Source organism: Pantherophis guttatus, chromosome 2 (assembly GCF_059756535.1).
Source record: "Pantherophis guttatus breed Tessera chromosome 2, ASM5975653v1, whole genome shotgun sequence".
Taxonomy (NCBI): Eukaryota; Metazoa; Chordata; class Lepidosauria; order Squamata; family Colubridae; genus Pantherophis; species Pantherophis guttatus.
In genome coordinates, this window is record NC_142064.1 from 35,460,695 (window position 1) to 35,593,590 (window position 132,896).

At 37.7% G+C, this 132,896-nt stretch overlaps 3 protein-coding genes across 8 annotated transcripts; 2 read left to right on the forward strand and 1 right to left on the reverse strand.

The window, feature by feature from the left end:
- Positions 1–689: 689 nt before the first annotated feature.
- On the reverse strand, positions 690–22,098 carry HMGCR (3-hydroxy-3-methylglutaryl-CoA reductase). Of its 2 annotated transcripts, none has more exons than XM_034441133.3 (20): positions 21,786–22,098; positions 18,715–18,908; positions 18,211–18,322; positions 17,679–17,766; positions 16,973–17,057; positions 16,363–16,468; positions 14,546–14,652; positions 13,540–13,656; positions 13,103–13,254; positions 11,096–11,340; positions 10,811–10,980; positions 9,839–10,033; positions 8,684–8,842; positions 8,223–8,380; positions 8,005–8,110; positions 6,134–6,304; positions 4,088–4,228; positions 3,840–3,998; positions 2,684–2,838; positions 690–2,572 (listed from the first exon to the last, which is right to left on the reverse strand). In XM_034441133.3, exons 2-20 carry the CDS (start codon positions 18,877–18,879, stop codon positions 2,518–2,520), a joined length of 2,646 nt encoding a protein of 881 aa, XP_034297024.2. In that variant the 5' UTR covers positions 18,880–18,908; positions 21,786–22,098; the 3' UTR covers positions 690–2,517. The 2 variants fall into 2 exon arrangements, with proteins under 2 accessions (XP_034297024.2, XP_034297025.2); XM_034441134.3 differs by lacking the exon at positions 21,786–22,098 and adding an exon at positions 21,524–21,660.
- A 7,294-nt stretch (positions 22,099–29,392) lies between these two features.
- Positions 29,393–91,742, forward strand: ANKRD31 (ankyrin repeat domain 31). Of its 4 annotated transcripts, XM_034441135.3 has the most exons (24): positions 29,395–29,574; positions 32,536–32,612; positions 34,861–34,934; positions 36,216–36,262; positions 37,166–37,257; positions 38,121–38,167; positions 40,130–40,675; positions 47,047–47,294; positions 47,547–47,668; positions 50,479–50,664; positions 51,178–51,320; positions 52,653–52,797; positions 57,612–57,824; positions 59,902–60,090; positions 63,190–63,332; positions 65,797–65,956; positions 66,818–66,930; positions 69,017–69,104; positions 71,469–71,565; positions 71,919–72,876; positions 80,006–80,146; positions 82,335–82,428; positions 89,059–89,239; positions 91,174–91,742. In XM_034441135.3, the coding sequence occupies exons 1-23, from the start codon at positions 29,450–29,452 to the stop codon at positions 89,205–89,207; spliced, it is 4,197 nt and encodes a 1,398-aa protein (XP_034297026.2). In that variant the 5' UTR covers positions 29,395–29,449; the 3' UTR covers positions 89,208–89,239; positions 91,174–91,742. The 4 variants fall into 4 exon arrangements, with proteins under 4 accessions (XP_060546628.2, XP_034297026.2, XP_034297027.2 ...); XM_034441136.2 differs by lacking the exon at positions 37,166–37,257 and having other exon boundaries at positions 29,418–29,574; XM_060690645.2 differs by lacking the exons at positions 80,006–80,146; positions 82,335–82,428; positions 89,059–89,239; positions 91,174–91,742 and having other exon boundaries at positions 29,393–29,574; positions 71,944–72,012.
- An 8,226-nt stretch (positions 91,743–99,968) lies between these two features.
- GCNT4 (glucosaminyl (N-acetyl) transferase 4) lies at positions 99,969–121,155 on the forward strand. 2 transcript variants are annotated; one of them, XM_034441139.2, is made up of 3 exons: positions 99,969–100,336; positions 119,008–119,179; positions 119,383–121,155. In XM_034441139.2, the coding sequence occupies exons 2-3, from the start codon at positions 119,157–119,159 to the stop codon at positions 120,737–120,739; spliced, it is 1,380 nt and encodes a 459-aa protein (XP_034297030.1). In that variant the 5' UTR covers positions 99,969–100,336; positions 119,008–119,156; the 3' UTR covers positions 120,740–121,155. The 2 variants fall into 2 exon arrangements, with proteins under 2 accessions (XP_034297030.1, XP_034297029.1); XM_034441138.2 differs by having other exon boundaries at positions 99,969–100,137.
- The last annotated feature ends 11,741 nt before the right edge of the window (positions 121,156–132,896 follow it).

Genomic DNA, 132,896 nt, shown 5'->3' on the forward strand with positions numbered 1-132,896 from the left:
CCTCTTTCTTCCTATTTTCTCCACACCACCATTCTTGAAGGGTAGATTCGATTAGATTCAGCTGAGATACAATGACCTAGCCCAAAGCTACCCAGCCGGTGTTCCTGCCCTAAGGTGGGACTAGAACTCACAATCTCCTGATTTATAGCCAGATGCCTTAACCACTAGACTAAAATGGCATATAACTTGGTGTTAAGGCTTGAAAACATGCAGTCTGCTTCTTCCATTTGCTCCTAGGGAGAGATCCTGAAAAGTACATACATTGCCTTCCAAGTAATTCAGATCTACCATGTTTCTCAGTCTGTTCCATGGAACTGGAGAGATGGGCCAAGATATATTTACATCTTTTGGCTCCAGTGGAATATTTGTTAATCTTCTGCCTAAAGATTAACAGATATTCCACTGTATATTGCTGTACCTAAATATACAATGCTGCTGCAGCATTCTTAAGAATTGGATTAAATACCTTTTTAATAGAAAACAAATAGGAAAGCAATTCAAATACACAGGTATTGCTGGACAGACATCATACCTATCCTGGTTTTGTAACTTTGCACAATACTGATTCAAACCTTAATGGTGTTTGGTTCGTACCATTAATTATACTACATTATAGTTGGTTAGTGATTTAAAATCTGGAAAAATGTGGTAGATGATCATTATGCATTAAAAATAAGACAAATTGAAGCTGCTTTTGCACTGTTTTACTGAAACTGAAAAAGATGTGTACCAAATATACACAATTTTATAATAGTACAAAATGTTTTCTTTTTGAAGGACAAAGTATCAGTTACATTCACCAAAACTGACACTGAATAAACCATTTATTGCTAGTCCAGTAATAAAACAGTAAGTTCAAACTTTGCATAAATAAGAAAAAAAAAGTTAACTGGACAATACTGTAGGGAGATGGACATTCATAATGCTATTTACAAGTAGCCACGGCACATACCAAGCAAGTAATAGGTGTTGAGTTGCATTAGAATTGTGATCCTAATACAAATTAGATGTTAGATAGTAAACCCCGAAAGGAGTTGTTTATACTGAGTTTGCACAAAATGAGAAGTTTTAGAATTGAACCCTTCAGTCATTGCAGCTAGTGTGGAAAAGAGTCTTCATCACATCCAGCAACAGCTGAGAAATGCATCGGTACCCTTGCTCTTCCTCTTCTGATTGTTTCTCCTTCATAGCACTGTGATTTAGTTCATTGAGTCAGTTACCTTTGCTGCATTATAACCTGTCTTCCATCATTTTCATAAGCCACGGAGTTAGTAGTTCTTAAACAAATAAACATAAAATCTGGAACTTGCCCAAAAATAAATTAAAGTTTTATCAGGAACGGAAATATTTAAATAAAAATATCAGTACTGGTATCAATGATTAACTTTCATTTCACAACACACCTATTTCTGCAAGGAAGTCAAATGGTGATTGAGAACTAGTGTAAACATGTTTTACTTGCTTGCTAAAAATCATTTCCATTAAACTATCCTAATTAAAGGTTACCAAGTATGCGATTCCCTGGGATATTCTCCCACTTAGAAGAGCCACTGAAATTAACCAATAATGATAATGATCAAGCAACGTCAGTGCTGTTGACCAACTACCACTTAGTTCTACAGGCTATGCCCAGGAGACCGTGCCTCTTGCTGTCAGCTGATGCAAGACCATCGATCTGACTAAAACACCTGAGATTTGTAACGTGATGATTTTAAATCTGGAAATATGGCCTCTACTAGGTACACCTGCTTTGCAGGAAGGCCTGTTTGCTGTAAAAAGCATGGAAACTAATATTCAAAACTCTGATATTGAGTAATATAAACGGAAGTACTCCAAAAGTGAGTTCTAAATATAAAGGTGGCTTAACTGATTGAATTCAGTGCCCACTTAGATGTGGGTAACTGCAATCAAAACGCCAAAAGCCATTCTTAGGGTCTCCTTTGTTATCTGACGTTGTGGAGGAATGATCTTGGCTATTTTCTTCCCTGGAGGAACAGTAACTTTGTTCTACTCCAATGGCTTGTACAGATTTATACGCACAACATACCAAGTTAGCCTCAAAACCGTGATGATGAACATTGCAAAGCAACCATACAGATTGGTCAAAAAAAAAAGAAAAGAAAAGAAACAAAACAGAAAAGTTATGTAACTTGTATTTCCTCTTAGTATGCCAAATGAGAATATTGTAACTCCAAAAAATAACAGTCTGACACTCTTAGAAAGCTTGCGTAGACTACTTGGAGCCCATTTTGTAAAATGCATGACTCAAAACAAACTAGAGCCCATGTAAAAAAATAAAACCCATCTGCAATATTTTCCATAGATAAGCATCCATTTATGGCAGACAAAGGAAAAAGGAATCAGGAAACTGGATGCAAACTACACACTGAATGATTCTCCTAAGATTTTTTCCAACAATTCACCGTTTGAATATTTATCTTCCGTTGGAAGTTCACAGATCTGTCATTTCTCTTTATTTTTCAATGTGCCACAGTTGCTTCAAGCTTCTGTCAGTGTTCAAACAGCTTTTTTGGAACCTGTTCCTTGAAGATCTTGCAGATTTATTTTTGACCTTCCAAAACAAAAGGTACACCAATTCAGAATTGCAAAAATTTTACAGTATATTTTATTGGGAGTTGGGCAATAGGATAAGACCATGAGATTGTGGCTCTTTCCTTCTTACCTATTGTGGATCATGTGGCTTTTAACCAAGTGCCCTTCAGCTAAGGCAGCCAATAGAGACAGTTCTCCTGCCATTACTGTCGCGCATACAATTTTAGCAAGCTGACGGGCATTTTCTCCGGGGTTATCTGCACTTGCTCCTTGCACTCCCAGCATCTGTATTAAAAAGGAATACAAACAATAATCAAGTTGGAATATGTTCAACTTAAAATCACTCAGTCCCTGGCACTTTATACAGTAACAAGCTCAAGGTCTTTCAAGAAGTAAGTACAGGTAGTCCTCAGTTTATGACGGCCATTGGGATCAGAATTTCTATTACTAAACGATGAGATCATAAAATGTGACGACCTGTGACCACATCACTTAGCAATGCTAATCCCTATAGTCCCGGGTGCCATATTTCAATAAGGATCATGGGTTGTCAAGCAAGCACCTTCTTGTAACTTCCTATCAGCTTCCAACAACCAAAGTCTGTGGGGAAGTTGGCAGGAAGTTGCAAGTCTCACGTGGCTCACAAGCAGGCTGGAAGGCAGGAACGTAGCTGCAGGTTAGAGAGGGTACCTGAGTCGTGGGGGAGATGTGACACAAGTGTGGAGGGACTCAGGATAGCTGTTGCCAGGTTGGGGAAAGTGGGGAGAGGGCGTGTGAGTTGTCAGAGAAGGTGAGTGGATTGGGGGGGGGGAGACTTAGCTAATTAGCCTGTGACGTTCCCTGGCAGCTTCCCTGTTGATTCTGCTTGTAGGAAGCCAGAAGGAAAGCTCACAAATGGTAATCACATGACTACAGGATGCTGCAACAATTGTAAGAGCAAGCCAGTTATCAAGCACCCAGATTGCAATCACATAATTGAAGGGCTGCTGAAGGATCGGTAGAAACCACCACTCATTCAGCATCCTTAAAACTTTCAAGAGTTGCTGAAAGAGTCGTCATTTAATAGAGGACCGTTTGTACTTGCATATGGTTCAGTGCTAGGTAGAGTAAAAGTATAAGTCATAACACTGAAATACTTTCTTGAGGTCAAATTACACTCCTGGTCAGAGAATTCTTATTTTGATTGCTGGTCCTATCAATCACTGATCACAATCCTCTGCTGATTTCCACAAAAATGATTCCCTTCCCAAAATAGAAAGCTATAGTTCGACCTCCAGTTTTCATACCTGCAAACAAGCTTGCTGGGGTAACAGGTTGGTTCCTCCACCCACAGTACCAATTTCTATTGAGGGCATTGTGCAACTGATATAAAGATCTTCGTTGGTAGGCCCAGTAGATTCCATTAATGTAATACAGTTTGAGCTGGTGATATTCTGGGCTGCATCCTGAAATCAATGCAAAATTGAGGGGTTATGTTAGCATTTAAAGGTTTTTAAATACGTAATTCATCACTCTGTTAAGTGAAGGGATATACCTGTCCACACGCTATGTACATGGCGGTGACAATGTTAGCTGCATGAGCATTATAGCCACCTACACAGCCAGCCATGGCAGAGCCAACCAAGTTCTTGTTGACATTAACTTCAATCATAGCTTCTGTGGTTGACTTCAGTATCTAGAAAAAAAATCCATCAAAACTCTGGTCAAGGAGGAAGTCTATGTTCAGAAAGAAAATCTTTTCAAATGCAGTTCTTAGTACCTACACTCGGGAATCCAGACATTATCAACCATTGTACTGTTTTGGATCATCTCTATAGAACTAGAGTAGGAGGCAACATTTTATAGTGGTTCTCCTCTTTCCCGAGAGGATTATTCCAGTTTGTGATGGTGGGAGGAGAGGTCTTCCTACCTGGGTTTCCGCGAAAATAAGACTGGGTCTTATTTTCTTTTGGGCCCCAAAATAAGCACTAGGGCTTATTTTCGGGAGACTCATTTCTGCTTGCTCGTGGCGGGGCAGGAGGCTGTGGAGTGTGTCAGTGCTGCTGCAAGGCAGGAAATTGGAGCTGCCCCAAGCACCCCGCACCAGTTTACTGCAGGGCCCATGCAGCCAAGCCACCCATGCCCCAATATTTGTTTCACCTCACGGCTGCGGCACCACAAACAACCAGACAGAGTGGACGAGCAGCTAGCTGCGTAGGCTCATAAGCAGGGCTTATTTTGGTGTGGGGCAGGGTTTATATTAGGCACACGCATAAAAACATGCAAGGTCTTATTTTTGGGGAAACAGGGTAGAAATGTCTACTTTGTGGCATCCCACTTTCTATTTGACACCTACATGAAACAATGAGGTACATCAGTCATCCACAGTCTAATGCAGGGGTGTCAAACTCAAGGCCTGTGGGACGGATCTGGCCCACGGGGTACTTAGATCTGGCCCATGGGGCTACCGTGGAAACAGTGATAGACTGGCCCATGGTGCTTCTACCAGCAAAAATGGAGCTAGGGAGGGCAGAGGGTTGCAGGAGGCCATGGCAGCCGAAAACAGAGCCCGGGAGTCCGTTTTGACTGGCAGAGTGCTAAGGCCACCACAGGTGCCCCCAACATAAGTGACGTCAAGCTGGTCACGCCCACACTCGCCCCCCACCCCCGAGGTCAAACACAACTCTGATGCGGCCCTCAATGAAATCAAGTTTGAAACCCCTGGTCTAATATCATTAATACACTGATGTTCATATCAGGTCTGGACCAATAGGTAATATGGTAGAAGTGCTATCGAACACTGGATAGGATGGGAACTTTCAGAACAAATCCCCCCAAGAAAAAACGATTCTGTGTTTGTGGACCAAATTAATATAGAAAAACACTATCTTTGATTCTGAGTGGAAATGCACTTTCCCATTCAGAGGTGGTTTACAATTTGGGGGGCACAGCTCCTGCTTTCTCAACAGATAGTTTCCAGTTGCAATTCAGGGTGTTGTTTATCATCTTTAAGGCTTTATGTGGCTCCAAACCAGGTTATGTTAGGGACCATTTTCTCTTAATCTGCCTGTTTAGTAACTCCAACAAGATCAACTCTCTCTGGGTTCTGTCTACACAAGATTGCAGAAGTAGGCAGTTTCTATTGTTGCTCTCATACTTTGGAATTCCCTCCCCAATCCTTCCTTTCTGGATTTCAGAAGAGCACCTACTGCAGAAGGACAATATGTTCTGAAAGAAGGTTGGAATCTGGCAAAGGCCTGATTTTGTATATTTTTATCCTTTTAAGGTTGATAACATTGTTTATATTTTGGATAGGCTTATTTATTGTTTTTGAAAGGGGTGCTTTTTATTTTAAGCAGAACTTAATTGTTAGTTGCCCAAAATCTTCAGGCCAGCATACAAATAATGTGTGTGTGTGTGTGTGTGTGTGTGTGTGTGTGTGTGTGTGTGTGTGTGTGTATGCATGCATGCATATATGAATGCATGTATGTATACAAATATAAATGGCTTTGGAATTGGGGAGGATATAGATAAGTCAAGGATGAACTGAAAATAATTCAATATAATAATTTTCACATTTCACTAAAACAATGTAACTCACTTCTTTAACAACTTTTTGTGGAATAATTGCTTCACAGACCACAGATTTCCCTCTCCCTTCTATCCAATTTATGGCAGCTGATTTTTTATCTGTACAGTAGTTACCACTAATAGCTACAATGTGGAGGTCAGGAAATTCTTCTTGCAGCCTTGTAAGTGCTTTCTCAGTACCCTGTTTGGAAGGATTTAGAGAAAAAGAGACAGAGAAACAAAAATGTTAGACTGTCAGTTTAGTACTGGCTGACTTCTTCATGAAGGAACTTAATTAAATATAAGCAGTGGAAACTGTAACTTCAACACTTCATGTAACTTGGCATTATGTAGCATCAAAGACAAGGAAGTAACATTTTCACTGCTGTTAGTGAAGAGTTAGAAATGGAGTGGTGTGGGAGACACACTCAACAGTGGCTGCTGATGATCATGGTTCTTGGGTAAATTTTGTCTGGTTGTGGATAGAATTCATGGTGCTCACTACTAGCAGCAAGGGGTTGATTAGAGTGAGTTTTATGTGGAAGGCTACCTACTCTTTGGATAAGAAGCAAAACATTATAGGAAATAGCCCAGTCCCATCCTAAACTGAGTCCAGAAAGAAGCTTTCTCAGCTAAAGGTGCTTGTAACCAGCTTGCAATTACAATGGTATCACAGCATCTCGTGGTTATGTAATCACCATTTGTGATGTTCATTGCCAGCTTCTAATAAACACAGTCTAGGGCAGGGGTCCCCAAACTTGGCAACTTTAAGACTTGTGGACTTAGCTGGCTGGAGAATTCTGGGAGTTGAAGTCCACAAGTCTTAAAGTTGCCAAGTTTGAAGATCTCTGGTCTAGGGGGAAGTAAGCAAATGGTAAACTTTGCAACCATGCAGGATTTGTCTAACAATGACTGGGCCTGTTGGAACTGCCGCGGTTAAGTTGCCACGCGACATTGGGCCTTATGACTGGTTCAGAGTTCCTGTTCCCAATTACCATTGATAAGCAAGTACTACCTGTGCAGGTGGATTTCATTATTAAAAATTCATTATTTGCATTCACATATCCACGGTTGATATATATCTGTATTATGTCATTTTTAGGAATCAATTTTGTGTTTCTGTGATTTTTTGGCATAGTTCAACATTAGGTACATGTCAACAAGTAAGGAACTGGCAGACACACACACTGCTCTATAGTATTCCCAAGGTTACATTTGTGTTGGAATGTTTCCCAAATAACAAGCTCCACCAATATATGAACCCAGTCACTGAATCTGATAAGGATAAGATTTGTGCAATATAGGCAACCCACTTACCACAGGAAATGGATGTTGTAAGAATAGCTTCTTAATAATTTTTTTAATTAGTTTTATGAGAACACCATGGAATAAAATACATCTCACATTATTTTAAATGCTCCATCTGGACTCTTTTGGATGCAGTCAATTTGTTACTTTGGAAGAATTGTATCTAGAATATGCTAAATAGGAATCTGTTACATTGAAATTTCATTGTAATATTTTCTTTCTGGAATAGTACACAGAAGGAGACAGGGAAAGAGAATTCTAAATAATTACCTTTTTTATGTCAGGTTACTTGTACAATGATTTATTTATTTGATTTGTATCCTGCCTTTATCATTTTTACAAATAACTCAAAGTGGCAAACATATCCAATACTTTTCCTCCTACTGTTTTTTCCACAATAACTCAGTGAGGTAGATTGGGCTGAGAGTGAGACAGCTTTCATGCTTAAGGCAGAACCGAAACTCACAATCTCCTGGTTTCTTGGCCAATACCTTAACCACTACACTACATCACTGGCTCAAGTTACAGTATTACAATTACAATATTCTCAAAGCAAAATTTACTTAAATGCATTCATTAAAAGCTAGAACTTACTTTTGAAATCATGTTCATACCCATTGCATCACCCGTCTTAGATTGGAAGCGAATATAAAGGTTGCGGCCAGCCAAAGCAATGTGAAGCCGTTGCAAACGAGCAAATCTATAGAGAAGATATTTGATTGGCATGTCTCACCTTCTTTTTGATGCACTTTTTTCAGATTGTTATATAAAATGCAATTTCCCCCCTCTTCCAAATTATATAAAATGCTAACCTGCTAGTGCTATCAAATACATCTTTTATTATCTTAAATCCTTCTGGTGTTTCAAGCCATGCCTTCACTTCTGCAGAATGGCATGCTGTAGGTAGTCTTACTACAGGTCCTCGTGTCATTCCATCTGCAAGAATACGGCTACTAGCACCTCCACCAAGCTGAGATATAAAAATGAGAGCAGGATGAGTCACTAACAGATGCATCTGATCACGAACAAAAACACTTTTTAGAGTTACACATGGTTACATTCAGTATTGTGCTACTAGATTCTGTCTCACAGAACAAAACTTCCTCTCCTTTCCACTTCTCATGGCCATTGAACTCTCTTCACTTCAAGTTCTCCCACACCCCTGGAACACATTCTGTATGGAGATGCCCATGGACAAGGAAAGCCGGATTCCACCCACTGGAACAGCACTAAATAGAACCTTATTAGCCCTGCTTACATCATCTTTACTTACACATATTGCTCTGCATCCTCTGTTTGTGCTTGCCACCAGGCATCCTTCAGTTGTTGCCATTGGAACTTGAAACTCTTTCTTGTCCAAAAGAAGCGGGCCAGCCACACCCACAGGAATTGGCATGTACCCAATCACATTTTCACAGCAAGCACCCATCACCTTAAAAAAGTCAACTAAATATTAAAACTTAGTTTGCTATACAGGCATTTCTCAACTTACCACCACAATTGACCTCAATATTTATTTTGCTACGGTAAATGAGCAATTTGTTAAGTGAGTTTTGCCCCATTTTACAACTTTTCTTGCAACATTTGTTAAGTGAATCACTGCGGTTGTTAAATTAGTCACAGAGTTGTTAAGTGAATCTGGTTTCACCATTGACTCTGCTTGTCAGAAGGTGGCAAAAGGTGATCACATGACCCCTGGACACTGCAACAGTCATATATGTGAGTCAGTTGTCAAGTATCCAAATGTAAATCACATGACCATGGGGATGGTGCAATGGTCATAAGTGTGAAAATGGTCATAAGTCACTTTTTTCAGTGCCGTTAACTTTGAACGGTCACTAAGCGAACTGTTGTAAGTTGAGGACTACCTGTATTAGGAAATATTAAATATATGACAGGAATAGGTGTTTGGCATTTAGAATAACTAGTGCATGTAGAAGAAATAAATACGATCATCAATTCAACAAATGGGCCGTTTTATACCTGCATCTATTTAGACAACCTTTATGTGTCAAAAGTTATAGGCACGGTGCAATTGTCTCTCAGATTTAGATAGAGTTCAGCAAAATATCCTTTAAATGTTTCTGTGTCAATTTTTCTTAAATCTCATAGCATGGCCTAGATACAAATTGAGACCAAGAGGTGAAATACACTACCGTTATCTTAAAAGAAACACTCAAAAGAGAAGTATTCATTTATGTTTGCAAGGACCACTGAAGCAACAATAAACTTGAAATGGCATTAGCATTGCTGGCAAAACATACTGTAAAATGTTCAGTATTAACTAACTAGCTTTCTGTTCAACTGCAAACCCTCATCTGCCAACAATCAAGCTAAATGCAACTTCAGATGAAAAGGTTTACAATACTGAATATTTTTATCTATGTTTCAATTTATGTAAGACATATTTGCCTATCTTTCTACTCACCAAAGAATAATTATAATTCTTGTAAGGAAGATACTGTAAAGATGAAGGCTCAGGAAGCTTCTGAGATAACATTTGCCTACGAATGGATACACCACGTTCCTGAGTTTCCATCAAAGCTTCCAGTTTATAAGCAGGAATGTGCTTTGCATTGACTAAACTAATGACTTCTGAATCAGAGAGGAATTTAGCACCCATCTGAGGAAAGAAAAATATTTGATTGTGATGTAACATTTACCATTCTTCCACTTTGCCTGAAGCAATTACATAAAATAAAGAAATACAGGGTGTCGTGTTTTGAAAGCTATAAAAGAGAAGGTGTGACAATTGAACACCATGTCAAAATGATTGAATACTGTTCATAAATAAAATGCTTTATCACATGTGTACATCTTACTAAATGTCCTTCTGTTTTGATTGGAAAAAAGCTATATGTTATTCTAGGTTAAGGTTAAAACAATATAAGATACAAAAGAAAGAAGTTTCCATCATCTAAAAGCCTATTCTTTGCATCAATATATTAATAAACCAGGGTGAATAAAAATCAATGATTTTTTTTAAAAAATCAAAAAAATCAGATTTTTTTGATTTAAATCGGATTTTTTTGATTTTTATCGAATTTATTTTAATAAAAAACTTTTGGGGTAAAAATCTATCGTAAGATAGTTTTCTATTTAAGATACATAAATAATTTAGTTTATTCAGCATGAAATGGAGCTTAGTTATGTAGCATGAGGCTGTATATTCTGCAACACTGGGACTATCGGTGAGTCAACAGTGGGTCAAAGGAGTAGCAGAGATGACAGTTGCTCTTTAAAAAATATGATTTAAATCGAGTTGATTTAAATCAAGCCTTTTTACTAGTGATTTAAATCATGATTTAAATTGTGATTTAAATCAACTCGATTTAAATCAAATCCACCCTGTAATAAACTACTTTATTTGTCTTGGTTTGCTTTTTTTTTTTTTTTTTACCTTGGCATTCTGAAGTATACAAAGACATTCTTCAAGTGGCCGCATCTCTTTAGGCAATTCTATTCCGGACTCTCTTCTATTATTGATGAGGGATGCTTCAGCAGAACTATCACCAACCACAAATATGGCCTTCGCAGGTGATTCTGATTGGAGAAGCTTTACAGTCTCATCTGCATAAAAGTCAACATTGAAATCTGAGGAATTTATCAAAAATTCATCAAAAGGTTTCAATATAAACTTTTTTTTAAACAAAGCAAACAAACAAGCGTATCAGCAAAACATTACCTTTTCCATCTTTGGCAACTTGACTATCACCTGTTTTTCTTAAACTGGGATTATTTTTTAAAGGAATAGACTGTTTTCTGCAGCAATTTTCAGGAACCTTTTTCTGAATCATTATTGGAGATATTATTGGGTTCTTCAATGAAAGTGTGGATTCCATCTCTGTTTGTTCAAAAAAGATGTACTTGACAGCAAGTAGAAGAGCTAAACCAAGTGTAATTGTTTGTTCAATGTCCATACTGGCCATTCTAAAAAGGATGAAATAAAACATCTTTAAATATTTATCTATCCCCTTTCATCCTCTCTACCCTGCCATGATTTCCTAACACATGTTAATTGGTGGAATTCCTACAGAAATTATTGAATGACAATTATTGTAATTTGGTTATTTTTATATCTGGAACTGCCTTAAGACATCTTGCCTCCTTTCAAGTAAAACCTCTGTCAAATTCACCTCTTAGCAACTTCATGAACAAGTCTATATAGTGTTCTTAATAATGATGTATAGAAAGATGTTCTGAGTTCTTGTTCTTGCAAAGCATTATGTACATAAGTGAAACAACAGCTGGGTATCGCTTAACAATTGTCCTGTTTAGTGACCAAAGTTACAATGGTGCTAAAAAAGTAAATTTATGACCAGACCTGGCATTTACAACCATTGTAGTGTCCCCACAGTCACATGAGTGACACTCGGATGTTTTGCAACTGCCTTCCAATAAGCAGAGTCAAGGGGAGAATCGAGCAATAAAATTGCAAGTCACTATCACACGATGTCTCTTTTAACAACCCATGGCAATTCCCTTAACAATGGGAAGTGATGTCAGAATCACTGTCACATTACGTTTCACTTAGTGACTGTGTCCCTTAGCAATAGAGTTGCTAGTCCCAATTATAAACGTGGTAAGAGAAGATGACCTGCAATATAATTAATCGTTTTCCTCCCAGAAGATTTCTACCATTATTGATTACATTCTCAAAATTACTTAGTTTGGATTAATTAAAGATTAACTATTTTAAGCTCTTTCTACTAATTGTAGACATATTAGTGGACTATTGCAATTCTGGTAAATTAAGAGGTCATACAGGACCAGTTAATACCTAAATTACAGAAGCTACTACTAGAAGGAAGACTCAGTTTTATACTTCAGTAATTATTTGTTATGTAACAGAGGAAACAATGCAGTTATCATTCAGAACTTCTTACTCTGTCAGTATCATCAACATGGGAGGGACTACATTTCCCAATGTTATTATTCTCGAACAGTTATAAGGCCTTGTGGAATATTACCATATTGCCACAGTGAATGACTAAAGCCATCTAGTCAGCATATACGTAAGTAGAATAAAAATAAATCAGAAAGTATTCCACACTCCTGATGCATATAGATTGGTTCTTGAGACTCTTAAAGGAACCTTTCCCTAAAATCCTGGCTTGCCAGAATAGTTTTTCTCCTCAAGACTTGTCCTCTCCATAGAAAAATGATAGTTCCCCATGGACAAAGGAACTCCTCTGTGGGCTAGAGGAGGAGAAGTTCCATAAGTGAAGGAAGAACTTTGCAAATCAATGATCTTTCAACCCTGGTATTAGTCATTTGGCCAATTAGAACTGAGAATTATTATTCATACTGGCCTGGGAAAGATATAATACCCTATTGTTATCATCACATTTAGGATACGGCTAATAGATTAAAGATTCACATTGCTTCTCACATAACACATTCTGTCAGTTCTTTCACAAGAAATCTTACCATGGGGAATCAAATGCCAGTGTTAATCACAACTACGCTAATCAGATATAAAATACTCCAGGATAATTGTTAAGCAACCTTGTGTATGCTATTTTATTAATCTCAGTTCAACTATACAAGAAAGAGAATGAAATTTTATTTATCTAAGATATTAGATACACTGGTGATTTGGTAATTTGTACAGTATAATTTAGTTGAAATAATCCAAATTTACTGACAGATGCTACTGAATAAATGATAAAAATGTTATGATTAAACATACCTAGAAAGATAAAATTGCCACAAAGAAACATTAGGCTCTATTCGCTTTGGAGCATTTTCATCCAGGCCCATAGATATTTCGGTTGTGCTGTTCTGAGCAGAGGGTTCTGCTATCCAGCGACTGTGAGCATGAACAAGAACCAAACCTAGAGACTTAAATTTAAAAATTGAGTGGTTAAACTGGTCAGTTCAACTAGGAGTGTGACTCAATCAGTGATCAGTACTTAAGTATTAAATATATCATTAAAATAATTGCAGAATACTTGCATTGGATATAATTATTATTCCTATAAAAGTTTTACTTATTAAAAGGTAACCTACAAATTCTTTTGTTTGCTTTTATCTTTGAATATATATCGTCAAAATTCAACTTCTTCAAAGGATTTAAAATATTCAATTTATCTCACAATTATAGGGTATAAGAAAGCAAACACTAACCATAATCATTTTGACCCTCTGTGTTACAGGATTTGGTTTGTTTTCTTCTTCTTCCAGAACACGTGCAAAGTGACTAAGCTGCCATATTGGATGGCCTTCACGACTCTCCCGTGAAAGCTGAGGAAGAACGGAAAAGGTTATCCAGTACATTTTCGATTTATGTCTTCCATAAAGAAGGAGTTTTCATACCACTATTTCAGTAGTTGCATAACATTACACTGAATGTCAATTTATATATTACTATTTTGTACAACTGTTTTATGAATATGAAATACTACAAAAGCTATACGATCATATAAATTCAGAAACAGAAGTATCCTCCTCACATATTAATAGAGAGGAAAAAAGCAACCAAAGTCATAGGCACCATTGTATAAGATTAATAATTTAATAACTCATAGCAGCAGCACTACACCCTGTGAGCAGAACTAGGTAAGAATGTCAGAATTATGAGCAATCCATGTTCAATTTAAGAATTTTGAAACATGAAAAACTGGTTGTTGAGTTTTCCATCCTCCTCCTTTTCTGTGTCATGTTTTTTTTAATTGTATCCCTGAAGGAACTGACATTTTCCTTTTTACTAATCTATAAGATAATCAGAGAACTTTAACTTTAACTACTATCAATAGTTTGCATTCTGAATATTAGATATATGTTACTTTAAAAAATGAACTAGTAACAGAAAGCTCAAGCAGAATTTATACATTGTTGGTTTCAATTTTGCCCTGAAGCATGTAATTTTCTCAATATAAACTATATTATAAATATAGGTAATCTAACAACTGCAATATAAAATTATAATAATGCCAACTAAATTTATAAATGCCCATATATATTAATATATTAATGAGTTTTCTTATTCTCATATTAAAGGTATATTACAGTATCTCTGAGACTCAATAGATTTGTATTATCAGTCCATTCCAAACTGCAGTGTTTCATTTGTCTTGAACCACAGTAATTTAGATATGTTCAAAAGATTATTATACTGCTACTGCTCTCTTACCTCTAATACCAGTGACACACAGGCAGGAAAGAAGGTCATGAAGACAAAATAGTTGGCAAGAACAGACATACAGCCAAAACAGCACATGATTTCAAGCTGTCTTACTCCTGTTAAAGAGACCATTAAACAATTAAAATCAGATTCATGTTACCATGAAAAACATTATCTGGAAAGCTGCACCAATATGAACATAACACAACAACTTGATCTACAATGTAATCATATAATAAAAAAACAGAACCAACCAAGATTTAATTTTGCCATTATTTATTTACCTACAGGAAACAAAGAATAGCTCATCTTCACTATCACAATACTTACTGAACATCAATAATCACATCATATTATTTGGTGCTCTATTAGTTTAGGGAACAAAAAAGTATATCATTTAAAAGATCAGAGAGGGCCATTACAGAAAATGCTCTGCTACCTGTATTTACAAGCTTAACAACTATTATGGGGAAAGGAAAAGCAGGTTTTCAGAAGCCAATTATAATATGAGAACTTCAAACAAAAGTAAAAACCAGGCTTCTGGTTATAGAACTTGCTTTTCTGTATCACCGACCAATCCCCAACACTATCAAGGCTGGTTCAAAATTGGGAAACCTCAGAACAGTTATATGTAATTCATAGTAAGATAAAGATAGAAAAGGGCCCTTCCGGTCAGATAAAAACTGCAGAATCCAAGAAAAGATGCTGCAACTCATAAACTCAGAATTGCAATTGATGACTTGCCTCAAAAAAGCAAGCAAAGGCAAGAAGATTTGGCTCTTTTTCATTTTTCATAAAATCTGTATTCCATGAAAAATTAACGTAAGCTTTATTATGTAGGTACAGTTACATTTAAACAAAGCTTTCAAAGCATATTCAAATTAATTATAAAAGAAATATTTTCTAAGTTGAATGAATACTTTCAACATTATCTGCTAATTAAATTCTGATTCATTCAACATTACCGTGCATACTTCAGTAAATAACCATGTATGTAATAGAGCATCAATTATGTCACTGTTACACTTTTATTTATTTATAGAACTACAGAACTCAGAGCTATGTTAAATGGTTCTCCTTAAGATTTTAATTGTTTTCCTTGTGATTGTGTGAACTATTATAGAAAGCCAGGAATTTGTTTAGTAACGGCAAAATACAGGTAGTCCTTGCCTTTCATTTAGTGACTGTTCAATGTTACAATGGCAGTGGAAAAAGTGACTTAGGACCATTTTTCACATTTACGACCATTACAGCATCCTTGCGGTCATGTGATCAAAATCCAGACAGTCGGCAACTGGCATGTATTTGTGACAGTTGCAGTGTCCCAGGATCATATGATCACATATTGTGATCTTCTGACAAGCAAAGTCAATGGAGAAGCCAGATTCACTTAACAATAGTGTTACTAACTTAACAACTGCACTGATTCACTTAATAGCTGTGGAAAGAAAGGTTGTAAAATGGGGCAAAACTCAGTCATAACAACTGTCTAGCTTAGCAATGGAAACTTGAGGCTCACTTGCGGTCATAAGTCAAGGACTATCTGTACTAAGAAAAAAGAACTGTATGCCATTGATATGACAAGAGAGCGCAAAAAGTTAACTTCTTCATTCTCTACATAAAACAGGAATAGAATTTTAATACTCTTTCTGAAAAAAAAAAATCTTATGGAACCCAGAGAGGAATGCCCCTTGTCCAAACTATGGTCTGATTTACTGAACATAATGTCTCCAGTGGGGAAAAGTACAATTGAATACAGATTTACTGGGCAAATATTTTTAACCTTAAAAATTAAAATTCTGCATTCCTAAAAATTCTCAGCTTACCAGACATTGTGCCAACACCAATAACAAGACACTCAACAAGGGCATCAAGTGTAAATGTAGGGCCAAGGATTGCCATTCCACGCGAAATATTCTCTCTTACTTCATCCTACATGTAATACATTAAAAATGTAACTCAGCTATAGTCTGAGCTATAAAGCAATGGGCAGATCAAAACCAGTTTGTGCAAAATTAAGTAGGTAAATTTTGCATTCTTTTCTTGTGCATCTTACTCTCACCATCATTATACAATCTGCAATATTATTACAATCTATTTATCATGCTAAAATTGTAAACAAAATTCAACTCATAAGCAAAACTAGCATTTTCTTAGATTACTATTTGTATACCACTCTATTTAGCAGCCATACTGAGATGAATCTACACCTTGTTTATATTTTCCTAAATATCAAGATAGTATCTCAAGTGAGCTTCTTTTATAGAAGTCATAAATCTCTTAAACATTAAACCATTTCTTAAACAAAATATACTCAAATTAATCTAGGAAGTTATATAGGAATTTTATTTTTACTTTAAATTTTAAAGGGTTCTAAGTATTACAGTATAAGATATTATAAATACTTTTCTCAATGAAGCTGAGAATTTGGCTGACCTGCGAGTTGGAACTGAGTGCAAATTTAGCTAATGCACTAGCTCTGGAGAGGTCAATCAAAAGCAAGAAGAATGGCAGTGCTTCACTGAAAGGTGTAAAAAGCATATTGTCAAGTTACATATTACATAAACATATAAAAACTGAAGACATACATCTTGATAAATACTTCAATAAGATGGCTATATAATTTATTGCAAAACAAACTAACCTTCAGAGATTTTTTTACGGAATACATTTGTTCAATATTTCTTTGCTTTATTTAGGGTAGTAATGGGAAACTGAAGTCACAAGCAAGGCCAAATAGCAAAAATAAAAAGCATAAATTATAGTTTAAACAACAACAAAATGAAACACAGGGACCACCAAGGGAACCTCCTATTTATTTGGAAAAATGGAAACACTGCTTTCAGTATTCACTGAATTTGAATTTGTGCATAGCTTACAATAGGATTTTGTGGGTTTAACTTTTGACCATTTAAAAGTGAAGAAATAACACGACTTTGTATCTTATCTCCTTCAAATTATGTCATTTCATAAATGGGAGGAGTCATATTAGAACCATTGCATGAGTCAATTAGGTATAGCTTTACACATGAAATTATCTTTTTATGATCTGAAATAAAATTACTCTGAAGCCAAGTTTCAGAATTAGGCAGCTCTTGTTAAATTGAAGCAAATTTGCATACATATAATTAATAATACATACTTCAAGCCTGTCAACTCTTTATCAAGGAAATGAATCACCACTGTACTGAAGACAAAGCTCGAGAAGATTGTGAACAGCCCAGCAATACCTGCAAAAGATATATAATCTATGTAATAGGCAGTATACAGAGCAGTATTTATCTAAATACATTAATCCAAATCTTTACTCTGATGCAAGTTTATCCACATAAGATACTATCACGACCCTGTTACACTGTTTTGTTTATATATACTGCTATACATTTATCCTGAAATATTTGAATATGCAGAGTATTTTATTACTGTACTATTTTTCTTCAATTTACCAAACAGTGATACCAGCCCTTGAAATTTGTCCATAACATTCTTCTATCATTTGCAGATGACTGATTATAGCAGGTCATATATATATAATTATATCAGTACAATTCAGGGAGGACAGTCATCTTCTATAGGATCATTTTTAACTACTACAGTTCTGAGCAATGGACAAATTAGAATTGCTAATCTACAGTTTTGTTCTGATTACCATCTTAAAAATAAAAGTATCTTACCCAAAATATATTTTGAGCCAAGTTGCTTCAAATTTTGAAACTGGAAGTATATGTAAAGGATTGCAATACATCGTGTGATTGTCAATATTATGATATCACTGCTCAAAACATCCTGTGAAAGGAAAACATTTTGTTTGGTCTCAGAATGAAAAAGAACACTACATTTTTAAAATCTGTTAAATATTTTATCAATGTTTCCCATACGTAACAGCATTTCAGAAAAATGAACATTCTTATAATTTTATTAAAATGGTAACCTATTTATAGGCACACATTTCCAAAAAATAGTTATATTGCTTTTAATCAACTGCTAATATTAAAGATTCTCTTAATTCAAGCTTGACTTCAATCAGTCACATGGACACTATCTTGGATATTTCATTGACTTCCCAATCTTGTCTATAGTCCTGAGATCTCCCAATTTTAAATTTAATTCAAATCTGATTTGCTTCAACTGTGACAATTAAAATAAAGTAATTTTAAAAATAACTTTTAAGTCTTTACCTCTTCAAATTTAGGGCATTCATAATTCCAGCCACAGATCTTATCATTGCCAGTGAACATCTTCATAGACATCATACAGATGGTAAGAGTTACAGTTCCCACAATAACTTCCCATGGGTGAGAGGCCACAAAAAGGCCATGCATTCGGAAGAGTCCTGACAGCATTTTCAAAAGTATTTACACACAATCTAGGACTAAATCCAAATAAAAAATTTTTTATTAGTTATATCAATTATATAGGTAAAAATATAAATTTAAGCTCCACTCAATTTTGGCTGATCGCAGACCAATATTAAATGCAATATGATAACAGGCAGCAAGAACAAAAATGACTGCAGCCTATATTCCAGTTCAGTTCTTCATAAACTCTATACAACTTTCAGTTAAATCTAATGGAATCTACCTGCCCCTTACAATTGATTGGTAGTACATCTGAATCATTGGTAACTAGAACTTGAATCATATTTTATGTTTCATACACAATTTTTAACCTTAGAACCAGAGAGTTTCTGTTAAAAGGAATACTACCTTGTCTTGAATTTGGTATCATACATCTAACTCTATTTGCAACATCATCACACAGATAGTTTACTACCCCAGATCCTGTCAGGTTAAATTAAACCTCCAATTATTCAAATGTTTGATCTTCTCTGGTTTGCTAATTTGCTTTATGTCTATGTGACATCTGGGAGACCAGCATTCATGCAAAGACTGCCAAATATGAACTGCCAAGGACCTGGATAGTTTTCTTACAAAAATATATGAGGCAGCATAGCAGGTATACGTTTTTATCCATAACACTAAACATAAATGCACAATATGTACATGTAATAAAAATATTGAAACCCACAGGACACCATCATCAATGTTTGATATACTGCATACGTTTGTAAGCTAGCCAGAGTCGCCTGTAGATGAAATGTGCAGCACACAAATCATACTACAATGTATAGCCCAACAACATTCAAGTACTAACAAAATCAGAGTAAAAGATTCTTATTCCTAGTGAAAGAAAATGTAATTATTGTATGCATTCTGAATCTGTGGCACCAGGGACTTTAATTATACTATTGTAATCAAATGAAAAAATGCATGAACCAGGAAGCCTCAGTTGATTATTTATTCTAGGGCCTTTCATATGCTGCAAAATATTCAGTATCTTCTCCCACACAAAAAAGTCAGATTTGCAAATGAGGTTAGTATCATTACAAGATACTGCAGTGAAGGGCGTAGCTTACTTACTTTCTACCTACAATATTTCTGCCAATAACAATAAAAATATGGTTTGGGGATGGAGTGAAAAAGGCTGTAAACCTAGAAAAGTGTTTCTCTTGTAACTGGATGGATTGATTGTAAATATTACAAGGAACAATTAACCAACAAATAAATAGTTTGAAAAAAATGGAGGTGAGATTAGTTTAGCCTCAAACAAACCTTGGACTGGAACTAAAACTAACTTGTTCTGAGTTAGGGTTATATTGGATTTATTAGCTTTATTAATTTACATAATTACACTGCTAGGCTGTAATTCTAATCTGAAAGAGGTTAAAAATATCCCCAAGATGAGCTAACCATCTGTTAACTACATAGACACAGACCTTGCCATTTTATTGGAAACAATATGGAAGTAATTTACCACTGTTTTCTTTCAATATTTTTTTTTTTTTACTTTCTCAATCTAGTTTACAGCTCTGGCATTCCTTGGGGCTTCCCATCCCAACAATAACCAGGCCTTATTTTCCAAGGTCTGTGGGCCACTTGCTGCAAATGAGACATTCCACAATACAGTCATGCAGCTCTAAGAAAACCTAACAAACCTTCACAGCCATTATAAGATATTTTAGACGTTAAAAAAGGGGAGGTAAAAAGAAAAAGTCTGACAGACTTCAGCATGGCTACTTTAGTAGCATTCCTATCAGCCACTATCAGCTGATACTACCAGTAACATCCAGCCACATCCATAAAGCATCTTTGCTATATAGCAGGGGTCTCCAACCTTGTCAACTTTAAGCCTGGCGGACTTCAACTCCCAGAATTCCCCAGCCGTGTCAACTTTAAGCCTGGCGGACTTCAACTCCCAGAATTCCCCAGCCGTGTCAACTTTAAGCCTGGCGGACTTCAACTCCCAGAATTCCCCAGCCTTGTCAACTTTAAGCCTGGCGGACTTCAACTCCCAGAATTCCCCAGCCTTGTCAACTTTAAGCCTGGCGGACTTCAACTCCCAGAATTCCCCAGCCTTGTCAACTTTAAGCCTGGCGGACTTCAACTCCCAGAATTCCCCAGCCAGCTTTGTGTCCACCAGGCTTAAAGTTGACAAGGTTGGAGACCCCTGCTATATATGAACAACGTTGGTGCTTTGAAACGATCCCACACGCCTTTTAACCTGCCGTCTAACCTTCATTATTTCCCCAACCGCCCAGCACTGATCATCCCACGATTTAACTGGCATTTCCGGTTATGCTCTTTTCTTCTATTTTGACTTGATAAATCAGTTTCTTTTCAGGCCGAGAATATAAATCTACGACCAATCCTAGTTCTTGATGCCTCAAGGAGGCCGCGGTGTGCATCTCTCTCCAAAGGCGGAGATGATCTGAGGGAGCACCGCAGGGGGAGAAACGTCCACCTGGGACAAGACGGTCCCGACCGTGTCGGGACTCGTGGAGCCACCCCAGGGAGAGCTCTCAGGCCCTGGGTTTGAGAGCTACCGGCGGCGCCCACAGAGCCACGACCGATGAATGAACGGCGTGCCCCCCCCCCCACTCGGCCCGGCTACCCAAAGGAGTCGCTATCGGTTCCTCCCTAATCCTACCATCGTTGCACGGAGGCTCCCTCTTCGCTCAACGAAGAGGGCCGAGGCAGCTGAACGCCTTTCCTCAGGCAGGAAGAGAAAGAGGCTCTTTGACCGACCCAGCCTAGAAAGTCCCCTCCAGTCGCGCAAGTCTGGCCGGAGCGCGCCTGACTGGAATTGCTCTCCTCATCCCAAGATTATGGTGACCTCGCCCGCAAACCAATGCGCTACATGATAAACCAGGCCGAAGACGACCCCTTTGAACCAACGGAACGACCGGTACCTCACTCTTAGAAAACGGCCGGGATGTTGAGTCGAAGCTGGCAAGGCGCTGGCCTCCTTCCCTCCTCGCCTATTTGCCGCAGACTGAAGCGGCCGCCCTCCCCGCCGCACAAGGACACCCGGCTCTCCACAGAGCTGAAGCCATCGGCCCATCGTGCAGCCAATGGCTGGCGTTCGCCGCGCCCAGCCAGGGATACGTCACCCTTTCTGTCACTGTAGCAACCGGTCGAGGAAGCGGCAGAGCGCTCGACAGATCAGGAGGGTGGCACGCGCCATCTCGCCACGGGAACAGTGACCAATGAATCACAGCCAAAATCTCCTCGAGCCTCCTCAGTGGTCCATCCTCCGTTGGCTTATTTGCATGTTGGCTTCCGAGGGCCAATTGGCTTTCCGCTGGTCAGCGGGAGAGAAGAAGGCTCAAGAGGATTCCGAATTTCGATTTGTAGCGCAAAATCGCTTTTCTACCCTCCCCTACGGCTCTGAGCCTTTATGCCTTTAGTTAACTGAAGTCCTCGCTCTGCCTGTAAAACAGCTTTTAATTAGAGAGATAGATATAAATTAGATTATAGGTTTATAGGTAGGTTAGATATAGACTGAATGTCCGCCACTAAGGCTGTAGACCAATATCTGGCACATCTAACCGAGTTAGCATTGATTGGCATTATTATTACCATGATCCTGTCTACTGGGTCCTGCTTTTTCTCCTCTTTATGGCCAGCTTGACCACAGCTGCAAAATTGGAATCTTTCCTGTCACTCAGAAACAACTCTATTCTGTGGTTACTACTATATTCTTCTCTCTGGTTTTATGCTTCCATATGTCTGACCAATACAGGCTGCGAAACAATTACATCTTACCAACAGCGACTCTGTCCATATGCAGATGGGGCAAGCTCCTTGAGTTTATTTTCAAAATTCTGTCCTTGCTCTTTGCTCCCCTTTTCCTACATGTCAGTCCATCCCGCTTCTTTAGCAAAGATTTCTTGATCCCTCAAAGCCCGATGGTCCTTATGTCATGTTTGGAACTACTTACCAAAATACCTGCATGCCTTAACTTTTTTACTTAAAACAGATCTTTTCAGACAATTTCTGAATACCCCATGTTTCTAAGCCTTTGCCAGTGTATTTGCATAAAACATTGGGCCATAAAATAGTGTAGGAAGAAATATCATTCTGGGTCCAGCTCCAAGTGGGGAAAAAGACACTGGAAACATGGAGACTGCTTGGAAAGATGGTTTAATGGTGGACAGGATCACATGGTTTGAGTTCCTGAACAGAAAAGGGTCGAGATACAGCGAGTCCTGGGTTTTATGCTCTCTGGCTTTGAACTTTCTGGGGCCCAGAAAGAGTATCCTGATTGGTTGTCAGACTCCCAGGGGATGGGGATCTTAGGTAGCCTTGCTGGCTGATGTAATCTTCCCAGGTGCATGTGGTGAGTTTCTGTCCTAGATGGGTGCTATTGTGTTGCAGATGATGGTCCTTTGACAAAGGATTAAGTTTCTGCCTCTGGCCTATTAACAAAGGTGCGTGGGGGGAGGCAGGAAGCTGCTTTGTCTTTAAAACATTTTCTCCATTTCTCATCCAGGGAAATATAATATTCTGCCTTTTTAATATTTCCTAAAATATGTTATTCTTCCAGGAAAGGGGTGGGTGCTAACTTCCTACAATAGCCAATCTCATTTTAGGTTAGCATTCTGTGTGAACCAAGGAACTTGAATTAACTAAGCTACTTTAAAATTTTATCATGGCTGTACAGATACAGATAAAATGTGCAACCAACAAAATCTTGTATTACTTCGCTTGGTATTCCTGATCCCATTTTCTTTTGTTTCTATATTATTTCCTACCAATTTTTAATGATAGATTGGAGATTCCTTGGCCAAAGATTTAATGTACTCTAATTGAAGTTGGAGACCAAAGGACTCAAAATTGTATCAGCAGGAGGGCAACAGAAGAATTAATGCATCAGCCCATAGTTGCAACACATTTTTATTGTAACAAGTTTTTATTGACTCAAAAATGGAGAAAATGACCAGTATTTTTATATTTTATATTATTTTTGCAATATTTAAAAAAATACTGTAAAGCAGAACTTTTTTTTCACTGCTTCACCACCACCCCTCCATTATCTTTCAGTGTAGTTCTATTAATCACTGATGACAACACAACACTCTAGAACCTAATAATTTTAAATTTGGAGGATTTCTTCATATAGAAGAGCTATTTCCAGTTCCGCAGAGAAGCAAAAATGATCTTAGAAGTTATTTTAAAAAAAGAATCAGGTGGCAAATAAATTTAGTAGATAATCATCATAACAATAATACCCCTCCAAACAGGGTGGATTTGATTTAAATCGAGTTGATTTAAATCACAATTTCAATCATGATTTAAATCACTAGTAAAAAGGCTTGATTTAAATCAACTCGATTTAAATCATAATTTTTAAAGAGCAACTGTCATCTCTGCTACTCCTTTGACCCACTGTTGACTCACCGAGAGTCCCAGTGTTGCAGAATATACAGCCTCATGCTACATAACTAAGCTCCATTTCATGCTGAATAAACTAAATTATTTATGTATCTTAAATAGAAAACTATCTTGCGATAGATTTTTACCCCAAAAGTTTTTTATTAAAATAAATTCGATAAAAATAAAAAAAATCTGATTTAAATAAAAAAAATCTGATTTTTTTGATTTTTTTTTTTAAAAAATCATCAATTTTTATCCACCCTGCCTCCAAAGATGCTTCCTTGCTGTGGAGAAGAGGCTTGCAATGTTCTGCTGAGATTGAGAGCTATGGTGGTGGTAGTGTATTCTACCAGTAGTGTATTCTACCAGAAAGGTCACCCATACCAGATAGGTCTTAATGGAAGAGCCAGAACAGCAACCCATTGAATATGATGAGAAAACAGAAAAACAATCCTATACCATCATCCCTTGAGACACGGAAGTACCATGTCAGATGTTAGAGTTCCTGGGCATCTGTTGATAAGTAGACAATGGAACTCGGGAGCTATGGCTAGGCAACCAACTTAGCCCTGTAGGAGTTCTGGAAGAACAACCTCAGACAAGGCAAAAATGTATGCTGTTTGAAAATTGGACCATTATGGCCTGATATAAATTGCAACGACAAAGTAGGGCTACTTAAAGTGAATGTTTGAAAATTGGAAAAGAATTTGTCCAGACTCAAATTCTGTTATTAACAGAATAACAGAGTTAGAAGAGACCTTGAAGGTTTTCTAATCCAACCCCCTGCTTAGGGCAGGAAATAGTATACCACTTCAGACAAATGGTTGTTCAATCTCTTCTTTAAAACTTCCAGTGTTGGAGCACCTACAACTTCTAGAGGCAAGTCGTTCCACTGATTAATTGCTCTATTTGCTGGGAAATTTCTCATGAGTTCTAAGTTCTTATATTTTTAATTGGAAATATAAAGGAAACAACTGATATAAATTACACAAATGATAACTTAAAAGAAGTAATAACAATTGAACCAGTCAAAATAGCACCAAAAAAACCCGATGAACTGATCCTTCAACAAGAAGAATTAACAGTATATGCAAAATTTCCAGTAGAAATATAAAAACTGCCAGCATTGAAAGCAATACCCCCAAAGACCTGGCATTTATATTAATGAATGTGAATAAGGTGCTTGAAAGGATTAAAATAATACCTATTGAACAGACCAATCAGCTTGCTTACAGTACAGCAAGTACTGTAGGCAAAATCAGAATGTCAAATGCAAAATCAGAAAGTCAAATGCAGAAAACCAACATTATTTATAGTGGTAAGTGAAGAATGATGCAGAAAACCCCTTAGTTTTGGTTCCTCCAATTCATAATAATGGAGATATTTGTGTAAATTGTCTGATGGTTAAAGATTTGCTTTTTAATTTCCAAGAAACCCTGTGTCACATTAGAGGGAGACAGAAATGCATTTCAGTGACAGTATCTAAAATTAAATTCCAGGCAACTGATGGAAGCAGAGAAGAAAAAGGAGAATGCTGGTTTGTGGTACCTTGACCGAGGGCTAGGGATGAGATAGGCAAGCTGCTCTCTTACTTTGAGCAGTTTCTGTCTCTCTCTCTATGTGTGTGTGTGTGTGTGTGTGTGTGTGTGTGTATGTGTGTGGTCAGTCATGCATTTTCTATTGTCTAGGCATCCTCCCTCCCAACTCTTTTCCATCGTCATTAGTCCACTTTGCTCTTGTCCTATCTGTTACATGGGGCTCTAGAAGACCACTTGGAAATTTTAAACGATCCAGAATGAAATAGCGCACCCAGTAATGGGAGCCTCTAGGTTTGGCCATTGAATTCCTTTGTTGTGCGAGTTACACTGGCCCCCAGTTTCTTTCTGGGTACAATTCAAGGTAGTGGTCATCACCTTTAAAGCCCTATATGATACACAACCACGTTATCTGTAAGACAACCTTTCCCAAGGGATATTTACCCATTGTACCAGGTCAGAAAGGGTGGGCATACACCTAGTCCCTTTCCCTAAATATTGCCATCTGATGGGAGCTAGGAAATATACCCTTTCCATGGCAGCCTTGCCCTATGGAAACTCAGTCCCCTGAACTTTGACTATGGCACTCTTCTACTTGTGCCATATCCGTCATTGGACATTGGCGATCATATTGGTGATCCTATCTACCCTCTTATCTTTCCATAAAGCTTTCTAGACCTGTTTTTTCCTCCAAAGCACTGGGATAAGATTAGATTGTTACACATTGGAAGGCTAACATGGTGCCAGATCTTTGTTATTGTTTTTTTAATCAAGTTTTTATTTTTTAAATTTATACATATCATTGTGTGAATGTTGCAATGTTTGAGGGGTCTTTGTTTTTTTAATGTTTTAATCTTTTTCATTTTATAATTTTAGTATGATTTTATATGTTATTTTAACATATGATTGGGAGCCACCCAGAATTAGTTAGATGGGTGGCTATATAAACACTTTAATATCACTTTGGATAAGAAGATGGATGGCATATAAATTTAATAGTAAATAAATAAATATAATTACATCCTTTCAAAAAACCAGGGAACAATGTTCTCTTTTTTGGAGTAATCTTTGTCAGTTGAGAGATGTATCCTCTGGGTGTGTTCTTTCATAAATATTATTACAGATTACAGAAAATAGCTGCCAGCTGCCTGCAATTACTGTGAGTTCAAATCTCACCAGGCTCAAGGTTGACTCAGCCTTCCATCCTTTCAAGGTAGGAAAATTGAGGACCCAGATTGTGGAGGCAATAAGCCAGCTTTGTATAGAACAACACCGCTTGGGGGGGCCAAAAGCCCTAATAAGCAGGTATATACATAATAGTATGCAGGCTATTGCTATAATGCATTGTAAGCCGCCCTGAGTTTACGGAGAAGGGCGGCATATAAATTGGACTAATAAATAAATAAATAAATAAAATAACACAGGGCCTCAAATGGCTCACAGGCTATGAGTTGAAGCCCTTCTTTTTATGTATGTACATGTGCACAAAAGTTTAGAATGTTCTACAGAATTTAAAGCTACAGAAACATAAAGGGAAAATTAAAAAAAAAGAAAAATATATGAAAAGATAGAAAAAAGTGAAAAACAGTAAAAGTCAAAGAAAAAGAAAAATATATAAAAAGGCAATTTCCAATGGTCTTAGTACGTCATCCATTTATTCTTGTCTCTTACCATTCTCTACCTGATGTACAAAAACTTGTCAGAAACGAGTCAGAAAACTGACTCATCCATCTGGCAGGAGCCATCTGTGCTTCAGTTAGTAATCACTCACTTAGAATCATGAGCAATTAGGTTGTAGATTTTGATTTTATTATGACTAATACTAGTTGCAAATCTGTGCTTTTCTCCCTTTATTGTTCTTATAATTATGCTTTCTGCTTCTTCTCTTTGGAAGCTACTTTTGCTGGTTTTCTTTTACTAATTTCAGACAGACTGTTTCTGTCACAGAGACTTGCTTCAAAATCATTAGACTTTTTTCACTCCTACTTGCAAGGATCCAATATTCTTTGTGACTAATTCTAAGGACACAAGCAGGTAATAAGTGGCATCACAATCAAGGAAGGACAAGACAAGCAGGGACAGTTTGCCCTCTTTTCACTCTTGAAAAGGGACAGATAATTTTTGTTACAAGAGCTTTTTAACCAAAAAATTGGTTAAAACTTTTAATTTTAGTTTGAAGTTTACCATCCATGGAAGTCAACTGAGGACCGTATCATTCTCTGGGAACCCCAAATTGGTTAATCTTGGTCTGGACTTTGTTGTTAGTATCCTAACATTGTACCACACCAGATAATTATTTGGAATTAGCTGCAATAATATAAAACAGCAAATATGTTTTCTATTACTATTTCAGTCTTGTGCTATTAATACTATAATTTCACTGGTCTTAAATGCAATTGAGAAATAATGCATTGACCACTTTGCAACATTCCCTCATGAAAATTATTCATTTTGCAGGATGGTAAGAAATTACCAACCAAATTAAGTAAAATATGGATAAAATGGGATTGTATGCTATTATTTTATTTCCTAACAACATTTGGTTCATGCTGTTTGATTCAGCAGCAGCATAGATGAGCGTAGGCTGGGAAGTGGAAACTATGTTTGAATAGAAATATCTTTAACGAACAATTTACCTTTTTAGATATCTATATAGATCATAAGTACAGGTAGTCCTCAATTTATGACCACAATTGAGCTTCATGTATGTGGTTAAGGTGGACATTTGTTAAATGAGTTTTGTCCCATTTAATGACCTTTCTTGCCATCTTTGTTAAGTGAATTACTTAATAGTTATTATGTTAGTAACACAGCTAATTAACACTGTCTTCCCCACTGACTTTGCTTGTCAGGTCATAAAAACTGATCACATGACCTTGGGACATGTAGCTGTCATAAATATGAACTATTTGCCAAGCATCCAAATTTTGATCATGTGACCAGGGGGATGCTGCAATGGATCTAAGTATGAAAAATGGTCATAAGTCACTTTTTTCAGTATCGATGTAATGTTGGTCACTCAACGAACTGTTGTAAGTCAAGGACTACCTGTACAGGACTTGTGTATTGTAAGTACAAAGTGATGTCTTCCTGCCTCTAGAAATTAAATTGTGCTTGAACTATTTTCCTCATCTCTTTAAAATTAAGCATAGGATAGTTATTACTGTTGTCCCATTTTACTAGAGCTCTTGTTTTAAAAACTGCTGGCATCTATAGAAACATAATCAGTGCAATATTTCAAGACATAAAAACTGTGGGAAGAGGAAACGAGCCGGTTCGAAACGCGTGAATGTAGTCCGGGTTGCCATCCTTAAAAGGACAGGATTTAGCTCTTTGTACGTGACTAGCTCTGAACCGTCTCCTCAATCTAATTCCCACCCTCATCACCAATTTGTTCTGACTGGGGAGAACAAGGGTGGATAGATGTGAGGCACAGACGGATAGAACTTAAGCCATTTAATCAGTAACAGCAGTATATTAACAGGCAACAGGGAAACCGGCAACAGCAGCAACAGAACAGGACAGCTGCTATTTATATAGCAGCTGTCAAACGGGCCGACCAATAGCGGGCGTCCATTTTCCCGCCGGCAGAACTGTAATGCTTCAGCCAATGGGAGGCGTTTCCTTATTACTATGCTCCGGCATGGCAGAATATACAACAGATGGGAGTGTGGGGAACAGCTATAATGGAAGGGGGCGAAGTCTCCGATACAGACAGCGATGAGACGATAGTTGAGGGGTCCGTGGTTGAGAGCGACCTGGAAGAAAAAGAGCTTCGTGCAAAAAGGTGACAGTGACTCACGTGGGGGTGTAAGGCGACGCTTGAAAGGTGTCTGCAAAAGCGCTTTGCCAGGTCTTCATTCTTTACATTAACATTCCTCAACTTGGTGTCGCTTATAGGCTGGCCTCCATCATTCCCAGAAAAGCGTGAGGTAGATTTTGGCTCTGGTCGATGGGGCGTTGTACATCAAATACTTGGGCGTCTGCATTATTCTTTGAGGCGAGCTGCCAAATATTCTTAATATTTACAAGCCCCAATACTTAGTCTCGGGAGAATTGCGGGTTCTGAAGTGTTTTGTACCAAAGCAGAGCGTGTAATAAACCTTTTTGAAGCATTGTGCACGTTATGCCTTCTCTATTAATTTCAATTTTAATGCTGATGGACTCCCAACACTGGACAGCTCACAATATAAAAGCAGAAAATACAAATAAAATAATGGAAATAACAAAATAGACAAAATCAAAATATACAGTATCAAATACCTCTATTGAGCTTATTTTCCATGTTTAAGGTTTTCATGGGCATAGCTAATGCAAACCCCTCCTATTTCTTAGTTTACAGGGACAAAGACTAGGTGGCTGAGCTCTGGTGCTTGAGTAAAATATAGTCTAGTGAATACAAATATAGCATCACTGACAATATTCATTATTATCTAAAAGAGATTGTGGCAGTGAAATGAGGTCTAGAGCATTCATTTTTATTTTCTCTCCATTGTTTGTATGTCTAAATCTCAAAACAGGACTTGGGAATTTAAAAAGAATGCTTTGTGCTAAGTATAAGAACTATGTATTAACTAGTCTAAGGGAAACATAAATATCATTTGGATAAGGGAAACCATGGTGAAGACAACAGGTAAAAATAACAGGTGTAACTTGATGGCTAAAATCTTGCTCCTTTTTGAAGTGCATTATATGCATCATACAAAACAAAAAAATGTATGGGGTTATCACCTAGTTAGCCTGCCATTTAAATATTATTGATCTCCTCCAGATGTCCCTAATTTGTTATTACCCTGATACATATAATTAACAGTAGCACCAGGTAATTAATGAGTAAAATGTTCTATTCATTTCTTCAGTCTTTCTTACACAAAGCACAATATTGTTTTGATCAAGATATAAATAGATGAAAAATATCTGCTAACTGAAAAGTATAAAAGGATTCATTGATGTATGTTTGTGAAATAGGACTTGTCAAGGCAGTACTTATTGACTGCTTTGGTATTCTTACTGTATCCATAGATCTTTTTGAAAATACAGTTTGCAAACATTCTTTTGAATATTTAAACATTATAGAGGAAATGATAATGTATGAGTTAATTAATTAAAAGTTTTTATCAGTTGTATTTTGTCCGATCCAAGACACTTACTTCCTGAGACAGATAAGAAAAAGTCTGCTTTCCATCCTGTGTTTTGAAACTATGCAAACAAGTTCAGTATAATTCAAACATTGGCAGTTGAATAGCATTGTATATTTCATTACACTTTTGAGTGAAGCCAGTTCTCTTGTGCCCTTAAGTTGCTTACTGCATATTCAAAACATCTCCATGCAGCAGTATTAGTTTTCTAGCAGTTGTATATCTGACATTTTCTAAAACATATATCCTGGGCAATCTGTTTTTCTACCTGCTCATTTAGAGTATTTTTCACAATATGTTTAGCTTAGTTAACGAGAGTGCACAGTCTACTATGTTACGTTCCTAATTATGGCTCTACATTTACCAGAGACAATTACTATTTCTCTTTAGCACAAAACCTGTATTTGTAATCAAGGCTAGCTAATTAGAAATGGGGCACTCTGACTTCAGAATAGTGAAGCCTCACACGAATATGATTAAAGTATCCGTCCTGTAAGAGAATGTCATCATATATTTTTAATGGTTACTTCTCAATGATGGCTGTGGAACAGCTTAATTATCTGCCTTACTCCTTTTCTGATAGGCTTTACAAGAGCTATGATGACCTGGCTATTAAAATAAGTATTTAGAGACATTGTGAAGGGGGAGGGGGAAATGGTGGCACTTTCAGACAGATTAATGTAGGAGATCCACTTTTTAAAATGGTCTTGAATGGATGTGGGAGATACAACAGAAAAAATAATAACATTATTCATAAGAACAAAATCCATTTTTTTAGCTCACTGAGAAAAGATAAGGCTAATTTTGGAGTCAGAAGTGTTCAGTCCTCCCTTCCAGCTCCCCAATGTAGTCTAGGTTTCTGGATGTCGGATTGGTTCTTTGAATACTTTGTTCACTTATAATAAGGCCTTGCTCCTCCATGAAATATTCTTCTGCTTTAACTATTTTTAAAGATGTACTTTGTACAAAGTATAGTAAGTCAGGATGGCAGCCGTTTGAGAACTGGTAAAAACTGGAGCTACCAAAGACAAGCCTTTGTGAAATATTGTAGTTAGTGGTAGCCTCTGTGATATATTGCTCTGCTTTAACTATTTTGAAAATTATACTGTCTACAAAGAAAGAACCTCTTTGCCCAGATAAGGACTTCAGCCCATTGAAAATTTAGTAAAAACTAATTTTTTACTAATTAGTTTTTACTAATTTTCAAAGGACTGAAGTCCTTATCTGGGCAATCAAAGAGGTTCGTTCTTATTCTAGAGATAAGTTGTATTTAGTAATAGCTTTTGCTGTCAAGATTTATAACTGAGTTCAGTACTAAATCACAGCTGTCCAGATACTATCCCTTAATACATCATTTGGCTTAACTTGGCATAAATTTCTCAGAGATTCTGCTACATTAGAATATTTACTACACATAAGAACGATACCTTAAATATAACAATTGCTTGCCTAGTCCTTAACAGGTACTTGGTCAGTCTCATATAGCTTGAAATACAACTGAGATATATTTATGTAATCTCTATTTTGGGAACCTTTGGTTTCTCCATTGCCAATTTCAGTCCTTATACGTATGATAGAAACTAAAACTAAGATGTGTTCTATATTTTTAGATTCTCTTTAGTGGATAAAGACCTGGTATTAGCAAGAGAAACCAGCATTACTTCAGAATTAGCTAATACATATGGAGGTGAGAAGAGATTTTTTTTCCTCTTTTATATTTTAAGAAAAGGAAAAAATGCAAAATTTAAAAAAATACAAAAAATAAAATGAAAACAAACAACAGGCAGAAAGTAATACATATTAAAATAAATCAATATACAATGGAAGTTAAGTCTAAATAATACATTATTTTTAAATATAATTTTATTGAAATATTTAAAAATGGTTTTACCACAGAAATTGTCCTCACTGATTTCTCCCATCTTAACATATCTTTTAAAGCTTCATTCCATATTTTAACATAATTATTTTAAAATAACATAATTCACATTTGTCATGGTGATACTCAAATATTTTACTTTTTTCTCAATCTTAAAACCCATTTTCTTCATCAAGTCTGTTTGGTCTCCTTTTTGCTATTTTGGTTAACATCATTTTAAAACCTGCTAGTGTACCAAATTCTTTTAATGTTCTTATTAATGTCTCTCTTCCCTTTAGTGGATCCTCCAGATCACTAAATCAAGTCATCATCAAATGCCCTTAACTTATAAGTTTCTTTTTAAATCTTTACTTCTATAATTCTCTACATCTTGTCTTATATACACACACACACACACACACACACACACACACACACACATAAACACATACACAGAGAGAGAGATATCACAAAGTTATCTCCATTGACAATTATTTGTGCTTTCTGTGAAGTGTAAACCAATCTTGCATATTTTATAATATTCTCTTCAAAATTCGTATCTTCCAAAACTATTATTAATAGCTTTCCTGCATCTAAGAAAATCAGTGGGACTATTTTCAGTCTGTCAGCCAGAAGAATGTGATGTTTCCTTTTACAGAACAAAGTCAAATCTTGGTCCTCCTTAGATATTATGGTATATTAGCATCTTTCTAGCTGTCTGGCATGTAAAGCAGAATTCATGGTATTTTGTAAGGATTGTAATAATCTTCAAAGCATTTATGGAAAGAAGCTAGTAAATATCTTCCCTCTCTTCTTCTTTTATAGCTTCACGAACTTCCCTTATTGTTATGAGTCCATTTATAACTTCTTTCTGTTTGCCTATAATCTTTGGTAAATTTTGTTTCTTTAAATATTTGTCTATTTTCTCCAGGGAAATTTCTTGTCCTTTATGTATTTTGCATAATGTTGATGAAATACTTTTTGCATATCTACACTATCTGTTGTTATAGTATCTTCCCTTGTAATTTCCGTACTTACTTTTTTTTTGTAATTTGCATGCGAACCATTTACTTGGTTTATGTTCAAACCCATAGTTTTTTATTTTGTATAATTCATCTTTCATTTCTCTTAAGATCCTTAAGGTAGCTAATTATTACTGTAGACGCTTAATTTGTTGAAAAATATTTTCTCTGGAAAGTCTTTGATTTCTTTTCTTTTTATCTTTCTATTTAGTAGCTTGTGTATTCTTTTGCCTCCTTTTTGAGTTCTTAAAACAGATTTATAAGAAATTGAAAAATAATTTATGGGAATGTGAAAGTCCTAGGTATTAATTTAGGATTTCCTATACACGAACTTGATCATTCTCATCAGATGTCCTCATCATTTTTCAGAAACATGCATTTTTTTCTCTTTCTGCAGTTACACAAGCTGCGTGGATTTAATGAGGCAAAGCTAAGCTTTTTTTAACGCCATGTGCCATAAGTAGTATGCAGATGCATATATATGGCAACATTTTTACTATCTTGTTTCAGTGAAACAGTTTATTATTGCATCAAATATCCCTTTGACTAGTCTCCTCTCCATAATAACGAAAGATACTTATGCATCAGAAAGTTTTTTAGGGCTGCAATTCTATGCACATTTCATTGAATGTAAGTCCCATTAAGAAGAATTTACTTATGAGGTCATACATAATATATCATGCAATCAGAACTTTAAAAAACTGCTTTATATATCCAAAAAACCCTCTGTGGTAAACTCTAGAGTTGCTGTGAATTTGACAACATATACACAATATTATTCTATTAAAGTTTTATCTATATGTATCAGTATTAACAACACTGTATTGTAAAGATATACAAGTGGTTAAAGTGTAACATCTGTTCTATTTATTTTATTTATTTAATCAATTTATATAGCTACCTTGCATCTGTTTATTATAATGTCATAATGAGGGATTACAGAGGTAAAGGTCATAACTAATTGAAAACTTTTTCAGGTTGTTAGAATTGTAAGATATTGTTTTATGTGACAGTGTTACCATGCTTCTATTAATTATTTTCACCTCTAATCATAGAAAAGCTTTCCCCAAATATTCCATTTAATAGCATCAAATTCCACATCCAGAAGCAACTGGGACTATTTAATCTGGTATGTAGTTGCTTAGTTTTGTTGTGCTGATGATTATCCAAATAATATTTTAAAATCTTGAGTTTAAGAATGATTTTTATCTCATATTAGGTAGGAATAATTAGATAGGAGCAGTTATAGAAAATGGATGCATTGTAGGATCTTATGTGAATAACAATATCCTGTATTAAAATATAGGGCTAAAAGCATGGCAATTTAATGAGGTGTTTAACTTCTTATCTTGCCTCTAATGCTATGATGAAAATGGTAATATTCTTGATGAAGGGAAAAAAAGATTATTTCCATGTATTATGACCTTATATTTTTCGTAGCTTGAGAATGGAAAAGTGTTCAGAATGAACAGAACATCCCACAGAATGTCTTTGGAAGGATGGAAAAAAATCTGTGTACAGAAGTTAACCATATTTTTTTTTCATCAAGCATATGGCATGAAAGAGATGTTTAAATACATTCATACATGAATAAAAAAGTTGCAGTGCATCAAAATAATCTGCCTGTTTTATGAGTGAAATGAGTTTGCTGAACGTTAATCCATATTATAGCAATATGTAAAATGTGGACTTACTTATTTCCAGTAAAATTTTTCAAAACTTTTATTTTCTCCATTTTCATTACTATTTAATTATTAGGCAGTTGTGTATTTTGTTAAAACAAGTAGAAAGCTAGTTTCAATATTTCCTTAGTTTAAATATATTTATATATAATTTTATCAGCTAAAATTAAATATACTAGGAATAAAATATTACAAAACATGCTATAAATGTTGTATGTGTTACACTAAGGTAAAATACAAAGATTTTGTTCAATAAAAATTAATAGTATAACTACATAGGTACATAAAATAGCCACATAAAGATATTTTTCTATTTTTGAAAGATAGGAAATAGAAACATATGTGCACTGAAGATATATTATGCAAGGTATAAATTTGGATACAAATATTATCAATATGAGATATAATTTTTCGTATTAGATTCCATGTAAGTGTGGCTTATCTGGGAATTAATGTATAGAGAAGCCTGGATCCTATGTTTTTAGCAAATATGTTTATAATTTAATGACTTATTCTAACTGAGTTTTAGACAAGTTATCAACTTAAATTGCAGACATTATATCCTATGAAATATGCAATTCAGTTACTGCTTGTACTAAAGTACTAAAAATAAGGTAATTGAAATAACTTTCACTGGTTTCAGTATAATTCACTGTTATATAAATGTCAGTGGGATTGTTAATTTATTATTTATTGTTTTCTGAACTAATTTGCTTTTTTTCTTCCAGCCATATCAAGAGATTAATGAAAAGGAAGAATCTCAATCTCTGCTCCCGTAAATACAATATCTCTGAGAACTATAACTGATTTTGCAAGTGCTCAGTTGCCACCTATGTTGTTAATGGGTTGCAGCATCCAGCTAAGAAGTAGCATCATTGATCTCTGTCTCTCTCTGTTCTTCTTTGTATATAGAATTTATAGTATGGGGGTGGTGTTCTGGCTTAAACACACATTCATCCAATATATTCTAATATGACATGCTGTACTTTATACCATGGAGCACTAAAGGTTATAATAAACTTGAATATAAACAATAGTACGTGTACACATGCCTGTACATTCTGATATTCAAATCTTCTGTTTCTGGAAGTAGGGATATTATCTTGAGGACAATACCATATATGTTTTAAAGTGGATGTAGAAGGGTTGGGAGACAGAAGGGCTGGAAGTTCCTGTGGCCCATAAAATATCATAAACTCAACTCAGTAACTTCCTTTTTCTTTTTTTCTTCCTTTTCCTTTTCCTCCTTCATTTATTGCTTGATCCTGCCTGCAGTAACTATCTTTCACTACTCTCCTTCAGCAGCTGCTATTTAGTCTGTTTTTAATAAAATAAGTGAAACCAGAAGCTTCTGGGAAGTTGATAAGCACGCCACGAAAGCGATAAGTGTTGAAATTTACACACACACACACACACACACACACACACACGTATCTTGTATTTAGAGGCTGGCTACCCTTGATCATGGAATTTTAATGACTAGACATTGCTTAATTTGATAATGGAGAAAATGTGTTGACATTTAGTAAGAAAATAAATGCAATAGTTCCTATAGATGCATAATTAGATGCATAATTATCTCCACTCTGCATATAATTATATATAAAGTCTTGAGTTTTAAGACCTAAAATCATTGCAAAAATTTGTTTACTTTAATCAGAATTTTTTTTTAATCTAGGATTGAATTAAGCAATGCTGTCAATGCCACAAATATTGGTCAGTTTGATTGTGTATCAGCAGCAACTGTTCATGGAGAATATAAATGCATTGGTAGGCTTTTACAGTGAAGTTTAACATGACTATAGGTATTATCTACCTACAAAGAACAGAAATTATATAAACATGGGAATGTGTATTTGTTTTGAAGCACAATATAACAAAATAAGGAACTATGTTTTATTTACTTATTTATTTATAAAATTTATTTGCCTCCCATCTTGTATCCAATGGCTCTGGGTTGCTAATAACATTAAAATCCATTATGAAAACACAGCAAATAAAAACATTAACAGATAAAATCAAGGAGACAAGATGGCAAAGATGGAAGCTGGACGCATGGGGGAGGGGGAGCCAGGAAGGAGATGGCAATTGATTTTTATCTAGTCAACCACCTCCAGTATGAAGATCCCCCATTGGATCCCCAAGCCATCCGGCAGAGCCAGGAATTGAGGCGCTTTCAAAACATCAGAAGGATGGGACTCAGTCTCACCTCGGGGATGTTCCAGAGGGCAAGAGCCATAGCAGAGGAGGTTCTTCTGGATTCTGCCAGCTGAAATTCCTTGGCTGACAGGATTTGCACTATGCCCCCCTCTTTTGTTTTGACAGTTGAAATTTTAGAAATTGTGTTATAGATGGTGTTCTGTTCTACTTTCAGAAAAATAAGTTGTATTATATATTGAATTCAACTATGCATTTTGCAGAAAGATCTTTAATATTACAGTTGGACTTGGACTTCCTGAGTTAAAGAAACAGTGGTGGATAATAAAAATCCATCTTCACCCTGGATTTGAAATAATGCAGAAAGCAAATTAAATCTTAGGTTTAAAAATGTTTTTAAAAATACATATAATGATAAAATCTAAAGTAGTCTTACTCAGAGAAGTTTAAAGTATTCTTGTTTGTTATTTTTCTAGGTTTAGAATCTAAAATGCCCAGAGTTCCTGAGATGTCACACCAAAATGTAAGTCTGTTAATGGTTTTCTGCTTGTAAATAAGTAATTACATTTGCATTCTTCAATTAAACATTTATAAATTAGTACAAATCTTTAGTTGAAGAACAATATTTTTACACAGACCAGAGACATCCTATAGGTCACATAACATAATGTAAAGGTTCCCCTTACACATATGTGCTAGTCATTCCTGACTCTAGGGGGAGGTGTTCATCTCCGTTTCAAAGCCGAAGAGCCAGCGCTGTCTGAAGATGTCTCCATGGTCATGTGGCCGGCATGACTAAATGCCAAAGGTGCATGGAACGCTGTTACCTTCCCACCAAAGGTGGTCCTACTTGCATTTTTTAGGTGCTTTCAAACTTCTAGGTTGGCAGAAGCTGGGACAAGTAACGGGAGCTCACCCTATTACGCGGCACTAGGGATTCGAACTGCTGAACTGCCGACCTTTCGATCGACAAGCTCAGTGTTTTAGCCACTGAGCCACCGTGTCCCTTCTCACATAACTTAGTGCCTAGTAAAATAGAATTTTTGAAGCAATGCTTTGAAAAGTTTTATATACTGCTACAAATTGTAATACATTGAAACCATCAAGTAATCCATGTGGCCATTAAAATAAACTCATGTAATTTTCTACAGCCCTTCCATTGCTCTTGTTATACTGGATTAGCATAAAAACCTACAACTGACATCATTATCCAAAATTTCTGCCGTAATACAAAATAATAAATATGCCATACTTATGGATATAATATGAAATATTTACAGAGCTTTCTAAATGAAAAACCCAGCTAGTATATGATTTCAGCCCGAAGAACTTTGGAAATATTAATTGGAAATACTCCAATTAATAGAGTTACAATGTAAATTATAGTTGTTACTACAACTTTTTAAAATTTAGGCACTGTTGCCAAACAACTATTTTAGGGTGATCTACAAATTAATACCCTGGTTCCACAGGGTAAAAATTGTGAAAAAAGAAGAAAGAAGTTCTAGTGAAGTAAATTTTCAAATCCAAAGTATTTGAGATTACTTATTCACCTTACCCATACTTAGCAGATTTGAGGTTTTCATTCAAAGAAATACATTGCACAACAAAATTCATCCCCCCCTTCCCTTAAATTCCAAGGAGAAAAGTATTTTTTTGATGTACAAGGCAGCAATTTTATGTGTCATATAGTCATGCCAGAAGGCATTGAAGAAAAAGGAGTAAGGCTCTTTGCAAGTATTCACAACTGCTGGCACATACCAGGCTTATTAAAAGTTAAAAGAAGCTGCCAATGATATCTCAACTATACTTTATAAAGCTTCTTCTACCCTTTTGGTATGTTGACCTTTTTTTTCAATCTCACAATATCCATCAAAAAAATGGTAGACTCAAAAATTGTTCTGTTAAATGGGCAGTAAAACAAACTGAATTTTCGAGGTTTCATATATCTATTTAATGAGTACCCAGATTTTTATTCCTAACTTTTAGTACATGTTTCCTATTTTCCCCCCACCCCAAGAACTTTGGTGTAGTCCACTATAATAAATGGGCATTAGATTGTCCTGTTTGGAATTATATATTTAAATTAATTAAGATATTGATATTAAAGAATTAGATACACTTATCAAGCTTCTTTATGGGAAGCAATCTCTCTAGAAAAATTATGTTAAGAATGAAATGATTATTTTTGTAGATATGATGGATGAAATCTTAGATAATTTTCCATAATTTCTCAGAGAAGTCAACTAAAGTTCATAAATAGAAACTACTGAAAATTTTAGGTCATTATGTTGTGGCAGCATAAAATGTTTTGTAAAAAAGCATCCTTAATTACCATTACATTAACTTGTATTGAATGTGTTCAAAATGGTAATAAAAATGATAAAATACCAAAAAGTAATTAAATTTATACTAAATAATATCTTTATAGAAATAATGTGAGTTCTTTTTTATTGTAACCATGACATTTTAACTTTATTTTTAGGATGATTCTCTTGAAGAAAGTCTTCTCTCAAATATGAATGTAGTAAAGCCATTCTCAAATGATGTGCCAAAATACCCAGAAACATCAATGGCTTTCCAAAGTGTTGGAATGATCAGTGGCAAGAGTGATGCAGCAGATAATGGTCAATTTCATGAAGCAATAGCATCTAATGAGACAATAAATAGTATGGCAACTAAAATGTTTGGAGTGAAACATGTAATAAAACCACTTGATGAATTTGAAACCAACCAAATGTCTGACATGTTAGAGTATCAGAATAATAATTTTTCTATAGATACAACTGTAAATGAGGAGAGTAATACTTTGCCAGAAGAACTTCTCACAGCTCTAAACGCCTTGACAGAATCTATAGTAGCAGTAGAAGACAGAACTGGATCAAGCACAACAGAGAAGCAGCTAACACCCGAACAGACAGATGATGATGCCACAGAAATAATAGAAACAGATTTGAAATCTCATTCACAATGCCATGAAGAACCAGAAGCTTTAATGATAGCCAAGATGTCATGCACTTCAGGCGAACACGTACGTAAATACATACATACATATGAGAGTGAGAAAGAGATACATACAGAGAGAGAGTGAGTGTGTTAATAGGAAACATTTTTTACAGCTATGTTCACAAGTTTATATTCTAAGATCAGTAATGTATGTTTTAATTGATGTTCAATTTTTTTTAAACATATCTTGTTATCTCACGAGTTACTGGCTAAATCTGGTTTTTTTTTCCAGACCCCTCCTTGGGTTGTGCCAAAATGTCTCTTGGGGGTTGGGAATTTAGTCTCCATCTTCTCTCATAAACTCATAAAGGGTTGAGAAGGGACAGAGAAGGGAAACGCATAAGCAATATGTTAAACTAATCTGTTAGAGTCATTCATTTAAATTAAATGTGCTAAAGTTATTCTATATGCCCTGGTTCCTTTATTAATTTGGCCACATACTTGGAAAAATTGCAAGTTATCCCCGTAAGTCGCTCCTGTTTCTTTTTCTCCTGAAGAGCTTCACTATACAGTATGAAATCCCAGGGCTCTTATTCCATATCACCCCTGTCTGTCTGCATTCCATTCTGTGCGCCCACCCATACCTCCCTATCTGTCTTTGCTCTATAACAACTGCCTGCAGCTTCCCCCACAACACCTACACACACACACACCATCCTCCTTACCTGCGAGTTTTGCCTCTTCCCACTTTATGACTTGCACCATTCTGAGATTACAACATCTGTCAAGATTGCAGTCACTGAGGAATGCATTCATGCATTCATACAACACCTGTCAGGATTGCAGTCACTGAGGAATGCATTCATATGATGCCACCATTTACAAATGCATCACTTAGCAATGGCAATCCCAAACAAAAATGCCATAATAACCTGAGGACCACATATTTAAAATTTGGTAAAGTCATGTTTTTAAAATCTGCTTATGCATACACAAATTAAGTTTGAAATAAAAAATGTTTTAAAGACTTTTCCATTATATTAATTGATGTATTGTATCATTATATTTTCCACAAAAGCTTTGATCTAAAGTCTTGTGAATAGATTTCTAAAGTAGCATAATGGTATAGGTGGTCCTCGAGTTATGACCACAATTAAGCCCAAAATTTATGTTACTAAGTTAACAAAACTACAAAATATTATGTTACTAATATTTGTCCCATTTTATGGCTTTTCTTGCCACAGTTGTTAAGTGAATCATTGCATTTGTTAAGTTAGTAACATGGATGTAAAGTGAATCTGGATTCCCCATTGACTTTGCTTGTCAGAAGGGGTCACAAAAGCTCAGGACACATGACCTCAGGACACAGCAACCGTCATAAATATGAACCAGTTGCCAACCATCAGAATTTTGAACATGTGACCAAGAGGATGCTGCAGTGGTTGTAAGTGTGAAAAATGGTCTTAAGTCACTTTTTTCGGTGCTGTTGTAACTTTGAACAGTCACTAAATGAACTGTTGTAAATCAAGGATTATCTGTATAGTGAATTATACTATATATCTCTTTGTTTTCCAAAGTAGAATATAGTTGGAATTGAAGAGGCTTTCTTTATAAGTCTAACATTGTTCCATGTTGAGAAACTGATAATAAGTTATATATTCTTAAAACAAAACAAAGCATGCCCAAACTTTATGTTTATAACAGGAACATAGGGGTAAGTCTGGTTTAACAACTTTTTCCTTCATCTGTCAGCAGGAAATTTAATGGAGAAAAGGAAACCCTCTTTGCTATTATGTACAGTATAATGTCATGGCTAAGATATCTTTAAAAAAAATATTTTCAAGTACTACAGAAAATGCAAAAAAATGGCCAAATCTTGAAATTGCAAACTTGTTTTGCATAATTTCTCAGATTCAATTCCTGACATGTCTGGGTAAAGAATATCATATAAAGAAAGACTGTCCTTGAAAATATATAATGATGCAGGCTCCTTTGAGTTCAATTCCTTGTGATTTAATGAACAAATCTCTGCATTTTTCTGGAAAACAGTACAAAAATAATTACTGGCTTTCTTCAGTAGGGTTGTCAGGTCTGCTTCCAAAAAATAGCGGACGGGGGGGGGGGTGTTAAGTAGTAAAAAAATAAAAAAAATTTACAATTAAATTATATATTTTCTTACAAACATTTTAACACGTATTAAAATAATCACTTCAAAACTTTACTTAAAATTCAAAACATCAAATATATTATAATAATATGTAAAATATTAAATTACATTTTACTTTGCTGTTGTGTGTATTTTTTATTTGACTGCACAGCTTTGATCAATTCTTTGTGTTTAAGGAATAATTCTTTAATTTCAGTACAACATTGAGAAATATTAAAAAATATACAAAGTTCACTTCGAACTGATGGTACAAGCAGTCGGTTACGTTCGTCAGTCCACAAATTTCCCATGACACTGAAAATTCGTTCAATGTTTGCATTTGATACCGGAATTGATGCACAATACTGGAACAGTTTCAGTAAACTTGGAGCTTTCTTGAAAAAATACGTCCACTTAATCAAGGGATGAATCGCCCTGCAGATGAACATAAACTTCTTCTAAGGCAGAAATTTCATCGAAGAGAGTGTTGGGTGGAAGTTCTTCTCGCCATGGTGATAATAACCAGATGTTCGTCATTTCTTCTAAAGTTGGAGGATTATTGCGATCAATTAGATTGAAACAATTTAGCGTCTCATATACTGAATCGGTGAAATTATACCACTTTTCTAGGTACGCAATGGCTCTTTGATACACGTTGATGGCTTCTTTCTTGAACTTTTGCACGGCATTCTCAGGCAAATGTTTTTTACGTAAGGCAAATAAAACTTTCATTCCAAAAAACTGCTCATCGTATTTTTTTTGCAAAGAATCACGCAGGTTACACATAATAATATGAAGATCACATGCAAGAATTTTCTTGCTTTCCAGCTTCAGTAGGGTGTCTTGCATTATTGACATGAAGAAGTGCGTGAAATATAAATACAATTCTGAAATTGTTGGTTCATCGTCCTTTGCGAGTTCATTTTCCTGATCCGAAATAAGGTTCCAGATAACCTTATGGCACTCATCAGATCCAAGAGAAATAAAATACGATTTTAGAGGTATCCAGTTTAAAAGAAGTCTTTCGACCGCTTTAAACAAACTTAACCAACATGTTGGAACATAGCGCAAAACTTCATGGAATTCTGAATTCTTTGCAAAACTCAAAAAATGATTTCAACTCTTCTCATTTCTTCGCAGAATTCGAAAATTCAGCAAAAACCTTCAGCATTACATTTTCGATATCAAAAGATAACTGCTTTAATGTATTTTTTTGCGCTGTTGTGTAAAATATGATTATTGCAATGAGCAGCTACAATATTGTCATTTTCCAGCAATAATTTTTGGCAAACAGATTTGTTCACTCCATAATTGACCGATGCATTATCTGCTGAGTAAGCTGAAACATTATTTATTTCCAATTTGTTATCACTAAGAACTCGACACAACTGATTTTTTTATTGATGTAGAATCTTCGAAAGAATCCTCATAAAAGTCTAAAACTTTCACACACAGTCCTTCTTCACAAGTAAAATATTGTGCAACAACAGGATACATTTTGCGATTTCCCTTGTTTGATGCGTCAGTGGAGAGAGAAAATGGAATTCCAGTTTTAAGATCATTGAGAACCAATTCAATAGAAAAAGGATACAAAACCTCATTGACAATAGCTGATGATTTGGTTCTTCCACAAGACATCTTTTTTACAATTTCTGAATCATCAAAAATTTGCTTCATTAACTTAATACCGCAATCTTGAGCCAGGAAAGAAATATAGTGTTTGATCCCATGGTAAGTTTCAGCCATTTCAGCTACAGTCACTTTCTCACTGAAAGAGGAGTCTTTAACAATGAAAAACGAATTGATTCGCTTGTTGCTGGAAGCTATTTTCTCCTTATCTAAATGATTTTTTGTGCTTGCATGCTGTGTGACAGCTTTTATACCATTATATTCAATTGTGAACGATTTCTGACACAATTTACAGTAGGCCGTCGTATTTGTTCTGTCGGTTTCGTTGTTGGTAATCCATGCAAAAGTAGCTTCCCAGTCTTTGGTGTATTTGCACACTCCTCTCTTTCGTTTTAAAGAATTCGAAATCTCGCTGCTGTCACTCTCATCACTCGACGTCATTTTAGGTCAGTCGACACAAGCTACAATGCATTTTAAAAATGTGAACTGTACATAATTTTATAATATATTTTTATTTTAATCTCATTAATTTTTTCGGAAAATCGAGTTCAATGGATATTCGATCTTTGTCTCATTCTAACTTATGAAAAAAAAGACAAAATGCGATTCTCCTATCCTTATTCTCTTAGACTGTACAGCTTTAGATTACGTACCATTTCATCATAAAGCTTTTGAATAAAAAAAATGTCCACTATTTTGTAAAAAAAAATAGTGAACATAATGGGAAAAAAGCAGACTGTCCGCTCAAATAGTGGACACCTGGCAACTCTATAAAATCTTCAGATATTAATTTTGTCTCTCCAATCTGGTGCTAGGTCCAAATATTCTCTGGTGGACTCCTGTCTAATGCAGTAAAAGTATTATTTATTATCAATCTAATGTAGCTCCTATGCCAAAAAGGATTTGTTGAGTGCTCCCAGTTGCTGAGGCATTCAGAACATGTAAAGTATTCATAGCAGACAGTTCAAGTCTTAAATAAATAAATTGAAGTAAAATAATCTTTTAATGCATGTATGTGTTCAGTGTTTATGAAAAGAATATTTTATTTTCTAAATGATCTCAATGATCATAGAAGAATTTTTTACGACGAGCTCACTTTATAATCAGAAATTTGATTTTAATCACTTCATTGAAGTACAATTGTACTAATACAAGCAGAACTTCAGAGACAAATAATGGGTTTTTGAAAGAAAGGAAGCATAATTTGTGGATCTGAGAATTTACATAGCCAGATCTGATTTTCAGGGTATGAAATTATTTGAGTAGGTCTGGCTGGTTGCTGTGGGGAAAATTTCAGAGAAATAAATCCCTGGTGCTTCCCTAAGGGAGAGACAATTTATCAGTGCTTCTGAATATTATTGACTATTGCCTTCTAGAGCTTGCTCCATCTTGGAGATGTGATCCAGAGCAAAGACTATGTAGCCTACCCAATGCTGCTCAGGGCACATAAGCATAAACACAAAAAGGTGCAAATGAGGGGAGAACAGACACGTGCAAACAGTTGCAACATGTTAACTTTGTTATGCAGAAAAAATATAGATGCCTCTTATGACTTGGTAAAAAGGTTAGAAAGAATTCTAAAAGCTTTGTTCTGCTTATTTTTTCTACCATATTTTTGCTTCCAATGAAGAAAAATATCCTGTTTGACCATCTGCTGAAACATTAGTTTTCAAATCTGCAGCATATGTACCATAACTACTCAAACTCGGATGTAGTTGAGATGATTGTAGAAATTTTAGTTAAATCTTTAAACTTTAGTGTGAATGATTAATATAATAGCAGTATTGTATGTCTTACAAAAAATTGTATTCTATAATGGCTGGGGCCCAGGTTCTTCAATTGAGTAATGGTGAGGCTTAAAACATAAAAGGTTAAGAATTACTTTGCTGAACTACTACTTGCAACATAACTTTAATGGAGATTTCCTCCAGCTTGGTTTTTGTCTAGAGAATGAGGAAGAATGGTAACCGCAAAGGGTCCCCTAAATATTGTTACTGACATAACTTACAAATGTGAAGTTAATAACTGGTTTTGTACATGTTTCTAGGCAAAGTTATGGTCGGTAAAATTGTTTTAAAAACTGGACAAACCAGTTGATTATGTTACTTTCCTTAAATGGGTCAAGAAAATTGACATGTCATTTTGCTGGAATACATTTTTGGCATCTAGGGATATGTAGTTATTGAAATCTGACCTGGGATATGCAGCTTCTTTAGGATGGCACTGACAGAAACAGTGAATGTGTCTACATTCTTTTCATTTGTGAGTCCAAATAGCTACATTTTCCTATTAATAATATAGTCAGAATGAAAGAACATTAAGACATTTCACAAATAGCACTGTGATAACAAATTTGCTTGCGTCAGTTTTTGCAAACTGTAGTTAAATGAATTTAAATGCATGAATGGATTTCTAGAAGAAATTTGTTTTGTAAACTTTCAGAATCGGCTAATGTCATATCATAATCTATGTTCCTAAGACTGAGAATCTTTTTAATAACTGCAAAAAAGATAGCTATTCAACTAGCTGTATTTGTAAAGTTGTTTTCCTTACCAATTTACCAGGTTTATTTTTTAAAAATCCTTTATTTTTAAAGCTATAGAAAAAAAAATATTATTGGAACTGTCAATATTTTAAATTCTTACGAATTTTTGAAACATTTTTCAATTGATTTTTCATAGATTGATTATGAACAATGTATGCATCGATTGTGTCATCCAGATCCTCAAAAAACTGATTGTTCTGACAGACCATCTAAAAAAGGAAAATCCAGTTTAAAAGACATTCATTCATGTGAGCATCTCTCTGAAGGAACTTCATATACATTAAAGAAATCAGACCACCAAAGAAAGAGTGTTGTTATAAATGATATACATGCTACTTCTGAGTGCCAACCATTTTTAGAAGGAACGCATCAGAAGATGCACAGGTATAATAATTGGTTAAATACTTGAATGAAATATTATTAAGTATTTTTACTTTGGAGAAGGCAATTTTATTTTTATATATCCAGTTTAGGTTACTTAAAATGTACAATTCCAGTTTAAAATTTAGACAAGTTTAAACCTTGGTAATTCTAAATAATTTCTAGAGGAATTCCCATTTTAGTTAATTGCAAGAAAAAGTTTTGAGGCGCTTTCAAAATATGTTTTGTAATTTCAAACCATTTATTTGTCGGCAGATTTAATGATAAAGAAAATGAATCTTTGCAACTGGGAATTTGCACATACCATTGCTCATGTTCAGATGTAAATACCAAAATTGAGCAAGTGAGGAAGAGCCAGAGGATTGCCAAGAAAACCAGTAAGTATTGTTTTTGATGGTCTGTTTATAGCTAGAAGGCAATTCACTTTTTTTTAATACGTTACTGTGGCAAAGTATATGAGTTCATATTACAATGTACAACTTTGTATTTAAATGTGAATATTTTTTTAAAGTTTGCATTGTTTTGGAGGAAATGGTTTAAATTAAAAGTAGAATTTCATTAAGACAAAGGAAGATTTATTTTTCCAAAGTGAGTTTGAAAAGCAATCAGCATAAATGCTTTCAGATTATAGGGTGTTTTGATATGTCATCTTCCATCAAATCTGAATGGTATATTCTCACCATCTGCACTTAATCCTTGTTTATCCAAGGACACACAAGACTGGTCTAGATAATTTGTATGATTAGATAAAAAGTTTAGTAGTGGGAGTGTGGCCCGCTATAGACATACTGTATGGTAGTTGTGATCTGAGAATCATACATCACACTCCTACACTGGCAAACTTTTTATCTAATCCTTTCTCATCAAATCTTAATGGTAAATTCTCATAATCTGCATTTAATCCATATTTAGCCAAAGACACACAAGACCAGTCCAGATACCGTATTTTTCGGAGTAAAAAGTGGATGAAAAGTGGATGAAAATCTGGGTGCTTCTTATACACCAAATGTAACCCCTCCCACCCGCTGCTCCCACCCGCCAGAGGTTGTCAGCCCCTGCGCGTTGCATTTTCTGGTGGTGCCAGGCGGGGATCCACACTTCCACTCGGATTTTGATAACGAGCAGCAGAGATCTTTTTGTCCATTTACAACAAACCGTATCACTCTACACGCATTTAACTGGAGGAGGTGGGGGAGAAGAGGGACTTGGCACCGAAGGCTCCACTTTCGAGACGCCCCTGTCTTCCTATCTATAGCCATAGATGTTGAAAGCCTGGCTTTCTTGCAGCAAGGCCTGATAGAGATGCAGCACTTCAGTCCTCCTGGACACTGCCATTTTGTAAACATGGTGCTGGGCTTCCCAGAAAGCCCACTGCGCCTTTGCTGCCCCAGTCGGACCCTGATTCCAGAAGCGGCCCGGGGAAGCATGGAGGTCGGGACTCAATTGGGCAACAGTGTTTTCGGGGGCTGTGCAGGAGGTGTAGGGCAAGGTGCTGCCACCCGAAAACACTGTTGCCATGATCTCTGCCGCCTGGAACCACCTGAAAACGTGATGGTCTTTTTTTGCCTCCGCACGTCCCATTTTTAGAATCATGGAGGCAGCGGAGATCTCCAGGTAGCAGAGCACAGCACCTGCTTCGCCAACCAAGTCCCGACCTCCGTGCTTCTCCGGGCCACTTCCGGAATCAGGTTCTGACCGAGGCAGCAAAGGCGCAGGGGGCTTTCTTGGAAGCCTGGCACCCTGTTTACGAGATGGCAGTGTCCAGGAGGACTGAAGTGCTGCATCTCTATTGGGCCTTGCTGCGAGAAAGCCAGGCTATAGGTAGGAAGACGGGGTGTGTGTGTGTCTTGAGATTGGAGCCTTCGGTGCCAAGTCCCTCTTCTTCCCCCATGAAAATCATTCCCCTCCCCACCCCACCCACTCCAGTTAAATGCGTGTAGAGTGATAGGGTTTGTTTTAAATGGATAAAAAGATCTGTGCTACTCGTTATCAAAATCCGAGTGGAAGTGAGGGCACCGCTGATCCTGATGCTGGTAGACAGAGGCAGAATTCTTTTTTTCTTGTTTTCCTCCCCAAAAATTAAGGTGCGTCTTATAGTCCCCAAAATACAATAAGTTATATGATTAGATAAAACGTTTACCAGTGTTGGAGTGAGATGTATGGTTCTCAGTTCACAATTGCAGTATGTCTATAGGGGGCCACACTCCCAGAATCGATGACAATGTGTCACGGCCAATTTGCTGTGAGACAACTCACTGGGGGACAAGAGTTACACTAATATCAAAGAAATGGTGGAATAGAATCATTAAAGAAAGAATGCTAAAGGAGGGACAGAATGAAATATGACTAACGAAAATTAAGATATTTTTTATTTATTTTAAATAATTAAATTGAATTGTTAAATTGTCCCGCAGTGAGTTGGCTGTGATGAGTTATCCCGTGGCAAGTTGGCTGTGGCAAATTGACTGTGGTGAGTTGGCCGTGGCAGGTTGGCTGCGGCGACTTGTCACATTCCACTTCAGAATTAGCTCTGTTTGCAGCTCATTGATTTGGGGAGTTAAAAACACAGCATTAACAAAAGTTTTTTAATCCCAGCCACCATATTCCTCTGTTCTCTTGTAGGCTTCACTTAGCATATTATCAGATATATGAATAACATCAGTTGATGCTTTATTTAGTATATGTCCTTTTAATTTTATATATTACTATATAATTTTATATATTAATACCTACTCTGTGACAATTTCTCAATGTGCAAGTAAGCAAGTAGTTTTAATTCCTTACTGATGGAAAGTCAGTAACTCTTGGTGTTATCTAGCAGAGTTCTTCCATAAGACGTTTTGGACACAAAATATAAAATAATGAAAAATATGGTAGGTGTCCAAATAGAAAACCATTTTGTTTGTTTCTCCTTTAAAATGTATTAAGAAGGCAAGATGATTGCATAATAAAAACTTTGTTTGGAACTACAACAGTCTACTGAGAGACATGAGTTGTGCTGCTTAACCATGTCCTATGCAAATATAAAATGTCAATTACATTTCTTGTTACAGTTTGCATAACAAATTAGAAGCAGGAGAACTGTTACAGCTTTACACATTTCTAAAACAAAAACACACCTTATGATTCATGCCATTTAATGCCATTAATTTTTTTTCATTTGTTCCATTTTTATTTTATTTCTCAGGAAAGCAGACCATTTTTAATTGTTACTCCAATGATTCCTCAGGTAATTACATTTCACTGTCTGTAATCAACAGAAGAGATGGTTTTGGTCAGACATTGTTGCATAGAGCTGCTACAGAAGATGATCTAGATGGTGTATGTGCAATGATAAAAGCTGGTGCAAATGTTAATGCCCAGGACTATGCAGGTAAGTACAATATCCAACATAAATTTAGTTTTATAAAAATTACAGAATCAATCTTATTTAATTGAATGTTCATAAACACCAGGCATCATTTTGTTCAGTGAAACTCTGGTGTTCAGCTTCAAACTGGAATAATAGTTTCTGTAGATTTAAACTTTCCTGCAAGACTTTAAAAGTTACTATAAGTAAAAACAGAATATAGGTAGGCAAACAGACAGACAGGCAGACAAGCAGATTGTTCTCCCTGTAATTATACATTCTGACATATTTTGGAATAAATGGGAGTATCTTGCTTTGTTTCAAAATGAATGAACAAGTTGAGTGGCTAAGTAAAACTTGGACTTCATAACAACACTTAAATGAATCTAATGTTAAACAGACATTTTTTTTTTGAAATTGATGGGAATATTTAAGTATCTAAATTATACTGGAATGGAAATTAAGTCAGTATAAAATAATTATATAATAATGACTTTGGTCCTCTTGGAAAAAATAATATATTTTTCACTTCTATAGGTTGGACCCCGTTACATGAGTCCAGTTTGGCCGGTTGCTTTGAAATATCAAATGAACTTTTAAAAGCAGGAGCTGATGTTAATTGTAAAGGATATGAGCAAGTAACACCACTACATGATGCTGTTAAAGAAGGTCATCACAAGGTATAATTTCTATCCCTGAAAGTATTCTACAAAATATTTTACATGATGCTTCAGCACGTCACACTGCATGTTTCCTTATGCTTACAGTAATTAAGAACTAACATCCCAAATGTAGTGTTTTCCAGATAAATTGAGTTTATATAATTCCTAGTAAACATATATTTCTCTCTGCCATAAGATTCAGCTTCTAATTTGCAGAAACTTAAAAATACAGCATTTTCTGAGCTTCCCTATTGCATTAAGTGGGAGTGTAGCACACTGTGATGTCTCTGTGGCTGCTGCATTATATTTTGGAAATGGACTGCGTTTCGGTCCAAGTAATAGATGTCTTGTTGATCTTTTTTCATTGAGATTAGAGGTTGTGTTGTAAAGTGAAGAAAGGGAATGCCATGTATCTTCTGTCTGCGATTGCGGTATCCTAACTGAAGAAGAGATCATGTCTTGAACTATCAGCTAGATAGGGTCTCTAAAATATGTTGTTATGCCATACTATCCAGATTAGTTATGACTGCCTAATACTGTAAAGAAGCTTCATTTTCTTCAGTTTTGAATTATTCTTTGTGCCATTGATGGGAATAATACGGAAATAATTCAACCAGCCTGAAGCTCCATATTAATGCAGGAAGCCTAAGTTCTCTTGTGCAGTACATACCTCTGCTCCAAGACTTGTTACAAGTTCTATTGCAATGCAATTGTGAACGGTACTACTTTCCTATATTAGAGTGACTATTCAGCAGGGGGCACTGTAACATTTCTAAAGTTGTATTCCTGAACATGGCTTTTTCTCCCCTCCAAATACTTAGCAAATTTTGCTTTAATCTACTTCCATTAATTGACAATTAATTAAAATATGTATGTAGATACATATTCCCTAAATGAACATTCTGAACAGTTTTCTCATTAATCATCTGACTCGTTGATTTATAAAGTTATTTTGTTCTAAACATAATTAATTATTCTCACCGTTTTAGGAGCCTAGCCAGAAACCTTCTCTTTCCTTTTAAATGTATAGTAATAATGCTGAATTCAGAGGCTAGCAATGGTATGTATTATATCATAGAAAATTTTCGAACAATGAACAAAACAGTGCAATATCAGCTCAGCTCAGTGCTCTTATTCCAGATTAGCTAGTCAAAATGTAATATAACAGTTTATGTAGAATCATTCTTGCTTACTTTACAAGTAGAAAATTAGAATACACAAAAAAGCTTTTGCTTTTCTCTGCTCAGTTGTCATAAAATTTTAAATTGAGTCTTAAGAGTGACAATCTGTATCATGAAAAGTAGAAAGGAAAAGTATTGAAAACACTATAATGTTTGTATTTACCTCTAGGTGGCAGAATTATTGCTTTGGTATGGAGCTGACCCACTCTTCAAGAATGAAAGAGGAAAAAATGCTTTAGAAGAAGCTACTGACAAGCATATGAGGAAACTTGTGGAAAGTTATATAGATCATTCTGGTAAAAGATCAAAATCAGGTAGGAAAGATCTAGTATGACATTAACTTGTAATACACAATTGCAAAAAAAACATTTGAAAAATAAATGCAAGTATGGATTTGTTCTAAAGTGATTTTCAAATAGAAACAAAATTAGATATGTTCTTTTTTTTAAATAAAACAATCAATTTAACCATCCCTACTTCTTTTCTTTTTGTGGGAAATAATATATATTTATGTTTGTACTTATTAATCTTTATATACTGTCATCATTTATATTAACAAAATTTAATACCTTAAAGGGGACAACCCTTTTTTAAACATCCATTTTCAGACTTTTCTTTAAAATATTTCTAAAATCAATTGAACATAATTCAATAATATTTTACAAACTGTAAGAATGACTCAAGCATTGTGTACATATATGTGCATATAAACATTTTCACACCCATTTATAAGCACAAGAGCTTCCTTTCAATTACATAATGTATATCAGATGTGTAAAAATCCATCCTAACTCCAATTAACTCATTAAATTTAAGTCATTCCCTTCAGCTTATCCTCATAGAATAAAATCTCTGTAATGCATATCAAATCTATTTTTCTCAAAGAATTCTCAACCTTGTTAATATCCATGAAAAAAAAGTCCCAAACTTGTCTTGAGAATTGTAGATTTGCTTGGAGCTCTTGTTTCAGTTGCACTGAGAGGATTGTATTTAAACCATCATCATAATAAAGATTGGTGTCAGATTTGTATTCCAAACATATAGTTAAGTTCCTTACATCAGGGGTCCCCAACCTGTGGGCCACCGGGCCGTGTGAGTTACTGGCCAGTGCATACATGTGTGCATGTGTGCATCCCCCACTGGTGCTACCGTCACCGCGTAGCCACAAGCACCGCTATCAAAGCGAGTACTGCACGGCTGCATCCATCACTGCAAGTGTCACGCATGCACTCACGACTCCATTCGACTGTGACTAGAAAGAAGCACTGTTAGCTAGTAAAGATAATAATCCCATAAAATGATTAAGAAATTAAAGGCACGACTTATTGTCAGTTTGAAAAATAAATTCCAAAACAGCTGCTTTTTCAACCATCCTCCACCTGAATGGCTTACCAGCTGCTTCAATACACAGCTCCGAAGGCTCCCTGCAGATTTTTGTTCCTTTATATTTTTCCCTCCTGTCTTTTTCTCTCTGCACTTTTTATTTTCATATTTTTCTTTCTAATAATTTTTGTTTGTATTTTTAAACTTTAATAAAAATATTTTTTTAAAAAAACTTACAACAGGTTCTTACGTGTAATAGCTGTTATGGTGTCCCTGCTGTCAAGTATCAAAATTCAGGCACTTGCCAGCCAACCTGTATTTATGACTGTCATAGCATCCTGTGGTCACGTTCTCCCATTCTGCACAAACTATCTCTACTTAAATCCCCCCCATGCCCCCCCTTTTGGCCACCCTTGCACAGTATGGCTGAGATGAGGCTGCTGAATTCTGCCACTACCCTCATCAGCTAACTTCTTCTCTACAGGGCTCTCTGATAGCAGCTGGCCTCAAGCTGCACATTGGGGAGCCTCAAGCTGCACATTGGGGGGCTCTGTTAACCCTGCCTCTCACTGCTGCCTTACCCTTTGATTGCTAGAAGGCTTCACTAGAAGCCCTCAGCTGAGTAACGCATGAGCAGCACCATATCCTAGTGCAGGCACGGCCCCTTATACTGTTCAGCAGATACAAAATGGCAAGAGTGACCAATGGGTAGGGAGGAGGGGGACTGTTGGGCTACTACTCCTAGTGTGATCTGACATCCTCCTGGAGAAATGCTGGCTTGGCCCTGGGATTGTGAGCTTAACCAGCCCTGCTTCATGTGCTTGCCAGCATAGTTATTACTATGGCTACTCCCATTATTTCCATTGTAAATGGAAATAATATCAAAGAAATAGTGGCGGATAATATTTATTGCATTGAGTTATCCCATGTAGAATGCTGCAGCGAGTTGGCTGTGGTGAGATGGCCGTGGCATGATGGCTGGAGCGTGTTGTCTTAGACTCTGACCAGAGTCCTTTACAGCATTACATCTTGTTTGCTACAATTGTAGCTATTGCTGATCAGCAGCATTGTGCATATTTTTCCCTGCCCTTGTTTGTTTGCTTGTTTATTTATTGAATTTATATTGCCGCCTATTCACCCATGTCGACTCAAGGCGGCTTACAGAATATAAAACCACAATTAAAACAATAAAAACTAACAAAAAGAATCAAATAAATTAATATAGTACAATATAACAAAATCACCCCCATCTCCCACCCCCACAGTATGTTGTTGCAATATTAAAAGAAAGATGTTAAGTTTCTGGTAGTGAAAGACCATTTTTTTCCTTTGGGTGACAAAACAAGTATAAATGACTAAAGGGACGGGAAAAAGTCCATTTAACATTCATGTAAATATATTTTCTTTCTCTAAAGCAATAGTTTGGAATATTTTCCATATACTTCAGAGTGAATTTGTAAAATGATCAAAGAACATAGCTAATGAAAATTAGAAAGATACTTTATTATCAGTAATAATAATAATTACTATTTATTTAATAATTGGCCACTTAACTCCAATGGACTCTGCCTCATCAGAAAAAAAAGGTCATCAAAACCTTCAGTTAAAAAAATAGAAATCAATATATTGATTCACATACGTCATTAAACCTTGTTACAAGCTATATCTTTTGTAATTGATTAATAAATTAGCCTAATTTGCATATTTGGTGCAAATATGTTATGTTTGTTATAGCAGAGAGGAACCATGTGATATGAAACACCATAATGGCTGTCTTAAAGCTGCTATTATAAATGACAATATTTAGATGGGATAAAAGGTTGTCTTGCTTGGAGAGATGGAGAAGTAAAAAGTCTACTAACGAAAAAATAGATTACCAGAAAAATACATGCATTCTTTAGCTTGTATAGATATGACTGTATACTGCCATAAAGACATAGACAACGAGCAGGCTCTGAAAGAATGTTTACAACTGAAAAAAATTGTTTTCATTTAAAATAAAATTTACTACACTCAAAAAGCACAACCATGCTATTGGTACAAGGAATTGCACATGTGGGAGATTCAGATTGTACAATTCTTTTAGAACGATATACTTTAAATGCAGCCCAAAACCCAGATAAAAATACCTCAAAAGCTGTTGGAATTTGTCATGAACAAACAGCTCAAATTAGCATGGAAATATCTTCAACTGGTACATTTTCTCAGGATATTAATAGAGGTGAAATTTCTGAAAGCCCTGACATTCACAGCTCCAATGAAAAGTCATGGTAAGACTTCACCCTCTTGTTATACATGAGAATACAATGATAAGTCCAAGAGGATGAAAAATGTTTTTGAGAGAACAGAAAATGATAGTAAGATGAAGAATAATATTCTTCTGATTTTACATATGCTAGACAAGAACAATTTCAAGGTACCCCATTTGTCTACACATAAACACACACACATGAACCATGTATGTGTTCCAAATCTATACAAAGTGGCTTTGTTTATTTACTGTTTTGTTACTTGTTCATTTCTGTTTTTGGGGGGTTTGCTGTAAATCATCTATGGCAGGGGTGGGGAACTGTGGCCCTTTTACAACCTGTGGACTTCAACTCCCAGAATTCCTGAGACAGCTTGGATTCTTGAGTTGAAGTCCACAGGTTGTAAAAGGGCCACAGCTGCCCACCCCTGATCTATGGATTTTTTAAAATAAAGAGCAGCATGGATATATTTGAAATACAAGTAGTCCATAGGGAGCTTGGGGAGGGGGGTTATCGTAACGGAATGGTCATTAAATAACCAGTCGTTAGGCAAGGGCTACCTGTAAATACATACATTAAAATAGATACCTTATATTTCAGTGAAAGAGGCTTCTTCAGAAAAAGACATTCCACTAGTTGCCTAGTCAAAAGGTTAAGAATGCAGAAGAAAAGGAAATAAATGCAGTTTCTACCTTTTCTCAATTCTTGTCTCTGAATAGCTGAATAGCTAGAAAAGTTATTTCTTATTTAAAATTTGTTCTATTTGAGGGTTCTTATGGATTAGGGAGGAAAAAACTATATACATGGCAACTTCCATATTCACAGTCCCTTATTTAGCTAGAGATGAATGCTGAACACGTACACTTGATTTTCAAACATGGCCTTGTATAGTCATGTACGTAGAATTGGTTATCATCATGCTAAGTGAAATTCACAGCTAGTTCATTGATTCCCCACCCCCAACATCAGTAAAATTCACGATTCTTTATATATATATATACAGTATATATTTCAAGTCAGTCTTCTAGCAACTGCCTTGGACAAGTTCCTGCAGTTTTCTTGGTAAGATTTCAGAAGTGTTTTGCAATTGCCTCTTTTCTGCAATAGAAAGAATGACTGGGCCAAGATCACCCAGTTGGCTTTGTGCCCAAGAGAGAAACAAGTTCACAGTCTCCAGGTTTCTAGCCTGATGCCTAAACCACCACACAAAACTGGCTGTCTCTTTACATATTTGCTATGTTTTTTTTTTCTCTGTGAATTGATAATACTGTAGAGAAGATTCCAATAAAATAAGAATTAAATCCATAAAGTTATTATTATCCCAGAATTTGTTTTTATTAAATTTCAACAATGCTCTGAATATTTCTTTTAAGGGAAGGCAACAGAAAATTTAATAACTTTTTAGAAAAGTATTCTCTAATCTCAGAATTTCTAAATGTTTTAGAAATATATTATGTTCATTATAATATACCGTATAGTAGTTCTATAGATATTGTTTGCTTCTTTTGAGAAAAGCATAATAATTCATTTTGTAATTTAATAAATATTGAAAACAGAGAATCTGGAAATATGTTACAATATGGCAAAAGAAAAAGAAAATTATACATCAGATGTACCTTTCCAATCAGTTGCATTAAAAACTGTCCAGACGAAGTATAATGGAAATTGTCAATATGTCGATTTGGGTTCTGGCAGTAAGTTGAAGAATGTTTCTTCAAGTTATACACAATTCAGTCAAATTGAAGAACAACAAATACCGCAAATTCTAGGTAAGCAGTTAATAAATACACGAGAGATGACAAACTGACATTCAAGCTAAATAAAACATGGCTATTATTAATTTAACTTAATTAATTTATCTAGCTTGAACCTCTATTTATTAATGATCCACAGTTCACAAAAACAGAGTCAGCTTTTCTGGAGGACATTGTATTTTGTCAGAGGATTAAATTCATAGCTTGAGGATTAGCCATGAAACAGTCATTTATAATAAAGATTCAGATGATTTCTGTGACATGGAGCACCTTTTACCAATTTAGGCTGGGCTCCAGCTGTTTTTCTTGGAGACTTGACTGCAATAATCTATGTTCAATTACTTACCACCTGGATTACTGTAATGCACTGTAAATCAGGTTGCCACTAAAACATTTTGGAAACTAAAGCTGATGCAAAATAATGCATCAAGAATTGTGAAGACTTGATTTAATCATATTACATCATTCCTGCCCTGCTTGGACTGGTTCCCAGTTCATTTCTGAGCCCAATTGAAAGTGCTAGTTTTGACTTACAAAAGTCTTCATGGTTTATCACTTTGATAATTGATGGAACAACACTTACCAGTTTTATGCCTGTCCAGACCAGTGGTGAAATGTAAAATTTGTTACTACTGGTTCTGTGAGTGTGGCTTGGTGGTAGTGGTGGTAATATGACTGAACGGGCAAGGCCAACTTTTTTTTTTTTACTTTTTACTTTTAAAAGCATTTTTTCTACAACCTCATCTGAAGAGGTTGTACAACCTCATCTGAAGAGGTTGTAAAAAAGCCTCTGACAATCCCAGCTGACTTGCCTGATCAGCAGAGGCTTTCTTTTTTTTTTTTAAGCCTCTGATGATCCAAGCTGAGCCGCACGATCATCAGAGGCTTTTTTTTTTTACTTTTAAAAGCATTTTTTCGGCCAAAGAGGTTGTAGAAAAAATGCTTTTAAAAATAAAAAAAAAGCCACTGATGATTGCGTGGCTCAGCTGGGCAATTGGGGGGGGTGGGGTGCAGGGATTTTTGCTACCGATTCTCCGAACCACCCGTCTCCATCGTTACCGGATCGGGTGATCCGGTCCAAACCAGGAGCATTTCACTCCTGGTCCAGACCTGTGGTCATTTTAGAATCGTCTTCATGATACATCCTTATCTTACTGTAAAAGATAAGGATGTATTAAAAGATACTGTAAAAGGTGAAAGACGGTTACTAGAGAAGAAGTCTTTTTAAATGTGATGCCTTTTCAATATAATGTTACCCCCACCATTTTGTTAACTGAAAGACTTTTCTCCACACATTTTAATTTGTTAGTAAAGTGTATAAATTAAAGCATACCAGATTGATGGCTGCATAGTTTCCAGTTGAACAAATCCAATAAAGGGGACCCCATCACTACTCTGAATCACTGTTCCACTGACAAAGTGTTTCACTGATACGATGTTTCTTCTAATATTCAATTGGAAAATGCTTCGATTCTTGAAACTGAAATCCATTTGTTTATGTTATGGACTCTGGAATGAGAGAAGAGATCTTAATCTCCCATGTGTGGTTATTTCAGCATGTGAAGAATATTATCACACATTCCTTAGTCAGCTTTTCTTTTCTCAGAGCATGCAAAATTTACTGAAAAAATAGTATGACAAATTGGTGGAAAGCAGCATCCTTAGAGGTCAAAGGAAATAGCAGGCCTTCATTGGTTTATATTCTAGTGGATAGGTTAAAAAGATTCATTTTGTGAATGGATAAGGTTCCTCCATGACCACCATTTCTCAGAGTTGTATAAACTCTCAATATTTTAAACATGACTACCAGTTCAAAAAGATTGGGGACCAGTGGTGGGTTGCCCCTAGTTTGGACCGGTTCGCACGAACTGGTAGTAAAACCGGCTGGAGGCTCCGCCCATCGCCCTGGATGTTGTCATAGGCAATCTGTGCATGCGCAGAAACTCGGCTCATGCATGATCCCATTGCGAACTGGTAGTAAAGGTAGTAAAGGTAAGTAGAACCCACCCCTGTTGGGGACCTCTCATGTAGTACATCTATGAAAATACTTTGCATAGCTTCTGGTAACCATTTAATATTTCTTTTATTTTAGATTCTTCACAACCTAGGAAAAAGACTAAAACAATTACTAGTCATCTGAAAAGTACTACAACTACTACAATAAACAAGAGAAATGCTAAAGGAGAAACTCATTTGCATTTAGCTTGCAAAAAAGGAAATTTTTCTTTAGTGAAATCTTTGATAGCATCTGGAGCATGTGTAAATCAAAAAGATAATGCAGGTTTGGTATTTTAACACCAGTTTAAACTTTTTCTATTATACTGTAGCCCAGAAATGATGTAACCTATTTCTAATTGCAGCTGCTTTTCTTTGCTGCTATCTACTTAGTTAAACGATGTCTAACAGTATTAGTTAATTAGTTAATGTGGAGCTCTGTTGTTATATTTATTTGATCAATATATTTGAATGAAAAGATAGTCTTTGATTAATTACTCCGTGTTTAGTGACTGTTCAAAGTTACAATGGCACTGGAAAAGTAACTTTTCTTGTTCTGTAATGTTTATTATAGATTTTGATTACAATAGTAAGAACTAATAGCAATAGCACTTGGACTTATATATTGCTCCAAAGTGCTTTACGGCACTCTGAGTGATTTACAAATGTCAGCATATTGCCCCCAAAATTTTACCAATCTCAGAAGGATGGAAGGCTGAGTCAACCTTGAGCATTCAGGATAGAACTCCTGACTATGGGCAGAGTTAGCCTGTAATACTGCATTCTAATCACTGCGCCACCATAGCTCTTAATGCAAACTAAAAAAAAAGAAAGAAAAGAAAAAAGAATGATAATGTTGGAGAGCAACCATCCCAGATGGAAGGAAGGCTCAAGCAAGGGATCAGCCTGGACGCAGTACATAAACACAAGAGGGCTAGCTCTGACCTCCTCTGGAATCCCTTAGAGCTTTATCTAGTCTTTCCCAGGAGAAAGCTGCCAGGCTGGGGTGATTCCTTTATTATAGGCAGAGAACACTAAAGTAGCTAGTTTGAATTCTATATGTGTGGGTCTGGTTCTTTGCGCCTGACAGATAAGAAACAATAAAAAAGTAGAAGGAAAACAAGAAAAAAGAAGAAGATAAAGAAAATAAATTTATAAAAATTGATTTCCAACTTTCATTACAACGAGTATAGACAAATTCAGGAACTCTTCATCCTCTGTAAGATTACAGATATCTCTTCAACCCATATCTCATCCTTTATCTATAAGCAAATCCATACAATATTAATTTTTCAATCCTACTATCAGCAAAACGTCTATAAAGCATTACTAGAACTTTGCAAACAAATGTCTTATTTTAATCTTGATCAAATAAACTAACTTCATACAGGTAAATCTTCAATTTACGACCACAATAGAGCCCAAAATTTATGTTAAGTGAGTTTTGCCCCATTTCATGATTTTTCTTGCCACATTTGTTAAATGAATCACTACAATTCTTAAATTAATAACACGGCTATTAAGTGAATCTGGTTTCCCCACTGACTTTGTTTGTTAGAAGGTAGAAAAAGGGACACACATGACTCCAAGACACTGCAACCATCATAAATATGAGTCAGTTGTCAAGCATCCAAATGTAAATCACATAACTAGGGATGCTGCAACGGTCATAAGTGTGAAAAATGGTCATAAGTCACTTTTTCAGTGCTGTTGTAACTTTGAAAGGTCACTAAATGAACTGTTGTAAGTTGGGGACTACCTCTATTCCTTCCTTTTATTGTAGCAGTTAATCTTTAATTCAGTCCAATATTGATGTAGAGTATGATTTCTTTCCAATTCTTCTTTATTCCATCATGCAGACTTCTTCAAGACTTTAACAAACCTATTTCTGTAGATTGAATAAGAAAACATTTTCCAGGCCATTCTCTTGGTTTGACATTTACAATTCCCCTTTAATTTTAAAACTTATAATTTTAAAAACTTAAAAAACATTCAGTTTCTTTTGTATATCCAATAAAGCATCTTTTTCCAAATCATTCTCTAGGCCTACATCTTATAGTTCCACTTTTGGTATTTTCTCTATCTTATCAGATAAAATTTGCTCCACATCTGTCATTGCTTCATTGATATCTTTTGCACATAATCTATCATAGACATAATTACTGACACTGCTAATACTACAAGTACAACTACTGCATAAACATCATTACTGACATTCCTAACACTACAACTAATTTTTGACTGCATTCTTCAAAAAAAATATAAACTTCCAGTGTTATAACATTTTATGTCATTTTGTAAATTTGATGAAAATTTTACATAAAAAGTTAGCTTGTATTTTTTTCTTCTACTTAAAAGGAAAAGATGTCCTCTAATATCCAATTTCTAAAACCACAAAGTTACTTATCTTTTGAAACAAGATAATGAAAATAACTGGTTCCCATGAGAGGCTATTTATTTTTTTACAGTTAATTCCAAAACCTTATAATAAAAGTCAATATTCCAAATGTAACTGGATCATTAATCTGTTTGTAACTTTCTTAGATGAAAATCTTACTTAGCTTTACAGCTAACAGTTGTAAAATGGTTAATAGGCAATTTCCGAAATGAATTAGAAAGTGAGACTTGAGTGTCTTTTAAAAGATTCTGTCTTTGTGACCAAGTTGACTAATCACTTCATCTCCTGGTGCTGAAACCCACGGAAGACCACTAACCTGCAGTCTCTGTATAAGGAACAGCCATCTGGAGCCCATGTGGTCACTCCCCATTCCTCTCCTTATCTAGATAACCAGTCTACTCACTTTTTTAAAAAGTCTTTGCTGAAGTCATGAGCTTGCTTTTGTGAATGTCTTCAGGTTGCCATGCCTCCCTTAGATGTCCTGAAAAAGTGACTTTATGACTGATTTTTGAATTTACGGCTGTCAAGCCATCCTCATGGTCACATGTTCACCATTTGGGAGCTTCGCAACCTGATTCCAACAAGCGAAGTCAATGTAGAACCCAGCACTGAAATCACAAGTTGCAGTCATGTCTCACTTAATCACCATGTTGCTTAGTGGTGGAGTTGCTGATCCCAACTGAGATCAGTAAGTGAGGACTGAACTACCTACTTCCCTACGCATACAGTATTCACAAAGTCCCTAATATTCACAGAATTACTTTGAATGATATTGTTTTTTCTTAAGACTAGACCACAAATTGCCTTCAAATTTTTTTCCTGCTACAAATTCTATAAGCTCAGAACAGGTTATGCAGTTCTTTGAGTTCAGGCTAATATATGATACAATTTTTAAAATATTATATATGTCATGGTTACATATATGTGTGAAAAAAAGATGTGATTGAAGCATAAATTCAGTGTCATGCCTGAATTTGTTTTTACTAGGTTGGACCCCAATTCATGAAGCTTCTAACAGGGGATTTACTGAGATTATTGCAGAATTACTAAAATCCGGTGCTGATGTAAACAGTAAAAGCTTGGATGGTGTTTTGCCCATTCATGATGCCGTTTCAGGCAACCATTTTGAGGTAATATGGTGCTAACGAGACTTTGACTTAATGCAGGATTTGCTATTCGGTTTCAGACCCTAGTTTTGTTCCATTTTAAGAAGGACTTTGACTTAACAAAAGTAGTGGGGGGAAATCTGTAGCAGATGGTATGTATAAATGATTCATAACCAAGTACACAAGATCCTGATTTCTAATGCCTCGGAAAATTGGCTTTCTGGTAAGACTTGTTAGAACAAAAAAGTAAGGTACTACGAGACAGAATTCAACTTAATTTTGAGATTTGGATCATTTACTACTACATTATTATTTCTATCATTCAATTCAACTGTTACCATTAATATTCTTTCCCAATTTCCTCAGTGTTGTCATATAATTTGATTTGTTTTAATTAAACAAAAATTTTAGTTCACAATATTCATGTATAAGTACATTGCCTGGATTCTCACTGTATGAAAGTAAAATTCAAACAATGTATGAAACCAGCACAGTAATTTGTGAACCATAATTTAAGATATGGTGTGTTGTGTAAACCAATTTTTAGTTATTTAATACATGATTTATTTATTATTCAAACTTCTATACCGCCCTTCTCTCTTCGGACTCAGGGCGGTGAACAGCCAAAATAAAAACCTTTATACATAAAGTTACAGTTAAAAATAGATTTAAAATAATTAAATAAATTTGGCCCGTAATTTAAAACTTATCAATTTAAAATCCATATCAAATTTTAAAACCAACCATAAAATCAAGACAGACCGGCTAACTGAAAAAAATAAGTTTTTAGGGCCCGACGAAAAGTCCGGAGGTCGGAGATCACTCGTATCTCTGGGGGTAGATTGTTCCAAAGGGTAGGTGCCACCACAGAGAAGGCTCTCCTCCTGGGGGTCGCCAGCCGGCATTGTCTGGCCGACGGCACCCTGAGGAGGCCTTCTCTGTGGGAGCGAACTGGCCGGTGGGAGGCTATTGGTGGCAGAAGGCGGTCCCGTAAGTACCCCGGCCCTAAGCCATGGAGCACTTTAAAGGTGATCACCAACACCTTGAAGCGCACCCGGAAGTCCACCGGAAGCCAATGCAGCTCGCGCAGGAGAGGAGTCACATGGGAGCGCCCTGTCGCTCCCATAATCCCCCGCGTGGCCGCATTCTGCACCAGTTGGAGCCTCCGGGTGCACCCCAAGGGGAGCCCCATGTAGAGAGCGTTACAATAGTCCAGACGAGAGGTGACGAGTGCTTGAGTGACTGTGCGTAGGGAGTCCCGGTCCAGAAAGGGGCGCAACTGGCGTATCAGGTGAACCTGATAAAAAGCCCTCCCTGGCCACGGCCGTCATATGCCCTTCTAAAGACAGCCGTGCGTCCAGGAGGACACCCAAGTTGCGGGCCCTTTCCATGGGGGCCAATGATTCGCCCCCAATAACCAGCGATGGCGTCAGCTGGCTATACCGGGACTCTGGCAGCCACAGCCACTTGGTCTTGGAAGGGCTGAGTCGAAGCCTGTTTCTCCCCATCCAGACCCGCACGGCCTCCAGGCACTGGGACATCACTTCCAAGGCATCGTTGGGATGGTCTGGGGTGGAAATGTACAGCTGAGTATCATCAGTGTACTGATGGAACTCCACCCCAAAACCACGGATGATCTCACCCAGCGGCTTCACATAAATGTTGAACAGGAGGGGCGAGAGGACCGACCCTTGTGGCACCCCACAAACAAGGCGCCTTGGGGTTGACCGCTGCCCCCCTGTCAACACGGATTGCGACCGGTCGGAGAGATAGGAGGAGAACCACCGCAAAACGGTGCCCCCCACTCCCAGTCCCTCCAGCCGGCGCAACATGATACCATGGTCGATGGCATCAAAAGCCGCTGAGAGGTCTAATAGGACCAGGATAGAGGAATAACCCCTATCCTGGGCCCTCCAGAGATCATCCACCAACGCGACCAATGCCGTTTCTGTGCTGTACCCAGGTCTGAAGCTGGACTGGAGCGGATCCAAATAGACAGCTTCATCCAGGTACTGGGGAAGCTGTCGCGCCACCACACTCTCAACAACCTTCACAATAAAGCGAAGGTTGGAGACTGGACGATAGTTAGCCAAAACAGCCAGATCCAGGGATAGCTTCTTGAGGAGAGGCCTCACCACCGCCTCTTTCAAGGCGGCCGGTTTACGATAATAAACAGTCTACCTCCTTGCACAAAGTATGAACCTAAAGATTGAATGTTGACTTCGCTATTTCAATAACACATTTATTAATGGTTAGTTGTAGTTTACTTAACCTAATTATTTAAGTTCACAGTATATATTAAATAATAAATGTGGACTGGGTAGACGTATTAGGCTAATGTATTCTTGCTGATTTGTGGTAGTGAGAACATAGCCAAAATCTTGGGTGGTATAAGATAATGTACTGTAAATGTAGTAATGTACTTATAACCTTAGCAGTTTCTCAGCCAACTAGCTGACAGAAGAAATTGTTAAGAAATATATTGCAGGCAGTACAGTTGCTGTTGCTCCATGGTGCAAACCCCAACGAAAGAAACAACAATGGGGAAAATGCCCTAGATGAAGCTACTTGTGACCAAATTAAAGAGCTTCTTAAGTCTTATGGTGCTACTGAAGTTAAAGAGACTGTTTTGATGGCTCATGATGCTGGTATGTTATTGTCATACAAATTGTAAATTGTTGCGCTCTTTACAGAATTTTAAAGATGATTTTTTAAAATATTTGTTTTCCAGAGTTCAGTAATTAATTTCTTTATTGTAACTATTTAATTAATTTTAATTTCATTTATTGAATATCTTCAAAATAAAGGAAAAAGCCTTATCATACTATCTGCTATTGTAATAGCTTGTTGCACATTGTTGCAAACCAGTGCTAATGAACTACAAATAGCAGAAAGTGCAGGCTGCTATGCAACATTGGGCAAAAAAGATACATTTTGTTCTGCTGTGCCTCCCCATCAGATATAATGTACATTCCAGTATATTTATTTGTGCTTGACTTTTTTAAAATTGAAAATACTATTTATTTGCCATGTCTTTACTTCTTAGTTTACATTTAATGCTCATTAATCCTGCAGTGATAAACTCCTGAAAATGTTTACAATATATAAACATTTTAATTTAATTGAGGACTAATCAGAGGACAAGCAGTCAAGTCTATAGTGTGTTAGGAATGGCTTGCCGATTGAACATGATGTGGTAAATAGCCTATATGTTCATTTAGTTATCAGAAAGTTATATTTAGTGATAAGACCAATATTCTAGCATTAAGAACCTCTAATTTTCCTAAACGTTCAGATGCTCATCCTGTTTTATCTTCTTTCACACTTTATGGTTTCATATGTTTATGGCACAAGATAAGCCATAAGAGAAGAGAAGAGAATTCTCTTGAATTCTCACATTAGAAAAATAATTTGTGATATAAATCTGGAATTGACTAAAAGCCCAAATATATTGATTTTGCTTAAATAATTTCTATGTCTTTTGTTATTGTGATGGATTCTTAATTTAGGAAAAAAAGAGCTGCGCAGATCAAGGCTTAGGAGAAAATCTATTTGTTATGGTTGCCAGGAAAAGGAGGATCTGGTTTTACAGTCCAGTTTAGCCAGACAAAAATATACCACAGTAAGTATAAGAGCTCAGTAGTGTACAGTACAGTAGAACCACATTACCTGGTTTATACCAGTGGATCCTGAATTAAGCACAAAGATTGTGTAATATTATATTTCTAAGCTATCTTTCAACCCACCTCTCCTAAAAGAAGCTCACAAAGATTAACAGTACTACAAGATTTAGTTAATCAATAACAATATAATTTTAAATAGTGTTCAATTTGAACAAATCCTCCTCCCTTTGCTAAAGCAAAATTTTTTGGGTTTTTTGCCTCCCAAGTATTAAAAGACAGCAGGAATAGAGTTGCTATTTCCCAAGAGAGTCACAGTCCCTTAAACAGCTGCTAAAGATAGCCACTATTGCAAAGCAACTCATTATAAGAAGAGGAGGAATTATAAGAAGCTTGTTAAGTCCCAGTAATAGAGGCAGAAATAGGAACGTATTTATCTAAGCAGTCTTCAGATAAAACAACAACCCTATGAGATCCAAAGTTAAAAATTAAGTTTGGTACTTTAATTTAGTCTTTATTATGGTCACTGACCAGAATTCTGCAGATTAACAAAGTAATTAAACAGTTTCTGTTGCAAGTAAAATAAAATATAAACATAAAGGTATAACTAAATTACTCTGGGCATCAAGATGTCAAATATTACAAACAGTATAACAATATTTTACTATTTTTAAAGGAACTGGTTTGACGGGAGTAGCTGTACATAAAAGTAATTAGTTTGTCTAATTTCATCAAATGAAGTTATGAAAGAAGTCTTTATGTCCTCATAGAAAGACAGTATAGTTTAGCATAGAGTTGGAAGGGAACTTCTAGTCCAACCCCCTGTTTAGGCAGGAAACCCTATACCATTTCAGACAAATGGTTATCCAATCTTGTCTTTAAAATTTCCAGTGTTGGAGCATTCACAACTTCTGGAGGCAAGTTGTTCCACTGATTAATTGTTCTAACTGTCAGGAAATTTCTCCTTAGTTCTAAGTTGCTTCTCTCCTTGATTAGTTTCCACCCATTGTGCTGCTTGTCCTGCCTTTAGGTGCTTTGGAGAACAGCTTGACTCCCTCTTCTTTGTGGCAAGCCCTGAGATATTGGAACACTACTATCATGTCACCCCCTAGTTCTTCTTTTCATTAAACTAGACATACCCAGTTTCTGCAACTGTTCTTTATATGTTTTAATCTTTAGTCAATGTGTCTTTTTCAAAAGGGCATAATTGTGGTTCATAAGGAGCTTGTTTACATTTCAGAACAGCTATTGGGAGTGTATTAAAATATGCTGATGCGGAGTCCTTGGTACTCCCTGAGCTTGGTTGTTTTGTTGCAGATGTTTCATTACCAAACTAAGTAACATCATCAGTGCTTGTGTTAGTGCAAAGGTGTCAAACTCGTGTTGTCACGTTGTCATCACATGATGTATCGTGACTTTTTCCCCCTTCGCTAAAACGGGTGGGCATGGATGTATCCAGCCTGCAGGCCGCGAGTTTGATATCCCTATGTTAGTGTTAATCTCTGCTCATCTGCTCATCTGGATGTTGATTGCTGGTGAGGTGTTTTGTGTCTATTTGTCTCCTAACATTTTCATCTTCATTGTACTCTTATAATCAGAATTTCTGTATGTTGACTTTGTTTGGATTCCTTAAAAAGTTGCAGACAGGTGCTATATTAACGTCCTTGATAACCAAAGACTTGCTTGGCTTCAAATCTGTTGTAAATCAGAGGTCCAGGCTTTTGCTCTGTTTCAAGATGTCTCCAAGATGTCTCTCCCGACTTTGTAGAGAGCTTTATTTTTATACAGTATTACACAAGAAGATAAAAGGTAGCACAGTAACAGTATTCTGATTGGATAGAAGTTATTCACACCCCTCTCAAGTTGCCATCTTCTCTAGGTGAGATTATCTCATTCAATTCTGAGCCAATAATGAGGTAAACTGGAAAGACCCACAGAGCACAAGCCGGCAGTGTGCTGCTACAGCCTGGCACTGTGACCCTTGACCTACTGACCTACACAAATCAGAAATATGTGTGTTTGTATTTTTTTAATTCAGTTGCAAACTGTCTTTCTTTAATAGAGTTAACAATGGCTTGCTTTTGACAGTGTGAATTAATCAACAAAGCATTGCTGGACATAGAAAATAAGCAGGAGAGATTGTTGCTGTTTGAATTAAAATACCAAAGAGATGCAGGTAGGGATGAATCACAGTTAATTTATGAAAGATTTCATAAACTGATGATAGATTGTAGTAGTTACATTGTAGTAAATCAGAGTTTTCCCTTAGCAAAACAGCTGCTGGGCCTCACATAGAGACTGATGTCACAAATGATCTTAATGATGGGGAACATTGGCAAGGTTTTGGGAGAAAAGTTGTTGGAAACTATGCCACTTGATAAATTCAGCATCCTCTGGATTTGTCTATGTGGCCGATTATGTTATATGCTATTTGTTGGTGGTGGAGGCTATGTTTTGTTCCTATTATTTTTCTATATTGTTAGAAAGCTTTCCCTCTGAGCTTTCCAAGAACACAAGAAGAAGATTGCTTAGCACATGCTGCATGGACATTAAAAGCAGATCAAAGTTATAGAGCAATTGAATCATTGACCCATATAAGACAGGCAAATACCCCCTTTAGTTTTAGAATTTTGCTACTGTTCATCAGGAATACTTCAGACATGAATTGTAGGATCACCCTAGAATGTTGTGCCATCCAAAATAAAGGGCAGCATCATCTCAATCTAATGCTCAAAGCACTCTCAAATGAATTCTTTTTTAGCAATAGCCACTGTCATCTGTAACAGCTGACAGTGACATTAAAATGATAATTCATGCTTCTGATTGTCATTTGACAAAAGATACAACTTTATACTCTCAACCTAACACATGGCTGTCCTTTGTTCCTCAGTGGGTAAAAGAATAGGAGGGCAAATAATAAAATATGCATAATGATGAAAGGCTGGCTTAGAGAAGATATGAGATACATGGCTTGTAGAAGGAATGAGAGGCCATCTTGGAGAACAGCAAAAGGCAGCAGTGTGGGCTTGAGATGACATTTATAGTGGCAGTGATAGTGCTGGAGTTGGAGCTGAAGTAGAACTTGGGGATTGTGGCAGCTGTTTGAGACTGCTGAAGGCCCCAGGCGTCTACAGTTCCAGTACTGTCATGGATGAATGTCACTAAAAGGGCATAGAGGGGGTGAGGGGAAGATAGGCAGGTGGGGGAATTGTAGCATCCCTGTAGAGTGGGCAGATGAGAGTTCCCATACGATGGCAACTTGTACATGATGCTGTATGTGCTTGGCCTTCCCAGGCCTCCCCCAACCCCTTGAGGCACTCCATACTCTTTATCTGGGACTCCATTTAATGAACCAGAGTTCTTGATGACAGAGGGAGTGTTGAGATTGCAGTCATTGAACAAAACAGTCATATGACATCTTGATCAAATATGAGTTTCTCCTGAAGGCAATGAGATGTTACTGGTTTCCCATGCAGTGCACTTTTCACTGCTTTGTGTGATCGGCAAAATTGAACGGCTTTATGTAATCAATGAGGCACATAGTGACTTTTTTGTAATATTCTTTGCCATTCTCAATTATCTTGTGAATTAGCAATAGTATATTTCGTTCTTTTGCTTTTTCTAAAGCCAGCTTGTACATCTGGCATCTCTTTTTCCATGTAGGGCTCTAACCTCCATTTGATTAAGCAATATTTTTCTAGCATGTGAAATTAAGAATAATGCATGTTAGTTTGCACACACTTTTAATCCTCCTTTTTTGGTATTGGAATATAGATTGACCTCTTCCAATCTGTTGGCCACTGTGTTGTTCTTGTGGCATAGCATGGTTAGACTTTTTATTGATCCTTCTGTTGCTTGCCTATACATATCCTTTTTTATTTTCAACACTTTAGAAAATTCTGTATGCAGCCACACTAATCATTCATATGTCTCTCATTTTTCCCTTAGTTGGAATTGTTTGTAACAGTACCTTCAACAGCTGATTTTGTAGGAGTTCCCAACTTTGTAGGGCACTTTTCTCCAGAATTTAAGTCCATTTGATCTGAGGTAGCTTCCATCAGAGTTTAAGAAATACTTTTGAAATCCAGGGTATCATGGTCAAAGATGTAGTTGCTTTAAGGAGCTATGTAGCTATGTGCTATATTTGTGCTCCTGTTATTTTCCGCAGTACCTCTTTGTACTAAATCCAAAGTGCTGTATAACTCTAATAAATAATACCACAACCTCATGCATATTTATTCAGAAATAAACCTCACTGAAGTCAGTTTATAGTTCTTTTGTAAAAGAGAAATTATATGTATAATTTGAACAATTGTTGTTAATATATTTATTTTTTTATTTTTAAATATTGAATACAAAGTAGAAAATAAATATCAAGTTGTAAGAAAAATTATAAAATAAAAATGGGCTACAACCATTGTGGTCTTTAGAATATTGAGTTTTTTGCAACATGTTTCTCTTGTTTGGAGCATTATACTGCATTTACAGCAAATGATTAAAAATTCATATCCATTCTTAAAATCATATAAATTTTGAATAGATCTGTACATCCAACACTTTTCTGAGATACAGGACTCTTTGAATACTATACTTGTCAGACAGAAATCTGAACGAGATGAGCTTGCTAAGAAATATAGGTAAGTGGGAGAAAAATTATATTTTTGAATGTTGTGTTATATTGTACCTATTATAAAAAAAAACATCTGTAACTATGAAATAAAAAATAAAATCATTCATCTTTAATAAATATTGTACTTATATAATCTAGCCTGTTCCCAGAAAAAGTATCAAAGAGTTATGCTAGATAAGCATCTAGATGATGATTTTAGCTACTGTGATCATTACCTAAATAAAAACATTTAGTATTTTTAAAAAACTTTATTGCATTTAAATTATTGTTTACTTCCTTTCCATATACAGGTAAATTATTCATGGCAGTATAGCTTGTATTCTTGGTTAATTCAATTAACATTTTAAAATTTGATTTTAGAGCTTCTGTGGAATCTTTTAAACAGGGAGTGCTGAGAGAAAAGCTAGTAAACCTTGCAGCCCGACAAAAGAACCTTTTGCTCATGGCACGAAAACAGAAAGAATTATGGGGAAAAATACAGAATTTTAAAAATGCAAAAAAAGAGGCTTTAACCTTAGCAGATCAAGTCCCAGACACACTTGATTCTTATGAAAACACCAATACAAAAAACAGAATTTCTGGTGAAACAGTTCCATGTCCTAACATAATTATGGACCATGAGAGCATCTGGGGGATGGAAAATAGCTCTTTAAATCAAGACCATCCAAACATATTTCAAGATACATCAGGAGAAAATGGAGAAATTAATAGTCAGAAGAAAGATGGTCTACAGCTTTTGGTATTTGAAAATAATGTGAAGAAATATAACACTACAGAAGTAACAAATTTAGAGTCCTCGGATGCTACAGATTCAGCAACATTGCTTCTAAACTCTGTCATCTGTTCTACTCAACAATTAAAAGAAATTGATTGTATATTGGTGATACCACAAGAAACCCAGAACCTAAGTGCCACATCAACAACTGGTAGTGATAATAATATCTGTCAGCCATCTACTGACAATCAAAATGTTTGCATGAATATGCTTTTGTCACAACATTCAAATATGAACAATGCTTTCTCAATACAACCTATTGTAGAATTAGAATCCACATGTGACTTTGTTAGTACTGATCAGGATAACATGGCCCCAAGTAAAAGTATCTTACTTAATGTTAATTTAGAATCTCCAGGGCCATTTTCTCAGGTAATATCACAAAACATGATCAGTCAGAAAACTTCCCAGTATTTGAAGAATCAAGATTCTGAAAAAGACCTACATTTCAAGAAAAACAGGAAGAAAAAAAATCAACTATTAAATCTGCTTGAACTGGGAAAAATTAAGCCAGGAGATGACGTTTTAGAATTCACACTACAGGTAAATAATTCATTTGCAAAGTAATATAATTGCATATTAATGCACAGTTTAAAATCTTAATAATAAATATTGCATTATACCAAAGCTCTATATAATTATAACAATTTTCCTTAATAATTAAGTTCTCTATATACATATTTACAGAAAAAAACTTCAGTTTTTACAGAAGAATGAGCCCCGGTGGCTCAGTGGTTAGAATACAGTACTGCAGGCTAACTCTGTCCACAGCCTGGAGTTCAATCCTGATGGGCTCAAGGTTCACTCAGCCTTCCGTTCTTCCGAGGTTGGTAAAATGAGGACTCAGATCATTGGGGAAAATATGCTTACATTATAAACCGCCCAGAGAATGCTGTAAAGCATTATGCTGTCATATATAAGTCTAAGTGCTAATGCTATTATAAATGAAAATAATGTTGTAGTGTTTTTTAACTCCAGCAAAGAAACTTGATTGAGCCTCTCTGGAAAAGCCTTGTCAAATTATTTATTTATTTATTTATTTATTTATTTATTTATTTATTTATTTATTTATTTATTTATTTATTTATTTATTATTTTTTATATGCCGCCCTTCTCCGGAGACTCAGGGCGGCTTACAATGCGCTAAGCAATAGCCTTCATACTTTTGTATATTTTATACAAAGTCAGCTTATTGCCCCCACAAACCGGGTCCTCATTTTACCCACCTTAGAAAGGATGGAAGGCTGAGTCGACCTTGAGCCTGGTGAGAATTGAACTCGCAGTAATTGCAGGCAGCTGGATGTTAAATGCTGCCTTAGTAGGAGGCATTAGCCTCCTACACCACTCAGGCTCCTTGGTCATGCTATCTTAATTCAACAGATTTAGGAACTGTATTGTGGAATATCAGTTTCTGTTGCTCTTTATCCTGATGTTAAAAATAAGAGTTGAGAGAAGCTATATTCTCCTTTGATTGGCTTGTCTTGGTTCTAAATGATTACATGAGGTTTTTACAGTTGCTCCCAGTGGACATTTGTCATTTACCCCATTTTCAGTAATAGGAAATCATTGTCCCTAATATTTAAAAAAGGGGCTAATTTGTATCTATTACATGATGTGCATTTTCCTAGACCTTGAAAAATGTGGACAAACCTACAACAAGGTTTGATATGGTATGTAAGACCATTTGAATAGACCTAAAGGATTAAACCAAAAATGATTTTATTTTTCTCAAATGCCTCAATTAGAATTGCTAAGCAGATGAAGATTTACCATTCTTCCAATTTTCTATTCCTTTAGCTAATATTTGAAGCATGCTCTTCCCAATTTAGAGATAAGACTGAGAGTATCAAGATTAATAGTTTGAACAGACCTGTCTTTGTGAATGTAAGGCTATCTAAATCAGCAGTCATCACCATGTCTTGTGATAATAAATTGAACAAGTACTTATGCCCTATATAATAAATATTCATATTTTCTGTGCATGCAGTCCAGTGGTGGGTTCCTCCTGGTTTGGCCTGGTTCCGCCGAGCCGGTAGCGGTAACAATATGATGTCACCGAACCGGTTCTGGGCCCCACCCCCCGCATTATTCTTACCTTTTATTTGCCCCCCCCCACCCCCAATCTATTACTGCCTCCTGAGTCCCAGCTGATGACTAGAGGGAAAAAAACTGTTTAAACTCTTGCTGCAGGCTTCAAAGGGCCGCCCTACAGCTGATCAGTGTTAAAAGAAAACAAATGAATAGACCGCTGCCTGCAAAAATACATGAGTAGATCAGTGCCTGCAAAAATAAATGGGTAGACCAGTGCCTGCAAAAATACATGAGTAGATCAGTACAGCTCTGCAAGCAGTTAAAAGCCTGGTAGACCAGTACCTATGCTAAATCCTAAATAATTGTCACATGACCATCAAGCCACGCCCACAAAATAAGCCACGCCCACAGAACCGGTAGTAAAAAATTTTAGAACCTACCCCTGATGCAGTCTCAGAAACATGAGTTTTGTATACCAGTGGGCAGTCTATTGCCTTCAGCCCTCCATAGGAAATTCTCTATCATATTCAGTCCTGACAAATACCAGAGAAATTTTAAACAGCTGGTGAGATCTCTTATTATTACCTACTAAGCAACTAAGTAGTTAAGAGGATCCTTGAGATAAATCTGTACCTATATTTACCTTTTTGAGTTGAATAGAATAGAAGAGAGCTGGAAGGGACCTTGGAGGTCTTCTAGCCCAGCCCCCTGCTCAACCAGGAGAACCTATACCATTTCAGATAAGTGACTCTCTAGTCCAGTGGTGGCGAACCTTTTACTCACCAAGTACCAAACAGGTATGCACTTCATGCGTGAGCGCACTATCCGCGCTAACTCGCTGTTCCTCCCCTGTGCGCTGCGTGCACAACTGCACCAACTACACATGCACACGGATTTCATTTGCGGCCCCATGCACTGCGCATACAACCACACCATCTGCTTTCACGTGACTCCCTGTGCGCTGCGTGTGCAATTGCACCGTCTGTGCATGCACGCAGGTTTTGTGCGGCTCCCCCCGCATGCGCTGCACGTGCAATTGCAGCATCAGGAGAGCTCTGATGCTCAGAGGGTCCCCTGAATTGCGCACATGTGCATCAGAGGCCCAAACACCAGCTGGGGCGCACATGTATGCCCAGCTGTAGGTGAGCTGGGCAACAGCATGCATGCCCAGAAAGATGGCTCTGTGTGCCACCTTGGGCACACATGCCATAGGTTCGCCATCATGGGTCTACTCTCTTCTTAAAAACCTCCAGTGATGGAGTGGCCACGATTTCTGAAGGCAAGCTGTTCCACTGGTTAATTGTCCTCACTGTTAGGAAGTTTATCCTTAATTCCAGGTTGCTTCTCTCTTTGATTAGTTTCCAACCATTGTTTCTTGTCCTGGCCTCTGGTGCTTTGGAGAATAATGTTTTGGACCCCCTTTTCTTTGTGGCAGCCACACAAATACCGGAATACTGCTATCATGTCACCTCTAATTCTTCTTTTCTTTAGACTAAGCCAGGGGTCGGCAACTTTAAACACTCAAAGAGCCACTTGGACCCATTTCCTACAGAAAAAAAAAAACACACTGAGAGCCACAAAACCTGGGTGGGAGTGGTCAACTTGATGTCACTGACTCCCACCCAGTCACATGACCACCTAGCCACGCCTACCCAGCCACAAAACTATTCTGTGTGTCTCTCACCACCCCGCCTTTCTGTATCTCTGTGTCTGTCCCTCTCCTCTTCTCTCTCACCCACTCTCTATGTATCACTCTGTATGTGTCTCTCTATGTCACTCTCCCCCCCTCTCTGTATATCACTCTGTGTGTGTGTCTGTGTGTGTGTGTCTCTCTCTCTCCCCCCCCACTCCCTTCAGGCTACAGTCCTCCCCCTCCCCCTTCTTTCGTAACTCCCTGGCCAGCTGTGGCTGAGCCGGGAGCGTTCGCACGTGAAGGGAGACTCTAGCCTGAAGTGGCAGGAAGCGAAGGCTGCCTTATGTGCAAATGTGGATGAAGGCAGGTACAGGGCAGCTTCACTCCTGCACTCTCCGGCGTCCCTCTTCCCTTCCTCCTCTCAGGACGCCTGGGACAGCTGTGGCCAAGCCAGGAGCATGTACACGCACAGGGAGACCCTCCTCAAGTGAGCACCAAAGCTCAGGAAAGGCGTGCAGAGGGGCGGGCAGCGGCTCGCTTAAGAAGGGTCTCTCCGCACATGCACACACTTCCAGCTCAGCCACAGCCAGCCAAGGGGTTACAAGAGGAGGAGAGGGGAGGAGAGTGCAGGAGCGAAGGTTCTCTGTACCTGCCTTCACACCACATTTGCGCGTAAGGCAGCCTTCTCTTCCTGCCGCTTCGGGCTGGAGTCCAAAAAAGAAATGAGGGGCGTGGCAAACCAGTGATGGGACAGGGAGCTGCAGCAGAGGGCCCAAAGAGCTGCTTGTGGCTCTGGAGCCGCGGGTTGCCGACCACTGGACTAAGCAGACCAAAACCTGCAGCCGTTCTTCATATGGTTTAGTCTCCATGCCTTTGATCATCTTTGTTGCTCTTCTCTGAACTTTTTCCAGTCTCACATTTTTTTGTAGTATGGAGATCAAAATTGGTTGCAGTATTTCAGGTGTGGTCTTACTAGTGTTTTGTAAAGCCGCACTAATACTTCACACGATCTTGATTCTATGCCTGTTTATACAACCCAGGATATTAGCTTTTATGGCTGCTGCTGCACACTGCTGGCTCATATTCAAATGATCATTCACTAGGACTCCAAGGTCCCTCTCACAGTTACTGTTTTGAGCTGTCTCGCCTAATCTATACATATAACTTTGCTTTTTCCTGCCTAAATGTAAAGTTTTGCTTTTCTCCACATTAAAATTCATTTTGTTGGATAGGGTCCACTGTTCAAGTTTGTCAAGATCTTTTTGGAGCCTATGTTTGTCTTTTGGGGTGTTGGCTATTCCTGCCAGTTTAGTATCATCTGCAGATTTGATGAATTCTGCTTCTATTCCCTCATCTAAGTCATTTATGAAGATATTGAAGAGTACTGGGCCTAAGATGGAGCCTTGTGGTACCCTACTGCTTAATTCTCTCCATGTGAATTTGGTATTGTTAAGAACTACTCGTTGATCCAACTACAAATTCATCTGGTGGTGATGTTGTCTATTCTATGTTTTTCTAGGCTACCAAGAAGTAGATTGTGGTCTACTTTGTCAAATGCATTACTGAATTCATGCGGAATTAGCATTTTTTAAATATTTGGTCTTATGTGTCCTAGTTTGACTTTCAGTGTCTTTGTATAAGACATTCTGGTTTAAATGAAGCAAGCAATAACACTGCTGCTTAGGTGGTATGAGAAATCTTTCTTACTAGAACTGCTTTGGTAAACAAAACCAGTTGACAAATTTAGATCAAAATTATCACATTTTAATAACCTAGCCTGTCCCTAGGATCTAGACTTACATTAAAAAAATACAGCAATAATCACCTGACCAAGAGTTACTTTGGAAATTGGAGTTAATTTAGTATTTTGTTTAATCTTGGGAGTGGTCTTTTTTATTTCCCAGATTGCTGGAATATACTTATTATAAAAATTAAAAGAAAATTCTGAAAATGAAACCTATTTTCTATATAGTAGATAACATTTGTTGCCAGGACAGAAATAACAACTTAGTAACCTTTTAAAATACAGAGTTCTTTGTGTTTAAAAAATGTGATGGCTCCAAGGATTATGTAATTAAATATGAGCCTGGAGATATGAGCAAGAGATTGAAAGGATAATATAAAAAGTTAATTGTGCTTTTAGATGAATATATTATTCTTATAGCAGATTATTTATATACTGTAACTAGAATATTTGGTTATCATTTTACCTTTTCCAGTTGCCCAATGTATGCATTAAACTTGTAAAAAAAATAGTTCAAGCCTTGATTAGAATTTCGGTATTCAAGCTAGTGCACTGCTTCTAAGCATGAATCACCATTTTTGGTGCTGTTTCCCTGCCCTTTTCCCTCTCATGTTCTAAAATAGGAAGCACAGTACAGCACTTTTGTAATTAAACATTAAGAACACAAACTAAAGCGTAGTGTTATGTTTCGGTAACTATGATATGCCATTCTGCTATGGTAGGTATTGTATTTCAGCAATATGTTAGAAAGCACTGAGACAAAACATAGATGCAATAATGACTCAACTTACATTGCCACTAAAAAATCTATCCACTAGACCAGTGATGGCTAACCTTTTTGCCGTTGTGTGCCAAAAGCGGGGGGAGCGCAGGGGGGGTCACACACACGCGCGCCCATACCCAGAATTTCTTTCTTGGAGCCTGGGGAGGGTGAAAACAGCCTCCCCCTCCCCCTGGAGGCCCTCTGGAGGCCGGAAACAACCTGTTTCCCAACTTCCAGTGGGACCGGAAGGCCCGTTTTTCACCTTCCCCAGGCTCCAGAGGCTTTCTAGGAGCCCTGGGAGGGCAAAAATGGCCTCCCCCTCCCCCGGAGGCCCTCTGGAGGCCAGAAACAGCCTGTTTCCCAACTTCCAGTGGGACCGGAAGGCCCGTTTTTCACCTTCCCCAGGCTCCAGAGGCTTTCTGGGAGCCCTGGGAGGGCAAAAATGGCCTCCCCCTCCCCCGGAGGCCCTCTGGAGGCCGGAAACAACCTGTTTCCCAACTTCCAGTGGGACCGGAAGGCCCGTTTTTCACCTTCCCCAGGCTCCAGAGGCTTTCTAGGAGCCCTGGGAGGGCAAAAATGGCCTCCCCCTCCCCCGGAGGCCCTCTGGAGGCCGGAAACAACCTGTTTCCCGACTTCTGGTGGGCCCGGAAGGCCCGAAAATTAGCTGGCTGGCATGCGCATGCATGCTGGAGCTGAGCTAGGGCAATGCTCGCGTCCCCACCGATATGGCTCCGCATGCCACCTGTGGCACGTATGCCATAGGTTCGCCATCACGGCAGTAGACGGTTACAATTCTCTTTTTTTTCTTTTTCTGTTATTTCCTTTCAAAAGCAAGGGTTTTTTTCCCACTGAGGCAGTATTGTGACAGTAATGTATAGCAACTGTTATTTCTACAGACGTTATTACACAATAGAGGAATTAACTCAAATGTAGTGGAGAAACCATATCCCAAATTACCCAGGTTCTCTTTTTATATAAGTTATCAAGAGTCATTTTTATTGCATTTATTTTTATTGTTAAATAAATAAATAAATCTGTCAGAAGACACATAGCTATCTATCCAGGAGAATTAGCCAGAATCCATAACTAATTCAAAGCCAAGGAAGCAAAATATTAGAAATTATACTAAACTACAGAATTTTAAATACAGATAAGAGAGGGAAGAACTCATGGCACTGTGGATTTTGGATTTATTTTGCTTACAGGAGCTTTCAGATAAATCAACTATACAGTAGACTTTATGAAATTACAAGAGTTATTTTATTTTGATTATTATACCACTTTTAAAATATTTTATTAAAAATAAATATTTGTATATTTCTTCTTAAATTAGATTGGTAGAATGACCCAAATTGGTGCGGGCAATATGCTTGCATTGTAAATCACTCAGAGAGTGCTATAAAGCACTATGGAGCAATATATAAGTCTAAGTGCTATTGCTATTGCTAAATTTAGGCAATTTATAATTCTCTCATTTGTTTTTGTTTTCTTTTTCTTTCAGGATTCCAAACATAAAGCTAGCCTTCTTGGAAATGGAAAAGTCCAAACTGGAAGCAATTCAGTTTATCAAAATCCAGTTCAATGGATTAAGGCAATATTGGGAAATGACATTTGTGTAAGCTGGAAATATGTATACAATAAGGTATGATGATGATGATAATGATGACGATAATGGTAATAATCTACTACTTGAGTTATCAATTTCAATAGATTTTTTTTTATTAGATGTTTTACATTCCAATAAAATGAAAACTTCAATGTACTAGGGCCGGAGTGTCAAATTGGCGGCCTGTGGGCCAGATGTGTCACCCACAGGCCACACTTACCCCAGCTCCGCAAAGGGGGAAAATGTCACAATACGTCACGTGACAGCAACATGATGCTGCATTTTTGACACCCATGTTAGGGTATTACAGTAATGTTAAAAAAGTATTCTGGTCTGGAATGTCTCATTTGTGATTGTTGAAACAGAATTCACGGCAGCCATCAATAAACACATAGAAATAAACCATATTTACACACTATTCAAAGGAGGCTGGTTGCTTGGATGTAGGTCAAGACTTGATTGGTAGCAGGAGGATTTGTCATCCTAGATGACAACAAAATAGCAAAGAAGTACATTTGCACTCTTGTAGCCCAGGCATTAAAATATTGATATATTGAGGTTTCAGAAGAGAGGGGAGCTAATCAGTATGTGAAGAAAACCACTAGAACCTGATAGTATGCCACAAGTGTAACACAACCTCACCTGCAAAAGCTTCTGCAGAGTCCAAATATTTTGTCAGAATGACAGAAAACTAGCATCATCATGTTGTAATGAAAGTTCTATCCTTTGTGCAAATGTGTGTAACATCACAATGCACATATTAAAGATCAGAATATTTCATTGTGATGCTTACTTAATCATTTTTTCCCCCTTACCCTTGCTGTGAAAATCAGCATGCATTCAGCAAACGTTGGTAGCATTAATTTGAGAAGTGGGCTTTCTAGCTGGGCTTCAAATTAAAGCTTGACAAATGGGAGGGAAAAACCCAAAACATATCCTAAAGCTCAAATGGGAAATGTATATTTTAGTATGTATAAAAAAGCATATTCTGTTATATAAACAACATATTGTTCAAATGGAATTTATCAGATCATTAACTCAAATCAGAAAAGAATTGCTGCAGATCTGCTCTCAGCCACACAAGCCCTGGTCAAATCCTAAATGAACTTTTATATGGGAATGCCCTTGAAGAGTATCTGGAAGCTTCCACTGCTACAAAGTGCAGTGGTACAGGTAGTAATGTATGGTTAAAGATCTGCACATGCGAGCTACATTGATTGCCAGTTTGCTTCCAGATCCAATTCAAGATGCTGGTTATAACCTATAAAGCCCCACCTGGCATCAACTGTGATAATTGAGGGACTGCCATTCCTCAGTTATATCCTCCCATTAGGTCTGGGAGGAAGGACATGTTATGGGTTCTGTGGGACAAGGAGTTTGGTAGAGTGGGGCCTAGGAGAAAAACCTTCTCTGCCACCATTGCACCCCAAGGCAAGGCTGGCCCTAACTCTCTTGGCCTTTCACAAGGCCCTTAAAACTCAGTTCTAGTTTGGGAATCCCATGACAGAACGGAGCCTGCTAAATGGCTGTATGATATTTACTAGTGGAATATACTCTTTGGTATGTTTGGACAACATTCTAGTTTTCATTTGTTTTTGTTTTATTTTTCATTTAAATTTATTGTTTTAATGAATATTTTGTGGGCATTTTATGACGTACCCCACATAGAGTCACTATGTGAGATGTGCACCTATACAAATGTGATTAAATAAATAAATGCATACACTATCATTTTCTATATTTGATGCTGGCATTTTATTTTCTTATACTTGATTTGCAGGAAATGTACAAAATAATGTTTCTTGATTTATCATAAAAGACCTATAAAACCCTCAGAGACTAATTGTAATGTGTGAAAGTCTTGAAAAAGATGCCTTGAAACCCACAGAATTGTGAATGAAGCATCTCTTTTCAAATCTTTAAAATGACCACAATATTTTGCAAAGCTTATACAGGTAGTCCTCGACTTACAACCATTTGTTTAGTGACTATTTGAAGTTACAGCAGCACTGAAAAAAGTGACTTAGGACCAGTTTTCACACTTATAACTGAGCCTGCCCTTAGCTGGATGCGTCTTGAAGGCAGTTACATGAATGTTGCAAAAGAAGCAGCTATTTTTAGGATTCCAAAAGAGACATTTTATCCACACTCCTGCTCATTGTGAAACATTTTTTCAAGAGCCTTTTTCATCTCAGATGACTAATATATTGTCTGCTGTTTTCAGGTCACATACTGTGGAAGGCCATTATCAACAATTGTTAATGAAATGCATGTTCCTACGGAACAAGAAGTATTGTTGCAACAAAAAAATCTGCTTGGTATGTATTGACTGAAGTACTATTTCCAGTATGATATAAATTCTCATCCCTTTCCTGGGGGCAGGAATTTGTAACAGCACAGACAAACTATCCCACACACTTACTAGGTTTTCTAACATAGTCTTTCCAAAAGCATATTCTGTAATATTTGCTAAAACACAGTAATGTAGCTCTCTTTTTCTCTCCTCTTTCTCATTCTCTTTCATGAGTGAACTGGAGTATTTTCCCCTCCAGGGCTTTAATCCCCAATACCTACAGAATACACAAAGCTTGACCAATGGGAAGGTTGCCTACATCTGCCCCATAACTGTCCTGGCTAGTGGGATTGTTCATGCTCAAGAGTCCTTGTGACAGCACCGTTGCATTCCACAGCCATACCTGAGCTTCTGTCCTTTTTGTTCTCTGCTTCAGCTGACTCACACCAGCACATTAGCAACCAAGCAAGGCCACTAAAAACCATATGCCACATCCTTCTACTTGCTTTTCCTGTCTATGGTCACTGACAAAAGATGAAGCTGTCTCCATCTATCTCTGATTTATCACGAGGAGTTACTTAGATGTGGATCTCTATTCTACACTTGACTGTTTAGCTATGCCCATAGGTAGAAGAGTGATCACTGTAGCACTAGCAGGGCCATCCTATATATGTGCACTTAAAGTAAGTCCCACTGAATTCATCAGGTTACCTTTAAGCAAACTCATTGGTTTTAGAAGAGAAAATAATTAGTGATTCTTAGTTAAAACTAATTTTAAAAATTTATAGTAATGTATAAAAGCGATAATCCTGGTAGTCCTGGATTTATGACCACAATTGAGCCGAAAATTTCAGTTGTTAAGTGAGAAATTAGTTGTGAATTTTGCCTCATTTTACTACTTTTCTTACCACAGTTGTTAAGTGAATCACTGCAGTTGTTAAGTTAATCATAAGGTTTATTTTTATTTATTTTATTTATTTATTTTATTCGGTTTATATGCCACCCTATCTCCCAATGGACTCAGGGCGGCTCACAATAATAAAAACACAAGCCACAATACAAAATAAAATGTAAAATCTAAAAAATTTAAAATTTAACGCTTAAAACCCCCTCAGTCCAGGTCAAGGGATTTGAAAAGCCAAGTTTTTAATTCACAGCGGAAGGTGCGAAGGTCAGGCGCTAATCGGAGCTCCAAGAGGAGTTGATTCCAGAGGGCGGGTGCGCCCACAGAGAAGGCTATATCCCTGGGGGCCGCCGGCCGACACTGTCTAGCCGATGGCACCCTGAGCAGGCCCTCTCTATGGGCGCGAACTGGTCGATGGGATATCGTTGCTGGCTGTAGGTGGTCCGCCAAATATCCTGGACCTAAGCCATGTAGGGCTTTATAGGTCATCACCAGCACCTTGAATCTCACCCGGAGGGCAACCAGTAACAAATGCAAGCCGCGCAGGAGGGGTGTAACATGGGAGTATCGGGATTCTCCCATCACAACCTGCGCGGCTGCATTTTGCACCAGCTGAAGCCTCCGAGTGGTCCTCAAGGGCAGCCCCATGTAGAGAGCATTGCAGTAGTCAATCCGTGAGGTGACCAGTGCATGAGTAACTGTGCGTAGGGCATCTCAGTCCAAGTAGGGACGCAACTGGTGCACCAGACGTATCTGGGCGAATGCCCCCCTGGTCATGGTCATTATATGGTCTTCTAAGCTCAACCGTGAATCCAGGAGGACGCCCAAGTTGCGCACCCTATCTACAGGGGGCAAAACTTCACCCCCTATAGTCAGCGATGGCACCTCTCCCCTGAACCGAGATGCCAGTACCCACAGCCACTCGGTCTTGGCCGGGTTGAGTTGCAGTCTTTTTCTACCCATCGAGACCCATACCGCTTCCGGGCACTGGGCCATCACGTCGAGGGCATCACAAGGTTGTTAAGTGAGTCTGCTTCCCCATTGGTTTTGCTTATCAGAAGGTCCCAAAAGGTGATCACATGATCTTAGGACACCGAAATGATCATAAGTATAAACCAGTTGCCAAGCATCCAAATTTTGATTATATGAATATGGGGATGCTTCAAAGGTTGTAACAATGAAAAACAATCATAAATCACTTTTTTCAGTGCTATTATAATAGTCATTACGTGTACTGTTGTAAGTTGAGGACTTCCTGTATACCACCTGTATAGTGTTGTCCCTGATTGTAGCCAATCATTAAAACTAGATAAAAAAATAATTGATTTTATCGACGCTGCTTATGGGGGGCCAAAAGCCCTAATGAGCCTTGGTGGTGCAGCAGACTAAAGTGCTGTTAAGTAGCACTTAGCTGCCAGCTGCCTGCAATTACTGCGAGTTCAGATCTCACCAGGCTCAAGGTTGACTCAGCCTTCCATCCTTCCGAGGTAGGTAAAATGAGGACCCGGATTGTGGGGGCGATAAGCTGACTTTGTATAAAAAAGAACACCGTTTAGAGGGGGCCGAAAGCCCTACTAAGCAGGTATATACAAAAGTATGAAGGCTATTGCCGCCCTGAGTCTCCGGAGAAGGGCGGCATATATATGTACATACATACATACATACATACATACATACATACATACATACATACATACATATAAATAATAAGCAGGTATAAACAAAAGAATGAACGCTATTGCTATAAGTGCATTGTATAAGTGCATTGTAAGCTGCCCTGAGTCTTTGGAGAAGGGTGGCATATAAATCGAACTAATAAATAAATTTAGGCAATTTTTTTCTTTATTTTTGCTTGTAAATTGTTGCTTCACTGAAATTATACATAGTATTTATATTTCTCCTAGGTATGTGGTATCCTGCTAACATATGATTTAAACATCAGACTATTCTCAATCATGTCTTGTGATATAAACAACAGTGTTACTAAATTAACTGCAATGATCCACTTAACAACTGTGGCAAGAGAGGTAGTAAAATGGGGCAAAACTTAACAACTGTCTTGTTTAGCAACAGGAATTTTGCGCTCAATTGTAGTTGCCAGTCAAGGATTACCTGTTCTTTTCTTCTGTGGTTCCAGCCAAAAGAAACTACCTCTGCTTTCTAAATATTGCCCTTTCTCTTAGTTTGGACATCCTGTTGCCTACACCACACAGAAACAAGAACAAAGTTGTTTCTCATTTCCTTATTTGTTATGAGCAAAGGATTAAAACCAACATTCAGTTCCGTTAGTTGTTGTATTGTTACCATCAAATAAAGCAAGATAGTGCTTCTCCATTTTACTGCTGATATATCAGTGTCCATAAATGGGGAACGTTGTTTTAATATACCGGCTATCTTATGCCAAAAGATCGTAGGAAATTGGGATTGCCTTGCCATTTCTACCTCTTTCCACATCCTGGTGTTATAGCTACTTTTCTTGTTTTTCAGTAGGGATTTGTATGCTCTCCTGAGTTGAACCATATTTGAATAATCACCATCCTGTCTGGATCGGTTAACTTTCTTAACTGCGGCTCTTAGATTTGACCTCAAGTTATGGCAATCATCATCAAACCACTTTCTAGAGATCCCATCTACTTTTCTATCGTTCTGGATCATTAAGTTCCTAAGAGTAGAAGTTAGCTCTATATAAACTGGCATTGGGGTGTTGTCTCCGGGCTTAGATTGGAGATTTCCCTTGCTAGGTGTCTGGCTTCATCTGAGCCCAAATAAGTGGTGACAGATTTGATACTAAGTCTGTGCCAATATAACCTTTTATAGTTATAAACCCGGGCGTTTGCTAAGGCAGTGGTCCCCAACCTTTTTATCGCCGCGGACCAATCAGCCTTTGATAATTTTACTGTGGCCCGCTGAGCGCGCGCAGGGGTGGGGGCTTTGGGCCACACGTGCGTACCTGCGCGGGGCTCTCTTCCCTGGAGCCTTTGCGCACGGCCCAGGAGCTTTTGCGCACGGCCCAGGAGCTTTTGCGCACGGCCCAGGAGCCTTTGCGCTGCAGCGTTCATGTCCCCCGGCCGCTGTGCGGCCCGGTGCCAGGTACTCCACGGCCCGGCACCGGTCCGCGGACCGGGGGTTGGGGACCACTGTGCTAAGGTGTCAATTTCCTCTCTTGAATGAGGCCTAACTTCTGAAGAGAGTGAAACCAGAGCTGTGATGGGAAAGTGGTCACTTTCCTCTCTAAATATAGCTCTTACTTCTGAAAAATGGTGTACTAAACTAGAGGAAATGCAGATATAATCGATAGAGGTTGAGGTTTTGTTGGACGAGAAAGTATAGGGATATATAGCTCTTCATTGAGGGACCTAGTCTTGCATTAGTATCTCCAGCTAATATAATTTTTGCTTGGGGCACAGAGATAGGAGATCTTGTCATAGCAAAATAATATTAGAAAGTAAGACGTGTCAGGATCTACGCTGGAATCCCTTTTATATGTAAGGCAAGGCAGCACAGTGATAGTAATTTGTAATTAAATAAGGCATTTTTTTGGTGACATATAGTCACTGTCCAAATCTTCATATATTTTAGTCATTGTTGTTGGGTCCTGTGTGCTTGTTTTAAGATCAAAAGAGAGAGATGAAATAAAATGTACTTTCTTGTCCACCAAAAAAGTAAGGAAATAAAGGAAGGATCAGGGCATTCCTGCCTTTCTTTGGCACTTTGCAGTCTCCCTAATTTCCTAAACTGATCTTTGCAGCAAACAAAATACTAATCCCTTCTAGTGCATTTCACAATGCCTTCAAAAATCTCTGTGGATTGATTTTTCCTCTTTCTGTAAATATCTCATATAAGTCTAAGATATAAGTAGCTTAGCTAGCAACTTCCTCTAAGTAAAATGGATACTATGAAACAAACTATGAAACAAAAACATGCGGAAGCAAATAGCTATAAATGCAGGCAGGAGAGAAAACCTTTTTTTAGAACTTTAGGAGAATAGGCTAAAGCTTGTTTCAGATATTCTGTTAAGCAATCCAAGTAGATCCGTTCCAATCAATCTGGAATGAAGGATTAATGCTTCAAACCCAGGAACATATAGTAATTGACGGACAGTAAGTCAAAATAAATTGATAGGCCCAGACCCTGAGGTATTATTTAAAACAAGTTATTTGGACAAGCGGTTGGTTAGCATAAAAACTTTGTACCTCATGTATATACTTTCACTGGCTTTTCATCAAGGAAGAAATTCTATGTGGTTCTGGGCAAGATTAGTACTATTTTAGCCACAAAGCCATTTCCTTTTAGAATATAGAGCAGTGTTTTTCAAATTTGGCAACTTTAAGATGTATGGACTTTAACTTCCAGAATTTTCTAGCCAGTGAAGTGAAAGTCCAAATTCCGGTTCCAATTGCCATCATAAATCAAGAACTTTCAGTATAGTATTGCAATGCCAGCTAGATCCCATCCTGCATTTGTTCATTTGATGGTTGATGTTTTGGCATACATTTTGTTGCATTTGTCTTTGTGGAATGTTGCTCCATTTTCTATCAAAAGTATTTTATAGTCTCTTCTACATCTGCTGTGATATTTGTCATCTGCTTTTTATGGATGACGCAGAGTTGGATTCCCTTTTTACTTAAGTCATGTCTGAAGATACAGAAAAATATTGGCCAACACTGTAGCACTTTACTTGAAGCCCACTTCCAGTTTGACAAGATGTCAGATTGATAAACTGTTTTTTCTGACATTATCATAATGAATATACCTGACAGAATCATCACTTAGTTTCCATTTAATTAGATGGATAATAAAATCTGTTGGGAGATTTCATCTGAAGTCCAAAATCCTGAGTGGATAACAGATTTAATGAGGCAAAATATTTCAAAGAAGCAGAATATTGGAAAGCATCAAGAAAACCCAGTCAAGATGGATGGACGGACGGACGGACGGACAGACATGTTTTGAAACATTCTGCTTTAATGTATTACCATTACTAACAGAAGAAAGACTTGATGATGCCCTTGGCCTAGGAGAGGAAGGGCAAGAGTTGGTGATAATGGTCATTGTTGAGGGAGGGAGGTAGTAACTCTGTATGCTTTCTGACATTATCATAATGAACATTACACATTATATATTGGATAGTTCAGTGTGCAAATTAACCCAGTAATTTAGTTGAGTAAACTAAGTATACCAAACTGCAGGGCCTTATCCAGGCAGTCTCCTAGAATGAAAGACGATTGAATAAAAGAAAAAGGAAAGAAAAAAAAGAAACTAGGCTAGTTAATATGGGTAAACATATTTTACAAATGCCATAATTTAATGTTCTATCTGAAAGAAACCATTAATGCAAAATGAGATTTGGATAAAAATGTGCATATCTGTTCATTAAGCATTTTGGGTTAGCATTATATCACAGACTAATCTATAGTATAGAACTATTCAATATTTACTAAGAAATTAAATGAATTTTCATAAAACATTTGCATGCATTTCAAGAAAATGACCATACATTAATACAGTATAACTTAATCCCTTCACCTTGAATATGGCAGATTTTGTTAGCGTAATAAGGATAAGTGAACATGATTAATAGACTTGTGGTTAAAACTTATGGAATCTATAGAGACTATAGAACTGACTGTAAATTTGTCTTCTCTTGTTCACTGCAGGAAAGAGATCTCCTATGGGCATTTTAAATTTGGGGCTAATAGATTAATTTGGAGCTAATAGATTAATTTACTGTGTGTTTCATGTTTTTAATAGATTCTTCCTGTCAGGCTAATTCCTCAAAAACACCCTGCTTTCTACAGTTCAACAAAATAATGTTAATAACAGATGAAGAATTTCTGCCATGGCATGCAGGAGAGGAATACTGGAACTTCTATGTCAAATGTGAAAATTTTGGATTTTAAAGTGCAACCTAATATATATTTTCTTTTCCATGGTAAGTAACATTTTGTGCATTTAGGTTTTTAAAATAGTTTTATTAATATTTTAATTTATAAAAATTATATAATAACCCTTTTTTTTTAAATGTACAAAAGTAAAATTTTGTGACTATGGCCTGTGGGAGACAGAAGCTTTAACAATGATGTCAATAAATATGGTGAAGATGAAATTTTACTTTTTTTTGAAGGAACCAATAATTTATTTAAAAATGAGTAACCTTAATAGCAGTAGATATATCCACTTTCTCTCTTTTTACATATCTGTCAGTAAATATAAACTAAGACTTTAAAGCACAGACTGACGTGGGATTATTCTTTATAGGAGCTCTATGTTGTAGGTCAGGGGTCCTCAAACTACGGCCTGCAGGCCAAATATGGCCCGCTGAAGCCATTAATACAGTCTGCACAGGACCATAAGGCTGCCCCGCCCATATCACCCCACCCCTCCTGGCGGCCCCCACCCTTTGGCTAAGCACAGGACTTGGTTTGTGAGCCCCGCGGGCTTACTGGAAGGTAAGGCCAACATTTTTGGCCGGCAGAGTGCTGCTGAGGCGCTGGGAGGCCAAAAACAGGGCTCACGGAGCCTCCCAGGGTGTCTGCGCACCCCATTTTTGACCTCCCTCACCTCCAGAAGATAGAGAGAGAAAGAGAGACAGAGAGAGAGAAAGAGAGAGATAGACAGAGATAGACAGAGAGGAAGGGAAAGAGAGAGAGAGAGAGAGAAGAGAGACACTCACAGAGAGAGACTTGTTGATTGTAAGCTCCTTGGGGCTGAGAAGAATTGCTGCAAAACTGAGTTTCCTGAAGTGGACCACTACACTCCTAAAAACCTGAAAAAACAATCTAGAAAAAAAAAAGTCAGCCAAAAGAACAACATGCAAACAAAAGCAAATAAAACACCCCCAGGAGCAAAACAAATGAAAGTTTAATTTGTGTGCATTGTTTAATGGACTGCTAAATTGGCCATGCCCACTGAATCACATGACTACCTAGCTATGCCCACCCAGTCACATGACCATTTAGCCACACTCACCCAGCCGGTCTGGCCCCCCAACAGTCTGAAGGACCATGAATTGGCTCCATGTTTAAAAAGTTTGAGGACCCCTGTTCTAGGTCATCAAGAAAATACAATTTTAATGAACTGTTCAATGTAATGTGTGGGTCAGTTTTCACCTGACATTTCAAAGGAAAATTAACAAAATGACTATTCAAAGAAAGGAGATATATTTTTACATGTGTTAGTTATATATTCACTCAATTTTTCTACGTACCCATGCATATTAACTAATAAAACAGATTAGCTTTAATTAAAAAAGATCCTTGTGGGTGGAAAAAAGTTGGCTGCATTGTTTTATAATGGAGATCCTTGTATATTGTCAATGATGCTTGCTATAATTTTTAGCACTGCAGCTTGAGATCCAGTTACCTGAACATTGTGCACATTTTTGAATCTCAAAAGTGCTTATTTTTGAAGCTATTTATCTTCACACCAGGATAGTCCTACTAGATATATTTGCTATTTAACACACTCATCATTAAGGACAATAGAATTAGTATTTAAGAAAGGAAAACCCTGTGGGAAGAATTATGATCCATTCACTCCTTCTGATAATTAAACTACTATCTGTTATTTTTTATTTATTTATTAAATTTATATGCCACCCATCTCACCATCAAGCAAGACTTTAATGAGATAAAATGGAATGCATTTTCCAATAGCTGTTTTTAAGCCACAAAGAGGGATGCTTAATTATCAGTATTTTGTTCAAACTCACCTATGAACATTTACCAAGCAAAACACATTTTTTTCAGATAAAATAACCTTCTTGAATTAAGTATAGTATCAGCTATATAACGTATCAGCAGTATTATGCTATGTATCAGCCACTGAAAGAACTGTATATGTCTTACAATTGCTTTTGTTTCCTAGAATATCTGTAGTTTTGCATATGTCTATTCCTTGGATAAACAAAACACTAAAACTTTAAATGAAGATACGTGTGAACTCCAGCTTGTAAAGAGGTCAACAAGATGATGCAGAATATTTCATAGTAGTCTTTCAACAGCTTGCTATGATGGATGCTAAAATAGCAGTACTGAAGTGATTGATTGTTGGCTTAAGCAAAGAATAGCATCAGATATCACAGAGGTTAAAAAAAAACCCTGTAGGAAGGAGTGAAGATGTTTTGTGTTGAAATTGTTGGAAGTAACTCTAATTCAAATGCCAAAATTGTCATGAAATTAAAGAAAATTACATTTGGATGAGGAGTAAGATTAAACAGGGCTTATTGCATCCCACTTTTGACCCTGTTGTGCTGTAATTATGTTTTTCTTTTGTGACAAGAAACAGAATGAAAAGATTTATTGACAGTTCAACATTAATTCATATTCAAGTTTTAAATGTACAAACACTTTATTTTATTGTTTACTTGAGTAATTGTTCATCCTGTTTTGTTTGTAAAACTCAGAACATTTAATAAATCAGCAATATTTCAGCAATCAGGCTTTTTGGAACATTTTGGATTAGATTTCGTCTTATAAATGAACATAACATCATGATCAAGAGTGATAGGTAGGAAGTAGGAATTGACTTTTGGGTACTAGAAATGGGAGATACCATTCATAAATCCCTACTTTATCTGTGTTTGGTCTTACTAAAGTATAAACACTAATTTTAGTATATTTTCTTGAAGGCAAAATCTATAAAACTTTGTGCAAAATGTAACAGTACAAAACTGCCTAGCATAGTGACTGCTGTTTTTCTTAGGGATTGAAATTCAAGGGCAAAGTCCAAAATACATTGGATGAAAAAGTACAGTATTCTAAAAACAAACAAACAATTGAAATAGATATTTATTCATAATTGAAACAAAGAATTCATACCATGTTTACATTAAAAACCAAAAAGTAGCAAACATAATTTAGTTTGTTATATTTTCAATTTGAGCAATGGTTGAGATAGCAAAAATGAATTAGCACAGCAAAAAGATCCTAATGAAAACTCCAGGCATTAGCTCCTTTTAAAGCAACAGGTGGGATTTGGGGCCTTGGACCAGGATGTACAGCAATAGTAACTCATGCAAAGATCAGTTGCAATTTTATTTGTTTGTTTGCTTGATTTCTATAGCTACCCATCTCGGAAAACAACTCCGGATGGCTCACAATTCAAACTGGAGCAGAAGATTCTTCTGACATGTTTAATTTTTCTTTTGGTTTTTGTATTGTATAAATCGTCTTGTAACCTACCCAAAGTCCATTAAATTAATTATGGTGTCCTTTGCAATCCTACTCTATTATGAGCACTACTTAAATTTGTACCCATACAAATATCACTATTTAGTAACAGTTATAGGAGCTGGTAGTATATAATGCTTTGCTGCAAAAAAATAATGTACACTTCATTTTTAAAAAATCATTCAGTTTAAAGAAAAAAATATTGCCATATTTATATTTAGGAAGCCATATGCTAAATAAATAAATATATTTAGGAAAATATGGAACATAGATAAGCTTTGAGCAGATTTATTCCAATACTCAAGCTATGCATGCATGAGATTAAGACTTATTTTAATAATTGAGATATATTTCCCAGTAAAATCTGAGTTAACTGTGTAAATATGGGTGTGACATTCTGGAGAAATAATTTAAGGTGTGGTGGGCAGGTGCTGTGTTTGTGCTCTGAAACCCCTTTTTAAGACTGAATCTGAAATGTCACACAGCCTCATTACTTACATATTCTCTTCACTGTATCTCACCTAATGACACATTTAAAAGAAAAACAGATTTTTTAATGAATACCTGATATAACTCTAGTCCTTCTTTTCAAAACTTCCTATGTACATTTATTTGAGGCTTTGGGATATAATAAAAGTATTAATTTCAGTACTTGATAAAATCATTTAGTCATTTTGGATGTGCTATTGATTTATTCTAGAACAAATTATATGGCTATGTGTTCTAAGTCAGTTAAATTTAAAAACAATGAAGACCATTGTAAAGCATCACATATTCAATCTGTTTTTTAAATTGTATTTACAGACAACAAAACAAAAAGAGAATCTAATGTACATACATTCTCAGGTATAATTTCAATCAGGACATAATTAGGAATGACAATTCTGAAATCCATAAAGGCAAGGTAGAAGCATCTGCAAAGGGTTCAGGACAAGCAAATTAGGGGAGATCAGGACATCAGGAGCAAAACAGACTAAAAAAGTTTTCCCAGGTGCATTTTTTAGGCCATGCAGCTGGCCCTCTTTGGCCCAGCTAGTGCTTGTGGCACAAAAGCAGTAGTCTCCGCTATTATGCTGACCTCCTTAACTATGAGATGTCCTGCCATTCAAAACCTGATCCTTCCATTTGGGAGTAAAGGTGCCAACTAGGGCACATCTATAAAACAAGTGTAATGTCTTGGCCACTAGATCTTAAGGCAAAACAGAAACATCAGTATAAATCTGCTTGTCTTCTTGTCAAACTCAATCCTACCTTGTTAATAAAGTTGGTAACTACTGCTCTTATAAACTACAGGTTTGCAGGGAATGGTGGATTTCTTGCAAGAGAGAAAATGTCCATCATAAATTCTTTCTAATGTAAGGCAAGGCTGGGAGATGAGGCAGGTTCTGATAGATAGTTAAGAGTTGTGAGTTTAGCCATCTGTCAGAATCTGATTTCTGGGAAGAATGGATCTGGAGATCAGGCGATTCCAAAATATGGGTAAATCACTGCTACTAGCATCAGTATTAGTTTGATCTGGATTTTATAGCCTGATGTCACAACTGAGAACATTTTTTATACTTCTCAAAACTGCCTCCTATATAACATCTTTGCACTCTCTCCCTCAAATCCCACAAAAACATTTTCCCCATCTTTGCCTAAGACCGGCATTATTTTCTTTCTTTTTAAAAGTTGTAAATTTAGCAAAAATAAGAACTTAAATCTGTGAACAGCACATATACTATTTATAGATTGGAGTCACATAACAATAACACAGAACTTCTTCATGATTGCAACACGGAAGAAAATGTCACAAATTCCCCTTTTCACAATTTCTCACATCTTACTGGCAGACTTGTCTTTTATTACAGATAAACAGAAACTTCAGCTTTGCAAAATGTGTTTTGACAAAGCTGGAAATTTTTCAGTGAACACCTGATGGAATTGTAAACAACCATGCTGACTAAATACAAATAGGAGTTTCCCAGGGGATAAGTTAAAGTTTGTGTGAAAGAGATTACAAACCCTTCATTGAACTTCTTTAAAAGCACCTCCCATTGCTAACAATGCCTGATACCTTTATTAAAAGTTCCACACTGTTATGTAAATAGGTTTTCTTGGCGGGAAGTTTGAACTAACTGACCATCAGCTGATTGGCTGACCACCACAGCTGCAAGGTATATAAAGGGAGCTGTTACAGAGAATAAATCCACACCCCTTTCCTTGTGAGAGCCCTTTAAACATTGGAAGACTCCTATCATGTCTCCCCTCAGTCTTATCTTCTTTCAGTTAAACATATCCAGTTCTTTTAACTGTTCTTGGTAAGATTTAGCCTCTGAACACCTCACCATTTTTGGTGCTTTTCTCTTTAGTTCCTCTGTATTCTTCTTGTATTGTTGTGACCAATATACTAGTTGCAGTGAAGTTTAGAGCAGAAATATCATTTTACATGCTCTCAACATTATGCTTCTGTTGATGCAATTTAAGATTACATTAGCTCTTTTGGCAGCTGCAGCACCTTGGGGATCATCCTTCTCACAAGTACTACTACTAAGCCACCTAAATATGTATCTTGTACATCTGATTTTTTTCCTACTTCAATACAGAATCCATATTTCTCACCATTGAACTGCATTTTGTTGGGGACGGTCCAGGGTTCAAGTCTATCAAGATCCTTTTTAACTTGAGCCTTTCTCCCAAACTGTTAAAAATCCCTGTTTCGGGTTGTCTGTAAACTTGCTGACCATCCTTTCTCTTGCCTATGTCATTTATAAAAAATGTTGAAGAGCACTATAATATCTGGGAGTGACCTTAGGAGACATCAAGAAAAGGGAGAGCCAGGGGAGTGGTTGGAAGAGGCATCTTAGCCTGCAGCAGGAATGTGAGCATGTCTGACATTTCAAGGACGACTCTCCCTAGTTTCTCAAGCTTATAAAAGCAATGGAAGAAATATACTTTTAGATTTGCAAGATTCTGTTAATATAACCTTACTGTAAAGTAGAATTAGTTATCTGGGTCTGTTTCTTGTCTGGATTACCTCACAAACACTAGATCAAAGACAGAACCGAGATGTTTTTCCACTACATATGATTTTCCATTAATATATTAAGGATACATGTTAAGTTTGGTGGTTCACTTAATGTGATAGGAGACAGTCTATCTCACAATGTCCCATTTTATCAAGAAGACAGTTATTGTAAACTTAATCAAATGAACTCCAGGTACACTGCTTCCAAAGCATTCCCTTGCTCAACCAATTTAGTCTCCGCCAAAAAAAAAGTAAGTTTAGTCTGGCACAACCCATTTTTAACAATTCCATGCTTGCTTATAGAGTAGAGTAGAGTAGAGTAGAGTAGAATAGAGTAGAGTAGAGTAGAGTAGAGTAGAATGGAGTAGAATGGAGTAGAATGGAATAGAATAGAATAGAATAGAATAGAATAGAATAGAATAGAATAGAATAGAATAGAATAGAATAGAATAGAATAGAATAGAATTCTTTACTGGCAAGTGTGATTGGACACACAAGGAATTTGTCTTTGGTGGATATGCTCTCTGTGTACATAAAAGAAAAAAATATATTCATCAAGAATCATAAGATACAACACTTAGTGATAGTCATAGGTTACTAATAAGCAATCAAATCATACTAGGAAACAAATAAAACTATATAAATCATAAAGATACAAGGAACATGGTTATAGTCAAAAGCGGGAGAAGATATTTAATTCTAGTAATCACTTTTTCCTTTCTAAACACTGGCAAACCCACAGCTTGATATGCCCTAGGATTTTCCCAGGCACTGATGTCAAGCAAGCTGTCTGGTATATATTGTTCTAACGCTACCTCCCTTCCCCTTTGTAAGGTTGGAACAATGTTAACTTTTCTCCAAATTCTGATAACTTCCCTGTACTCTGAGTTCCCATCAGGTTCCAGTGACTTGAATTCATTAAAAATAGCAACGTGTACATCTTCTGACAGGTTGGACCACTTTTGCTTTTCATGAAAAGAAAAATGAAGCTAGAAATTAAACAGTTCAACCTTCTCCCTGTGAGCTATCACTCCTTGCGATGTTTCCCAACCAGTAGACTGACTCTTTATTCTGCACATATCCAAATTCCATAAGCCTTTTCCTTTTGTTATTTGTATGTTCACTGCAACACTCAGCTCATTCCTGACTCCATCCTTGCAGATTTGGGCCATTTCCTGAAATTGGGCTTTTGTCATAGGCCCTCTTTCTATATTTTGAAATTTATCCTTTTTGTTTGTAAGATCATCAGAAAAGTCCTTATGCATCCACACTGGTCATGCTGTTTGTCTCAACTTTTTCTTTTCTATTTAGCATTGTTTGCATTTAATTTAGCTTATTTTTCAGAATTTCTCAACCTTCCTGACCTTTTTTTCCTTCAGGAAGTTCACCTTTGGAATTCTTCCTACTGTTCCCCTTAGCTTACTGAAATCTTTCTAGAAATCTAGAATACTAACCTGACTACTTTCAGTTTTCCTTCCTGCAATATGGTGAATTCTAGAATCACATAACCACTATTTTCCAAACTTCCTACAACTTCCATTTCCCCAACCATTTCTTCCTATTGGTAAGTGTTAAACGCAATACAGGTGATTCTGCATTTCCAAACGCAGGCTTACATATCTTGTGTGAGGTGTAACCCATCTTTTACCAAAAGCTTTTTGGTACATGCTGTGCAAACCATGGTCCAGGAATTCAACATCTTCGGAGTAACACTATTTCTTGAGCCAGCAATTCAAATTCAAAATCTTCTCTACCTTTCTTGGGCCATGGCTTTTAGTTGGAAGCATGGACAAAAACATAATCTGTAGGTCAAACCTTTTTGCCTTCTGGCTTTTCTTTGTAGTCCTTCAATATGCTTTTCAGGTTCATTTTGGAAGTAATCTTTGTTCCAACATGAAATAAGAAAAGGATAATGGTCATTAGATCTGTTTAGTCAAGTCAGCTCTCTATCACATCACAGATATTTGTCCCTGGACTACTCAGCAGTGAGTTACCCTGAAACTGAAACTGATTGTGAACTGGAAGGTCCTGAAACTGATTGTGCTTCCTTAGAAAGACTGGGACAAACTGTCCTTTGATTGTTTAGGTCAGAGTTGTCAAACTCATGACCCGTGAGCCAGATCCAGCCCATGGGATGCTTAGATCTGGCCCGTGGGCGTATCCTGGAAACAGCGAAGGACCAGCCCATGGTGCCTCTGCCAGTGGAGCCAGGGGGACTGCATGCAGCCTCCCCGAGTTTTATTTTTGCTGGAAGAGGGCTGCAGGAGCCTGTCGTGGCCGAAAACAGAGCCCAGGAGGGCCCAGGAGAGCCCCAGAGCCCAGGAGGGCCACGCATGGCCTCCATTTTGCTGGCAGAGGGCTGCAGGAGGCCATCATGGCCAAAAATAGAGCCTCAATGAGTGATGTCAAGCGTCCCACCTCAGTCACATCCCCTGGCCACACCTACTCCCCAGCCCCCCGAAATCAAACACAGTCCTGATGCGGCCCTCAATGAAATCGAGTTTGACACCCCTGGTTTACGTTCTCTGCTATCAGTCCAGAAGCTCATCATGTCCCTTGATGAGTCTCAATATTGCTGAACATATTTTCACGCCCTGCTGCAATGCAATGAATTTGCACTCATTGCAGGTGTGGTTGAAATCCTCCTTGGGCAGGAACCCAAACTTACAACATACTTGGAAATGATCATAGAATTTACCTCCTTGTTCATTCCTGTATGTTTCCAGAAGACTGCAATTCCAAACAGTTCTATCTTTTCTATATTCCTTTCTCTAGGCCAGGGGTGTCAAACCTGATTTCATTGAGGGCCACATCAGGGTTGTGTTTGACTTTGGTGGGCCAGGGTGGGCGTGGCCAGCTTGACATCACTCGTGTTGGGGGCGCCTGTGGTAGCCCGAGCGCTCTGCCAGCGAAAACAGGCTCTCAAGCTCCATTTTTGGCTGCAACGGCCTCCTGCAACCCACTGCCAGAAAAAACAGAGCTCGGGAGGGCCACTCGTCGGTCCTTTACTGTTTCCAGGGCGATCCCATGGGCCAGATCTAAGCACTCTGCGGGCCGGATCCAGCCCCCAGGCCTTGAGTTTGACACCCCTGCTCTAGCCTCTCCAGATAAAAAGGAGTGGCAATTAATAGATGTCCTAAATTTTGGCACCTAACGGTGTACAATTTCATAGCTTGAGCAGAAAAGAAGCCCAGTTTCTCTGCTACTCAAAGTAAACCTTCTGTTCTCTTCCCAGAATATCTTAGAACTATGCAAAGTATTTTGATGTTGGATGTGACATCCATTGACCTCCAAGGAGTTACTCTCAAGTAGTTGAATACAATATAGGAGGGCAGTCTCTCTGGATCTTGGTAATTCTCCAAGTCCCAAAGGAATTTTGAAATGTGAGAACTGTTACAAAACTGAAATTTTGCATTTCATTTTTATTCTTTCTATTGTAAATGTAATATTGGAAAGAGATTCTGTGAAGAAACTGGGATTCCCCCAAATCTGAACCAAATTATACCAGAGAGGAAAAACTGATAAAAGAAAGATAAAGTTTAAAAATGGACTGGATCTAGGCTGGGTCCTGCAGAAATGAAAATCGAGAGAAATCCATTAATGAATCCTTGTGAAAGGGGCAACTGGGCAGCTGCTCAGAACGTGGCTAATCCAGGGGTGAAATCCAGCAGGTTCTGACAGGTTCTGGAGAACTGGTAACGGAAATTTTGAACAGTTCAGAGAACAGGCAAATACCACCTCTGGCTGGCCCCAGAGTGGGGTGGAAATGGAGATTTTGCAGTATCTTTCCCCTGGAGTGGGGTGGGGATGGAGATTTTGCAGCATGCTTCCCCTGCCATGCCCACCGAGCAATACCACGCCCACCAAGCCACGCCCACAGAACCGGTAGTAAAAAAAAAATGGATTTCACCACTGGGCTAATCTCTTCATTCTGAAGCCCCCTTCCACTTCCTTCCAGGTCAGATTGACCGGCTCTTATTTTTTTAAGAGGCTGAAAGTATCCCAAAAATCAGGTTCAGCAGGGTTTCCCTAATTTGTTTGTGGGAAAAAGGCGTTTTGGGGACAAGCCCGAGAACCAGCTCGCTCGCTGTCCAGGACACGGATACCGTATATTTAGGGTCAATTCGATCGCGGGTGGGGCGTTTTAGCGGAGGGCGCTTTGGCACCGAGGCTGCGAGGCTGTGTATGCCAGTGGTACTGCGGGATGAACGCGGGGCGGAGGCTCGGCTCTCGCCGAAGAAACGAATCGGATCAGGAAGGTCCGAATAGAGGACCGCTGGCCTCAGGAGATGGACTTTCTCTCTGCCTCCGAAACAAAACCAGAGGAGAGGCAGACCAGATCCCGCAGCTGGCGGACAAAACCCGCGCGCCCCTCTCTCAGGCTGCTGCTGGGTTCGGCCCGGGACGGAATCGGAAAATGTGCCGCTGCAGTTGCGCTCCTCCCTTTTTTGGTGTGGAGGAGCTACCGCCGCGCCTCCTCCTTCGCCCGCGTCACGAAAGCTTCACTTGCAGCCGCAAGTCTTCCTTCCCGCTTCCTTTCTCAGAAAGCACCGAAGCGGGCGAAAAGGCAGGAGGGTGGGGGAACCGTCCACGTGCGCGCGGGGCCTGGCCGGGGGGACCCCCCGCTCCCTCTCTCGGTCGGACCGCAGCCAGGTAGGAACCAGCCTCGGCCCGCGCGCGCAACGGCGCGCTCCGAACTAGAGTTCACTTTTTTCAGAGAACTTTCCATCTGCCTGTCTTCGCCCCGGTGGAGCAAGAGAAAAGGAGAGAAAAGGAGAGTAGAGCCGATCCCTTTAGAAAGCGAGGCTGGCGAGCCTTGAATGCCTGCTTGGGAATATTTTCCCTCCGGATGGTAATGTGAATGCTTTCCACCCTATTCCCTCTCTCCCCCCACATCACCGATTTGGAATTGCTTTGGCTTTTGCTCTCCAGCACTTGGTTTCGGAAACTCAACGCAGGACTTGCGCGCTTCCTGTGATCGTAAAGGATGTGACTGACCGTTTCCCGGATTTAATTTTAGCATGGCTGTAGGATTTTGGCAACGTTCTTGCTTTTTTTTTTATTTTTATTTTTACAATGCAAGATATTAAGTTTGCTTCATTTCTGGGAGCCTGGCTCTAGTCTAAGAGGTTGGTTGCTAGAATAGCAGCAGGCTGAAGAAACACTTGTCCCTTGATTGATTGATTGGTTGGTTGGTTGGTTCGATTTATATGCCGCCCTTCTCCGGAGACTCAGGGCGGCTTACAATGCGTTAAGCAATAGCCTTCATACTTTTGTATATACCTGCTTAATAGGGCTTTCGGCTTTCCTTCTCTTCCCTTCTATGTTGTGCCTAGAAAATAACTTAATTCACGGGTGTCTGTACCAGGTTGTACAGCAAGCTAAGTTATTAGCCATGGTTACCAATTACTTGGGATAAGCCATCATCTTAGTATAGTCTGTAAATCAGATCTTCACTTTCAAAGGTGTTGGTTTTTCGTTTTGTTTTTAAATAGCTTGGTGTGGTATGTATATGTAGCACTTATGGTTCTTCATACCAGGTCAGCATGTTGCTGCATGAACATGCCCTCTTCTCACGTAGTCCTTGAAATGTTCTTCTAACATACACTGGTAATTACCTTGCAGGGCAAGTTAAGGTTGTTGGGTTCTTCTGATGATGTTTTGTCCACAGAAAGAATCATTTAAGGAAGTTACCCAGGGTGTAATCCTATCGAGGCTGCTGACAAAGGTGTGAAATCTGGATTGTAAAAATGCTAGAGGGCAGTAAAAAGTTGAGGATTTTCTATATCTCTTTGCTTCATCTAGCTACAGTTGCCTCAATTTTTGCAACATTCTGATTGCCTTGATGCTCACCCATTGTCTGTCTGCATAAGGGGTTTTTGTTGTTAGTTGCGAAGTCGGATCCAACCCATCGCGATCCCATGGACAATGTTCCTCCAGGCCTTCCTGTCCTCTACCATCCTCTGGAGTCCATTTAAGCTCACGCCTACTGCCTCAGCGACTCCATCCAGCCACCTTATTCTCTGTCATCCCATTCTTCTTTTGCCCTCAATCTTTCCCAGTATTAGGCTCTTCTCCAGTGAGTCCTTCCCTCTCATTAAGTGGCCAAAGTATTTGAGTTTCATCTTCAGGATCTGGCCTTCTAAAGAGCAATCAGGGTTGATCTCCTCTAGGACTGATCAGTTTGATCACCTTGCATTCAGGAAGAATTTTCTGTGTGCAATACCAGGCCAATACATGTGCCCAATTACCGTAGCTAAAATAATACATTTATATCACTAATTAAATTAACATTAAGGTAGTATTAGTGATTTACCCAGTTCTGGATTCCATGCTTTGGAACAGGGTCAGAAAAGGAAGATTAAGGGGTAAGGAACCAAGTCTTATGCTGAGAGAGGGAAGCAGCTGTGCATATTTAGCCTTCAATAGATTGAAGGAGAATATGATGGTACAAATCCTGCAATGAAGTCTCGTTGAAGAAAATCAGGATCTCCTCTCTGTAGGTTATGAAATGATGGATTTAAGTTACAGGAAAGCACTTATATGTACTTTATACTTTATAAAGCAATGATGGTTAACCTTTTTGCCATTGCGTGCCAAAAGCGGGGCTAACCCTAACCCCACTGGAGGCCCTCTGGAGCCTGGAAACGGCCCGTTTGCCGACTTCTGGTCCCACAGGAAGTTGGCAAATGGGACGTTTCCGGCCTCGGGGGGGGGGGAATTAAGATCCAATATATCTGAATGATATCAAATTGGGAAAGGCCACTGCAACAATATGCACATTAAGGCTGTGTAGTGCTTCAGAAATAATTTGGAAAAGATGTTTTGGAACTTGTGTGAAAATGAGCATAACATTTGCCTGAAATTTTTGAAGACAGGTGCAGGTTCTTTCCTAGGATTGCTTAGTTGCCCTTTGCACCTGCTATGTGATTATGTGCTCTCATCTGTAAAGCATGTAAAGCAGAGAGGAAAACTGACATATTGAGCCTGGTTATAATGAATGTAAGTTTGATTCTGGGAGCAGTTAGATAAAACTAAAAATTAGTTAGACATTGTAGGAGGAGAGCTGAGTTAGTCTTTGTTGCAAAAATCAGAAGCAGTCTGGTGTGCCTTTTTCAACTAACAATCTTTTATTAATAGGGACAAGCTTTTGTGGCCTGCAGCTCACATCATCAGGCATGTAGTATGTCTAGAGCAAGGGTGTCAAACTCAATTTCATTGAGGGCCACATCAGGGTTGTGTTTGACCTTGGGGGGCCGGGGTGTGCATGGCCAGGGTGGGTGTGACCAGCTCGATGTCACTCGTGTCGGGGGTGACTGTGGCGGCCCGAGCGCTCTGCCAGTGAAAATGGGCTACTGAGCTCCGTTTCGGCTGCGATGGCTTCCTGCAACCCTCTGCCAGTGAAAATGGAGCTCAGGAGGGCCGCACACAGCCCTCCCAAGCTCCGTTTTCACTAGTAGAGGCCCTGTGGGCCAGTCCTTCACTGTTTCCAGGGCGGCAGGCCAGATCTAAGCAACCCGCGGGCCAGCTCTGGCCCTCAGGCCTTCAGTTTGACACCCCTGGTCTAGAGTCTAGACTGATATGGATTTAAATAAAGATGAGAAAGGGAGGGCAAAATTGCTGAATACGATGATGTATACAAACAGCAGTTTCTCACTCAATGGTGTTGTCAAATCTATTTTCCAAAACAGTCAAGAGACAATCTAGGTAATTTTTAGATCTTCAAAGGAGATACCTGGAAGACAAATATTTGGAAAACGAGATTGAACAATTGACAATAAAATTATTCCTTAGTGCAAAGCGATATATGATGATTTAATTGCTTTCACAAATCTGTAACGAGTAATCAATTCAAAATAACCAAAGCAATTAGATAATATGATTTTTTACACAACTAAATTCTAAAAACATTACAACCTAATAAAGTACAACCAGTTCAATTAAACAAGAAATCCATATTTCATGTAGAATGCAATGATATAAAGAATCCATATGCAATAAAGTATTAGTTAAGGATAGCATTTTATAGCCATGGTATAAACCTCTTTGATGGAAATAAATATGTTCTTAAATATGTTGAAATCATATTGAAATGTTGTCAGAAAAGTATTTGGGAGCTGACACCATAGCCCCTAGATAGAGGATAAGCAGGCCATATGCTGATGTACACAGCTTCTTTCTTAATCCCTTCACTCAAACATCCAGCTAGAACTGTAAAGATTTGTATGATGGTCAAATCCAGATTCCTGGTTTATTGCTATCAAAAGTGAGAATTTATGCCTGTTCCTGTCTTATGTGATTAATTTGATTAGGATTATGTGATTAATTTGATTGATCCTGTAATAGAAAAGAAAGGAGGGAGCAGATGGCTGCCTGTCCAGCCGAGGAGTGAAATTCAGCAGGTTATGACAGGTTCTAGAGAACTGGTAGCAGAAATTTTGAGTAGTTCGGAGAACTGGCAAATACCACCTCTGGCTGGCCCCAGAATGGGGTGGGAATGGGGATTTTGCAGTATCCTTCCCCTGGAGTGGGGTGGGAATAGAGATTTTGCAGTATTCTTTCCCTGCCACGTCTACCAAACCACGCCCACCAAGCCACACCACACCACGCCCACCAAGCCATGCTCACAGAACCAGTAATAAAAAAAATAATAATTCCACCACTGGGACTCCAGCCCCAATGTGATTTGTTTTGATTTTGGTTTATTGTGATGTGAACTCATTCACTTTTATTTTCAGACTGTAGTTCATGGCTTGGTCAGATGTGAAACTGGCCAATTGTGACTGATTGTCCTGACTGAACAATGATTAAGCAAGCTCTGAATTTTGTATGAACACAGTCACTGACATAGAAATTCTGCAAGGAGGTTTAATGATTTTCAGTTTCCTTAAAATTGCTTTTATGTTATTCATAACGTAGTTATTGAGTATAGTTAAATAGGATGATTTTTGTATTTGCAAATCATTGGTTTAGTATGTGGCCTTTGTCTATTAAGAGTAGTTGCAGTTTATAATATAGAATGAGTTCTTGTAAAAATAGACTAGATTGTATTTGTACTATTTACATCATCACTGTAGATTTCACAAATCCTATGATTATGTGGCATTAAGTCAATGTTTCCTGTTAGTGGCCATGTAGATTTTCTTTGTGATGATCTGTCCATAATCTGATCTTTCAGATATTCCTGTGGTGCTCATATCACAACTGTGATCACAACCAATCCACCTTGCTGCTGGTTGGTCTCTTCTCTTTCCTTCCACATTTCCCAGGATTACAGCCTTCTCCAGAGAGCTAGGTTTTCACATAATATGTCCAAAATAGGATAATTTGAGCCTGGTCATTTGCACCTTGAATGAACCCTGGGTAGATTTGCTCTATGACCTATTTGTCTTCTCCAATGCCCAAGTTCAACAACACCAATACTGCTTCTGCCTGTTTTTTCAAAGTCCAACTTTGCTTCCATGGAGTGTCACAGGAAATACCATTGCTTCCATAATTCTGATTTTTTTTATAGATAGAGAAATATCACAGCATCTGAATATCTTTTCCAAGGCCTTCATTATTTCTGTACCAACCCCTACTTTATTACTTGTTTCTTTATTGTCAAAAATTGATCCTAAAAGGCAGACATTATCCACCTCTTCAATGTCAGCTCTAAAACTAGTGGTTTCTACATGTTATCATTTGTCTGGTTTTGTTTATATTTAATTGTAGTCCCATGTTTTTCACTGTGCTTATTAACTTTTATTTCTAGACTCGAAATCATTATTTATTTATTTAACATATTTGAAATAGCCTTCCATCTCAGATGAAAGTGACTGCAAAGCATACAACACTTAATTTAAAAAAAAACAAACTTCAAAACAATCACATATTTTTTTAAAAAATGATTATTAAAATGGTACACAAAAGAAGAGAGGATGATATTAACCCCAGTAAGGGCGCCATCACAGAATCTTCCCCCCTTTCTTGGGGCTCTCACGCCTGACAACATAGCCAGATCTTGAGGGAATTGCAGAATGTTGAGAGGGATGGAGCAAATCTCATTTCCAGCGGGAGAAGATTCCAGAAGGACACACAACATCAGAGAAGGCCAGAGGTGGGCTTCAAAACATTTAGTAAGGGATTCTCTGTCCAGTTGCTGGGTGGGCGTGGCCTAGTTGGCCTCCTGCACCACAGTGGGGGGGGGCGTTTTTACTCTCCCCAGGCTCCGGAGGCCCTTTTTTTGCCCTCCCTGAGCCTCCGCACGTGCTCTGCACTTACCTGCATCCAAAATGGCCTTGTGAGGACTACTGGGAGGGGTGGGGAGGGAGGGGTGGGGCCAACCAGAAGTGGGATTTGAGGGTTCTCCGAATTGCACAGAATCTTAGCTAGAGGTTCTCCTGAACTCCTGCAAACTCCCTGCAGTCCACCCCTGGAGAAGACCTGCCTAAACTGCTGTTAACTAAATACTGACAAAATGCTTGCAGTATTCATTATTTTATTAACTGCCATTTCACTTAATTAAAAAGATATTTGATTCTCTCCTGCTTCCCTTTTTTTTTTTTCAAAGTCTACATGAGCATGTAGAGCTCTTTTGGCTAATCTTGTACAAGACTTTCTATTCAGCTAAGCCTACACATCTGGTTAAAACATGGTTTATCTTAATCACAGTTAGTTGAGCAATCCATAGCAGCCTTTCTTGCCCATAAATAGTAACATTCACAACATGCAAGGCTACAATGTGTTTGGCTGGTTTGTAGTGTAATATGTTTTTGGAATCTAGCCAAAATTTTGGCACGTTCGGATCCATTCGCATCTACTGAGTTAAAGTGTAAAACAGCGGCAGCATTAAATCCGCTGTCCCCATTGTCAGTCCCTATTCTGCCTTTTTTTTTTTTTTTAAGTCTGCTCCAAGTCACTGCTGATGGCATTGTCCTGGTCTGTTAATATCCCACTCATTATATTCAAGGTTATCTGTTTCCTCTGCTAGCTTTGCCAACCTTGAGCCAACAGGAGAAGCAGCCACCAATGACAAACACAGCATAATAATGTAGGTCTTGTAAGGTCCCAAAATATACTTGAGTCACCAGAATGCCAAAGAGAGAGACTCAAGACGAGGCTTGCAAAAAAGCAGATTTTATTTATGGTCAAAAACAAAATACTGGGTGGAACTATATCCAGAACATACAGATACAATGCATGCTAGGAGATAGCCACACCTTGGGGAAAGTATGGTGTCGTTTTATACCCTCAGAGACGTCAGCTTAGTACCCAATTCTGGCCTCCTAATTTAGGTTTGTGTATTCCTTGTTGCCCTGCAAGGGGGAATAGAAACTTCCCAATTAGTCATCTTGAGCATTTCTTTGTTTACTCAATTGGCCACTTTGGCCCCCTGGCTCTGGAAAGCAGGAGTTTATCGAGATCAAACATAAATTAGGGTTGAGGTGTAAATTATCCCTTTGTTGATGGCTGTAGTTTCAACTGAGATAACGTACCATGCTTTTAGATAGATTGATAAGAGTTCAGGTCAAATGGCAGGGACATACGTTTGACAAATACCAGATACATTACAGAGGCCTAATAACAGAATATGTTTATATTTGTATCTCAAATATAAAGGCATAATATATGTGATACAAATACAAAGGCATATATGTATTACAGGAACCTAATGGTTACAGAATCTAGTATACCAGTATATCATATTCTAGTATTATTTATTATATCCTTATTATTGTTTCCCTTCAGTCTGATTTAGGGAATCTATCTGGCTTTAGCTGTTCCTCCTTCTATAATCAACTTGGCATAGTTATTTGTGGGAAATTTAAAAGACCATCATGTCCCAAGGGTATCTCCCCATGCCACATGCTCCACAATGAGGACACACTTCAGGTCTCTTCTTTGAAACAATGTCACCTTGTGATTACTCAGGAGGTGTGCCTTCTTCATGCAGTCCCTGTTCTTTGCAATGATCTAACCCCGTCCCCCTCCCCAATGTACAGCTGGCCCTGATCCTACAGGTCTTTCGAAAGCCAGTAAGCCTGGCTTTTTTCCAGAATCAGAATTTTTCCAGCTCAGCAAAAATAACTACATACTGTGAATTAATTGACATTGGAAAAGTGCAATTAAATTTGAATGCTTATTCATATTTTTTTCTTAAACAAATCCAGGTATTAAAATGAGCTTATTGACTAAGTTTACATGCATTCTAACCAGTGGTGGGTTTCAAAATTTTTTACTACCGGTTCTGTGGGTGTGACTTGGAAGGCGTGGCGTGGCTTGATGGGCGTGGCTTGGTAGGCGTGCCAGGGGAAGGATACTACAAAATCTCCATTACCTCCCCAATCCAGGGTAAGGTTACTGTAAAATCCCCATTTCCTTCCGATCAGCTGGGACTCGGGAGGCAGAGAATAGATGGGGGCGGGGCCAGTCAGAATTTTTACTGCCTGTTCTCCGAACTACTCAAAATTTCCGCTACCGGTTCTCCAGAACTGGTCAGAACCTGCTGAAACCCACGTCTGATTCTAACTATATATTTGAAATACAATTGGGACAATTTGGAAGAAAATGTTTTTGCTTATAGAATTTTGTAATGTTTTTCTTTGTATTCCTTTAAATCCTGTTTTCAAATAATGCAATATTAAATTAGAACCACAGTGAAGTGAATTCTGATCTAAGATCTGTCAGATAGAACTATGCTCACAAAAAAGAAGACACTAATTTAAGACAGCAGGGATATGCATTAATCTGGATTAAAAAAGGAAAAAAACATGATTCAAAGCACATGTTGATGCACACTTTGTTTCTTTTGGTACTTTCTTAAACCAATCATGTATTTCCTCACAATTGTGCTGCAACACATTGGTGCAAGTATGAGTCTTGAAAAAACATTTGGGTGTGATATGTGTCCTCGTACCTTCTGAATCATCTTTTCAAATCCAGATCACTGCATAGCCTTCTTGAATAATGTAATCCAGCCTTTCCCAATTTCCATTAATCCCATCAACATAATCCAATGACGAGCTGACAACCTGAAATTCAAAGTAAACATATGTTTCAGCTGACACCCCTTGTCTAGATACCTGATTTTTAAAACACATAAAGTGTACATGATATGCAAACCTTTAAGTGCATAGCGTTTTTAGAAGCCCGTTCAGACAAAATGGAAACTATAATTGGCAAAACCTTCAGTAATGTGCCCTTTTAGCCAGAGTTAATAAACATTTACAACACTAAGTCATTATAAGTCTGTTCATTTACAAGGGCAGTTTAAACATGTACCTTCATGATCTATTAAATGTACTGGGACATATTGCCTAGTAAATGTGGTTTGGATTGTGGCTTCTTTGATATGGTTCCAAGTTTCATAATACATCTATTTATATGAATTATTCAGAATTACTGTTATGCTCAATAACAGAATATGTTTTACATGCATAAGTGCCAACAAGCTGTGTAATAGACTTGTTTAAGTATAAAATTGTTCATCATGTACACAAGAAATAGATTGAATTTAGGGCGAATGCATTGGTAGTGGGTCACAGCTCTGGGCCTTCTTTTAGAAAATATTAAGGAAGTCCAACATAAAGTGTGTGCTGAAACATTGCACCATTAATATTTCATATTAATGAAATATTTAATATTTCAATATTGATTGCAGAAGTGTAATCCAGGCAAAAAAAAAAGTGACATTTGTGCCATGGAGAAGATATAAGAAAATAAAATACAGTACTATACTAAAAAATAATAGGAAACATTTGGAATAATAGCAGCTATCAAAAAATCAAATAATTTGAGTAGCCTATCTTGGAATTCAAGGGTTTAACATAAAACACAAGGAAAAAAGACAGCAGCAAAGAATTTTGTGCAAAACCTTTGATAATGATAACATAAAGATTGAAAGAGGAAGTTACTCTTGTTAACTACAGGTAGTCCTCGACTTACAACACTTCGTTTAGTGACTGTTCAAAGTTACAAAAAGTAGAAAAAACAGAAAAGTAACTTTTTCATACTTATGGCTGTTAGCATCCTCAGGATCATGTGATCAAAATTCAGATGCTTGGCAACTGACTCATATTTATGACAGCTCTACTGTCCTGGGGTCATGTGATCCCTTTTTACGACCTCCTGACAAGCAAAGTCAATGGGGAAACCAGATTCACTTAATAACAGTGTTACTAACTTAAGATCTTCAGTGCTTCACTTAACAACTGTGGCAAGAAAAGTTATAAAACGGCATAGAACCAGGGGTGAAATGCTCCCGGTTTGGACCGGATCGCCTGATCCGGTAGCAATGGAGGTGGGTGGTTCGGAGAAGCGGTAGCAAAAATACCTGCCCCCCCCAATTGGCCAGTTGAGCTGCACAATCATCAGAGGCTTTTTTTTTTATTTTTAAAAGCATTTTTTCTACAACGTCTTTGGCTGAAAAAAATGTTTTTAAAAGTAAAAAAAAAGCCTCTGATGATCGTGCGGCTCAGTTGGGATCATCAGAGGCTTTTAGAAGCATTTTTTCTACAACCTCTTTGGCCGAAGAGGTTATAGAAAAAATGTTTTTAAAATGAAAAAAAGCTTCTGCCGATCAGGCAAGTCAGCTGGGATCATCAGAGGCTTTAAAAAAAAGCTTCTGCCGATCAGGCAAGTCAGCTGGGATCGTCAGAGGCTTTAAAAGCATTTTATTTTACAATCTCTTCAGCCGAAGAGGTTGTAGAAAAATGGTTTTGAAAGTAAAAAAAAAAAGTTGGCCATACCCACTCAGTCATATTAACCCCCCCCCACCAAGCCATGCCCACAGAACCGGTAGTAACAAATTTTACATTTCACCACTGGGTAGAAGTCAATAAATGTCTCACTTACCAGCATAAATGTTGGGCTCAATTGTGGTCATAAGTCAAGGACTACCTGTATTATTATCAGTATGTCTTAGTTTTTATTTTGATCTGTCTGTTGTGATCAAGATTGTCCTGAAGAAAAATTAAAAGTCTGAGTCTTTAAATCTATTGTACATGAAAGTATGTATTCTTAGTTGTTAATAGATTAAATTTTGATTACTTATCATTTGGTTGCGTTATTCAATTCAAAGGACAGTTATGTTACAAAGATCAGATAAAGTTATAAATGATCAGCTCTGTATGAGAGAATTGTGGGAGCTTCTTCTGAATGAAATGGTTGGCATATTTAGTATTATAACAACTCTGTCAGTTCTGAATAGCAAGATTCAGCATCTAGAACAATTATAGGAAAATATTGCTTCCTGCTGTAGCAGCTTCAAATTCAGAATGTAAATACTTCATTACTGCAAGTAAACATGTCCTCCCATGCTACAGTTTCACCCCAGAACCACCATAATTGGTTTACTCACTTTTTCTGAGTTATCTACATTACATGAAGCTGTATTCAGATTGTGGTTCTATGACAGCTGCTATTTTAAACTGCTGTTACAAAGATTGGATGTATATCTGTAATCAGTCTTTTAAGTTATTAAACAACATTGTTGTCTTTATTTTAATTAAAGTATGGACATACTGCACAGGGTTTAAACACAGTAATATTATAATGTAAAATTTAAAATTATATATGAGGTCGAGCGCATATACTCTCTTATAGGATATGTTTGGATGACACATGAAGGTAAAGTTGATCCATTAGGGCAGGGGTGTCGAACTCGCGTCGTCACGTCATCACGTGATGTATTGTGACTTTCCCCCCTTCGCTAAACTGGGGTGGTTGTGGCCAGCGCGTGATACATCTGGCCACGAGTTTGACACCCCTGCATTAAAGTAACATGTGCTGCCTGGCTTCTGTCTCAAGTGTTGTCTTCAAGATATGCTAAAATGTGGCTAGGAGAGATTTATTAGCATGAATGTTGAGTACATCAACACTATAATTAATTTACTCTGATCAGTATTTTCAAATTTAGGGGTCAAAAATTGAAAAATATTTCTAGCACCAATCACTTGCTTATGATTCAGATGAAGTGATTAAAATACTTTAAAGTTATTTATCAGCTCTTATCCAGAAAAAAATAAAGGTGCAGCACATTTCATACTTCTTTGAGAATATAAAAGAACAGATGGATTTTTTTTTTTTTTTAAAAGCAAATTTGTAGCTTAAAAGTATGCATGTCTTCTAAGAAACAAGGACTATGGTTACTGGTGGTAACCTCTGAGTAAAAAGTACAGAATTGGAATTTGGTTTTGAATAGACATGATTTAAAACATATCAAATAGGGACCACTTGTAAGTAAAAGATTTTTTTAGAGTCTGTTTAAACTCTACAAACAGTGACAGAAAGAAAGAGTGGGGCAACCACTGAAAAACCTCTGTCTATGGTGGCAGACACCATAAAATTTAACATTTGGATAATGTTGTGGGGAAGGAAAATGTATTTCACATATGGAATGCCACAAAAATACCTCCCTTCATTCATTACACTACACATCTAATCTGACGGATCTGTGGTTGAAAGTTTAGTCAGTACATTAAATAGGAAGTTAGAGGACAGGGCAAAATTGAAAGTTCCAAATTTCAGTTAATAGAACAAAAATTACAGATACCGGTAGTCCATGACTTATAATCACAATTGAGCCCAAAATTTCTGTTGCTAAGCAAAGCATTTGTTAAGTGACTTTTGGCCCACTCTATGACTTTTCTTGCCATAGTGGTTAAGGGAATCACTGCAATTGTTAAATTAGTAACACAGTTGTTAAGTGAATCTGGATTCCCCATTGACTTTGCTTGTCAGAAGATTGCAAAAGCTGATCACATGACCCCAGGACACTGCAAACATCATAAATGTGAATCAGTTGCCAAGCATCTGAATTATATGACCATGGGGAAGTGTGAAAAACGGTCATAAGTCACTTTTTTCAGTGCCATTGTAACTTTGAATGGTCACTAAATAAACTGTTATAAGTCAAGGACTACCTGTAGTATATACATCACACAGGTTGTTTTTCATTTCCAGAAGTTACTTCTGTGGAGAAAACTCTGCAAATTTTTAAGCTTTTTTATACTGTGCATGAAGATTGAGGTCTTTGCTGATAGCATAATTAGAACTGTGTCAAAACAAGGCAAAATTTATCAGAAGCGCTTGAACTTAAGAAATATGAGTGATATGATAGCAGTTGGTAGCATGACTCATTGGTTGCTATAATGATCCGTTCTACCATTTATTCATATAAGAAATCTTTCTAAAAGGCAGGATAAAATGGAGAAGGAAAATGCCTTCATACTTTCTTACCAATAAGACATTTGGAATTAAGAAATTGTTCTTGTAGATAAGAGTGGCAGAAAAGGGAAAATTTCATTCAGTTCCCTTTCAATGCAGATATTTACCAGAGAAATATTCTATGGTTTTGTTATGACCCAGGTGGTCAAGGCAAGGCAGGCCTTTAGAGAATCCTTTATTGCCCTCAAGAAGTGTTCAACAAACGGCCCTCCAATGACCAGTAAGGCTTCACCCCACGCTATCCTGAAGGCACCCACTCTCAGTCCCCCAAACAACAGCCCTTATATTACCAGGAAAGTCCACAAGGCAAAATCCAGGCATAAGACAAATGGCAATCCTCAGGGCAAAGACAAGGTACAAGGTACAAGGCAGTTCTGAAGGTAAAGCAAAGCAAAGTCCACAAGATTGCGGCAAGACAAACGGCAGTCCTCAAAGCAAAGGCGAAAAGCAGCCCTGGAAGCAAGGAAAAAAGGCACAAGTCAAAGCCGAGGGAGTGTAATCCAAAACAAATCATTGTCCTTGGCAAAGACTAACTCCCCATGACTTATCCTTAAATCATTCACTCCAGGTGTTCAGGTGTGAGGAGGGGTGGGGCAACCTTCTCCCATGTAGCCCTTCCCTGAGTTTGCCTATGCTCTGCTTTCCTTGCCCTTGGATTGAGTGGAGGAGGCAGCTGTTTCTCTTCAGAGGAGACCAGTCAGCAGCCAATCCTCCCCTGTGTCTGTGAAGGCAGGCAGCTCTCCCTGTCTGATTGACCACCTCCCCTAATGCCTGAGGGGCCTGGGACAGCATCATCCTTAGCCCCTGGCCTCTCTATACATGGCAAGGGAGATGCGCCATCCCTTTCAGATGGTCCCAGTTCCAATTAATGGTCACCACAATATAAAAAAGTTGTTGAGACTCTAGAAAGAGTGCAGAGAAGAATAACAAAGATGATTAGGGGACTGGAGGCTAAAACATATAAAGAACGGTTGCTGGAATTGGATATGTCTAGTTTAATGAAAAGAAGGACTAGGAATGATATGATAGCAGTGTTAGAATATCTCAGGGGCTGCCACAAAGAAGAGGGAGTCAACCTATTCTCCGAAGCACCTGAGGACAGGACAAGAAGCAATGGATGGAAACTAATCAAGGAGAGAAGCAACCTTGAAATAAGGAGAAATTTCCTGACAGTTAGAACAATTAATCAGTGGAACAACTTGCCTCCAGAAGCTGTGAATGTTCCAACACTGGAAATTTTAAAGACGAGATTGGATAACCATTTGTCTGAAATGGTATAGGGTTTCCTGCCTGCGCAAATGTTATCAGTAAGGACACCCAAACAACAGATCAGACCCTCTCTAATTTGTTGAAATAGACTGTTCTAAAACACACGGTCAGCAGAAGATACACATACATGGGAATTGGCAGTATAATGACTTGTTCAGCAATGTTCAGAAAGAAAGTATTGTTCGGTCTTTATTCAAAATCTGCAACACGCTGAGCACTTTGACTCAGATATACTGATGAATGAATAAAAAGTAAACCAAGTTAATGTTTGACTGATTCTGGAATAAATGTTGAATGCAATCATATGTTTGTCATAAAAACAAAGCAAAATGAGGCTACCTCTTTTGTTAAAGCACAAAAAGTCTGGATTTAACTGTGAGATACAGCATTTTAACCTTAGAAGTAGGTAGAGACATCAGGACAAAATTCAAAGGTGATATAGCTGATAAGACACCCATGGCCCTCCAGATGTTCCTGAACTACAACTCCCCTCATGACTTGCCACTAGTCATGCTAGCTAGATCTACTCTACAGTAAGGTAAAGGTAAAGGTTCCCCTCGGACATATGTGTTAGTCGTTCCCGACTCTAGGGGGCGGTGCTCATCTCTGTTTCAAAGCCATAGAGCCAACGCTGTCTGAAGACGTCTCCGTGGTCATGTGGCTGGCATGACTAAATGCCAAAGGCGCACGGAACGCTGTTACCTTCCCTCCAAAGGTGGTCCCTATTTTTCTACTTGCATTTTTACGTGCTTTCGAACTGCTAGGTTGGCAGAAGCTGGGACAAGTAATGGGAGCTCACCCTGTTACGCGGCACTGGGAATTCAAACCACTGGCTCTTAGCCACTTAATATATTAGAGGGGGAATATTGGATTGAATTCTGGCTATGGGCACATAGTCGGTTTTTTCCCTTTTTTAATAAGGGAAAGTTTCTAAATGCAATATAATTGGGACAAGTTTGCCACAAATCTTTTCAATAGCAGTACCTAACATTTTTAGGGTTGAAAGCTACACTTGTCCTTTGAGAGATATGCCTGACATGAGAAACTGGAGAAAATTAATTTAACCATGTTTAAAATGGTTATTTTCCCATGCCTTTAAGAAGCTTTCTTTTCTGAAAACTAAAAATTGCAATTGTTGTACAGGCTCTGTGGTTACATACGAAAGCTTTCTTAGGGCCAAAGTAGATAATATATCTTTTATACAAATGTTATAGTCTACATCAGTGATTGCTAACCCTTTTCTCTTCGTGTGCCAAAAGCATGCCCACACAACAGTTCGTGTGGGTGCTGGCACCCATAATGCAATGCGCGCGAACTGCGCATGCATCCACGTCCCCCATGCATGCGCATGTGACCCCCATGTGACCCCACCCCCCATGCATGCGTGCAAGGGGTGGGAGTCAAAAATTTTAGCAACCTGCACCACAGGAGGGGGTGTGAAAACAGCCTCCCCCGGGCTCCGGAGGCCCTGCAGAGGTCAGAAACGGGTCCATTTCCCCACTTCCGGAACGTGTGCACCACACACCCCTGTGTTCCCCCCAGCCCCTGTGCATGCGCACATGACCCCACCCTCCCATGCATGCGTGCGCATGCCCGCACATCTCCTGCATGCGCCTCGCCCCTGCTCTTCCTGAAAATCAGCTGGCTGGCAGGAGGTGTGCCGATGCGCAGTGGAGCTGAGCTGGGCGATGGCTCGCGTGTCCGCAGAGAGGGCTTTGCGTGCCAGCTGTGGCACGCGTGCATGACAAAGGTTCGCTATCACCGGCCTATATGTATAGTGATGGATTTTCAAAAAATGAAGAGAATGCATTAGCACAATTTTAGATTAATTAATACTTAGCCATTATTCTACAAGCATCTTTGTATTAGCCCATCTTTGTATTATTCTTCTTAAGCTTTTTTTGTAACAAACAAGGCACCTTGTTAAAATAAAATAGGGAAGATACTAGAAAAATATCATAGTATCTAGCCCCTATTTGAGGGAGATGGTTGATTAAGAAATGTGAAATATACATACATACGTCCATACATCCATACTAGAATATAGGTAGTCCTTGATTTTCAACTGTAGGAATCAAAACATATAGCCTATTCATCTGTTAGATTCAATAAATCTTATGGATGAAAGGATGATAGTATTACTGCTATTAAATCTTTTATATATTTTATATCTATTTATTTCTTATGTTCCAAATTATTAGAAACAATAAACCTCCAATCTTAAAGTAAGCATTACTGCTTGTGTTGTTGTCTTCATTTCCTATTGGAATTTTCTTATGACACAACCATTTGTTTAGTGACCATCCAAAATTACAATGGTACTGAAAAAAATGGCTTTTGACCGTTTTATACACTTTCTGACCATTGCAGCATCCCCATGGTCACAAGATCAAAATTCAGATGTTTGGCAACTGGTTCATATTTATGATGGTTGCAATGTCCTGGGGGTCATATCAGAGGTGGGTTTCAGCAGGTTCTGACCAGTTCTGGAGAACCGGTAGTGGAAATTTTGAGTAGTTCGGAGAACTGGTAGCGGAAATTTTGAGTAGTTCGGAGAACCGGTAAATACCACCTCTGACTGGCCCCGCCCCCATCTATTCTCTGCCTCCCGAGTCCCAGCTAATCGGGAGGAAATGGGGACTTTGCAGTTCTTCCCCTGCCACGCCCACCAAGCCACACTCACAGAACCAGTAGTAAAAAATTTTGAAACCCACCACTGGGTCATATGATCTCCTTTTGCAACCTTCTGAGAAGCAAACTCAATGGGGAAGCCAGATTCACATAACAGCAGTGTTACTAATTTAACAACTTCAATGATTCACTTAACAACTGTGGCAAGAAAGGATATAAAATCTTAGCAAAACTCACTTAATAATTGTCCCACTTAACAACAGTAATTTGGGGCTCAATTGTGGTCATATTTCTATACCTATATGGAAATCATTCCAAACTATAACTGATGTAAAGCAGGGGTGAAATGCTCCCGGTTCGGACTGGATCGCCCGATCCGGTAGCGTTGGCGGCGGATGGTTCGGAGAACCAGTAGCAAAAATCCCTGCGCCCCACCACCACCATGCCCAGCTGAGCTGATCATCAGAGGCTTTTTCTTTTTTACTTTTAAAAGCATTTTTTCTACAACTTCTTCCGCTGAAAAAATGCTTTTAAAAGTAAAAAAAGCCTCTGATGATCGCGCGGCTCAGCTGGGATCGTCAGAGGCTTTTCAAAGCATTTTTTTCTGCAACCTCTTCCGGGGAAGAGGTGGTTTAAAAAATGCTTTGAAAAGGCTCTGACGATCCCAGCTGTGTTGCCTGCAAATGCAAAAAAATGCTTTGAAAAGTTAAAAAAAAAAAAGTTGGCCACGCCCACCCAGTCACATTACCCCCCCAAGTCACGCCCACAGAACCGGTAGTAACAAATTTTACGTTTCACCCCAATATAAAGGTAATAACACCCTCTAATTGCAATTGTCTTCTTCCAGAATGGGTTGGGTTTTTTTAACATTACAAGCCAGCATACAGCCCTGGTATCATCTGATAGTAATATCCCACTGAAAAATTAAATCAAGTCTGACACTTTTTAGGGGATTTCAGATCATCCAGAATCAGCTACATGCTGTTGTTTGACCTGGGTTCAACTTATGTAAAGTCATAGAATTTTTTTTTTTAAAAAAACACCTCCTACAAACAGCAGTTGCAGTCTTCTCTGATGTTGAGTGGATACAATAAGAATTAATACCGCTATGTGTGTTTCTTTCTTCTGGTCAGGAAATGGCCATTTTTTTATCAAAGTTTCATTCACAGTAGCTCTGTGGGCAGTCTCCAAATGTGATATATAAATAAAAATAAATAAATAGTTTCCAATGCATTTTCAAAATCCTTCACATCATTATCTAGATGTATCTCAAAGTGATACATTTAACTCACATTCAGGCACTGTGTTAATGTCATACCATGGTTTGCATTTTTTCCAAAACAATAAACAAAGATAAATGTTTATTGTTACTGGCAGATCACAAATAAAGGGGAAAATATTTTAACCATCCTTCCCCAATCTAATGCCTTTGAGACATTTGAGACTGCAATTTACTAACTCTAGCAGCATGGCCAGTAGCTAGGAACAACGGGAGTTGTGGCTCATTACAAAGTGCAACTTACACTGTTTGTTCTCCAGGATCCAATCTGGGTCGGTCACTGGGAGATTGGATCCTGCAACATTATCCTGGGACATGTCTATTCACTTTCATTCGTGATTATTTATTCTCTTGCTTTCTTTTTTTCTTGAGCCATGGTGGCGCACTAGTTAGAATGTAGTATTGCAGGCAAACTCTGCCTATAGCCAGGAGTTTGATCCTGACTGCCTCAAAGTTGACTCCACCTTCCATTTTTCCAAGAGAAAACGAGTACCCAGATAGTTGGGGGTAATATGCTGATATTTGTAAACCACTCAGAGAGTTCTGTAAAGCACACTATGGAGCTATATATGTCTAAGTGCTATTGCTATTCCTTTCCTCACAATAACATCAGAGTCACTGACAGGTTTCAGGAGGCTCCACCACCATTGATGAACAGGGCAGAATGAAAAGCTGGGAATCTTGTGTCTATTTTTAACATTTAAGACATCCTAGCACCAATCAACAAGATCCTAGTATTCATCACAAAAGTTAATAGCACACTCCTTATTTTTATTTGTTTTATTTATTTTGTATCCTGCCTTTATTATTTTTACAAATAACTCAAGCTGGTGAGCGTATCCAGCACACCTTCCTCCTCCCATTTTCCCAACAACAACTTTGTGAGGTAGGTTGGACTGAGGGAGAGTGACTGGCCCAAGGTCACCCAGCTGGCTTCCATAGCTAAGGCAGGACTTGAACTCACAATCTCCTACTTTCCAATCTGGTGCCTTAACCACTGGACCAAACTGGGACTCTTGACTGTCCATCTAAAATTATTTGTTGTAATATTTTGGGTGGATTTCCTCCAAAATTGATTTTATGAAACTTTGTAATCTGTAATACAAGCATGCTGAAATCTTTTTTCACTCTTGTAGGAGCAAATGAGGCATCTTCTGAAAGGGAAGAAGAGAGGTCACTTCTGCTGAATGATATGGAGAAGAGGCAGTTCTGATCAGCAATTCTTAGAGAAAGTATGGCAAGAAAGCAAGTGAAAGAAGTTGGCCGAAGAGATCATAGATGACCCATGATAGATGATCCATTCCTGAGGTAAGACTAGAGCATTTTGAATCAAGAAAACAAACCTTTACAAGATGTTAATGCATTTTACCAGAGCTTGCTGGCAATTGTAGGAGAGAAATACAAGGAAATGCATTTATGTTATCACTGAAATAGTTATCTTGCTAACTCTTGTAACGTTTATAAACATATAGAATGGTCTTTAATTCATCTTTGACTCTTTCTTTTCACAGAATGAAGAAACTCAAATGCTTCTATATTTGTCCAATACGAAGGCATATTTTAATACTGGTTTTAATAGTTGTCCTGCTTTTGCTGCTCAAAGCTGATAGGATTTTATTCTTTCACAAAGATGTGTACTTTGTAGAACCATCTTTAAGTACCTCATCATTTGTGAAAAACAAGTACAGCCATGTAAAAAAATATGACCAATATAAAATTAATTGTTCCTTCATCTATAATCAAGATCCCATTGAGATTGGAAAGTCTTTAGAGATAAAGAAAAAAAAGATTATTGATTTAGAAGATGAAGATGTTATAGCAATGACCAGTAACTGCCAGGAATACCGAACAATTAGAGAATATCACCTGAAGGCCGTTTCTCCAGAAGAAGAAGAATTCCCTGTAGCTTATTCTCTGGTTGTTCACAAAGATGCCATAATGGTCGAGCGGCTCATTCATACAATTTATAGTAGTCAGAATGTCTACTGTATTCATTATGACCAAAAGTCTTCTGACACTTTCAAACAGGCTTTGGAGAATCTGGCCAAATGTTTCTCTAATATATTCATTGCATCCAAATTGGAAGTGGTTGTGTATGCCTATATTTCAAGGCTGCAGGCAGACTTGAATTGTTTATCTGATTTATTGAAATCTGCAGTTCCATGGAAGTATGTAATTAATTTGTGTGGCCAAGATTTTCCCCTGAGATCAAACTTTGAGCTGGTATGTGAACTTAAGAGACTTAATGGAGGTAACATGTTGGAGACTATCAGACCAAGCAGTAGTAAAAAAGAAAGATTTACCTATCACTATGAACTTCAAAAAAGGTTTTATCAATATATGAAGGTGCCTGTGAAAACTAGTATTTCAAAGAGTCCACCTCCACACAATATTGAAATTTTTGTAGGCAGTGCATACTTTGTTTTATGTCGAGCTTTTGTACAATATATTCTTGGCAATTCCCACGTTCAAGATTTTTTGGAATGGTCAAAGGATACTTATTCACCGGATGAACATTTCTGGGCAACTCTTATTCGTATACCTGGAGTACCTGGACAGATTTCAAGAGAAGCTGAAGATATCACAGATCTTCAGAGCAAAACCCGTTTAGTAAAATGGAACTACAATGAGAACTTTCTCTATCCTCCCTGCACTGGTATACATCTTCGCAGTGTGTGCATCTATGGAGCTGCAGAACTAAGATGGCTCCTCAACCATGGGCATTGGTTTGCCAACAAATTTGACTCAAAAGTGGACCCTGTTGTAATAAAATGTTTGGCAGAAAAGGTTGCAGAACAGCAAAAGCAATGGGTTGATTTAGCTTCTGAAAAACGTGTTGTGCACAAAATACTTACAGGTGTCTCCTAACAGTATGGAATAGTTATGCGTAGATTATGTGGTATTTTTAAAGTGAGGAATTGCTCACTCGCAGTTACGATGGTAACAGAAAAGTCCTTTCATGACTCATTCTCATATTTATGACCTTTGCAGGTCTATAAAGCAAAGGAAAGCTGAAGTAAGGTCACGAGCCCAAGTGCAGTTTCACTAGGTACTCCTTCACTTAAGAACCAATTTTCCAGTCCCAGTTGTCATTAGTAAACAAGCACTATCTGTACAACTTCAGTAATAAAAGATTAGAGAGAATGAGCTCATTTATATTTGTTTAAGCCAATGGTTCTCAAGCTTTTTAACCTCTCCCATTTACGTCATATGTTTTCCCTTTAACCAGCATAGATTGTTCTTGCATGCAGCTTGGATGCTAGTCCAAAACTAAAAGAAGAAAAGAAGCAAGAACAATATTGTTCTGATTTTTTTAAAGCCAAGTAAAGGGAAACATTAAGACAAAGCAGCAATCACTTGGGCCAGTCACTCCCTCTCAGTCCAGCCCACCTCACATGATTGTTGTGGGGAAAATAGAAAGAAGGAACATTAGGTGTGTTCGCCATCTTGGGTTACTCATAAAGTAATAAAGATAGTAATAAAATCAATACATAATAATAAACAGATTAGAACGAAAGGCAGATTGCAAAGTGCAGGCCAGGCACTAGAAGGGCAGATGCTTCTGTACAAACCTGATGTTCAGGTTCTCCTGAAGTCCAAGTCAAAATGGGCATGAAGGGCAGCACCCTGTGACCAAAAGTTGTGGCTACAGCATCTTCACTTATCCAGTAGGTCCTTGGAAGAAGCCAGATGCAGACTGCATTAAGATCAAGGTTATGAATTCAGCTTTGTAGATCATTAGTATGCCGAGAATTGTGTTGGGAGAAGATGGAAAACACTACCTGAAATTGGAATAACTGAAGACAAATTTAGGTTGTCTTCCTAAATTGTGACAAAGATTGTGTCATGAGGCTATGTCCTCTAAAAATGGACAGTAGGTTAACTGTGTGCCAAAGTGAGCTGGAAGAAAGGATGAAACCCCCAAAATGCTATGAAATATTCAATGCTTTGAAAAAGTGTTCTGATGGTTGGTATTGAATGCTCCCTCAGGTTTTGGCTAATGTGGAATTTTTCTCTGCACAAACTCTTGTCCCTTATTAATTTTTCATTCTTACCTCCAGCCCCAGAACTGTCTTACACTTTTCAAACCATTGGTTTACCTCATGTAAAATGTTTGATCAGATTTTATCTATACTTTTGCTTACTGTCTTCAAAACTGAGTTTGAAGTTTTAATATAATCATGGATTAAATCTATGCAAAACGAATGAAAATTCTACTAAATTGTATATGCAATTATGAGATGTATATTGTACATCAGCTTTTGTATAAATTTATGTATGTACATTGGGTAATTATAATGTAATTATTTAAATAAAATAAAATGTAATAAAATAAATTAAAATTTATTTTATCATTTAAATATATTTGAAAATGAGAGGTGTAGATACCACTTTTTCTACACAAATTTCTCCTTTGCCAAAACTGTAAAAAAAGAAAGATACTGAAGTCAGCAATGCTGGTTAAATGCAGTTCTCTCATCTTGCTGGTGCCACCATTGTTGTTGCAAGTCAGCAATAAGTAGTACAAATAAAATGGTGAATAAAGTCTATACAAACTGCAGCATTACAATTCTGTTGGGCAGTGCATGGCACAGCATATTTTGATAAGACATGATGAACACTTCCTCATTCAATCACTTTTTTAAAAAAATCTTTCAAAGTTAAAGCTTTATAACTTTTTAATAAAAAAAGATTGGTAAACCTGAACAAAGATTAGTGCACTCTGCTCCAGTTTTTCCTTCTTCTTTGAAGAATGTACACTTTCATATCCATTTTAACTATTTGCTTTCCACCTGATTCACAAATTATCATTTTTATAGAAAAATTAGTTTCCCCCTGTTATGTTTGTATAATTCTTTAAAATAGATGTGTAAGATCTTTTTATAATGGAAAGAAGAAGCATGAGGATTATAGAACATTAAGATCTTATTCTAAAACAAATGGGTACAATTTTCATTCCATCATTTTTTAGCACTTCTGTAATCAGCTAAAGATCATGGCCATTAGCGGGTTGACAATGTTGGAAATTGCAGAGGGTCCAAAAGAGAGTTACTCAATGAAGCTGAGTGAAATAAATAGTATTAATGCATATCCCCTTTTCTGAAAAGATATAGATCTTATGTAATAAAGCATCATAGGCTTTATCTGAGAATTATATACAAACACACATATAAACTCGTCATGCTGTTCCCCTTTGTAAGGGTAAGTATCATTAAAAATAGAGAGAAAGCAATATTATGCAATGTGCAAAAAGAATTTAAGAAAATGATCACAAAAAAGGCATGAGATGCAAGAAAAGAAAAGTAAATCAAATTTCTAGTTTAGATCAACACTGTTCATTATACTTTCTGCGCCTGAAATCATCTGTGTTTCTACCATGTCCATATAACGATTCATACTTCTCCTTCTCTTCTCTAAACTTTCCACCATTCCTTCTGAAAATCTAATAAATTCCCTCCAACCACTGCTTTCTCGGGTTTCCTTTTTCTCTCAATCTATTCACATTTCCTCCCTGTATTTGGCAATTTGATCTTTGTTCTGTTCTGCATGAGCAAACCACCTCAAATTACTTCTTTCATATTCAGTTTTGTATTCAGATTACATTAACTCATTGCATCCATTCTTGATCCTCTCTTCCTTTTGTTTTATCCCACACAATTCTCAAGCAAACCATTCTCGCTGTATTCAACTTACTTTTATGTGTAAGTATATATACTCCTTATATATCCCACTCAGTCTAATTAATAAAGGGCGAGGTGGCACAACGGCTTAAAGATACTGGGGTTGTTGGCCAGAGATGGTTGGCACTCTGGCAGTCTGAGACTATGGCCCTGCATGAGGGAATGAGCTGACATTTGCCCCAGCTCCTGTCCATGCAGCAGTTTGAAAGCAAGTACAAATGCAAATAGATAAATAGATATCACTCCGATGAGAAAAGGTAGCGGCATTCCGTGCAGAAGCAGGAGCCGGTGCCAGTCCTGCCCAGATGCGAGGTGAGGTCGGTGGAAGGGAACCTGGATGACCCAACATCCACAAACGCTACTAGCCAACAGTTGCAAAGCTAGTTTGGCTCCCATGCTATAGTGTGCATAGCACACATGCATGAACAAAATGAACTAGTAACCTTAAGCTGCCAGAACTACTTTGTGGTACAAAGCAGAATAGGCTTCCCTGGCTACGTACACCATATGCTAACCAATTAAAAAAATAAAATATAATAATAAAATAAATATAAAATAAAAGTCTAATTAATAGTTATTTCAAAATAGGCTCAAACCTAGAATCTTCCTATTGTTTTTACACTACCTCATTTTTTTCAATCTGAAACCAGTAATGATTTAACATTCTTTGTACTTTTAAAATAGCCCGGCTTAACCTAGTATTCAGTATGTGGGCTGGACAGCAACCCCCAGAATGCTTAATTTCTAAAAATTCTGTGAATTGTACCCTCAACCCATTTATAGGATGCCAAATTGATAAAAGATGATATAAATTAAAGAAAATAGTTATTCCTGGCTATCCTTAGTCAGGTCTTATAGTTTTCACTGAATGTATAATTGTCTGCTATTGCACTTGCTGGCAGCTTAGTGGACAGGTGTCTAAAATATTTTTTAGAAAACTTTGGAATCAATTGCTCATCTTATTTGTGATCTTGTCTTACCCTTGGTCTCCTTTTTTAATGTTGAATTCAAGTAGCAAATTCTGTGTTCGGTTACTTTAGGCTTTTGTTAGCCAGGTTTTAAACTCTTGGGACTGATATTATGTGCCTTTCCCGTGCTATCTCAAAAATATAAAAACTTTGATATTTTGTTGTGGCAATATTTTTTAAAAATTATTTATTATTTATTAACAGAATAAATACATAATAAATATTTATTATTATTTGTTAGAATGGCTTGCCACCCATCCTGCCTGTAAAGATACTGTCAGCGTTCCAGAAAAACCCCAACTCCCAAGTAAAGACGTGGAAGCAAGCATTTTCCAAAGTTCTCTTTACTAGAATAGGCAAACCGGCACATCTGGGGAAACCCAAATCTGAAAAGCCCGGGTTTTCCCTCAGTAAGTCAAAACCCCCAAAACCATCCCCTTTCTCCCTAGTCGATCACATGCTCCAATCAACGTCCGTTTCATCTCGACCCAGCCCCCTGACCATTCCTTCTCCAAATGCTGGATCGCCCTGACCTTGACCTACAGGAAGAATCCTATTATGTCTACTAACAACCCCTCTCCTTAATCCCCCTTCCTACTTTCTCACACATGAGAAGGTGGCAGCATTGAAGCTTCCGGCCTAATATGGCTTCCAAAGCTGACAGATACTTCAGCATCACAAGATATAGAATTCCTCTTATTCCAAATAGAAGTGTGGTTGATACCAAGACTTTTGAACCAAGGCAGATCTACATGTCTTTGAATATGGGAAGTTCTAAATTCTAAAGTCAGAAGGGAGTTGAAATAGCTTCTTCAGTAAGAATGCTATGGGGTATGTGTGTATGTGTGTGCAAGAGAGTGAGATTTAATTTAAGGAACAAGACCTCTAAAGAGCCATGACAATAACTTGTATGGTGTAAAGAGAAAGGCTTTGCTATTTTAGGCTTCCAAATACATTGGAATAAAACTTAAATTTTCCACTGAGTAGAAAAATTGAAGTGACTGGAAATGATGAGGAATATAATACTACTAGTCTGGAGAGTATCAATAGAGCAAGAGTCCCCATCCTGTGGGCCATGGACTGATACCCATGATCTGTTGGGAACCAGGCCACACAAGTGGTAGACGAGTGCGCGAAGCTTCATTTGCTCATTTATGGCTTCATTTACTCATGTATGGAGCTAGGTTGCGCATATGAAACCATCCTCTCCTGCTGCTGCTGCTATCACCACCGCCACTGTTGTTGTTGGTCTGTGGAGCCAGAAAGGTTGCGGACCACTGCAGTAGAGGAAGGCTGAGATAATGGAAGAAGATGCTTTTCTTATATTAATACTAGAACTCCAGTGAACCTATATAGTAGAAGAGTCAATAGAGACAAAATGAAGATTTATTATTATTTTTGCTAGAAGCTATATAGCATATTTCCCCAACTCCAAGTGGGTTAAGTCTGCCTCTTACCTGGTTGATTGGAAGTCTATATATGTTGTATTGCCCAGCTCAGAGGTAGAATTGCAGGTTGGGAAAAGCTAATCTTGCAAAAAGAGTGCGTATCTGAGGAATTGTATATATGACCAGCCTTCCTGTAGTGGTTGAAGATTCTGAAAATTGCAATCCCCAGATATCTGGGTAACGAATGTAAGATTCATTTCAGTAATTAAATAAATTAATTACTGGAGAAGTTCTAGGGATTACTTAGGTTACTTTAGAGTCAAGCAGTTAAAAGTTTATGAGCTTTTGCAATCTTTGCTTTTATTTGACACATAAACGGTAGTCATATTGAACAGACAGCCAAAGTACACTCATACGTCTCATACGTCTCCAGGGAGTTAGCCAGCAATGTAATCTGTGTATACATTGTTTGTTTGTTTTTGCAGCAGAGATCTGGATTGACTAAAACGATGAAGGAAAACAGAGTCTGTTCCAAGGTTATTCAAGCATTCTGAGCAATTAGCTAATTTTCCTAGCTAAATTTCCTAACAAAATGCATTTTGGTGGGTACCTCTGCTGAGACTATTACAAAGTTTGCATCTCTATTTACCCAATTAATGGAGCTTGAAATTACATTGAAAACACCTTGAGTTTAGGAGAGAGCTTAAAGAAATAGTTTTAAATATCCTGCTGTAGATGCCTTTTAAAAATCCTGCTTTAAATAGTTTCATTAAAAGTATCTTCTTTCTTATTAGTTAATATCCTTTGAGACTCACTGCTGTTTGAACAACACGAGAAAATGAAGCATTTGCTAGCGCGTTGAAGAAGTGACGGTTTAAATATTGGGCTAAGCCATTTACCATAGTATGCAAACTATCATGGATTCACACAACAGGCAAAAGATGTGGCGGTCTACCTGTGGTTACTCTTGGAGGAAATATTTTCTGATTGTACCAGAAAAGGGGGGATGGTGCAGTCCTATTATTGTTTGCCTCTCAGCAACTTTTAATATCATCGGGCAGGTATCTTATGTAATTAATTGTGAGTCAGGGAAACTTTATGCATGGCTGATCATAACAAACAGCACTGAGAGAAAGACCGGCTCATATCCAGTGCTATTCAATATCTATACAAAACAAGAGGAAATCATTTAAAAAAAATTTGAAGTACAAGTAATTTATATGTTTTAGACTAAACTCGATTTCATTCACATCAAGGATGTATTTGACCTTAGGGGGCCGGGGTGAGCGTGGCTGGGGTGGGCGTGGCCAGCTCGACATCACTCATGTCAGGGTGCCTGTGGTGGCCTGAGCACTCTGCCAGCTAAAACGGGCTCCTGAGCTCCATTTTCGGTTGCAGTGGCCTCCTGCAACCTCTGCCAGCAAAAACAGAGCTCAGAAGGGCTGCCCACAGCCTTCGCAAGCTCCATTTTCGCTGGCAGAGGCACTGCGGGCCAGTCCTTTACTGTTTCCAGGGCAGCCCTGCAGACCAGATCTAAAAACTCCGAGGGCCAGATCCGGCCCCCGGGCCTTGAGTTTGACACCCCTGTTATAGACATACAGCTTTATTTTTCACACTACATCTAAATCAGGAGAGTATCCATGCAGGTCTTTGGATGGTGTCTGGATTTAATGGTGAACTGGAAAGATAATAAACTAAGTTTGAATTCTTGTAAGCGTGGTCTCCTATGAGTAACTGGTTCCTAATCCAGGAAACAGTCAGTTTGTGCTGGATGATGTTGCTCTCACTGTTTTATTTTGTTTTTTAAATCCCATGAGTCTAATTTAGAGAAAAAAATATATGCATACTTCTAATCATTAACAACATAATAAAACATCAAAATCAGTTATGCTAAGAAAACATAAGGCAAAAGGCCTGAAAAATTATGTTGCAAACAGAGCATTGCTAACAAAAAGATACTCCATCAAAAATTTGTTTAATAATTATTTCAACCAGCCTCCATGCTGAAAGTTTTCTGTCATTGATTTTGGATGTGATTGTACTTCTTCATTTGAAACTGAACGGGTAATCTTGGACTCACAGTTTCTGCATGAAGTGCAAGTGGCACAGGGGTGGGTTCTACTTACCTTTACTACTGGTTCGCAGTGGGGCCGCGCTCGCTCACTCGCTTCGCTCATGTGCGCGTGCGCTCTTCTGCGCATGCACAGAAGCATTTTGATGACGTCGGGGTTAGTGGGCAGAGCCTCCCGCCGGTTTTACTACCGGTTCTATAGAACCGGTGGGAACTGGGGGCAACCCAACACTGAAGTGGCAGCTGTAGAAGGGTGGCACTGGTACATCTGTTGTGCCCTTTCCTTGACCAAGAGATTCTTGAGACTCACAATCTCACATCTTTGACATTTCATGGATTACTGTAAGGCAGTCTAAAAGGGCTAGGCCTTGAATATCATTGAAGAGCTACAGTTGAGAATGTAGTGATACAGGCAGTGATGGCTATGTGATCCCGTTGTTACATGAGCTGCACTTGCGGCCATTTAGCTTTCAGATGTGCTAGTTATAATTTATAAAGGGACTTCCTGGTATAGACCTGGTTATTTGAGGAACTTCATGTCTCCAGTTGCTTCTGTCAGTCTGGAGAGAGTGGTTATGCTTCAGGTGATATCATCTAGTAGGCCAAGGAAATGTGCTGTAGCAGTTGCATTGTCTGCCTCTAAAATAATATCACCCTAGAGATCTTGATCATTTACCCGGATAATATTCAGGCAGCTCTTAAAGGTCTGGCTATTTTCCTAGTCTTTATGTAGGGTGAAAACTAAGCCCTTGTTAAACGGGTATTTTTGTTTATATGTTTGTCATCTGACCACCCACTCCTTTTCTGGTTTTTTTTTTTTTTTGTATTCTTTTTTAACTTTAAGTTGCCCCAATTCATTAGAAATTGGGCGGTCTCTAAATTGTTTCTTTGTATACAAAAATATATATATATACTATTAATTTCCTCATCTTTAAGTTCCTGTAAATTACTAGATTACTGTAGAGGCTACAATTAACTCCTTCTGTAGGACAGCAGTAGCCATGGCATCTAGATCAGTTGGGCGAAACAGCAAATGCTTGAGTAAATTACCAAGCATGCTGCAGTAAATGAAATGTTAATCCTGCACAAGTTTTAAAAATGATTTTCACACATAGGAATTCAAGGTAAAGCTGTTAGGACAGCCAAGGTTACCTAGAAAATGGATTTACATTATTTTTAAATTAATATTATCCCATTGTGTAATATTTTAACTGATTAAAACAGGAATAAGCTCATCATAGTGATTCATGCATTGGTAACCTCACATTTTGATTAATGTAGTATGTGAGGCTTTCCTATACAATATGGAACCTGCATTGATACAATGACTAAGCCAGCCATAGCAATATGCCATCATTACTGAAAGAGACGCATTGGCTAACCATTTGCTACTAGGCCATATTTAATTTTTTAATAGATTCTAGAAGGCTCTAAATAACTTGAGGCAGGATATTTGAGAAAATGTTCCACATAGATCTGCCTGGTGATCATTGTAATAATCAACAGGATCACCTAATCATACCACACACTGTGCGTAATTATTAGACACCAGTCTAATAATTCAAGATTCAAAGGAAGATTCAAAGGCTATCTGGTGGGAAACTAGTTAGTTTCTTTGTGTAGTTCGTTGGCTACTCACTCTTGGCTAGATGGGCCAAGAGTCTAATACCACAGGGCACTGCTTATATTTCTATGGGCGTCTTCTCTGTCACAGGAAGAACTAAAAATGCATCAATCTTATTTCACATTTCACATTATATATTAATCAATAATAGACTTATATGACATATACCTGTGATGGCAAACCTATGGAACATGTGCCTGGGGTGACATGCAGAGCCATCCTTCCGGGCACACGAGCTGTCGCCCAGCTCACCTACAGCTGCACATGTGTGCGCGCCCCAGCTGATATTTGGGCCTCTGATGAACATGCGTGCAATTCAGGGGACCCAGTTGATCTTTGGAGCTCTCTTGCACATGCGTGTGTGTTTGCGTATGCAGCGTGAGTACTTGTGCGCAGCGTGCACATGCAGAGATAGTGTTTGGGCGCATATATTGTGTGCACGAAAGCTGCATGCATGCGCAGATGGTGAGATTGCACGTGCAATGTATGGGGAGCCGCGTGAAACCTGTGCACATGAGCAGTTGGTGCAATTGTGTGCGCAGCAGACGGGGGAGCCGTGTGAAAGCCATGTGCATGCGCAGATGGTGTGGTTGTGCACACAGTGCATGGGGAGGAGCCGCATGTTAGCATGGATAGCGCACACATGCGCAAAGCAAAGCAAAGTGCGTACCTGTTTGGCACTTGGTGAGTAAAAGGTTCGTCACCACTGACATACATCTTCTACCTTTCTCCAAATTGTTTACAAGGATGTATGTGATATTCTCCCTTTCCCAGGCTAAGATTTGAGTGAGTAATTTGGGCATTTTCCCCCTTCCCATGTGCTCGTCAAGCAGATTTCAGAACTAAGAAAGGTGATTGCACCAGGGATGTTTTCTGGATATCTTGGTATGGATTAATTGTCACCCTGCTGAAACATCATACAGTGGTCTGGCTTATGCATTTTATATATTTTTATTGTTTTAAATGGTTTATTTTAAATGGTAAGACATGTATTTTAATATATACAATCTACAGATGTATTACCCGCTCCGCATTTAGTGACTACCTCGGTTAGTGACCATTTGGAAATGTGACAGTTATAAACAATGATAATTTTTTTCCCCAACCAATGTATGCATTTACAATCTCATTTCTGGTGCCTGAAAACCACAGATGCCAGAGCAAGAACAAGGCTATCATAGGTATATGAGACAACTCTATCTGAACAAGAGAGTAGCAACCAGTGATGTTTGCAATATCTCTCTCATTCTCTCTCTGTGTGTGTGTGTGTCTGTGTGTGTGTGTGTGTGTGTGTCATTTACCCACTAGGTCACTTAACAAGCAAGTTATTGGAATGGAATTTAGTTACTAATAAGAAATAGATGTGTGGTATTAGAAACAATGTATTTCAAACAAATTCCTACCAGAGTATCCTCTTCTCTGTGTGTCAGCATGTGAGTCCATCCAGATTATTACAACCACATGGCATCAGTGCAGCACAAAAGACAACTGAAGCCCTCCAAAACATCCCAAGAATATCAAAAGACCAAGCAGACCCAGAAGAAAATTCAGGGGTCAACTACAGTATACAATGCAAGGATTGCAATAGCCACTACATAGGACAAACAGGCAGAAGACTGGCAGAATGCCAGAACCCATGAACACCAACTAGCAGTCCGAAGACATGATGAATACTCTTTAATTTCACAACAGATGGACAGACTTGACCATAATTTCACAACAGATGGACAGACTTGACCATAATTTCAACTGGGAAACCATGACCATCCTAGACCAAGCCAAGTCTAAAAATACTACAGAATTCCTGGCAGCCTGGTACTCTTGACAAATTGGCCAAATCAAATAGACGCATAGACATAAACAATATCTACATACTGTGCAAAAGAGACAACAAACCAAAAAAGGGAGCAAAAATAACAAAACACCTCCCTACCAGCAATCAATACCCAGATGAGCATAAATTAACAGCAAGATAAAGATCAGACCAACAATCTATTTATTTATTTATTTATTTTATTTAATTTGATTTATATGCCGCCCTTCTCCGGAGACTCAGGGCGTCTTACAGTGCGTTAAGCAATAAGCAATAGCCTTCATACTTTTGTATATTTATACAAAGTCAGCTTATTGCCCCCACAAACTGGGTCCTCATTTAACCTACCTTAGAAAGGATGGAAGGCTGAGTCAACCTTGAGCCTTGGAGAGATTCGAACCAGCAGTAAATTGCAGGCAGCTGTGTTAATAACAGGGTGCTTTAAACCACTGTAGTACCAAGGCTCTGGTACTAGATTGGGGTGAACAATACCCCAATCAAAGAACTGCCAAACAAGCCAATAGTAAACAGCCCAACCTAAAAAAAACCACCAAGACCACTCCCATCAACACTAACAAAATATAAATTGAGAGCAAACCCCACTTACTAGCACTGATGATATTCTCTCGTTTGGGTAATGAAACATCTGAAGAAAACAACCAAGTTCAGAGAGCACTGAGGACTCCTCATAAATAAAATTATATTTATGCATCACATTCCAAAGTTGTTTATTTGTCTTCAACTGATTGGAACACTAAATATGTGAGTAGTCTTGTCTAAAGTTCCCAAGAAATTAATTCCTGGGTAGATAAATAAATAGTCCCTATAACCAGTGTTCCTTAAATTGCATATTTTTATAGTACAATCTCTGATACACAGCTGTATCCTGTAATGCTCCAATGTTAAATGGCCATCATAGCATTTCCACTCCCCCACCCCTTGATGTTAAATGATCATTCTGTAATTTTAAAATTTCTAATTTAAATTTAAATTTTAAAAAATGTTTTAATGTTAATTTTTATATGTTTTTATTTATTGGTTACATTATATTATGCACCACCCAGAGCTTCCCTCTTTGAGGAAGATGAACGGTTTAGAAGTATGAAATATAATCAAATTAATAAATAATAGTTTGGCTGGATTACCAGTTTGTCATACATCCATCTTTACATTAAGATTCATGGTTTATGTTGTAAGGACCAGTCACATTATCTCTCCTTTGGAATGCGTTCCAAATGAGTGAAGTTTAAACTTTACAGTAATAGATTAATTTATTTTAGTAATTATGACTAATTGGCCATGAGTGGCTTGTTTACAAAGCTCAAGAAGTATAATGATGATTTATCAGACGATTAGTGTTATATAACTTTAGAACAGAGGCTTTTTTTCCTAATAAAATTGGCTTGATACATTGTGCCAAGCCCTGGTTTCTGGTAACCATACTTTGGGTTCACACACAACCCGCTTAGCCAATTCAAAG

Excerpts from the sequence above, each read along its gene's own strand:
- ANKRD31 (XM_034441135.3), top strand. The coding sequence starts at position 29,450 with ATGGGAGTGTGGGGAACAGCTATAATGGAAGGGGGCGAAGTCTCCGAT. Across the intron at positions 37,258-38,120 it reads TGGAGAATATAAATGCATTG|GTTTAGAATCTAAAATGCCC; the intron begins GTAGGCTTTTAC and ends TTATTTTTCTAG. Across the intron at positions 57,825-59,901 it reads ACAAATACCGCAAATTCTAG|ATTCTTCACAACCTAGGAAA; the intron begins GTAAGCAGTTAA and ends CTTTTATTTTAG.
- GCNT4 (XM_034441139.2), top strand. The coding sequence starts at position 119,157 with ATGATAGATGATCCATTCCTGAG. Across the intron at positions 119,180-119,382 it reads ATAGATGATCCATTCCTGAG|AATGAAGAAACTCAAATGCT; the intron begins GTAAGACTAGAG and ends TTCTTTTCACAG.
- HMGCR (XM_034441133.3), bottom strand. The coding sequence starts at position 18,879 with ATGCTGTCAGGACTCTTCCGAATGCATGGCCTTTTTGTGGCCTCTCAC. Across the intron at positions 13,657-14,545 it reads GTGTGTCACTGGTATTAGAG|CTTTCACGGGAGAGTCGTGA; the intron begins GTAAGAGAGCAG and ends GTTCTTCCTCAG. Across the intron at positions 8,381-8,683 it reads GAGGATGCAGAGCAATATGT|CTTGGTGGAGGTGCTAGTAG; the intron begins GTAAGTAAAGAT and ends TTTATATCTCAG.